The 141813-nt window shown below is 52.2% G+C and overlaps 3 protein-coding genes and 1 long non-coding RNA gene across 19 annotated transcripts; 1 reads left to right on the top strand and 3 right to left on the bottom strand.

The window, feature by feature from the left end:
• Nucleotides 1-5295: 5295 nt before the first annotated feature.
• GRIN1 (glutamate ionotropic receptor NMDA type subunit 1) lies at nt 5296-76133 on the top strand. 16 transcript variants are annotated; one of them, XR_012642077.1, is made up of 23 exons: nt 5296-5637; nt 16585-16719; nt 21876-22052; nt 28429-28491; nt 29217-29317; nt 39101-39222; nt 45333-45507; nt 46807-46951; nt 47048-47131; nt 48024-48159; nt 49084-49211; nt 49444-49608; nt 52724-52842; nt 53820-53932; nt 56025-56173; nt 57321-57478; nt 58468-58629; nt 62154-62263; nt 63755-63900; nt 66101-66166; nt 66603-66713; nt 68061-68281; nt 73768-76133. XR_012642077.1 is itself a non-coding variant. In XM_074973589.1 (22 exons), the coding sequence occupies exons 1-22, from the start codon at nt 5380-5382 to the stop codon at nt 73834-73836; spliced, it is 2892 nt and encodes a 963-aa protein (XP_074829690.1). In that variant the 5' UTR covers nt 5296-5379; the 3' UTR covers nt 73837-76133. The 16 variants fall into 16 exon arrangements, 9 of the variants coding, with proteins under 9 accessions (XP_074829690.1, XP_074829696.1, XP_074829691.1 ...); XR_012642083.1 differs by having other exon boundaries at nt 5505-5637; nt 16658-16719; XR_012642079.1 differs by lacking the exon at nt 66101-66166.
• Nucleotides 76134-80707: 4574 nt separating this feature from the next.
• LRRC26 (leucine rich repeat containing 26) lies at nt 80708-84356 on the bottom strand. Its single transcript, XM_074973833.1, has 2 exons — nt 83744-84356; nt 80708-81293 (listed from the first exon to the last, which is right to left on the bottom strand). The coding sequence occupies exons 1-2, from the start codon at nt 84354-84356 to the stop codon at nt 81061-81063; spliced, it is 846 nt and encodes a 281-aa protein (XP_074829934.1). The 3' UTR covers nt 80708-81060.
• Nucleotides 84357-86388: 2032 nt separating this feature from the next.
• LOC142000006 (macrophage mannose receptor 1-like) lies at nt 86389-121014 on the bottom strand. The gene is made up of 15 exons (XM_074973985.1): nt 120999-121014; nt 120125-120282; nt 114365-114446; nt 112699-112914; nt 112218-112358; nt 109908-110074; nt 108823-108935; nt 108012-108130; nt 106383-106546; nt 104488-104600; nt 101592-101716; nt 97988-98203; nt 97153-97257; nt 88198-88287; nt 86389-86570 (listed from the first exon to the last, which is right to left on the bottom strand). The coding sequence occupies exons 1-15, from the start codon at nt 121012-121014 to the stop codon at nt 86422-86424; spliced, it is 1974 nt and encodes a 657-aa protein (XP_074830086.1). The 3' UTR covers nt 86389-86421.
• Nucleotides 121015-122815: 1801 nt separating this feature from the next.
• Nucleotides 122816-127084, bottom strand: LOC141999871 (uncharacterized). Its single transcript, XR_012642101.1, has 4 exons — nt 127018-127084; nt 125782-125974; nt 124755-124909; nt 122816-122874 (listed from the first exon to the last, which is right to left on the bottom strand). It is a non-coding gene; the product is annotated as an uncharacterized LOC141999871 (long non-coding RNA).
• Between the last annotated feature and the right edge of the window lie 14729 nt (nt 127085-141813).

Consider the following 141813-nt stretch of genomic DNA (forward strand, 5'->3'; position numbering starts at 1 on the left):
AGCAGAGCAAACCCAGTCCTCAGCTTGGGGAAATTAGTGCTGCTCCTCTGCAGTCAATGGATTGATAAGTCAATGGAAATAGAGTGTACATTTTTAATGGCAAGAGTAATTAACCACTGGAACAATTCAATAAGGGTCCTCATGGATTCTTCATCATTCGCAATTGTAAAATCAAGATTAGATGTTTTTCTAAAAGATCTGCTGTAGGAATTACTGTGGGGCAGGTCTCTGGCCTGTATTGTACAGGAGGTCAGACTAGATGATCACAGTGGTCCCTGCTGACCTGGGAATCTATGAATCTATGTATGTTAATTTACCCAGCCGAGGATCTGGTCCCACACATCCAGCCTGCAAACAGGAGTTACCCTGTGTAGAGGGAATGGGGCACTTTGCACCAATGGTATTTCCATACAATTGTCCCCAGCATGTTTGACAATTGCTGGACATGAAGAGTGGGACTGTGCCATGCATCTTCTTGTGTCTTCCCTTATGAGTCAGTGTGTTGTGAAATCTTTGTCACTCGGTTGAAAATCAGTGCTGAGAAGGTTTTAATGAAAGCCAGTAAAGCAGTCACACTGGCAGCGAACACGTCCACCTTGAGAGGCTAATGTGGTTGTGGGGGCAGGAAGAAAGATTTAGCACTCACTACAGACTGCTCCCATTAGGAGAACCAGCTCCTGGCTGTGGTTGTGACTGCTGTTTACACAAGTCCCATGCTGGGAAAAGTCCCCTTGTGCACCTAGGTATCTTCAAATGATCAAAGAGCTGGAGGACACAGCAGGTCAGGGTGTCATGCGGTGATGCCTTCTGAACTGGCTGAGCCTGGCTTCTGCACTTTGTGATCTCACCTCTCTCTGATGCAGGGAGAGTGCAACCCATCTGGAGACAGGGCTTGGGAGGGAAGCAGGCATTGCTCAGATCTCTGGAATGTTGTCTGCCAGGAACATTGGTCTGCAGGAATGAAAAAGAGAACTGGGCAGAGCGGAGAAACAAACGGCAAGCCCCATTCTCTAGGCGTGTCCATCCCAGATTCATGGGCAGCATGAAAGGGGCCTTGGAGACTCCTCCCACTCCCCCCTTATTGCAGGTGACTCTATAAGCTACTGGGACTACAGGCTTTACATGGAAAGTACAGGCAAGCTGGATAATGTTTCCCAGATCTGCCTTTTCTTCACTGTCCTGATGCACCCCCAGCCTTGACCAGTTCTTACTTTTGTTACTCTACCCTGCTGTCAGGGCTGACACATGACAATGCTCCTGAGAGGAATCATTGAGTCTCATTAGCTGTCCCATGTTGGATGAGTGTGTCGCCCTTCGGTTCTTTAGAGGACCTTCATTTCACGCCCTTTGTTAAAATATGCACATTCTGTTCATTCAAATTAGCATTTTAATGTAGAGCTGGCACAGGGAGGAGCTGTATTGCTCTGGGACTCTGATCAGGAGGAGGGCTTGTACGCACCCCTACCAACATGTGGTCTTTGTCCCGAAGAACAAGTGCCCCACATAGGTAGAAGAGAGGGATACAATCAGCTGCCTGAAAACTGGATATACAGCGATACCAGGGCCAATGTCTTTGCTTTCCAAAGAAATGTAATTCCAACAGCTGAACTGCATGCGTTGCCTCCCCCAGAATTCAGAACAGTGGAATTGATCGGAACTGAGTCTAGCGGGGTGGGAAGAGGTGTTCAGGATGTCACGAGTGCCTCATTTCCATGCTTTGAAGAGCAGAATCAGCAGAATGGTGCTAAAAAGGGTAAAATATGACTCTTGGTGTCTCTGGTGCATGGTTTGCCTTTAGTGAGGTGCTGAGAGTTCGGCTGGGATTTCTGTGTGTTTCCACACAAAGCTAGATAGGGGTTAAACTGAGCAGAGGCCATTTTTGTTTTCTTACGGGGAGCACCATAGCTGAGATCAGCTTCATTAGCACTCTTCAGTGGCTGAATGCACCTCAAAGCCTCCGCAATATGGGCTGTCACCTGGAAAGGCTCCTTGCAGCAGCGCTCTCCTCCACCTTCCACATCCTGCATCTTTACACAAAGGCCATTTTGCTTCAGCCTTTTCTACCGCATACATTTTGAGAACATGGGACGCTGACAAAACTGTTTCCATAGCAACTTGCACTTTAAAGACGTCAGCAGGAAAATTTGCATTGGGGAAAAAAAATCTCCTACTCATTTGTTCTGAATGAGCACAGTGGTGGGCTGGGACAATATTCTAGAAATGACCGATGTAAAAATATCTATTGGTGTTTTTTCTCTGCAGTGCTCATGCTGCTCTCTCTCCTTTGGCTCATATACCATGGGGATGCTGATGGCATCTGTCCCATGCATTTAGAAGAGCAGGGCTCTGCACTCTCCTGCGTTCACATTTTTCTTTTAATTTATTGCTGCTGAAAGGTGCCAACTGGACAGCTCCAGAAAGCAAAGTCCTGGGGATTCATAGAACAAGCTGTGACTAACCCTCCCATCCATCTGCCTTGCCCCTGACCTGGAGAGACAGCTCCTGGGTGAAAGGATAGTCTGGGTTCCAGTCCCATTCAGTCCCTGGTCTCTAAGCTGAGACTGCTGCCACTGAATAATTGTCAGGTGAAGTATGAACCCAGCACAAACTATTGGAGGTCCACTTCTCCTTTGGCAGGAGGCTAGTGGTGGCCCAGAGAACCTCCTCTGCCCAAACAAGTCAGCTGAGTTTAAGGGCACCCCAAGATGTCCTCTGACTGGCCAACCCTGGAATCCTAAGAGTGGTCCTGGGCAAACGTTAGGGGAAGGGGATTGTTTCACAGGCTCACACCAAAATGCTATGACACCTGGGGAGCCCTGCATCCATGGCCAATGACTCCATTCTCCAGCAGGCTTTCCAGTCAACCTCCAGCAGTTCGCTAATTCATAGAGGGCAACGTTCCCCCATGCAGAGGGCCAGTGCAAAGCCTAGGCACCGGGTCAGCCTCCCTTAAGCCTCTCTGGCTAAGAGGTGTATAGGCCTAAGGCTGGTCCTCTGCACTGGGGTGAATTTCAGCCCTGGACCCTGAGCCTACTCACCACATGCACTCACAAAATCATTCTCTCTGGCCTCCATTCACCCATTTCTTTAAAGGGAGCCCAAAATATGTGTTGTTCAAAGGCATTGCAGACCTAAACTCCCTTCAGTTGCTTGGAGAATCCAGAGACCTTTACCCACAGGAAGCCTAGTGCAGTTGTGTCCTGCCAAGGGGATAGGAATACTCAGAGCACAAAATGTGCCATAAAAAAGCAGCCAAGGATTCCCAAATGAATACAGAATTAAATGGGTTTCCACAAGACAACATCACTCTGCTTTCTGCTGTGGCTGTGTGAGGGTTTAACCCTTAACTTGCCTAAGAGTCTTGAGTGCACATGGCCTTATCTCCCCATTCCTCTCTGCTCTTAGCAAGTGCACCAGTGCTCCCTCCTCACCATAAAAGATCTGACCTCTTTCCCAATCCCTTATGCTCCTGCTGGTTCCCTCCCTCCCTCACCCCATGCACATGTACTCATGGGCAACACAGCTCCCTCGTGTTGGTTCCTCACCTAGTAATCACATTGGGAGTCAGCAGGGAGGATTCAGGTGGCATGGGAATGACATGCTAGGGATCAGGGAGGGTTTCCAAAGCTGGCCCAGGGCAGAATAACCTCCAGACGTGAGCCCCAGTTCACTCCACCTCCAGAAACTCTCCCCAGTCCTCAAGCTGCTACTTTGTGCCTGCAAAATCCTTAAAAAAAATCCCCAATTTCCAGGTGCCACCTCCCAGTACCTGGCCCCTGGCTGTGTTTTTGCGAGTCACGCCATGGGGATGGCCTGTTTATTTGCAAAGCCCCACACTGTGCTCTGGATAGGCACTTTCTTAGCTTGGTATCCTAAGTCTATTTCCTGCCCTGTGTTCTCTGGAGCAGTGCAACGGTTTTAACATAGCGTGGGGAGGGAGGTCAGAACACCTTCTGGAAGCCAAGGCACATCCATTGCTAATCCACTGTGATGATCACATTCCTTTCGCTCTTCTGCCAGACTCACCCAGAGCCAGAAAACTTAGATGAGCAACCCACTAATAGACACAAGCACTGGAGAGATCCCAGTCTCTAGAAACACTGCTCTCAAAGATTTCCCATACACACCAAGGCCCACTTTAATTCCCAGTAAGAACAATTTTAGGACAGAAAGAGTTGCAAGGATCCATCTATCGATCAATGTACCTATCCCCATACACACCAGCTATCTATTGATTGTGCTGTCTATCCCAATACACATGAGCTATCTATCCATTATATCCCCTTACACACCAGCTATATATCAATCCATCTATCCCCCTACAGACCAGCTATCTAACTATCCTCTTTCTTTTTCTTCCTTCCTTCCTTCCTTTCTCCATACACATCAGCTGTTGATCAATCTATCTCCATACCCACCAACTATCTATTGATTGATCGATCTATCGCCACACCCACTAGTTAGCGTCTCTCTATCTCCATACACTATCTATCTATCTATCTATCTCCATACACACCAGCTCTCTGTCTATTCTGGTGACCTCATCATGAGGTCTCCCGTCTAAAGTGGGCACCAGCTCCTCGTGCTGGGACTGGCAGCGGGGGTTGCAGGCGGCCCGAGGAGCTGAGCCGGGGGAGAGGTGCCGTGGGCTGGTGCCGGGGGCGGGGGTGTCTGGGAGCACAGCAGGAGCCCAGGACAGGGGAGAAAGCCGGACCGGCTCCTGGCAGCCAGCCGCCGGGGACAGGGCGGCGTGTCCCGCCGCGGGGGCCGGGGCCGGGGCCGTGCCCTGCGCACAGCAGCTGGCAGGCGGCGAGCGGCGGGCTGGGCGGAGGGGCCGGCGCAGCAGCCCTTCCCCAGTCCCGGGGCCGGCGAGGGGCGGGCAGCAGCGGAGGCTCCGCAGTGCTGCGCTGTGACGCGTCAGCGGCGGGACCCGCTCGGCTCCGTGGGCAGCGCCGCGCTCTGCGGCGGGAGGCTGGTGGCGCGCGGGCGCAGCGCAGACCCCTGCCCCGGGGAGGGCGGCGCAGGAGGGTCCGCGCCCCGCCGCCCTGCCCCATAGCGCGCCCCTGTGCACCGCGGCCGGGACGCCGGCACCTGCCGCAGCCGCCCGCGGTGCCGGGGCGCGGGGCAGAGCCGGAGCGGGACGCGGAGCCGGGCGCGCCGGTACTTCAGCACCTCGGAGAGCGCCGTGCGCCCGGGCCGGCTCCGGCCGGGGCTGGCGCCGCGCTGCCCGAGGGCTCGGCCGGCGGCCGGATGGGGCGAGCCCCGAGGCTGGGCGCGGCGGGGAGCGGCGAAGCCTCCTGCCCCTGGGGCGGCGTCCGGGGCGCCTGAGCGGGCCGGGCAGGGGCGCCCTGGCCCCGCGCTGAGCCGAGTCCCCGGCCCATGAGCACCATGCGCCTGCTGCTGCTCGCCGTGCTCGTCTCCTTCTCCTTCGCCCGCGCCGGCTGCGACCCCAAGATCGTCAACATCGGCGCGGTGCTGAGCACCAAGAAGCACGAGCAGATCTTCCGCGAGGCGGTGAACCAGGCCAACAAGCGCCACGGCACGTGGAAGATCCAGCTGAACGCCACCTCGGTCACCCACAAGCCCAACGCCATCCAGATGGCCCTGTCCGTCTGCGAGGACCTCATCTCCAGCCAGGTACCCGGGGCCGGCCCGCGGGAGCCCCGCCAGCATCGCCTCGGGCACCCCTGGCCGCTCATCCAGCCACTCACCCGGCCAGCGCCCAGCCCCTCGTCCTCGTCCATCACTGCAGCCCCACTCCTTCCAGCCGTCTCCCCGCACAGCCCCCATCTGCTCCTCGCTCCAGCCATCTCCCCCTGCAACCCCCCATCCGCTCCCACTTCCAACCATCTCCCCCTGCACCCCCCATCAGCTCCCCCCTCCAGCCATCTCCCCCCACAACCCCCCATCCGCTCCCCCTTCCAACCATCTCCCCCTGCACCCCCCATCTGCTCCCCCCTCCAGCCATCTCCCCCTGCAACCCCCCATCCGCTCCCCCTTCCAACCATCTCCCCCCGCACCCTCCATCTGCTCCCCCCTCCAGCCATCTCCCCCCGCACCCTCCATCTGCTCCCCCTTCCAGCCATCTCCCCCTGCACCCCCCATCCACTCCCCCCTCCAGCCATCTCCCCCTGTAGCCCCCCATCCGCTCCCCCTTCCAACCATCTCCCCCCACACCCTCCATCCGCTCCCACAGCCCCCCATCCGCTCCCCCGGCCAGTGCTCAGCCCCTTGCCCTCACCCATCACTGCAGCCCACCTCCCCCTCCCACCTCCAGCCATCTCCCCCTGCAGCCCCCCCTCTGCTCCCCCAGCTAGCGCTCAGCCCCTCGTCCTCAGCCATCACTGCAGCCCATCTCCCCCTCCTCCCTCCAGACATCTCCCCCCACAGCCCCCCATCCGCTCCCCCAGCCAGCTCATTGCCAGTACCTTAATTCACTGATCAGAGCAAGGACAGGCCACGGAGCACCAGGAGTTCATCCCATAGCCCAAGCAAATCATGTGTTAACACAGACAGCCAGACCTTGCATTCTCTCAAATTCATGGGGGGTTGGGATGGGGGTTATATCTGCATATTAAGGTTGGTGGTGGACCTGTTGGGAAGGGTTGATGTCTGTGTGCGTGATGTATGGTGTGTGCTTGTGTATATGCGTACAGTGTATGTGTGTGTTTGTATGTTGGCATGTGTGTGGACTGTGTGTGTGTTTGCATGCCTTTGTGTGTGTGTGGTGTTTGTGTTTGTATGTCTCCATGTGTACAGTGTATGCCTGTGTTTGTTTTCTTTGTGTGTGTACAGGGTGTGTGTGGGTGTTTGTATGTCTCTCTGTGTGTACAGTGTGTTTGTTTGTATGTTTCTGTGTGCGTCCAGGGTGGGTATGGGTGTTTGCTCATCTCTCTGTGTGTACAGTGTGTTTGAATGTCTGTGTGTGTGCAGTGTGTGTGTTTGTAGGACTGTGTGTACAATGTGTGTGTATGTGCAGTCAGTTCATACCAACAGATAAATCTCTAACATTCTGAATAATTCAGATGCTTTTTACCATCCTTTATGGAAAACCTCAGAGGTAGGTAACTAAAACACCAACTAGAGTTGTCTATATTTTTCCTGTCTTCTATGGAGAGGCTTAATAGTCTTTCTTGCTGTGGGTGGATTTGCTATATACAGATATACATTCAGGCAAAGTTTTACTTAAAGAGAAATACACACAAAACATTTTCCATCCGGGTCTTCAGAAATGAAAACATGAATATTTTTGGCAAATAAATATGAGTACAGCCCCACGAATAATGAAATGGTGCTGAGATGGGAGAGGATACTATGAGAATTTCATATGTAAACTGAATAATGCCCCAGCCCTTTATTTTTGTTACCAGCATGAATATTCTTCTGGATGCATCCATGGATAACAGTTTGACCCATCTTTTGGCTTTATTTTCAAATGCAAACACTGAGTGTGACCTTTGTCGCCATTAAATCAAAGGAAACATAGCATATAAGTAAAGTATTTGCACCATGTTGGGGGAGAAATGAATCACTGCAGGGCTTGGGGGGTGGGGTGGAGGCCCTGTGTTTGCTTGATTTTTAAAGATGGTGCTTCTAAGGGTGCTCCAGCAATCTGTGCCTGGTGTTGTCATGTCTGAGATTGTGTGAAACCCAGACAGGGCCCAAGCACAGGCAGGGACAGCTGCTCTCCATGTCCAAGCGGAGCCTCAGTGCTCATACATGGCTCCAGGTGGCCTCATTTTGTGTGGCATGATCTCCCCTCCCCCACCCGCTGCTGCCTCGCTGAATTCCAATGAAGCTTTATCTGACTGCATTGCAGCTTTTTATATAAGAGCATTTCGACCCTCTCACACATGGTCCTCACATGCACACGCACACATGCACATTTCAACACACCCTGCTCCCATGCCTGGTATTAAAGCTACAGGATTTTTTCAAATATCTGAGCCTCATAAATAATACATTAAACAAACCAATTCTCAGCACACACAGGACCTGGCATCACTGCAGAGCAGAAGTGCTTTAAGCTGTCTGCCTGGCACTATAAACCTTCAGCGTTAAGAAAGCATTTAATTAAATACTACACATCAATCCTTTAAAACATCCCTCTGCCAAACACACACAGTCACACTTGCTGATGCACAAACTGGCAACACTCATAGAATCATAGAAATGTCAGGCTAGAAGGGACCTTGAGAGATCGTCTAGTCCAGCCCCCTGTGCTGAGTCAGGACCAAGTAAACCTAGACCATCCCAGATGTGTTTGTCCAACCTGTTCTTAACCCCCGCAAGGGGATTCCACAACCTCCCTTGGAAGTTTATTCCAGAGTTTACCTACCCTTAGAGTTAGAAAGTTTTTACATATGCGCATTCACACACACACCAGTATACTTTCTTGATTAACTCCCCTCCTCCCCACACTGGAAATCTACACAGAGAGGCTGGCTTTCGGAAGCTGGCTGAATCTGTCACACCCTCTGGGGCTCCATGTTGTTCACACTTGACTCACACCGAGAGCTGAGCAAATAATGGATTTTTCCATTCTTCGCCTCCCCTCCCCCCCCCACTCTTGTGAATCTCACTCATCTTCCAAAGGCCAGGCAGGGCTATCTGACATGGCAAATGCCAATGCCTCATCCAGCCTAGCCTCCCTGGCAGTGATGCTTGATTACTCCCGCTACTGCCGCATAATGCAGGGACAGAGGGATCTGTGCTTATATTTAGGGAATTTAGTAGGAGGCTGTTTATTTGTCTCTAGTTTGAAACTGAACAGATTAAGGATTTAACCTCCAGAACATCAGTTACTGAGATTTTCTTTATTATTTGCTAAATACAGGGCATGGAATTCCCCTTCTGCAACTGTCACTTGGTTTCTAAGTGTTGCAAAAGACAAGCACCCTATTGCTTGTCCATAACTGAAGGGGCTGGGGAAGAGGGTCTGCACATTTCTCTCTTAATTTACAAAGGAAGCTTAGTATAGCTGGTAATAACATAAAAATAAATAAAGCTCCTCCCAGCCTGCAAGGCTCTGAGCCCTGCACAGACTGTGGAGACATCCGTCACCGTAGTTAAGGCTGCATTGAGATTGGCTGTTAAAGCAAAACTAAGACCCCTTTAGCACAATAACTCTGCAGGACACAATTACGTTTGCTATCTATTTTTTAAAGTAAAATATGTTCTAACTTCTGCAAAGGACATTTTTTTGAATGCTCATTTTTGCAGTGTTGTTCCGTTTTCTTCACATTTTGGGGGGTTCTTGGGTTCTCTGCCTAAACAACCCACAGTCTTCACAACAGTCAGACTTTTCACACACGTGTGTACACACATGCACATGCACACCTATACACACACATACTCCTGCACGTACATGTGTATACATATACACACCCCCATACACACACACAAACACATACGCACACATATACACGCAGAGAGATAATATCCTGGACATTTTAAACTTTTGAAATTAAGCATAGGGACTCCCAGGGCCATCTCTGGTGGATTTGCAGAGGGAGGGGGGAGAGGTGGGGAGGGGGAATGCAGTGAAAGAAGCAGAGGGAAGACTAGCTAATCTTTTTGGTTCAAATAGTAATTGGATATGGCCCAATTTTCAAAACAAATGTTATGCAAATGTCTGGAGGCCAAGGAAAGTCAGAGAAATGTACAGAAGATGTATTCAAAAGCAGCAAGGAGAAACCAGCAGGAAGGATAATGTTCATGCACCATTGGATTGCACCAAGAGCAATTTACATAGCTTCATCTCTGAAAAAGGTACTTCCTTCCATAGCAATTTGTGCAGATAGCTCATTAGAACAGCAAAGGGGCTGTTTTCATGTGTCCTAATCAGGCAAAGGGCATAGTTTTGAGGGTAATTTAGAATGCAAGTAGGGATTTGAGGTTCTTTAAAATATCTATCTATCTATCTATCTATCTATCTATCTATCTATCTATCTATCTATCTATCTATCCAGTTCTTGAAATCCAACCACCAGATAGGGATCAAATCAGCGGACAAATGGGGTGCCATTGTTATCCTCAGCCATGATGACTACATCAGTGAGGCCAACCAACAATTCTCTGGCACCACCTACTACAAAGAACTCAAAGACGACCCTCACACCATAATTCACACAGAAATTTAAGGATATAATCAAATCCTTCCCTAAACAACTGCAAGAGCAATTCTATAACCTCGTCCCCCATGAAGCCACCCCAGGGACCTTCTACGTGTTTCCCAAGACATACACACAAGGGAACCCAGGCAGGCCCATCATACTTGACCTCAGCACTCTTACTGAAGAAATATCAGGACTCATAGAAACTGTCCTCAGATTCACCATACAAAGGGCCAGTTTCCTTCGGGTCACAACCAATTTCATCAAGAAACTCCACAACATTAACAACCGCCCTCAGAACAGCATCCTTGCCATCATGGATGTTACCTCCGTTTACACCAACATGCCTCATGTGACGGCATCGCTGCCTGCCTTAAATATCTACAGAACTACAGACAACACTCAGAAATCCACCCGAAACACACTGGCAAACTCATCCATTACATCCTCACCCATAACAACTTTACATTCAGCAACACTTTTTCCAGACCATGAGAACAGCCATGGGTACAAGAATGGCTCCCCAATATGTCAACTTCTTCATGGCCCACCTTGAGGAAGAATTTTTGGAAAAATGCAGCACTAAACCAAGGGTATACCTGAGATACATCAATGATACATCGTTACACAAACTAAAAACTATTTCCCCATGCTAATTTTCCCCCCACTGGTACTCACACATTCTTGCCAACTGTTTGAAATGGGCCACCCTGATTATCACTACAAATGTTTTTTTTCTCCCGCTGATAATAGCCCACCTTAATCGATTAGTCTCGTTAGAGTGGGTATGGCAACCCCCATTTTTTCATGTTCTCTGTATATATATATATATATCTTCCTACTGTATTTTCCACTGCATGCATCTGATGAAGTGGGCTTTAGCCCATGAAAGCTTATGCTCAAATAAATTTGTTAGTCTCTAAGGTGCCACAAGTACTCCTCGTTCTTTTTGCTGATACAGACTAACACGGCTACCACTCTGAAATCAATTATATAGTCATCCTCAGGACAGATGACATAAACTCCCTCATAAATTTCCACCACAACTTCAACAACCACCACCCATCCATCAAACTCTCTCTAGAACACTCCTACACCAGTGTCAACTTCCTAGACACCATGGTCAGCTTCAACAATGAAACCCTACAGACAATTATATTCCAGAAACTGATCACCACACCTACCATCACCACCTCAAACACACCAAGAAATCTGTTCTCTACAGCCAGGAACTCAGATACACAGAATATGCTCTGAGGAGAAAGTCTGGGATAAACATCTTAAAACACTTAAAACCACCTTTGCCAAACAAGGACTCTCCACTAGAGAAGTAGATCGCATCATGGAAGGGGCCACCCAAATATTCCAAGAGAACCTGCTTTAATACAGAGAAGAAGAAAAACCTCCATCAACTGCACACCCCTAGTTGTCACCTATCGCCCCACACTGGAACCCATCTGCAGTATCATCAAACAACTAAAACCCATACTTGATGGGGACCCCATCCTGAACAAAATCTTTCCTGAACCCCTTCTTCTGGCCTTCAAAAAATGCCCCATCCTCACCAAGCTCATCATCAGAAGCAAGCTCCCTGCATGCCAGGACAGACCAACTCAAAGCAGCACCAGACCCTGCCAGAACAACACATGCAAAACCTGCAGCCATATCTCCTCTGCTACGATGATCCACAGCTCCCACAAGACACCTTTCAAGAACCATGAGTCCTACACATGCCTATCACATGTGGGGTACTTCATCCAGTGCATCAAATGCACCAACAACAACTGTCAGGGTGAAACCAGCCAATCACGGCGCTCTCGAATGAACTCACACAGAATAATGATAAGAGACAAAAACACCCTGTCACTCCTGGGTGAGCACTTTTCACAGAGCGATCCCTCCATATCTGACCTTTCAGACCTCATCCTCAAAGGAAACCCTGAACAACACCTTCAAAAGAGGAGCCTGAGAGCTTAAGTTCGTGACTTTGCTAGACACTGAGGCTATATCTACACTACAGCTTATGTCAGCAAAACTGATGTCGATCGGGGTGTGACTATTGCATCCCCCTGAGTGACATAAGTTACACCGACATAAGAGTTTGTGTGCACGGCGCCATGTCGGCAGGAGAGCTTCTCCTGCCACAGAGCTCATGCCGCTTCTGGAGGTGGGGGTTTGTGCAAACAAGAGAGCTCTCTCCTGTCGACATCGAGTACCATCACCAATGTGCTGCATCGGCAGAGCTTACGGCTGGGCTGCAGCAGTGTGTCTGTAGAAACATGGGCTCCATAGTGATGCTAGTTTTATGTCTCATTACAACAGTATGTAACCCCCCAACCCTCCTCTGTCCTCTGACTACAGGGGTGATAACTGTTCACTTCTTCTTGAATAGTCTCTTGCAACATGTGTTATTAACTCCTTATGCTTAACAATCTGTTTCAGCTCATATTTAGCTGTGACACTCTGATTACCTTCCCCAGACACGAAGAAGAGCTCTGTGTAGCTTAAAATCTTGTCTCTCTCACCCACCTTCTATCTATCTATCTATCTATCTATCTATCTATCTATCTAATCACCATGATATCTAAACATCAATTGAAAAGATGGAATTTCTTAATCTTGCCACCTGAGGCAGGCATAAATAGTGTGCAGTACTGCAAGACTAGTATCACGGGGTAGCCGTGTTAGTCTGTAGCCACAAAAAGCACCTGAAAGACTAACAGATTTATTTGGGCATAAGCTTTCGAGGGTAAAAAACCCACTTCTTTAGATGCATGGAGTGAAAATTACAGATACAGGCATAAATATACTGGCACATGAAGAAAAGGGAGTTAGTTACCTTACAAGTGGAGAACCAGTGTATACTGCAGGACAGTATATCTTGTGCACTGACAGCATTGTTTCATCATTTGCTTGATCACATGTGTTGGCAGGTAATTTCATACCTGTGAAGAGGGCTAGCAAAAGGCCTATGCACCTCTTAATTCTCATTTAAGCCCTATTTGAGGTTGTAGGTGGGGCTTAAGAGGTGTGTACTCCTGGTCTGGCCCTCTGCACCCAGGTTGCCTTGAGAAAACTTTTGCGCATTTTAAACAATGGAGATTTTTTGACTCGTGAATATCCAATAAGAGTGTGCTGCATTCCCAGCCCTGTGCTGAATGACACTGTCCAGTGATGCATTTTAATAACTGTTAATATAGCTTCATAGTCAACTTGTCATGATGTGATCCAGTGATATTCCTCACCCTCTAGAAATGCCAGTGCTGTGGGTTATTTGGACCAGCATACCAAGAATGGGCGGTATTCACTTATGGGTGGGTTATGCCTTGGCACGGGGTACCTTCAGCAGCTTTAATTTTCTTATTCTTTGACCTTAAGCATGAGCAGAATTTCAGTGTGTCAGAGAAGAATTTTGGAAATAAAATTTTGCAAAATGGCCATTTTATGTTAGCAGCTGCCATGAATAATGTGCAGCATCTCCCAAGGGGTTGAATCTGCTGAGGTCATGTGGCCAGGCTTTGGGGGGTTGGATCCCACAGATCAGGCTCCAGCCCAAGCCCAAATGTCTACACTGCAATGTTATAGCCCCACGGCCCGAGCCCCACGAGCCAGTGTCAGCTGCATAGGCCCCACAGCCCCGGAGCACCAACAGAAAAAAAACAGTGGGTGCTCAGCACCCACCGGCAACCCCCACAATCAGCTCCTCTCCCTCCCTCCCAGCGCCTCCTGCCTGCCACGATCAGGTATTCAGCAGCATGCAGGAGGTGCTGGGGGGTAGCGGAGGAGCAAGGGTGGGGTATGCTCAGGGGAGGGGTTCAGAACGGGGGGGGGCAGGAAGAGGCGAGGCAGAGGTGGGGACTTGGGGGAAGGGGGGCAGAGCTTGGGATGGAGTGGGGATCCAGCACCCACTGGCAACTCATAACAATGGCACCAATGGTCAGCTGTCACAGACCAGCCACTGGTTTCTTGCAGTGCAGACATACCCTGAGATATCCCAGCGCTTGAACTGCCCAGCATGAGCAGCTGCCAGCCTCTCCATCCCTCTGACTCCTCCCTGGCCCTTCCCAACTGTGTCAAAGGGATGCGTCCTTCCCCGTTTCCTCTTTGGTCTGTGCTACTTTCAGCTCTGTCAGTCGCTCCCTCCCGCTCTGCTTTTCCCCGTCTCCTGGTGCTAGACCATTTGCAATGCTAGCTGCTCTCAGCTCCCACTGCAGCTGGCTGGAGTTGAGGAAGCGCTGCCCTTTGCAGGATTACACCCTCTGGTCCACAACCTTGCCCTGTCGTGAACCTCGTCCAGCCTGCCTCAGCTTCACAGCTGCTCATTCTCCCCTCTGTGCCGCAAGGTTCTGCCTTTACTCCCTCCTTTTTCTATCTCTCTTGGTGACAGCTCCCCTTGGAGCTCACGTGGCTGATTCCTAACTCTCCTCCTCCCCGCCACCCATTCTCCCCCATCCAGCTGCCTCGCTGACATCTCCTTGCCATCATCTCCAGCTCTTTACATCCGAGCTGCTCCTCTTGTCTTCCCTCCCTCCCACTCCTCTACCATCCTCACTTCTCTATCCCCATTAACAATTCCATTGTCCCTCCTGACTCCCGGGCTTTAATCCGGCTCTCCTCTTCCCTCGGCATCTCCCCCAGCATCCTGTCTCCCCTATGTCCTGTTGCTGTGCCCTCTTTAATGCAGCCCCAGCACTTCCTTCCTAAACTCTTTCCCTGCTAGGACCCTTGTGAACATCTTGATGGCCTTTTGCCTTGACCATTGCCACTCTAGACTGTTCTCCTGCTTCTCCTATCAGCCTGCTAATGTCATGTCCCTCACCCAGCTCCAGCCAGCAAACCCTCTGCCTTAGATCCCTCCCCTGGCTACACTCAGCATCAATTCCTCACTCTCACCTGTGAGCCCTACAGCCCCATCTCTGCTTTCCTTCCCCGGCTCAGACCCTGTGCTCCTCTCAATACTCTCCTCTCTTCCTTCCACTCCCAGTTATTCCCCTTCTAACACGCTGTCCCTGAGAGTCTCCCTGTTTCCGGCAAGTGCACTTACCTTCCTTAAACCCCATCTCAAAACCTATTTCTTCCAGGCAGAAGGAGACCAAAGTTGGCTTGGGTATGTCTACACATGCTGCAGTCACAGCTCTGATTGCAGTGTAGACAGACCCTCAGACTGTAAATCAGAGGTCCCCAATCTGGGGGGTATGCCCCCCTAGGGAGGAAGGGAGGAACGTTTTGGGGGATGCAGCTGGGGCCCAGGCCAGCCCCTACGGAGGGCGGAGAGGGAGTGCCACCCAGCTCCGCTCCTGGCCCTGGCCCCAGCTGCCAGCTCCGCACCCAGGGTCCCAGCTGCCAGCCCCAAGTCTGGTGATCTGGCTGCCAGCCTAAGTCCTGGGGCTCTGCTCCCGGCCGCAGCTGCCGGCCCCGCTCCTGGGGCATTGGCTGCCGGCCTTCGCCAGACTCCCACCCCCACCTCCAGAAATGGCCCCAGCCTCGACCCCCTTACCGCTGGACAGTCCCCCTCACCCAGAGCCATGGCCCCACTTCTGGCCCCGGCTCAGGGGAGTGGGGGGGGGTGCAGACAGGGGTAAGGGGGGCACGAGGTAAAAAGTTTGGGGACCACTGCTGAAAATGCTTTGGGGCTAGATCCTCAGCTGGTGCAAATTGGTCTCACTCCACTGACTTCCGTGTAGTTACACTCATTTACACCAGCTGGGGAGCTGGCCTACTGTTTGTCAAGTGCCAGGTACATTTATGGGGCTGTAGAAATGATTTTCATATGAAATGATATCGTCATGTTGGCCATCACATCAACCCTGCTTTGCTGAGAGAAAAGAAAGTAGCTAAGACATATTTTTATCCATGTTTCTTCATGTCCTTACCTGAGTGAGTCTCCCATGTGCCTCCCCTCCCTTGCCCTTGGGTTTTGATGTGTGTGCATGCTTAGCAGGCAGCTGGCTGATTTGTTCTGTGTTGTGACTCTCTCTCCCTCTCTCTGTCTGTCTCTCGCTCTCTCTCTCACGGAATCCCAGCTGACCACTTTGTTTGTAATAGTCCTCAGAGGGGAATTAGAGTTGAGTATTAAATGTGTGGTTAAATAAATCTCATTACATAGTGTGACTGTAAGAGAGATGTTTCTCTTTAATCTGTAATCCACGAGAGTTATTAGTTTAGCTTGCCAAGCATTGCATTTCCATTAAGATGAAACCCCAAACAGACCCATCTCTTCCTAATGGCGACGGCTTCAGTCTAAGGGAAGAAGCAGCCTTTTCATACATGCCTTCCTTCATCTACAGAACCACATCATGACATGTGTTGCTTATGTATTCTTTTATTATTTATATCTCCTGTTGTTTGAATGCCGTGACCATGTTAGCACTTGGCTACTTAATGTACAGAAAAGAAAAGGAAATTCACATTTCATGATCATTCTGCTCCTATGAAATAATGTTTGTATCATGTATCCTGTGTCCTACAGGTCTATGCAATATTAGTTAGTCACCCACCTGCTCCAAATGATCACCTAACACCAACACCTGTATCATACACAGCTGGCTTCTACAGGATTCCTGTCATTGGTCTGACAACACGCATGTCTATATATTCTGATAAGGTAACTGATGCATGTTTCCTAGTACGTATCTCATACATGTGGTATAAATGAAGAACATCCATCAGAAGTGACTAATGATTTCTGCACTACTTTTTCCAGAATACATCTATCTATCTTTCTATCTATCTATCTATCTATCTATCCTCTCCAGATTGATCTGATAACTCTCACTTTTTCTCTCCTACTCTGGCTCTCTCTGAATTCATTGGTTCTGATATCTCACAATGTTGACCTACATATCGCTGGATCATTTCTGCAGTGTTTCTCTGTCAGGCTGTTGGATTCACAGCTCTTTAGCCAAATCAAATGCATGAACTAGCTCCTGAACTGCTGACTAGTGACAGCCGGGAGCCTCCTGGGTGGTCCCTGGATGCTGGAGGAACTGCAGAGATGGAGGAGGACCCTAATACTGTCTATCCATTTGGCAGGAGCTCTTTTGGTCTTCAAGATTGTTTGGTTTTGTTCAGTCTGTGTGTGATTGGAGGTTAACACCAGTGATATTAGTTATCCTCTGGTCTGAAATAACACCCAGCCTGCCCAGCGGCCAAGAAATAGCAAGTCAAGTTCCAAACTACAGTTCATGTCCCTGTGAAAATGAAGAGGTCTATTCACTTTGGGGTGAGATTCACCCTTGGGCAGAAGGCCAGGCAAGGACTAGGTGCCATTCATGTCTGATACACACCCTATTTTGAGGATGTAAGTATGCCTTGCCTAGGCTTTATGCTGGCCCTCTGCAGAGTGGTGAATTTGATGCATCTGGCCATGTGCAGGGTATGGGGGGAGTATGGTGGGTGGCTCCTTCATCAGACACTCCTCACTTCTGGGCTGACCTTGTACAGTGTACTTCTTTTGTAAAAGCAAAGGAGTTCCACAGAGTCCTTGCAGAAGTGCTGTGACATTCTCATTTTATTACAAACCTGAAGCTGGACCCATTTTCAGGTAGAATAGTGCTACATTTATTGAGTAAAAACGAGTCTATTTCAAAGCTCAAAAGAGTCCATATTTCATATGCTGATGCCTTTTGCATGGAAAACTGTGAATATTCACTGATGCAAATGTCAGTGCAACAATAGCCATTTCATCCACATTCCAAAGAAAGCCAAATTTCAGTCAGGGAGGAGCAACAGATTCACATGAAATGAAATGAAACAGCAAAAGTTCAGTGCACATCTCTTGTCACTCACATCTGAAGGCTGGTCCTGGTTCTATGGGTAAGGAGTGGATGTTCTCAGCCAGTTCCAACAGGGCATGTGTCCTCAAATAAATCCCAATTCCTCCCCCCCAAAAAAACCCCTCCCCCATTATCTCAATTGCTACCTTGTTAGCAACCTCAGTAGAAAAACCAAGGCCAAGACTGATTAATGCTGGAGACTGAAATACCCCAAAGGTGGCTCCTCCAAAAACCAGGTGAGCCCCAGTGACGGAGCTATATTGCCACTACCCATCTTGTAACTGTTCTGTGGACAACCTTAATTCTTCAGAGCACTGGTTAAAGTTTCGTGCAGCTGCTATAAGCAGGGTTGCAGGGGGGACCTTTAACACTGATCCAAGAGCATCCGTAGGCATCGGAATCTGGGTTGTGGTCAAATCATGGGGGAGAATTGTCAGCAAGGGACAGCGGGATACTTTGGTGCTTATGGCTAATGAGTGCTGAGCATACAGTAATGTTGAACAGTTTGTGATGGGAGCACTGGTGAGACTTCACTGCTGCCCAGTGTGGTGCCTGTCTGATGCTGTTAGGACAGGAGAAGAGACATGGGTGATGTTGAAAATTGGGAATTGCGTGGACTTCAGAGGAAAGTGCTATCAGAGGCTAGGAAATGAGTGCGATGTTACAGCTGGAGAGGTGATGGGGTATCTGTAATCCATGCCAGCCTCAGGGACATCCCATATGGGTTAGGAGGGGTGCTGCCAATTAAAAAGGCATTTTAATCATGCAACTGATGCCAGGGATAGAGGGATATTCACTTATACATCAGTCCCAGCAGAGCTAATACTCCCTGCAATGAATGATGTTTACTATAGACGGCAGGTAGCAGTGACTATAGTTAAGATTACTGGACGCTTCCATTATAAGACCCTGTTTTCAGTTGCTTATAATTTTGCCAAAATGAAACTGTTCAGGGTGAAACTTACTAGGTGTCTGTCTCAGGCTAATATTTTTGTTCGTTTGTTTGTTTAAGTTTCAACTTATTTCTTTCTTTCCTCTCTTATCCTGAGTTTTTCCTCTTTTTTCCCAGTCATTTTAAAATATTTTTTTCCAAAAATCACTGGAAAATGAAAGGCAAACGGGAAAAGGAAAAAGAAAGGAAAGGAAAGGAAAATCAGAAAAATGGTCATGGAAATTATAAAAACAGATCAAAACAATCCTAACATGATTTAAAACTGGCATGAACATTTTTGAAAGTGAACAATTTTTTGCAAAAAAAATGGATTTCCAAAAATGGCCATTTTTCAATTTTAAAAAATGTTGTTCAAACACTTTTGACTAGCTCTAATCAGACCAGTGATTCATCTTGCACAGTGTCCTAGCGAACAAGAGCAGCTAACAGGGGAGTTTTGTGAGGGAGTTTAGAGAGGAAGTGGGAGAGATAGATACACCTGATTAACATTCTCTAAACATAGGCCAATAAACACCCCTCTCCCCAGGCAAACAAACCAGACAAATAAAACCCATAAAAAGAAAACTGCATGAGTAAAAAGAATGCAGGCAGAAGTCCAGCAGCAGAGTGGGGGTCATCCAGTTTATTGCACTGAATGCAGCATGTACGATTACCTGCCTTGTCGGTACGTGTCATGTGTGTGTGTACTCAGTAAAAGCAAACCATGGCCGCAGGGACCGAGTACAGGAGGGGCACTATATGTGAAAGACAGCATAGAGTCAAATAGAGTACAAATCTTAAATGAATCAAACTCAACCATAGACTCTCTAGAGATAGAAACTCCATGCTTGAATAATAAGAATGTAGCAGTAGTATACTACTGACCACCTGACCAGGATGTGATTGTGAAAGTGATTAGAAAGGCTATAAAAATAGAAAACTCAATAATAATAGGGGATTTCAATTATTGAGTGGGTACATGTCACCTCAGGACAGGATGCAGAGATAAAGTTTCTTGACACTTTCAATGACTGCTTCTTGGAGCAGCTAGTCCTGGAACCCACCAGAGGAGAGCCAATTCTTGATGTAGTCCCAAGTGGAGCACAGGATCTGGTCCAAGAGGTGAATATAGCTGGACCGCTTGGTAATAGTGACCATAATATAATTAAATTTAATATCCCTGTGGCGGGAAAAACACTACAGCAGCCCTGAGTCTCATGGGACCCTGGTAGGTTCAGTCCTTCCAACCCTTTCCTTGAGTATTGGGGCACCCTTTTGACAGGAGGTCTTGGCCATTTGTTGGATCAGAACAAAGAGCCTGAGTCAGTTTGAACTCCAGCTATTTATACAAAGTCCTTTCTTTGTCCGTTGGTCTCTGGAAAGCCAGTTTGAACCAATATGCACGAGCCTCCCCAGGAGATGGTGCCTGTCTGGGGGGTTCCAACCTGGCTGATTTGCTTTAATCCCCACCCACTGTTTGTGGTTCCTGGAGGAGCGGTGCAGCCCTGCCCCATGGAGTAGGACACAATCATACAGGAACCATTCATTTAAAGCAGTGGACCCCAGAGATACTGCATGGCATCGCAATATGTGTCCCATCTCCCCCTAGAAAGGTTACATACAATCCTAGCTTATCTGGGGGGAAGTGTATTGATGGACTTTTAATCTTCACATACTGAGTCAGGGTGTGCAGCAATTTTTCCTCCACCCAGTGTCTCATACATTTTCACAGACCATCAGGCAGTCATAGATTGTGGGAAGACATTCCCCCTCCTTCCTGGCTGCAGCTACCTTTGACGTCTCCTGAGCAGCTGTCATGCACATTTCTTGGGCATTTCCCACCCTTGGGGGGGTGTCATAGATTTCCCTTAATGTCAGTAGGTCTCATCCTTCTCCTTGAGATGGAGGCTGTCTCACCTCCACTCTCCCCAGGGATTTGTCTGCATATACTGGGAAGGTAACATGATTCCTCCTGGATACTGGCAGCAGGGATCCCCCCTTCCCTGTCAGCCACCCCATTTGCATGTTGGCTCCACAGTCCCTTGCAGGTCGGCACTAACTGATGGGGTCTGATATACCCCTTCTGCTTTCCAAGGAAACCATTTTGTACGTGTCTTTCTGCACCCTGTCGGGGCTAGATCCACTGGATTCCCAGTGGGAGCAGAAGGGGTAGTCATTCATTGACTGGAGAGACACTGGGACTCCTAAGACAATAATTAAGCCCCATGTCATGAAATCCCATCAAATGCTCCCAAGGTGTGAAATCTGTGTTCAAGTTCCTGGTGTGACAGCCTTTGCTGTACGTACAAGCCAGATTTCCATGTAGACTCAGGAAGGGTTGGGGTGTTGGCTTAGGGTGTGTTGTTAGATATTCTGTATTCTTTGCTATGGGGAAAGTATATTATGGCTTTAAAAGCAGAAGGGTGAAGCAGAAGGACTTTGGGATAAATAGCCTGCGTTTAAACTGACTCTGGGCCTGCTTTCTGATCCAGCAAAAGGACAGGCCCTTCTTTCCAAGTGGGGGGAGGGCAACCATTGTGGAAGGGTTGGAAGACCTTGACCTACTAAGTCCCATAAGACTGATAGGTGACATTGGTAAGCACTTAACATGTGTGTAGGTTCTTTTATTGTTTTTATATGTTTTCTTTGTGATGCTTTTACCTTAAGAATAAATGTGCTTGCTTAGAAGAAGTTATTATCTGTCACAATTTACAATCAGAAAAAAAGGGCTAAGCACACACTGACTGTTATTGACAATGAATAACAAGGTCAGCTCTGCTTCTTATAGGCCACACATTCGACCTCCCCAGGCACTGGACTAGCCCCAGGAAACAAGAGTGTCTGAAATCAGAGCCAAAAAAAGGGAATTTCGTATTATAGAGGCCAATTAAAGGTTTGAGACCCAAAGGCCTATATTTCAGGGTCACCAGAAATTCCTGTGTTGCTAGACTTCTGATCCTTGCCCAGTACTTGTGGAACTGATTGGTCAATGAGACATACCTCTGCAAGAATGAGCTGCAAAAGTCTATGTTTAGCCTTTGTTGTTCCTTGCAGAGCATCCACCTGTCCTTCCTGCGCACTGTCCCGCCATACTCTCACCAGTCCAATGTCTGGTTTGAGATGATGCGAGTGTACAACTGGAATCACATCATACTAATCGTCAGTGATGACCACGAGGGCCGTGCTGCACAGAAGAAGCTGGAGACACTCCTGGAAGAGAGAGAATCCAAGGTCAGTATCTAAACATTGCATGTAATTTTGTTAAAGAACAACAACAAAACTAGAAGTCTCAGACTGTTGTATGTATGTAGATTTCTGTATGTAAAACACCTTTTCTTTCCATTGTAACATGGCTAACATTATGCTTAAAGCATCAACAGTGTCTGACTAGTACCTGACAGAACTTTGTACTTTATTCATTTCACTTGCTTTGCCATGGTCGAAATCTCCTACGTGTAAATCAACTACAAAATGAAGGGAAGAATAACCTGGAGCTCTGCAAATACTTCGCCCGGGCGATTCCCACCCAGGGAGAGAACCAATCGCACAGCTTAGGAAAAGCACCCCTCCCCTTTGATGCTTCCCTAGGGTACAGTGCAAACTTGGCAAAGCTAATTACAAAAAAGAGCCAGAAGAACAGCTTTTTAATTGGCTAATTGGCACTTGCTTTGTGGCTTAGGAGGGAAAAGGCAGTCAATGCATTACTGCACAGAGGTATAAAGTGCCCTCTCTACACAGCTTTCAGCTCTTTGGCCATTATTAGATGCCCTAGCCCATCTCCATTGAAGCACATACTAAACTCGCTTTCCTGGCATGCCCCGTGTTGTAAATGAGAGTAAGTTTGTGGATTCTGAGAGCAGCTTTATCAAGGAGGTGCACCGCCCCTATTCTCAGTGTCAAGCAAAGGGGCAGACAGCTACGTCCAGCCGAGTAGAGGTTCACCAGGTGCAGTATGAGCGTGAGCATGTCTGAGTCATCTGTGGACAGTGGGAGCCTGAGCCGGTAGGACAGCTCAGTTCCTAAGATTAACACTGAACAGGCACATCCAAGACAGGAAGCCCCTTGACTGCACTCTTACTCTGAGCAGTTTGAAGGGAAACTGTTTAACTAGAAGACACGGAGCCTCCTCCATGACTGGATTGTGGAAGTGATAGTTCCCACCCACACTCAGGGGTACAAGGTAACAGTCTTGGGTCCATTTCAGGTAGGAAACATCCAAGCCTCTCACACTGTAGGAGCTTCCCAGAGAAGCCTGGTAAAGTAGCTACACTTCCTGTCTACCAGGCAATCCCTGTGAGTGGTGCCTCTGAAGCCTGCCATGTATCACTGGCAACACCTGCAATTTGTTAGGATCTAGCCATAGCAGCAGCTGCCGGGCCACCAGCCAGATGTGGCAGAGTAGGTTGTTGATTGGTAGACACAGCCGCAGACATTACTTGATGAGTCTGCTTAGAATCAGAGAGACCCATGAGTTGGGAGGCACCTCTTCTGGCTCATCTAGCACATGGCTATTTCTGCAGTGGACCAGCACCGAATTAGCTATCTGTGGGCCATCCCTGAGAGATGGGTGTGTGCTCTCAGCATGGGGTATCCCCACTGATGGTTCCTCAGGCAGTTTCTTCCATGGCCCAAATGGTTCTTAGAGTCAAACATTCCCCCTGAATAGGAAGCCTAAGGGTTCCTTGCTACAGCACAAGTCTCAGAGATTCATAGACTTTAAGGTCAGAAGAGACCATCAGGATCATCTAGTCTGACCTCCTGCACGTCGCAGGCCCCAGAACCTCGCCCAGTCCTGAAATAGACCCCTAGCCTTTGGCTGAGTTACTGAAGTCCTCAAACCATGGCTTAAAGACTTCTAGTTACAGAGAATTCACCATTTATACTAATTTAAACCTGCAAGTGACCCTTGCCCCATGCTGCAGAGGAAGGTGAAAATCCCCCAGCATCTCTGCCATTCTGACCCGGGGGGAAATTTCCAACCCCAAATATGATGATCAGTTAGACCCTGAGCATGTGGGCGAGACCCACCAGCCAGACATCTGGGAAAGAATTCTTTGTAGTAACTCAAAGCCCTCCCCATCTAGTGTCCCATCTCCAGCTGTTGGAGATTTTTGGTACTGGCAAAAATTGCTGCTTACTCTGTTCTCAGTGAGTAGCGCTGACTTGGCTGGCATTTTATCTGAGACCTCCTCCATTGGGTCCAGCCCCCCCTCCTCATTATGTTCCTGCCCTGCAGTACTGATGGCTTTGGAAGGGTCACTGTCACCCTTATTCTGAGTCAATGAATTCATGTTCCTAGACTCAGACCTTCCACTCACCCTACAACTTCCATGTTCACAACTTGTACTATTCTCTCTCAGGTCCCCCACTCCCTCCTGTTTCCTGCACTGTCCTTTGGATCAGCAAAAGAACATCACACTCACTCACAGCCATATTCTGTGTCCTCTTATGCCCCAGGGGGGGACTTCCCCAGTTCTGTGTTATACTCTGTCAGCCTATCACTTGTGAAGGAGAGCCACTGAGAGCATGGGGTGGGGTGGGGTGCGGGTCTATGTGGGGGCCTGCACTGCATTTGAGCTGCATACATGATGTCTTCTGGCAGCCACTAGGTTGCTATAGATGCCCTCTAGACCCTGGGACCAGTCTCTTAGATGTTATGTCGCCTTCTCCTTTGCCTCTTCTTTGGCAACTGTCAGGCCATCTCATACCTTTTTCCTTTGCTGTGGACTAGACATGAGCTGGAAAGGTTTCCATTGATCCAACCAGCTGCTGTGATGTGCGGGTCACTCTAGAAGCTAGCTGAAAGATTCCAAGGCCAGAGTAGACTCTTGTGATTATCTAGACTGACCTCCTGCATAACCTAGGTGATACGTAGGGTTTCTTCACCTCTTCCCCAGTCTCTTCTGGTTCTGATTGCCCTTTTTATCACAGAGGGTTTGATCCCTGGGCTAATGCACCTGAACCTTTGTCCATTTCCTTCCTTTCCATGAACTCAGGCCTGCCCTAGTCCTTTCCCCAACCATATGGCCAGACGGAGCATTGATCTGGCGCAGAACTGCAAATGAGCAGAAAGGAGACGCTGCTGCCATGCTGTCAGGCTTTGCCGCCATCTACCTGCAGAAGGCTCGGTATTCATGTTGACTGATCATTGTAAAATACCTTAGCTCTAACTCCACGTTCCCTTGTTCTTGGGGACTGAAACCATTGGTTGGAGCAATAGGATTTCCTGTCACATCTTACGTGACAGCCTCAGAGAGTTCAGTCAGGCTCTGAGCTAACACTGTTTTGGTGGTTTAATAATTTTAACACAGGCATTTATGCCCAGCATTCCTATCCAGTGCTGAATTCTCTGTGAACAGCTGGATTTCAGGTTTGGTTCAAGCCCATCTCCAGTGACTATCAGCCTGATCTGGCTGCTGTTCATCAGGCTGAGGAGCTCTGCCTTCTGCAAGCAGCCTAAGTCATTTCAATTAACACTTGAACACTAGCCAGTGGTTAATTGAGATTGTTCAAGATTGCAATAAAGGCCACAAAGTACATTTGCGTTGCTAAGTGACTCTGTGCTGACTATGTCCCAGGCCTGCTGTGCTTCTGTTCTGTGAGTGTGCCAGCAAACCAGAGCACTGGGCAAACCACACCTTCTACGCAAATGCTGGAGACTAGTTGTGGAAAGTGAATTTTTAATTTCTGAGCATGAGTCTTTGCCTCAAACGCCTGATACTAAGAGATACACTCACCCAATCAGGAAACAGACATAGGACCCTACAACCCATATGTCTCAGCCAAACATTTTAAATTTCAAATATCAAATACATACTGTAGACTCAGGACTGTACAGACATTATTTGATTACAGTTAGTTAATTAAAGACAATGACAAGCAGCTCGTGGACAATGCACAAAGAGGTGAAATCTTCTAAAAATGATTCATTTGGAAGGATTTGTGTAGCTTTGCTGTTCTATGGGGAGCCCAGCAACAATCCTTGGGAACCAGAGCAGCTAAAGAGATAACTGATAGAAATTAGGGATGGGAAAGGTGAGGGTTGCATTTTTGTCACGGCATTTTTTATCAAAAATCATTGAACAGTCACAGTAAATCGAGTAAAAGTCATGGATTTAGAGGGAAATGGTGTGTAATGTCATCAGAATGCCATTTAAAGTGGGGAGATCATATAGGGGAGGGTCCGGTCCTGCCCCCATGGGGAGTGAGAGGAGCTGGGAGTGGGTAGCAGAGGGACCCTGCCCCACACTCACCTGCAGTGGTAGCTCCTGTTTCTTGGGGCTTCCCTGGCTCCCCTCCTGCTATCCCCTCAGCATGCAGGCATGGCTCTCCCGCACAATGCCTCCTTCCTGGCCCTGGCGCCAATGAATCACCTGCCCTGCGCTGCAATGGGTGGGAAAAAGTGGTTGGACCATAGCCTGGGTGACCCACCCACCCCAGCTCTACAGCCTATGAAATCATGGAGACAAAGAAAAATCCTAGACACAAAGCAAAGTCAAAGACAAACTGAAAAATCACAGTACCCGTGACATTTCTGCCAATATAGCAGACCTGTAGCTCTAGCAATGACTCATTAGGTCCCATCTTGTCTAGCCCCAGTAGACTCAGGATAGAATCGTTCCCTACTCGCCAATCTTTTGTTCAGTCCACTTGTAGGACATCACTGCTATGCGTGTGCACAAGGTCATTCAAGACTGGAAAATAAAAGAAATAGGAAATACAGGAAGCTCGAGTGCACTGCTGAATAGCTGCTGCCTGAGTGAAAGGACCAACACATCTGGAAGGGAGTGAATATTTCATTGCCTCCTGCCACCCAGACACTGCTTTCCTCTGTTGCAATGTTGCTCTGTGTCTCCCTGTGCCATGTGAAATGATGAGACACTGAGAAGAAGCACTGGAAATTCCTACCATGGACACCAGTAGAAGGAGCCTGAAATGACGACAGAATTGGGCTCAGAGTATATTTTATTTCCTCAGATTCTTTTCTACAGTAGATGCATTTACTGTATAACATTCTAGATTCTTAGGGAAACAAAAATCTTGCCTGTGGAGGAACTTATGTGGAGGAAAGAATAGGGAGGAGAAAGGCAATGGAAGGGCCCATCCCTTCACTGTATAGCGCCCTGCAAGCATTGTACAGGCAGGAGAAATAGCAACAAGTCTTTAAAAGAAGCAGCTCTGAGAGCAGAAAGAGGGAGACAAATCAATGCAGTTTGCAAATCAAGATACAGAGATGAAAACAGATGCATGTTTAAGGAATAACTTGGGGGGAAATGCTTTACTTCTTCACTTTTTGGTAGATGCACAGCAGATCCCTACCAGGGATTTCATTCTACAAGAGACTATGCTGCAAAATTTGGAAGAAGATTTTGAACCCCCCAAAGTCCAGAAGTGTTCAGATCTAGAGGGGAGTTCATCTCTAGCTTTAATACAACTCTGCCTTGATCCTGCATGCACTAGCAGTTGTAATGTTTACCAGCACGAGCACTGGCTTCTCCAGGTAGTATGCACTCTGCTCTGTAATAAGCTGTTGCAGGATCCGGCCTTCTGGGTTCTGTGTCCTTTTGCAGGTAATCTGTAGGGAAGGCAAGCTCAGAGGGAAGTCCCCGTGCCACTGGCTCCTTTGAGACTGAGCATTCTGAGGCTGAGAATGGGAAATCGGTCAACGCTCTAACTGAAAATGAGAGAGGGATGAACTCTTCTCCCCAACTTACGGTTCCGGGCTTTTCTCCACAATGCCTATTCTGCACCTGATCGCACCTAGCATTCCACTGAGGTCAGGGAGAGCTCCCCAGGTGGAGGGCCTGCCAGGTGCGCCATGGCAATAGCAATCCACAGTGCCGGGCGGAGAGGACCATTTTATACTATATCTGTATTTTCCAAGGGCAGGTGCCCATTTTGTAATTGGATTCCCAAGGTGTGTTTTGGTGACCTGCCCTCCTGCCTTCCCCCGTGCAGCAGGTAAAGGCTGGCATGTCATCCCGTGATCACCATTGCTTCCACATTGTCACGCTTTGATCCAGAACAGAATAGATCAAGTGTTTCTTTCTCTTCTGAGTGAGCGCAAAGCTCCACAAAACTCTCCAATCCCCGCAGCAGATATGAAGTCCAGACAGACATTTCACTTTCAACACTCACTCAGGGTGAACATGACTATAAGAAAATAATAATAATAAAAGTTCATCATCATAATACCTTGCATTTATCTAGCACTTTTCCATACAGAACATTTTGTCCTTCCACAATGATTCTATGGAATTACAGCAGCTCAAGCCCTTATAGACACGTAAATTGTCTCTGAATTTAAGATATGCATTTCATGCTGAAAAAAATCCCTTCTACTACATGGGAACATACAACTGCATCGCACGAGCCATGAGGTTCAGGCCTGTTTTAATCAATGTGGCTTTTCAACTCAAGGTTTTCACAAGAGCCCAGACACTCTCTCCTATTAGTAATGGTTTTTGCGAGCTCCAGCGTTATAGAAGCCCTTTAGCAAACAGTGGAGGAGGAGGTGGATGTTGGATTGCTTTACTACACGTCATTTTCAACTGTTTATAATATTCTTCTGTGTCTACATATTTTCTCTGTGCACATTATTCATCAGAGTAAAAAAAGGAACTATGAAAACCTCGACCAACTTTCCTATGACAACAAGCGAGGACCCAAGGTATATTTGCATGGAAATGCACGCCGCCCACCAATCTAACTAGCAAATGACAAATAGCCACAGCCACACAAAAAAAAAAAAAAAGAAAAGAAAGAAAGAAAGAAAAAAAGATCCATGACTATGTTTCTTGGTAGCACGTTTTTATATTGACATAGTTTTGGTTTGAACTTGAGAATGGAAATCTAGCCAGCTGACCCCAGAAGGATTTCTTTTGGAGACATGCATGTGAACCAGTAATTAACTTGCAAGTTTTTCTTTTTGAAAATTGAACTGACCCCCTTTCCTCCCCAAAGGAAATGGTCCCTTGGTGTAAGATGCTCACTTTTACTCCCAAAGGTTAACCCTGTGCAATATTTTTTTTTATTCCCCGTGTTTTTGAAAAACAACACTCGTTTGAGTTTTCAATTGCATTTCAAAAGCCTTTTTCTCTTTCCTGTACAATGCACGCCTCTTTTTGGGTCTTGATTGACTTCAGTTTGCATGCACAGTGCAAAACCCTCCCCAAAAAGCAAACAAACAAAAAAACCTAAAACAGAAAAGAAAGAAAGAAAAGCAAAGAAAGAAAAGAAAAGAAAAAAGAAAAAGAAAAAACCTAGTTAACCCACCATATCTAGCAGAGCTGTATACAGTTTAATGAATTCTCTTGAACCTTTTCTAGATAGAATGGCTCTCACCAGCAAGCATTAGGCCGCTGCACTAACCAGTTTTGCTCACACTAATCACAGGCTGAGAAAGTTCTTCAGTTTGACCCGGGAACCAAAAATGTGACTTCACTGCTGCTTGAAGCAAAGGAGCTGGAGGCTCGGGTTATCATCCTCTCTGCAAGGTAAGGAAATGAGCATTTGATTTTCCCTTCTGTCTTCTGCTTCAGCCCTTCACAGCTGGGCATATATGTTCCACTGCTGTGCTGCTCTGTTCCCATTGAAATCAGGGATATGTCAGAGGACACCTGGTCCTTCAAGATAAGTCTGCAAGAAGTAGCGAATGGATATGGCAGTAACAAGATGGTTAAGCATGAAAGAAAATCCAGAGAGACCACTCCATATCATACAGATCTAAAGCATCTTTCATGTGCCATTGTGGTTCTCTCATTGGGAGAGGTGGTTTGTATTATTCTGGGGCATGGTTAAAGTAAATTCCACTGTGTTGTAGAAATATATTGTTATTGATAATAACAGTAATAATCATAAGAACATAAGAACGGCCATACTGGATCAGACCAAAAATCCATCTAACCCAGTATCCTGTCTTCCGACAGTGGTCAGTGCCAGGTGCCCCAGAAGGAATGAACAGAACAGGTAATCATCAAGTGATCCATCCCCCGTTGCCCATTCCCAGCTTCTGGCAAACAGAGGCTAGGGACACCATCCCTATTAGCTATTGATGGACCTATCCTCCATGAACTTATCTAGTTCTTTTTTGAACCCTGTTATAGTCTTGGCCTTCACAATATCCTCTGGCAAGGAGTTCCACAGGTTGATGGTGTGTTGTGTGAAAAATACTTCCTTTTGTTTGTTTTAAACCTTCAGCCTATTAATTTCATTTGGTGACCCCTAGCTCTTGTGTTATAAGAAGGAGTAAATAACACTTCCTTATTTACTTGCACCACACAAGTCATGATTTTATAGACCTCTATCATATCCCCCCTTAGTTGTCTCTTTTCCAAGCTGAAAAGTCCCAGTCTTATTAGTCGCTCCTCGTATGGAAGCCGTTCCATACCCCTAATCATTTTTGTTGCTCTTTACTGAACCGTTTCCAATCTTTTTTGAGATGAGACAACCACATCTGCACGCAGTATTCAAGATGTGGGCGTACCATGGATTTATATAGAGGCAATATGTTATTATTATTGTCTTATTATCTACCCCTTTCTTAATGATTCCCAACATTCTGTTCGCTTTTTTCACTGCTGCTGCACATTGAGTGGATGTTTTCACAGAACTATCCACAATGACTCCAAGATCTCTTTTTTTGAGTGGTAACAGCTAATTTAGACCCCATCATTTTATATGTATAGTTGGGATTATGTTTTCCACTATGCATTGCTTTGCATTTATCAACATTGAATTTCATCTGCCATTTTGTTGCCCAGTCACCCAGTTTTGTGAGATCCTTTTGTAGCTCTTTGCAGTCTGCCTGGGACTTAACTATCTTGAGTAATTTTGTATCGTGCAAATTTTGCCACCTCACTATCCTTAGACCTTCCATAGCACCCTTCATCTGAGGATCTGCAAGCATGTTAGTGACATTTATTAATGAAGCTCCCAAGCACCCTGTGAAGTAGGGAGGTTTGATGAGCCCTGTGTGTACAGACAGGGAACAGAGACACAACAATGCGGAAGTGTCACACATCAAATGGCAGAGTGTAAGGCAGTCATGGCTACCTTGTAAGAGGAGCCATAGGTCTAGGAAATTCATCCCAGCCTCAGCAGAAAGTGCTTGTGGCCTCTGGGGAGTATAGATTCATTGATACTTAGATCAGAAGGGACCATTATGATCATCTAGTCTGACCTCCTGCACAACGCAGGCCACAGAATTTCACCCACCCACTCCTGAGAAAAACCTCTCACCTATGTCTGAGCTATTGAAGTCCTCAAATCGTGGTTTAAAGACTTCAAGAAGTGGAGAATCCTCCAGCAAGTGACCCATGCCCCATGCTACAGAGGAAGGCGAAAAACCTCCAGGGCCTCTGTCAATCTGCCCTGGAGGAAAATTCCTTCCCGACCCCAAATATGGCGATCAGCTAAACCCTGAGCATATGGGCAAGATTCACCAGCCAGATACTACAGAAAATTCTTTCCTGGGTAACTCAGATCCCACCCCATCTAACATCCCATCACAGGCCATTAGGCCTATTTACCATGAATATTTAATTACCAAAACCATGTTATCCCATCATACCATCTCCTCCATAAACTTATCGAGTTTAATCTTAAATCCAGATAGATCTTTTGCCCCCACTGCTTCCCTTGGAAGGCTATTCCAAAACTTCACTCCTCTGATGGTTAGAGACCTTCATCTAATTTCAAGTCTAAACTTCCTGGTGGCCAGTTTATATCCATTTGTTCTTTTGTCCACATTGGTACTGAGCTTAAATAATTCCTCTCCCTCTCCGGTATTAAGCCCTCTGATATATTTATAGATAGCAATCATATCTCCCCTCAACCTTCTTTTAGTTAGGCTAAACAAGCCAAGCTCCTTAAGTCTCCTTTCATAAGACAAGTTTTCCATTCCTCAGATCATCCTGTTCCAGTTTAAATTCATCCTTCTTAAACATGAGAGACCAGAACTGCACACAGTATTCCAGGTGAGGTCTCACCAGTGCCTTGTATAACGGTATTAAAACCTCCTTTTCCCTACTGGAAATACCTCTCCTGATGCATCCCAAGATCGCATTAGCTTTTTTCACAGCCATAGCACATTGGCGGCTCATAGTCATCCTATGATCAACCAATACTCCAAGGTCCTTCTCCTCCTCTGTTACTTCCAATTGATGCGTCCCCAGCTTATAACTAAAATTCTTGTTATTAATCCCTAAATGCATGACCTTACACTTCTCACTATTAAATTTCATCCTATTACTATTACTCCAGTTTACAAGGTCATCCAGATCCTCCTGTATGATATCCCTGTCCTTCTCTACATTGGCAATACCTCCCAGCTTTGTATCATCTGCAAACTTTATTAGCACACTCCCACTTTTTGTGCCGAGGTCAGTAATAAAAAGATTAAATAAGATTGGTCCCAAAACCGATCCTTGAGGAACTCCATTGGTAACCTCCCTCCAGCCTGACAGTTCACCTTTCAGTATGACCCGTTGTAGTCTCCCCTTTAACCAATTCCTTATCCACCTTTCAATTTTCATATTGATCCCCATCTTTTCCAATTTAACTAATAATTCCCCATGTGGCACAGTACCAAACGCCTTCCTGAAATCTAGGTAAATTAGATCCACTGCTTTTCCTTTGTCTAAAAATCTGTTACTTTCTCAAAGAAGGAGATCAGGTTGCTTTGGCACGATCTACCTTTTGTAAAACCATGTTGTATTTTGTCCCATTTACCATTGACCTCAATGTCCTTAACTACTTTCTCCTTCAAAATTTTTTCCAAGACCTTGCATACTACAGATGTCAAACTAACAGGTCTATAGTTATCCAGATCACTTTTTTTCCCTTTCTTAAAAATAGGAACTGTGTCTGCAATTCTCCAGTCATACGGTACAACCCCTGAGTTTACAGAGTCATTAAAAATTCTTGCTAATGGGCTTGCAATTTCGGGTGCCAATTCCTTTAATATTCTTGGATGAAGATTATCTGGGCCCCCTGATTTAGTCCCATTAAGCTGTTTGAGTTTTGCTTCTACCTCAGATATGGTAATATCTACCTCTATATCCTTATTCCCATTTGTCATGCTACCATTATCCCTAAGATCCTCTTTAGCCTTATTAAAGACTGAGGCAAAGTATTTGTTTAGATATTGGGCCATGCCTAGATTATCCTTGACCTCCACTCCATCCTCAGCGTTTAGCGGTCCCACTTCTTCTTTCTATGAGAAATTGTCTGACAGGGATTTGATATGACCAGCTATACCAAACAACAGGATGGCAGCTACCCACAAAGAAAATGGCCCTGCCTGCATGGTCCATTTAGCCCAGGGCTTGCATTGCTCATGCCAGTGATGAGAGACAGACACACACCTCGCCCTCCTTGACCTTCACCCACTCGCCAGCGCTCTGGTCTCCCTTCTGCTAGCTTCCCCAACTCCCAGGATTTTCCTTCTCATAGGCCTTGTGCCCTGGCACCTCCTCTTACTCCCACTCTTCTTTATCTATAACTGCTGTGGCTGTTCTCCATGTCCCCACCTGGACACAGGCATTTCCCCGCTTCTCTCATCTCCACCTGCCAATACTGAAGTTACCCTCATCTACTGACAGTGAAACATACCCTGAGGAGGAAGCAGGAAAGTCTCAGCCAAGGGTTTGGTCCCATCCTGTGGCTCTGGACGTGGGGCCCAGTGTTCCTGGAGGCAGCCTCACCATTGTCCGCAAAGCAGCGTCTCTGATAGCCTTTCCCCAAGTGCACGGGGAGATGCGAGTGAGCCGAGGACAGCACCTTGTGGACCAGGGACCAGGCAGTGCCCCAGCTTGGCACATTCCCTGGAGACCTCGGTCATGTACCATATGTGGACTGGTTACAGAACTTCCACCCCAAAGATGCGTGAGATTTGTACCTTTAATATACTTCAGTGCCCTGCCCGTGGTGGCTGCTCGCAGCATGGATAAGGTAAGTTACACATGGTGCCACCTAGTGGCTGAACAGTATTAAGAACAGTTTAACATTCCATTACATTTGCTATTTTACACTTCGACCATGTCATGATCATGCTATCATTGAAAGTTCAGTACAGATCATTGTGTTAAGTGTATTTGAATCGGACTGGTTTTCTTATTACATGACAGGAACACATAACAGCTTGGTCATCTGTGTGTATGTTAGTTGAAATAACTTTCTCTGGTTGGTCTGGAACCTTTGAATATTCTTCTTGTTGTTCTGCATCTGACAAGTTTGCTGTATTGACTGTTCTTTCTGAGGAACAAACCGGAGATGTTGACAGTTTCTGTTGAACTCTCAACTGTCATTCTCAGTCACATATGTTCTGGGGAAGGAATTCTTTTTCTTTACGACAGCTGGAGTTCATAGAATCATAGAATATCAGGGTTGGAAGGGACCTCAGGAGGTCATCTAGTCCAACCCCCTGCTCAAAGCAGGACCAATCCCCAATTTTTGCCCCAGATCCCTAAATGGCCCCCTCAGGATTGAGGTCACAACCCTGGGTTTAGCAGGCCAATGCTCAAACCACTGAGCTATCCGTCTCTCCCCCTCCCCGCCCCCCCGTTCTCCATTCTTTTTCTCCATTTAGTTTAACACAAACGTGGTCACCACCTTCTATGCCCAGCAATTATCTAACTAAGTGGTGTCTCTTATAAAAATGTTCACAAGCTCTTTTTGCCTTTGTAACTGATTTGGCTACTCTCTTCATGTCTGAAGAGAACTTTCTGAACTCTGGCTGTCTCCATTGACTCTTCCCTTCTTGTTATGGACTAGCCACTGGTCTCTTCTTCCTTGCCCTCCCTCCTTCTGTTACTGCCTGCTGTGCCCCTTCTTCATTCTCTAACTCAGCAAACCTGTTCCTGAGCTCCATTTCTTCTTCACTAGTCGGTTTTTTCATCTGCCTGATTCTCATAGTCATGTGCTTCCACTTGCTTCTTTCCTCTTGGATCGTCTCTTCCATCAGCTCTATCAGGCGGCATTTCAGACAAACAAAGCTCTTTTCAAGTCCCTGCTCCAGGATAATGTAGATCCCACCGCTTCCATATCCAGTCATCTTCACTGCCTCTTGCATTCTGTGGGTCACTACCACTGCTGCCTTTGAAGCTGTCATAGCCTTCCCACCTAAGCTCCTGTCAAGGAAAACAAAAAACAAAAAAACTGAACAAAACCAGTACACCACACCCACCCTCCCCCAAACGCCCCTTACAAACTCTCCCTCAAACTCTCCTGTTTTCAGCTCCATTTGCTTGCTCCTGTGCTGCTGGCTGGCTCCTTAGTCCCTTCCTCATTGTCTTCTCTAAGCTTCCCCCTCGGTGACCTCACTCACCCACATGGCTTTTCCTGCCCCCTCCACCACCAAATTTAGTCTCGTCTCAGCACATCTCCAGCAGCCTCTCCAACATTTCGTTTGGGCTGACCCACCACCAATTGAAACTCATTTTCTCCAACTCTGAGTTTCTTGCCTTTCCTCTTGAGTCCATTCCTTCACCTCCCTTTTCTACCACAGTTGTTAGCTCCACTGCCCTCCTTGTCTCCAAGGCTCATGCTCACTCCTTTTAAAAGCACCCCATCCTCCATGGCTAATGCCCTCCTCTATGCCTTGGTCAGCTCTCACGTGGACCATCATTACCTTCTCCTCTGGCTTCCCCACTTCTCACCTCTACCAACAAAACATCCCTCCTTTCCCACTGTTCTGGCCTCATCAACTCCTCTTCTATCCCTCCCTTGGTTTCTGACCTATGGCCCCATCCAAATCACGCTCATCCTTCCTGCCTTCCAGGTCCTGCAGGATCTTGCCCCTGCCCATTTCTCTGACCTCATGTCTTCCAGCTCCCTCCTCTCATGCTCTGTGCACCTCCCAACCCTACCGTCTCAGTGCTCCCGCTCTTGGCTTACACTGACCTTCATGCTGCTGTAGAGTTGGAATATTCTCCCGTTTCTAGATAACCATCTGCTTTCACTGCTCCTTCCAATCTCTCCCTAAAACCCACCCAGGCCAGGATTTATCCTGCCTAGTTCCCTTCTCCAATAACGTCTCCTCTCTCTCTACTAGGCTGCAGCTGTTCAGGGCAGGGATTGTGCTTCACTGAATGTGTGTAAAGCAAAATTTACATTCTCAGCATTATACAGATTATTTTTGTATTCATTATAATAGGGTGAAAACGTAAAGAAACAACAGAAAACCTACAGGGTGTTTTCATCTTTATTTGATAAGGGGAATATTAGCAGTGCATCGTGTGTGTGTGTGTGGGTGGGTGCATGCATGTGAGTGCATGTGTGTGTGTGTGTGTACACTAAGGGGGACAATCTGGAGAAGAGTGAAATGTACCCATGGCAAGCAAGAGTCTGTGTAAGGTAAAGTCAGGGATGGATATGACGGTAGATAAGAGGGCCCCATAGAAGTCGATGGCATGCACTGATTCTTATAGAGCAGGATCGAGCCCAGGAGCGATGGTAAATTTGGAGAAGACAAAGTGAAGGATCATGGTAAATAGCTGAAGAGGCAAGTGCTATTTTCAGGGTATTTGCCAATCCTGGAAAAGCCTGGTGCTGACTGACTGGAAACAGCAAGTCCAGATCCAATGTTTACAACAGGAAAAAGAGGAACTTCCAGATGTGCAGAAGAGCTCTGTATATTAGGAATAGTTAGACATTGGAGAGTGCATATTATACACCCCTCGCTATGCCCAATGCATGCAGGCTGTGAGCTTCTTACAGCCAACTGCATGGGCAGCTGCATCTTTAGTTCAGGCCATACTAACTCGTGTGTTTGGCTCTAGGGGCCCCTGGTTCAATCCCTGGCATGAGCTGCCTCATCTGCACCTGGGAATGTGCAATTTAATAAGGGTGAATCACCAGATTTAGCGAGATCGTTACAATCAGGCTAAGCTGAGTGGAGCCCACAGCCCTAGTGAGTGTTGATTTTGGGCAAGATGGATTATTGGAGGGATGCTGATGTGCTGATTGGAAACAAGAGCGACAAGTGGAAGTTACAAGGTGCCCTTGCCTTCCTGAGAAGCCACCAGTTCTCCCCCAATAGTACTCTCCTTTTCCTTCTCCCTTCTCCACCAGCAGACAGATGGATGCTGCCCCAGGGACAGTTCTCTTGCTACGCAGCAGGTGTGTTTTGGGCAATGGGTGGTTGCCTGGCCTCTGCTGGTTTCTAGGTTATTTCTTTGCTAGAAGGTAGGAGAAAAAAAGCCAAGAAAGCTCACCCTGAACACAGCAGAAAGTGCATCAATTCCCTGGCCCAGGGTCGTGGCTGGTTGGAATATGATCCCATGGAAATAATGGTCCTGTTGCCCTTCTCCCCTCTGCCCCTGCCTCTTCTCCTTCAGCATCGCTCTCTCTGGGCCTTCCCCAGCCTCTCCTGTGGCTGGCACACAATGCAACCTCCTCTCCTGGCTTCTCAGTGATGGGCTTTGTCCATTACAGACACTTGGCACCTGGTGAGGCCCAGGTGATGCGCCTGTGAGTTTTGGAGGACGGGGTGTTGTCCACAGTGACAGAGAATGGGAGCAGAGGAGAGGACAGGGTAAGGGGCTCCTCTGTGGTATCAGGCTCCTCTGTAGTAACAGGGATCTTCAAAGTTTTCAAACACATAAAGAAACCATTTAAAGCTAGAGAAGGCAGGGCTGTCACCCAGCCATTCCAGCCTGGCAGGACTCAGGGCCTCCTTGTCTCACACAATCCCAGCCTATGCATTGTTGATAAGCATTGACACAGAATTAGGGCCTAATTTTCATTTACACTAATACCAATGTGCACTGCTCTGGCAGCATAAAGTGGCCCTAAAGTGAGGGTGGTTGTAACTGACGTCCATTGTGAGGCCCCATCACAATACCATAGCTGTGGAAAGGAGCCTTTGTGTAAACCCGAATTGGGCCCTTTGGTAGTGCTTCACATTTCTTAAAGCACATTGCAGACACTGAGCCCAAACCTGTCAGGTACTGAACCTGCCAAGTGCCCTCAATCCCTAGGACCTTCAGTGGAGTTGAGGGCTCCCACCTGTTGTGAGGATGTGCTTAGCACTTTTCAAGATCAGGGCCCAGAAGTCATCCATCCCCATCCAGAGAGGGGGGAAGAGTCACAGACAGGTCCAGGCAGCATTTTGACTCCTGCTTGGGCCCTATGGCTTTTGGGACACTGCCTGGAATACGCTGGGTCTGGGCATTAACCCAGCCTGTCACCAATCACCATCGCGTGCTGCTGTGCTGACGTCCTTCCTAGGGGTAAGCGCAGCGCAGGGCAGGCTTTATGGCAGTGCAGGCAGCAGTGGCAGACTGGCACTTACCCTGTGAGCTCTCCAAGGCAGTGACACCCTTTTCGCTCTGTGTCTGTCCAGTGCCTACCACAATGGGCTCTGGGCCCATGACCAGGGCTTGGTGCAATGACGATGATGATGGATGATGAACTGGCAGTGCCCATGAATGCCGGTCTGGGTTCTGTAGGGAAATCACTTCCCTATTCTGGGTCTGGTGTTGGGTGGGTGGGTGGGGGGTGAAGCTCTTTCCCGTATTAATGACCAGTAAATTCTGCCTTTCCCCAGACAGATTCTAGTCTCAATGTAGCTCCTTCCTGCTGTGATTTCAGCCAGGGAGAGTGAGTGGGGAGTGAAAACACACTGAGCACAAGTCCTCCCATTCACAGCCAAAGTCAAACCCACGCATTCGGGGCGGCCTCACACCACACTTCTGTACCTTGGATATTCCTATTTTAGGCACATAGGCACCGCATGGCGACCCGCCCATGCCCACTGGAAAACCCAAAGAACATTCTCTCTAGAGGCAGAGGTAGAAAGCAGGGACTGGGTGTGTCCTCTTGTTTTTTTATCATTTGCAGAAAACCAGGTTCTTTCAGCTCTTGGAGTCCATCCGCTTGAGCTGATCACCCCTCACACTGTCACCTGCATTTCCAGAACAGGGTGCCGTATCTGGGCCTATTTTCAATCCCTCTGTCTGCCCCCACTCAGCAAGTACTATTGTCACCTTAGGCTGGTTGTGACACACATTGCTGGACTGGGGGAGACTTCCCAATCACAGCTAACCCTCTGCCTTTGTTCTCTGAACTGCATCCTGCTTTCGTGAACCCAGTCCCACAGGGTGAGGAGAGGACGGGAAGAGGATGGGGAATGCTCTCTGCTGTTGTACAAGGCTTTCCTTCTGGCCATTCTGCCTCAGCCTGCTGGGGCTGAACCAGAGCAGGGGAAAGGGAGGTAGCTGGTACATGAGGAGATTGAGAGAGACTCATCACTGTCATTTGCTTTTGTCTCTTTCCAGTGAGGACGATGCTGCCACAGTGTACAGATCGGCAGCCATGCTCAATATGACGGGCTCAGGATACGTGTGGCTGGTGGGGGAGAGAGAGATATCTGGCAATGCCCTGCGATACGCCCCCGATGGTACGTACCTCCACTTCTCTGTGCTAATGTTTACTGCATTTGCAATGAATGTGCAATGTGATCCTGGCCCAGAACTAGGACTCCTAGGTTCCAGAGGAGTGCCCAGAGAGGAGACGTTGCTCGGAGCGCTGTCATGGCTGTCACAGAGCAGCCTGACAAAACAGCCAGCTCGTTGTTACTCCCTGTTATGAACGCTGTTACCCTCTGACGCCCCCGGAACAGCAATCCCAACGCCACCAAACGAACGAAGAAGCAGCAGCAGCAGCAAAACACACAGGTACATTGTCAATTAAAACATGTACCGGCCATGAACCCGTTAGGACCGCAACAGTCTGAACAAAACATAGAAACAGTCCCAACCGCAGATACGGAGCAGCAGACTCTGAGTAGCTGCACACACCCCATGCTATGCACGCGCGCGCACACACCCGCGCACGCGCACATGCACACTTGCACGCATGCGCACATGCACATGCGCACATGCACACGCACACATGCGCACACGCATGCACGCACACGCACGCGCACATGCACACGCGCGCACACACACACACATGCGCACACACACACAAACAGGCACACTGAGTTCAGGGAGCAGGAACCAGGAAACAAAACAGGAACAGGAAGGCAACATACACCAGTCATCTCAATTTCCTTCCCTTCTCTCCAAAAGTTCAGCAGCACCTGGCTGGAGGCACCAGATGATCCTGGGGCCATAGGTGATACCTCTGATTCAGCTCACGAGGTGGATGCTGTTGCTGTGGCACAACTTCCCCAACTGGCCCCATGACGCCATATGCACAAAGAGCGTCCTCTTCCCGGCCGGTTCCCATTCCGTCAGCACCACATCTCACCGGTTAACAATGAGTCCTCTTCCCGGCCGGTTCCCATTCCGTCGGCACCACATCTCACCGGTTAACAATGAGTCCTCTTCCCGGCCGGTTCCCATTCCGTCGGCACCACATCTCACCGGTTAACAATGAGTCCTCTTCCCGGCCGGCTCCCGTTCCGTCGGCACCACATCTCACCGGTTAACAATGAGTCCTCTTCCCGGCCGGTTCCCGTTCCGTCGGCACCACATCTCACCGGTTAACAATGAGTCCTCTTCCCGGCCGGCTCCCGTTCCGTCGGCACCACATCTCACCGGTTAACAATGAGTCCTCTTCCCGGCCGGTTCCCGTTCCGTCGGCACCACATCTCACCGGTTAACAATGAGTCCTCTTCCCGGCCGGCTCCCGTTCCGTCGGCACCACATCTCACCGGTTAACAATGAGTCCTCTTCCCGGCCGGCTCCCGTTCCGTCGGCACCACATCTCACCGGTTAACAATGAGCTCTCCCTGTGGTAAACTCATCCCACTTTGTACCCTGAAGCTCACAAGATCATGCCACAAGTATTGAAAACGCTTCCAGACCCTCCCCTAACATATATTCCTTTTCCAGGAGAGAACGCATGGATTCTTGCATAGATACGCTTGTTGAAACTCACATATTTCCTAGACGCATCAGTTAGCTTCGAGGATGGCAGAGGAGTGGGATGAACCTTTTTCATCAGCACAGACAACTTGGTCCTCATAGGTTGACTGAAGAGCCAATAGAACAGGGTTTCTCCAATACTTTCATGGATTTACTCCAAATATCATATAAAGCACAACTTAATGCAACAGGGAAGGGGGTATTTTGACATTCCTCCAGTATGTGAAGTACATGCTTTCCCAGAGTCTCATGCAGTCTCTCCACTATTCTATTCCTTGGGTATGGGACACAGCAGATTTATAATGTACTGCACCAATACTCATCAGAAAGACCTCAAATTTTCTGGATACAAAAGGTGTCCAATTATCTGAAAGAAATCTCTCTGGTAGACCAAATGTAGCGAATAATGTGGTTAGGCGACAAATGAGCTCCTCTGAGATGCCTTGTGAAATTATAAATGCAATGGGGCAAAGTAATAGTCTATAACAGTCAACAGTGTGTAGCCATGCAGTGCAATTGAGGGGCCAGTAATATCCACTGCAATTGTCTGCCACGGTCTGTCTTCAACTATTGGTTTCAAAGGTGCCAGAGGAACAATAGTTCTATACATGTCACTCAATGTCTGAGGGCAGCCCTGGCCACCGAGCATAACTCTGCAAAAGTTCCTTCATTTTTAGTAATCCCCAAATGTCCTTCATGAGCCATATCCAGGATTGCTTGTCACAACACTGCAGGGAGGATCACCTGGGCTTCTCTGTATAAGATATATCGAGTAACACGTCTTCACTGGGCGCTCAGAATTAATGTTGTAGTCTATAGACAAAGTTTTGTTAAGGACTGGGTCCAGCCAACCTCCTAATGCAGATCACCTTGCACAGTTCAGCATCTTGAAGATGGCGTCAGCGGTCATGTTGTTCTTTGACTTCAGCAAAGCTTTTGACACGGTCTCCCACAGTATTCTTGCCAGCAAGTTAAAGAAGTCTGGGCTGGATGAATGGATGATAAGGTAGATAGAAAGTTGGCTAGATTGTCGGGCTCAACGGGTAGTGATCAATGGCTCCATGTCTAGTTGGCAGCTGGTATCAAGTGGAGTGCCCCAAGGGTCGGTCCTGGGGCCGGTTTTGTTCAATATCTTCATAAATGATCTGGAGGATGGTGTGGATTGCACCCTCAGAAAGTTTGCAGACGACACTAAACTGGGAGGAGAGGTAGATACGCTGGAGGGTAGGGATAGGATACAGAGGGCCCTAGACAAATTAGAGGATTGGGCCAAAAGAAATCTGATGAGGTTCAACAAGGACAAGTGCAGAGTCCTGCACTGAGGACGGAAGAATCCCATGGACCGCTACAGACTAGGGACCGAATGGCTCAGCAACAGTTCTGCAGAAAAGGACCTACAGTGGACGAGAAGCTGGATATGAGTCAACAGTGTGCCCTTGTTGCCAAGAAGGCCAATGGCATTTTGGGATGTATATGTAGGGGCATTGCCAGCAGATTGAGGGACGTGATCGTTCCCCTCTATTCGACATTGGTGAGGCCTCATCTGGAGTACTGTGTCCAGTTTTGGGCCCCACACTACAAGAAGGATGTGAAAAAATTGGAAAACATCCAGCCGAGGGCAACAAAAATGATTAGGGGACTGGAACACATGACTTATGAGGAGAGGCTGAGGGAACTGGGATTGTTTAGTCTGCAGAAGAGAAGAATGAGGGGGGATTTGATAGCTGCTTTCAACTACCTGAAAGGGGGTTCCAAAGAGGATGGATCTAGACTGTTCTCAGTGGTAGCTGATGACAGAACAAGGAGTAATGGTCTCAAGTTGCAGTGGGGGAGGTTTAGGTTGGATATTAGGACAACCTTTTTCACTAGGAGGGTGGTGAAACACTGGAATGCGTTACCTAGGGAGGTGGTGGAATCTCCTTCCTTAGATATTTTTAAGGTCAGGCTTGACAAAGCCCTGGCTGGGATGATTTAGTTGGGGATTGGTCCTGCTTTGAGCAGGGGGTTGGACTAGATGACCTCCTGAGGTCCCTTCCAACCCTGATATTCTATAATTCTATGATTCCTCCTTGAGTCAGTTGACATCTCTTTTAGTCAACAGCATATGGTGTGCTCTGCTATTTCTGCATACTAGGGTGCCAAACCAGCAGAATTTCTCGAAAGAGCATGGGCAAGTGTATTACATCTTCCTTTGAGATGTACCAAATCAAAGTCATACTGCTGTCCCTGAAGAACCCACCGCTGCAGCCTCACATTCAGCAGATCAATGGCCTTATAACAGAGGCCTGGAATAGGCAAATGATCCATTTCAAAGGTGAAATGTCTTCTCACTAAATAAACCGGGAAGCATATAATAGCAAAAACCATTGCCAAGAACTATAGCTCAGTCTGGGAATAGTTTGCTTCTGTTGGGGTGAGAGTATGGGATGCAAAGATAACCGGCCATCCCTCCTAGAGCAGAACGGTGCCCGGACGCTGATTGAATGCATCAATTTGAAGCACTCTGGGCTTCCATGGATCAAAATAAGCATGAGAATGGATCCGACAGAGGTCTTGACGCAGGGTTTCAAAAACTTGCTTTGCTTCTTCGGTCCAAACCAACTGGTCCTGGCCCTGGGTTAAATCTCCCAGGGGCTTGGCAAGGGTATTAAAACTGGGCAAAGCATAGCCACCTATGTATTAAGCTAGGCCAAGGAATGAACCTCAGCCGCCGTGATGAGCAGGTAATGGTAACGAGCGACAGCTTGCAGCCGTTCAGGTGTTACTTTCATACCGTGGGTTGGCAGAGAACGCCCTAGGAACTCTACAGCATTTTTTGCAAAACTGCACTTGGCCTCCTTCAACTTTATGTCAGCTAGTTGCAGGTAGGTTAGTACCTGGGCCAGAACAGCATTATGCTCAGGAAGAGTTTTAGCAAAGATGAGAATGTCTTCCTAATAGCAACATGCCCCCGGGAGCTGAGACACCACTCTCTGAAATACTTCAGAAGCAGAAATTAAGCCAAAAGGGAATTGTTTTGCAAAAAATGCTGTAGCGGGGAATGAGCGACCAGGGATGGGTCACTGGATGATTTGCCTGCTCTGTTCATTCCCCCTGGGGCACCTGGTCCTGGCCACTGTCGGCAGACAGGACACTGGGCTAGAGGGACCTTTACTCCAACCCAGTATGACCATTCTTAAAAAGCCACAGCTCACAGAGGTTTCCAGAAAGCCTTCATAGTGTCCATAAAGCGTCCAAAAAGCCTGTTTCTCCGTAAAATGGAAAAGTGGAGATGGATTAGAAAGGCAGTCCCCGGCAGGGGGAGGAACTCGGGACTCAGAACAAAATCTTGAAAGTATGTTCTTTCTCAAAGGTCATGTTGCAAACATCCAAATATTTTTAGGGCCAGATCCCCGCTTATGCCAGCTTCACCCCACCCAGGGATTCCCCTATGTCAGGAGGGGAATCCCCAGCTGCTGTTAGGGTGACTCTCGTTCCTTTTGTGCTGCCCAAGTGGCATAAAGAGCATGCAGGTGAGGCCAGGGTTATAGTCCATCCTCCACTAAACTCCTGTCTCGTTGGAACTAACAAGCAGCCCGCATGGCCTGAGAGAGGCACACCCTGTAGCAAGGAGAGTGCAAGATCTGTGTTTTAGGCTGGCCTTGCAATAGAAAAGTCTGTTCCACCTCATTCTTTTTCTCCTTGCTTGTTCTCACTTTGATATGGTTGGCAATCTTCCTGGCTTCCTGACATCACCTGTACAAGTGTACGCAAGAAGATCCAGGGCCAAGCAGAGAACCTGTCTTGGAACCAGAACATCTTCATTCCACTGCTGTGTTTGATCCTCTTTCCCTTCCTCTCTATTGTTACGGTTCATGATCCAAGACGGAATCAAGGGAGTGTGGAAGGTTTCAGAGATCTTGTGGGGAAGGGCAGCCTTTTGATAAGCCCCTCCCTTTCCCAAACTGGGACTGGCAAAAGCAACCTCATATAGTGTCTGACTGCGTCCTAAGAGCATGTTGCCATAGCAGCAGTCCAGTGCATTAAGCACTGGGGCGGGGGGGGGGGGGTCAACGAAAAGGACACAGAGGATGGTGAAGCTCATTCACTGAGTTGCTTTGTGTTGCAGACAAACTAATTGCAGCATTGAGTTCAAACAGTCACTAACCAAGCTTATTTCCCTGACTGCTTCTACAAGCTTTAGCTGATATCACTCCCAGATTCACTCCCCCATGCCCAGAGCAAACACTCACTCCAGTTCGAAAGGTCAATAATGCCTCTTAAACGTGGCTTTCAGTTTCAGTGCTGGGTCTTCCACATGCATTGTCTACCACTTCTACGGCCTGCCTGCCATCTGAATTCCCAGTGTGCTCCCCATAACACAAAGCAAAGTAGCAAAGTGCCTTCTTACAGAAGGAAGCTGGCAATCAGGTAGCCCCAGCTTGAGCCTAACTCCTGCCCCCCTCAGCACCAAGGTTTGTAGGGAGCGGGTCCACCACAGTCCAGAGTTCATTGGCCTCTTGGTGGAACTCTGCTAGCTGAAGGCCAGGATCAGGGGATCCATGGATCTTAGTTCAGTGTTGGCAAGAAGGACTTACAGGGAGGGCATGTCTGCCTGGGGTTCTCTGACCTGTGCCATGCTCTCTGTTTGCTCCAGGGGTGATTGGTTTGCAGCTCATTAACGGGAAGAACGAGTCAGCTCACATCAGCGATGCTGTCGCAGTGGTAGCTCAGGCAGTCCATGACTTATTCGAGAAGGAGAATATCACGGACCCCCCGAGAGGCTGCGTTGGGAACACCAACATCTGGAAGACTGGCCCTCTTTTCAAGAGGTACCTAGGCACCTGGGCTCACCCCGCCCCCCCGCCCCTACACACCATATGTTTGGTTATTTACTGTCAATCATTACTTTGGGTAGGAACTGGATTATGAGTTCCCCAAATTCCCCAAATGTTTGAAGAGGTGGTATAACCTAGTGGTTGGAGCACAGGACTAGGCTTCAGCCTACTGGGTTCTCATGCTAATTCTGCTGGTGAATTAATCCACTGATGAGAGAGGGAAGGGGATTTGAATTGATACTTAATTTTTTTAATACATCTACATGATTTTGTCACTCAAGATGAAAAGTGAATCTGTGCAGAGTAATTAAGAGCAACAGCGATCACTGCAGGAAACTGTGGAGAATGTGCACAACCACTTCCATTCCGATCAGCTATTTTCAGATGATACTTTTCCAAGGAATTCACTTTCGGTTTGGTGAATATGGAAAATCCATTTGCAAAGTCTGAGCACACACTATCCTGTCAGTTTTGGACTAATAGGGAATGAAACAAATATAAGCATAATCTTGTCCATGGTAAAAAAAAAATGCCAGCAACTTTTCATTTAATTTTGTACTGGTCTACAGCACAGTAGCATGTCAGCTTGAAACGTCACATGGGACTAGACCCCACTGAGGAGCGGTGAATAGAATTGGGGGGAATGGTTTTCATTTAGAAAATGCAAGAGTTTCAGAATATTATGCATTACGCATGCAAAGTAGCTTTGTTCATAAAATCTGTAGCTTTACACCTGGGATGGTCATTTGATCCAGGAGGCCGTAGGCGTGCTCTGCAGGCTGGGATCTCTGTACTGTGAGGCTGAGTTGCTCTGCGGGATGGGATGTGGGTGCCCTGGAGCTCAGTTTCTCTGCAGGATCTCATCTTGGTGATGCTCACTCTTGCTTGGGAGAAGAAGTGAATTTGTAGTCTCACTCTCTTGATATTCATTCAGTGCCCAGTGTCCCATTCTAGCTCACATGGTCTGATTTGTTTTGATCTCTTGTGTCTGCTCCACTGATCAGTTCATAGAGTAACACCTGCTGAGCTCAGGGCTCCATGAGGTTTGAAAACTCAGGGGTAGTTCCTGGGCTCATTGCAAGCTGCTGGGGCCGATCTAGTCTAGGGAAAACAGATCCACAACTTTTATCTCATTGACTAACGAAGGGCCCGATCCCCTAGCCACCAAAGCCCTTCCCCAGATATCCAGGCTGCCCTCTCACTGAGCTCTCATCCGCCCTGCTGCCCTGTGTTCTGGGAGGAGAGCAGATGAAGAAACATGTGCTGGAACCTAAACGGGGGTGTTCTTTGTAGAGTGTTGATGTCGTGCAAGTACACCGAGGGTGTGACCGGGAGACTGGAGTTCAATGAAGACGGGGACAGGAAATTCGCCAATTACAGCATCATGAACCTGCAGAACCGGAAGCTGGTTCAAGTTGGGGTTTACAATGGCAGCCATGTACGTATGTTCCTCCAGGGAGAGCCAGAGATGGAGGTGCAGAGCCTGCACCAGGCATCTAATGTCTCTCTCTCCTTCTCTCGGTGACACTTGCAGGTCCTGCCCAATGACCGGAAGATCATCTGGCCGGGGGGAGAGACAGAGAAACCTGCGGGCTATCAGATGTCAACCAAATTGAAGGTACCAGCAAATGACTCAGCTGGTGAGATGGAGCCACTAGTAGCTCCTCTCACATATCTCCTGGCCTTGTGGCAGGACTGAGTCTCAGTTACATTAAAAAGCCTCATTATGCTGCGCCAGCAGCGTCCGGGGCTGCAACGTGGGAGTGCATTAAGTTACGCGAAAGCACATCTAGACGCACTGTCAAGCCCCTTTCCCTGGCAGAGCAGTGTCAAGGGTCTTAAATGTAAATGTGGGGCAGGCCCAGACTCATTCAGTGTTGTGTTGTCTGTTTGTAAATGGGGCCCTGAGCGGGGCTCTCTGGCCCAGTTCCTAGGTCAAAGCTAAAGGGGATTCATTTTAGCTTGAGCTGGTGTGACCTACTGGACAGAGCACTGGCCTGGATGCAGGAGACCTGGGTGCTCTTTCTGGTTCTGCCTTTGGCCTGTTGGGTGACCCTGAATAAGTTACTTACTGAATAAGGCCTCCTTCTATGCCTCAGTTTCCCATGTGTAAAATGAGGGTAATGCTATTAGCCTCATTTTTAAAGTGCTTTGAAATCCATGCGGGAGAAGTGCTGTGGGAGAACTGGGTGGGGGGAGGATTATTATTATTATCATTATGCATTTGAAGGAGCCTTCCCTTTGTGACCTCTGACCCCTTCAGCAAACACTTCCTGTCCTTACTTTCAAAGCCCATCACAGCCTGCTCTCCTGGCTGAGCCTTGCTTTAGGGAAGAGGACTCCTTTATTTGTGATGGGCACCGTGGGATCCTTGCCACAAACGAGCTAGACTGAGTAGTCTAGACAGTTTGTGTTTTATTGGGGCACCCCACATCCCCTTGGGGAATGAGAAGGCCACCTGGCAGAGGCGCAGTCTCTGAGGCAAATGGGCATTTCTGCTTCCTCCACAGATTGTGACAATTCACCAAGAGCCCTTTGTGTACGTGAAAGCAACACAAGCCGATGGAACATGTAAGGAAGAAATTACCATCAATGGAGACCCAGTGAAAAAGGTCTTTTGCACTGGACCCAATGAGACCATCCCAGGTAACTTCTTCCAGGGAATGAACATGCAGCAGGACCTCAGATCAAAAAAGTGAGGGAGCCCAATCCTGCTCTGCGGCCTGCAGAACTTGAAAGGGAGCAGCCCACTGGAAAATATCTGAGCACCTTGCCAGGCCAGAGAGTGCCCCATTCAGCTCCTCTCCATTGCCATGCGGGTGCTGGGAATCTCAGATGCCCCTGCACACAGAGATACAGCCTCCATGCTGGTCTCTCCTCTTTCTGCATTCCTCTCGTCTTCTCCTTTCTTCCCTTCTCTCTGACTCGCCTCATGCCTCTTTCTCTCTCTTACTCACTGTCTGCTTCCTTTGTTCTCTCTTTATTTTTGTCTCTTCCCCCATACCATAGTAAAATATCCCATGGCAGTAAATTCCAATGTGGAAAGTTACTTTGTCTTCCTAAATTCCTTGAGTTGAACACTGTGTTCTCCTTCATTTCCTACCCTGAATTGTTGAGCAGTGTTGTGGTGGGCTGCTAAACATCCACTGCATTCCACCGCAGTGGTGAATGCATTTCAGTGGCATTGATAGGTTTCCTGTATAACCTTGCTAATTCACTGCACCCATAAATCACAAGTAAACCATGTCTGGGTGTTTCTCATTTCTGAGCACAGGGCTGCAGGGAGGTCTCATTGCTGTGACTTCTTCACTCTTGCAAAATACATGGCAGAGCATTTACTGGAGCGCTTGGAACTATTCCGACACATGAGAGCTTCCCCATGGCACAGAGCGGATGCGTTCTCTTCGCTGTTAGCAAACTTGTTTGTTAGCTCACTAATTTGCAGCCCCGGGTCTCCCAGTCCTTCACATGGGCTCACTAGGTTCTGCTGGGTTAGGCGCTGATGGGAGGAATTCTCTGCAATCTTTGTGGTGCTGCATAACCCGCCCTCATCCCTGCTCCCCTCTGCAGGACGCCCCACTGTGTCGCTGTGCTGCTATGGCTTCTGCATCGACCTGCTGATCAGACTTGCAGGGGTGATGAATTTCACCTACGAAGTTCACCTGGTTGCTGATGGTAAATTTGGCACACAGGAGCGGGTGAGTTTGGACATGTCCCTTTGTGTTGACGCAGGAGAAATGTATATCGGCCGCTGTCAGCAGCAGCTGGGGTTGCTGTGAGGAGCCTCAGCCAAAGCCCCCCTCTCTGCCCCGAACGGGAGAGGTTGAATGTGCTGATGCGGCCTGTGGAGGTGTTCGCAGGGCCTTGGGCGGGCGAGCACCTCGGGGTCAGCAGCAGAGTGGGGCTGACCCTGGCTGCTGGCTCTTGCAGGTCAATAACAGCAATAAGAAGGAGTGGAACGGGATGATGGGGGAGCTCCTGAGCGGCCAGGCAGACATGATCGTAGCCCCCCTCACCATCAATAACGAGCGTGCGCAGTACATCGAATTCTCCAAGCCCTTCAAGTACCAGGGTCTCACCATCCTGGTGAAGAAGGTAAGGGCGGGTGCAGCTAGTGCCAGCAGACATGCCCCTCAGAGACAGGCAGGGACGGACAGTGGGTCCCCTCCCCACACCCAGGCAGCCCCAGCTAACGAGTGCCTCTGGACAAAACCTCCACCTCAGCCCCACTTCTCTTCCTGCCCCAGACCTCTCATCCATCCCTGCCCGAGGCTGCTTCCTCCCCATCCGAGGCCCCTCTTCCTGCCTCCCAAGACCCGCCCCTGCTCCTTAGTCCATCCCACATTTACTGGGCAGGCTGCAACCATGATACTCCAACCCTGCATTTTATACTGGGTCCTTGGCCCCGCAGGTTTCAAGGCCCTTAGCAGTGCAGGCTCCAGCTCCACAGGGGAGTGAGACCCCCTCCTGGAGCCTTGCGCTCAACGCTGTTGGACGGTCGGGGGCCGTGACTCCAGTGCATGGGACTGACTCTCCTCTGCTGTCCCTCTCCCAGTTTTAAGCACTACCGGGAGACTTTCCCTGCAGGTAGTTTTCATTACGGTCACTCTAGGCCCCGTCATTAGAACCCGTCCCCTCCCTGTTCCCTGTATTTGCTGGAGCGTGAGATGCATGCTTCGGCTGTATCGTTAGCCGGGTTGGTCTTTACAGGTGATTTATTAAGGATGATGGTACAGTGCCCTGGGCACTGGGTGGGGTCACTTACTACTAAGCAATGAATGAACATAAGGGTTGTAGCCTTTTGGCAATACGAGTGCCACCACCGGCCTGTTCAGCCTCCTTTCCCCCCTAGGGTTGCCAACTTTCTAATTGGAAAAAACTGAACACCCTAGCCCAGCCCTTTCCCAGCCCCCGCTCACTACATTCCCCCTCCCTCGGTGGCTCGCTCTCCCTCACCCTCACTCGTTTTCACTGGCCTGGGGCAGGGGGCTGGGGTGAGGGAGGGGGTGAGGATTCTAACTGGGGGTGTAGGTTCCGGGGTGGGGCCAGATATGAGGGGTTCAGGGTGCGGGAGGGTGCTCTGGGCTGGGGCAGAGGGTTGGGGTGTGGGAGGGAGTACAGGCTCTGGGCTGGAGGTGCGGGCTCTGTGGCGGGGCCAGAAATGAGGGGTTCAGGGTGCGGGAAGGAGATCTGGGCTGGGGGGGTGGGGCCGAGGGATTTGGAGTGTGGGAGGGGGCTGTGGGTTGAGGCAGGGGGTTGGGGTGCGAGGGGGGGGGGGTGGGCTCTGGGTGGGGCTGGGGATGAGGGGTTTGCGGTGCAGGAGTGGGCACTGGGTTTGGAGGGGCTCAGGGCTGGGGCAGGGGGTTTAGGGCTCAGGGCTGGCATGCGGGGTTACCTCAGGCAGCTCCTGGTCAGCGGCGCAGTGGGGCTAAGGCAGGCTCCCTGCCTGTCCTGGCTCCGCGCTGCACCCCATAAGTGGCCAGCATGTCCAGCTCCTAGGTGTGGGGGCCAGGAGGCTCCGCACGCTGCTCTCGCCCATAGGCACTGCCCCCCAGCTCCCATTGGCCGGGAACCACGGCCAATGAGAGTGCAGAGCCGGTGCTCAGGGTGGGGCAGCACGTGGCGCCCCATGACCCACCTCGCCTAGAAGCTGGACCTGCTGGCTGCTTCCAGGGTGCAGCGCAGACCCAGGACAGGTAGGAACTAGCCTGTCTTAGCCCAGCAGCACCACCGACCAGACTTTTACCCGCCTAGTCAGTGGTGCTGACTGGAGCCACCAGGGTCCCTTTTCGGCCAGGCGTTCAGCCAGACACCTGGCAACCCTGCCCACCTCACATGCCTCCCCATGCTGCAGCTGAACCCCTCCACGACAGTCTTATTGGCTATGGAGCCGGGTCATAGAATCATAGAATCATAGAATATCAGGGTTGGAAGGGACCTCAGGAGGTCATCTAGTCCAACCCCCTGCTCAAAGCAGGACCAATCCCCAACTAAATCATCCCAGCCAGGGCTTTGTCAAGCCTGACCTTAAAAATATCTAAGGAAGGAGATTCCACCACCTCCCTAGGTAACGCATTCCAGTGTTTCACCACCCTCCTAGTGAAAAAGGTTTTCCTAATATCCAACCTAAACCTCTCCCACTGCAACTTGAGACCATTACTCCTTGTTCTGTCATCAGCTACCACTGAGAACAGTCTAGATCCATCCTCTTTGGAACCCCCTTTCAGGTAGTTGAAAGCAGCTATCAAATCCCCCCTCATTCTTCTCTTCCGCAGACTAAACAGTCCCAGTTCCCTCAGCCTCTCCTCATAAGTCATGTGTTCCAGTCCCCTAATAATTTTTGCTGCCCTCTGCTGGACGTTTTCCAATTTTTTCACATCCTTCTTGTAGTGCGGGGCCCAAAACTGGACACAGTACTCCAGATGAGGCCTCACCAATGTCGAATAGAGGGGAACGATCACATCCTTCGATCTGCTGGCAATGCCCCTACATATACATGTCATCTCCCCACATCCCTCTGGACCAGGAGAAGGTCCATCTCCCAAACTCTCCTGCCCTCCCAAGGTTATTCCCCCACCCCCATTCCCTGCTCTCCAGTGATGGCACCAGGGAGAAGCAAAGTTTCCAATGGTTTTGCACAAACACGATCTTTGAATCCTCTCTTTTAAGAAGGAAACTAAACCCTTGCAGGCTGGAGAATGGACCTGGCCCCTGGACTCTCTTTGTTGGGTGGAAGCTAAACCTCCCTTGGAGGCTGAATGAAAATAAAGTGTCTCTGGAGCCTCCCCTTTAAAGTAGTGACTAAAAGCCCACACCTGCAGGAACAGGCCAAGCCTTGGGTCCCTCCTGCTCCACCCTATATAAAGTCTTTGGCTTCCTCTTGCTCCAGAGAGGGGAGAGGCTACTACATTCCGAGCATCCTGGCTGAGGGCTGCTCTCTGATTTGGGAGCAGGAGCAATGCACAGGCCTGTTTGAATGTCTAGTCTTTCCTCTGGGGCCAGTGTGGGACAGTTCCCACAGGCTGCCCCCGAAGGGGGCTGCATTCCTATTGCAGCGGTATTGTCCCCAGCTACATGGACCATCCAAAGCAGAGGTTGCGGGGAGGCAGGGCTGGATGCAGGGGGCTGGCAGAGTGGCAGATTGGCAGGGATTTGGTTTCCTAAATGACTCTTTCCTGCCAGGTTCCAATGCTCCTTCCCTCTGTGCTAGGAAATCCCCCGCAGCACCCTCGACTCGTTCATGCAGCCTTTCCAGAGCACGCTGTGGCTGCTGGTGGGACTCTCAGTGCATGTCGTGGCCGTGATGTTGTATCTCTTAGACCGGTTCAGGTAACTGACCTTTGGGTGAGGGTGGGCGCGTGTGGGGGGTGCACTTAGGACGGGGTGGAGAGGGGACAGGGAGGGGACTCGAGCTGGGTCACTGACACCTCTACACAGGGCTCCCCCGAGGCCTGCTGGCGAGCGCGAGCTGGAGCAGAACGGGGTGCACTGCTGTCAGTGTTCGCTCTCGGGAGCATCTAAACCAAGGCTCCACGGGCTGCACTGGCTCCTGAGTGACTCTGAGTGCCGTGGAGCTCCGGGGATTGGCTCCCGGACCCGTGGGACCCTGGCTCTTGGCCCAGATACTGGGCTGACACTCTCGATGCCCCAGCACTAGCCCCTAGAGTTAAACCTGGGGGCTTCAGGCCAGGGCAGACTCGGCGGAGTCTGGAATTTTCTTCCCTTATTTCCCCAAGAGGCGAAGTGTCCAGCCCTTCATGCAGTGTGACTCCCACCTCCCCAGGCAGCCCGTACCAGTGGGCACCAGGCTCTCATACAATTGATGTGGGAGCCGAGTCCATTCATACCTTGCAAGTGGTCAAGGGGCTGTGAGCCGATCTTTATTTTTAGGATTTTCTCTTCATCGGCCCAGAGGCTGGAGCCGTAGCAGCATGAATGGCTAAATCAGATCAGCACAGACATGCCTGTGATGGGAACCCCACTGCTCTGGGGGAAGCTCTAGGGAGCAGGGCGTGGCTGCAGGAATCGGACAGGGGGCCATGCTGAGGCTGCCCCTGGCAGTGGGACGCCAGTGGATGGGAGTGGGAAGAGCGACCTGTCCAGCCTGGGAAGTGGGAGATGGTTGTGTGACATTGCCGGAGGGGGTTGTCGTCCATGGGGCGCAGTCATGTGGGGCCGGAGATGCTGAAGGCAGCTGCAGGGTGTGGCCCCGGTGTGGGGGCGTTGGGGAGCAGCCATGGGAATGGGACATGCTGGGCAGCATTGGGGCTGTGTGTGCCAGCAAAGCGGTTGGCCCTGTTTTTCAGCCCGTTTGGCCGGTTCAAAGTTAACAGTGAGGAAGAGGAGGAAGACGCACTGACCCTCTCCTCGGCCATGTGGTTCTCTTGGGGAGTGCTGCTGAACTCTGGGATCGGAGAAGGTAAGATCTGTTTGAGTTCAATACGAGGTAATTCAGGGAACTTAAATGGGCTGTCGTATACAGGAGGTGAGACTAGATGATCACAGTGGTCCCTTCTTGCTTTAAATACTATGAATTGAGAAGGCATTAGCACACATCAGGGCCCTTGGAGTAGCAGGCCCAGTTGCTTCAGCTCAGATCTGAGCGAGATACCAGTCCAATATGCTGGGGTAGCTTCATATCCATCTTCCCCTCTTTTGGAGTGGCAGCATCTGGGAGGGGCAGCACCAAGTCCTTCCTGGGTGTGTCCCCCTCTCTGGTCCTGGCCCCACTGCTGAGCCCCCCTCAGGTAGGGGCCCTCTGCTAGGTCCAGGCTGGGAGCTCTGTGACCAGAGGGAACTGTACTCCTTGAGTTAAGCTGTATCAATGGGCTGCTGCTCTGTGTCCAGGCAGCCACCCCGGAGCAGGTGTAACTGAGCTGATGAACTCTTCTGACCAGCAGCAGCTCTCACAGCCCTTGGAGTCCCTCCAGTAGGGCGCCCAGAGGGACAGGGTGGAGGCAAACTGCTCCCAGATCAGCTGGGCCCTGCTTACATGCTGCAGTCTGCTGTAATGCACTGGTCCTGGGGGCTCGATGCCCACATGTATCAGAGCACACCTGTGGGAGCATTGGGGCTTTAAGAGGAGCTGGTGCTCTCTTGAGCTCAGACCTTTCCCAAGCAGGGCTAGTGCTCCCTACATGCTGGCCAGCTGAGGAGAGAGGTCCTGAGCAGCCCAGCCTGTGAAGTGCACCTCTTCCAAAGGGGAACAGGAGAGCCGTGTATGTCCAGGGGAGGGGCTGTCCGTGAGGCCATACTGCACTGTTCTCTGCAATGAACATGCCGGAGACAGGCAAAGAAAGCTCTCACATGGGAGGCTAATAATCCCGTAAAGGCTCAGGGCTCCCATGTGCAGCATGCACAGGGTCTCTCCATTCCACGGTCCGGCAGGAGCACAGCAGGCATGTCACCCAATAGGGTGAGAGTGTTACCTGCTTCAGTGGAAACTGCAGGTGGGATTTAGATCGGCCCAGTGTCCTGGTCAAATGACAGCTTTGGTCATGGCGGAAAGTCCATCAATGGCTATTAGCCAAGGTAGTCAGGGATGCATCCCCATGTTCTGGGTGTACCCTAAGTCTCTGAGTGCCAGAAGCTGGGAGTGGATGACATGGGATGATCGCCTGTTCTGTTCACTCCCTCTGGGGCACCTGGCACTGGCCACTATCGGAAGACCGCATATTGGGCTGGATGGACCTTTGGTCTCACCCAGTCTGGCCGTTCTTATGGTCATTGCATTCCGGCCTAACATGCCTGCTCCTAGTACAAAAACATGCCAGGGGATCTGCAGTGGTGAGGACATGGCACTTTCAGTTGTACCATGTGGTGAGGACATGGCACTTCCAGTTGTACCACTGGCTCACTGCTGACTCAGAAGAACGAGTGCCCCTGCTGTAGACACATCACCTCTTCCTCCAGCACCCACTGTTCCCTGGGGCCTCCCACTCAAGCACTGGCCTGGCCCCCCTTAGCCACTAATTCCCTCTGCTGTGTAAGCAGCTCCTGAGGAAGGACCTGCTGTCACACCAAGACAAACGGTTTCTCTTCTACGTGGGCTGGGACACGGTCCCACCATGTCTCACCATGTCACTGACCAGCAATGCCCATTCTCCACTCAGGCAAGAGCTGACCTGTCTGTCTGGAGGCACTGCTGACCAAGGACAGTCATTTCCAGGGTGGAGCTATTTGCCTCCCTGGCAAAGGGGAAGTGTGGGGCTCTGTACTGGGAAGCAATACAGCAAACTGGACCTGTGTTCTCCCTTTTCACCAGTGCCCTGACATTCCCAGAATGGTGCATGGAGTCAGCCATGTGACTCCGATAATGCCCTGTGGCTGAGAGCCTCAGGAGACGGGTCGGACAGTGGTAGTTCGGACAAGGCAAGGGGGATTGTTTTCCATCCCTGGGTATCAGATCCATGGTGTCCCGCTGGATACCTGTCTGCTCTGGATGGTCTCTCCTTGCTGACACACATGGAGCTGCGTCTTTGCTCCCAACTCTTTCTCCTTTCCCCCCTCAGGTGCTCCCCGGAGTTTCTCTGCTCGTATCCTTGGCATGGTGTGGGCTGGCTTTGCTATGATCATTGTGGCTTCCTACACTGCCAACCTGGCTGCCTTCCTGGTGTTAGACAGACCTGAAGAGAGAATCACAGGCATTAACGACCCCAGGGTAATTAGCGTGTGTCTTTCTGAGAGGGTTTGTGTGTGTCGTGCATCACTGAGGCAGGATAAATGCGGAAACATACGATGGTCTAATGTGAATCTCCTGGCCGGGAAGCGGGGCCTGTAGCTTGATCTCTGGCGCCATTAATCCTTAGAGCCCCAAACACAAGTGCTCAAGATTCTAAGCTGAGGCGTAGCAGCCAAGGAAATGCTCCCCTTGTGTCCCTCCCCAGACCCACTGCTCCCCAGACACTGCTATGAAGAGCACAGAGAGAGGCCCAGGGCCAGGCTGCTGGCTCCCCTCACCTGAGACAGTGCCAGAGTCCCCCTGCCCATCTGCTCTTCCTGCTGTTTTCTGATGTGCTAGAGGGGGCAGGACCCAATACCGAGGAGAAGTGAGATGTAAGGCCTGCAGGCTAGGGCAGGAGGGGTGAGAGGGAACTCTTGGCAGCAGCTGTTTTACAAGCAGGCACAACCCCAGCCCCAGCATTGTGAAAACACGAGGGATAAGAATCAGTGCTGGGGGGGGAGGGGTTCCAACATTGTGAAGGGCCCCCTGAGCCCCCCAAAGCTGTCAGCTCATGTTCCGCACAAAGGCAGGAGAATAGAGCCCAACATCGATTCTACTCCAGTTCTGTTAAGTACAGGTGCAGGCGCTTACACGGCGTGGTGATAGAGAATGGCCGGCCGACCCACCGAACAGGGAATCTTGTCCAGAAACAGCACAAATCAAGGTGTTGTCATTGTCAGTGCTTAGGGAACTTGAGCTAATAGGAAACGATTAATGATGTACTAATTGTAATTAATTAAATCATTGCTGTGGCAGGGCAGATTCTCATGCATTTTGCAAACCTAGCTAAGTCCCATTTCCTGCTCTGGAGAGCTGACGGCTGAAATCAGACAAGCCAGACACACAAGAGACAGGGCCCCCCATGAGAGTTCAGGGGCACTGCCAATGCGGGCCAGGATTTTCAAAGGGAGTCAGGTGCCCGGCCCTGGTTCACCAGAGAAGGGAGCAGTTCGGACAAGTGAGTGAGGGCCGGCAGCTGGACATGCAGGGGTTGAGGTGGGAGGGCACGGAGGGTGTGAATGACCCCCACCCAGCTCACTGTGACTGCTGGCCCTGCACAGCCCGGCTCTGCCTTGCCTTGCAGCTGCGGAACCCCTCCGATAAGTTCATCTACGCCACGGTGAAGCAGAGCTCGGTGGACATTTACTTCCGGCGGCAGGTGGAGCTGAGCACCATGTACCGGCACATGGAGAAGCACAACTACGAGAGCGCTGCCGAAGCCATCCAGGCTGTCAGGGACAGGTGAGAGAGGGGCTGAGTCCTGCCTAACTGCGGCAGACCGGGCTGTGGGGCCTGCAGGGACCGCGCTGCCCCCCCCACCCCCACCCCAGGCTCGCTGAGTGTGCGGGGCTGCAGCTCTCGTTGTTGGTCAGGGCGTAGGGCCTGGCGCAGCGGGCGGGGCCAAGCCCAGCCTGCCAGTGCTGCAGGCCACGCGGGGGCGCTTTCGAGGAGACGATGTCCTGGCTGGCTGTGGGCTGGGATCTGGTGACCTGGCATGAAGAGAAGGCGTCTGAGGTGCTTTTCTGTGCCCAGGCTGGGCTGGATGGGGGCCAGATATCGGCACAAGGCTTCACTGGGGCTGGGTGGGGTTAAATCTACTAATTCTGAGGGGAATGGGAGTGGGGTGGGGCTGGTCCCTGTGCCAGAGGGCTACCGGTTATGAGCAAAGCAGGGCCATTCAGCTGTCCACAGGACTGTGCTAATGCTATAGGGGGCAGGGGTATGGGGGGTATGATACCTGGATATGCTAGGGCTATAGGGGACAGGGGCATGGGGAATGGGTATGATACTTGGGGCAAGCACAGAAAGGTGTAAAGCTTCTCTGGGTGGTGCTTTTGGGGGGTGGTAGGGTCGTGGGATACAGACTGGAAAGGGCCTCTCCCTACTGCGCAGAAAGCAGGGCTGAGACCTGCCTTTCCACTGTGGACCATGAGATGGCGTCTCTACAAGGGGCTGAGAAACGTCAAGTGCTGTGTAAACCCCATTTCGCATTCATGGTGCAGTGTATTATGGCTCTGAAAGTGCTTCTGCCCTTCAAAACAGGGCTGCTGCATGGATCAGAATGGGTGCTGCTGCTTCCCTTTAAGAGACTATATTGGCCTTGCCTGATGGTTATATTAGAGCTGATAACTGTTGACACTCTCTGCAGATCATGCAGCTGTAGTAAGTTAAGACAAGCCAGTCCATGCTGCCACACTGACCTGGCTTCTCCTTTTTCCATGCTGCATTAGCAAGCTCCATGCCTTCATCTGGGATTCAGCAGTGCTGGAGTTTGAAGCCTCCCAGAAGTGTGACCTGGTGACAACAGGGGAGCTTTTCTTCCGCTCTGGCTTTGGGATTGGGATGCGCAAAGACAGCCCATGGAAGCAGAACGTCTCCCTGGCCATCCTCAAGTCTGTACACAGCTCTCAAGGAGCACTCTGAGTTCTCCATACGTTGCATGTGCGAGAGCACGATCAGCCGTATGTGTGCAGGGGTTAGAGTAGCCACATTCCATCCAGGGGCTCAGGAGACCTCTGCTGAGCTGTTGCTATCACCTGCCTAATGCTCCCCAACCAGCAGGACTGTGGACCTAGCCCAAGCAGTGCTAGAGATGCCAGCTATGGAGTCAGAGGCACTTTGAGCCTGATTCCACAGGATAAGCCATGTCTGTTCCCTGGCAACTTGGAGGTGAAAGTTCCCATCTGGCTGAGACTGGGTTCCCAGGGGCTCAGCTCCAAGGGGAAGTTTATCACAGGAAAATGCTAAGATTTTTTTCCTGAATGCTAAGATTATTTTTAAAGAAAACACAAGCAGGTCCCATGGTGTAATGGTCAGCACTCAGACCTCTGAATCCTGCGATCTGAGTTCAAATCTCAGTGGGACCTCCTGGGGCTATGTTGGTTTGCTGCAAAGCCTTAGGGTGCCTGGTTTCCGTGTCTCTGGGTGAACCAGAGTGAATTTTGGGGGGCGGGATAGCTCAGTGGTTTGAGCTTTGGCCTGCTAAACCCAGGGTTGTGAGTTCAATCCTTGAGGGGGCCATTTAGGGATATGGGGCAAAAATTGGGGATTGGTCCTGCTTTGAGCAGGGGGTTGGACTAGATGACCTACTGAGGTCCCTCCCAACCCTGATATTCTATGAAGACTCCTCAGAATTACCCCTTCATAAGGTGGGGGGGATTGACTCTTTTTTCCAGCTCTTAGACAATGGAAGGCTTTGGGGCACTCTGCCTCCATGTCCACCGTCTCTCTGACCGACATGGGCTCAGTATGTAACTCGCAAGGTTTTTTTCCTAGTTGCCAGCACTGTGACGCCCCATAGGCTCTGAGAGCTCAGCTGGGCTCTGTCTCCCATATACAGCAGCACCAGTACCCACGACTCATATGTTAGAAGTGTTGATAAGGAGCAGTGCAGATGTGTGCCTATAATATTCCTCCATCAGTTCAGGGTTAGTGAAATATATAATATGTAACCCAGCTCAACTTTCACATCCTGCATGAGTTTGTGGCTGCAGTAGTTAGAAAGCACAGGAACGTAGGCATGGTCCATGTACATCAGACCTGAGGTCCATCTAGCCCGGCGTCCAGTCTCTGACGGTTGCCAGTGCCAGATGCTTCAGAGGAAGGTGCAAGAAACTCTGCAGTAGGCAGATGTGGATAACCTGCCCTCGGGGAAGTTTTCCTCCTAGTCTCCAATAGTTAGAGGCTGGCTTTTGCTCTGAAGCAGGTGAGTGCATAGCACTGCAAAAGCCACTGTTTATTCTTTTAATAGTTACTCTTATCATTCTGGGTATTCTTGTTGTCCACAGAAATGTCCAGTACCTTGTTCAATCTTGCTAAACACTCGGTATTAACGATAACCCGTGGCAATCAGCTCCTCAGACTAATTGTGCTTTGTGCAAAAAGGACTTCCTTGCATATGGGGTAAGAGGTCAAGTATTGCCATGGATCAAAAACTGGCTAAGAAACAGGAAAACAAGGGTAGGAATAAATAGTTTTCATGTGTTAGTAGAAGGTTAACAGCAGGGAGCCAGATGGATTCTGTTTTAGGCCCAGAGTGGTTTAATACATTTATCAATGGGTGTGGGAAAGGGAGCGAGCAGGGAGGTGACAAAACTGACAGGTGAGACAAAATGATTTAGGTTAGTCAAGACCAGAGACGACTGTGAGAACTTCAGAGGGACCAGCCACAGGCTGGGGATGGGCAGAATGATGGCAGATGAAACTCAGTGTTGACAAATGCAAAGTAACACACCTTGGAGAGAATAATTAGAACTATTCTTAGAGGACTCTACATTACCTGGATCAACTCAGGATAGGGAGTGGGCGTCAGCATGGAGACCTTTGCTCAGAGGGCAGCAGTGGTTGAGAAAGCCAACAAGCTGTTAGGATACATAGGGAATCGGAGGGAGAAAAATACAGACAATCCTGCCAGGCCTTTTTATAAATCAGTGGTGAGGCCTCATCGCTACTCTGTGTGCAGTGCTGGGCACCCCATCAGAATTAGAGAAGATTCAGAGACAGGCAGAGAGAATGACGAGCTCCCATCTGAAGAGAAATTGGGATGGCCCATGGCTTGGGATGTAATGAGAGAGGGGACTTGCCCCTGGGCACATGGCAGGCTTCAGTTGGGAATTGAACCCCAGTCCCTTCAACGCTAGGCAGTGTGCCATTCTTTGGACCACACTCGCTGCCTTAAACCGCCCCCCCCCCCCCGGCCCGGTAACCACATCCCCTGGAGCACCCTCCTCAGTCCCTTCTGCCTCTGTTGGAAGGTGGGTCCCATCTAGTGGGGGTGTCCCTCCTGTCCACCTCCCTGTACTTCCAGCACAGAGCTGGCTGCCTCCATGGGAGGACCAGGGAACTCAGCGCTGAGGTGGGCCAGCTCCATGATGACCCCATATGCTGGCCCTCTCTGCTACTCCAGTTCAGCAAGTCTGGCCTCGGGACGCTGCCCTGGAGCACTGAGCGCCATGAGCTGCTGATTCTGGGTGCAGACACATGCCACTTGGCCACGGGGCACGTACTCACTCCCCCGCGCTCTTCAGCACACTGTCAAACCTTCCGCCGGTCTCCAGTCCCCTATCTCCATAGTTATACGGGATTGGCTCTGACTGGGGACCAGGCGATGTTAGGCTCTGACCTTCTAGAAGCTGATGATACAGGGTTTCCTGGATTTTAGTTATTATAATCTCCTAGCAGCTAGTCGACCCACTCTGTGCAGACTCCCCTGGTTCCCCGTCAGCTGCCATGCGCTGCTTAGCCTGGGCCTCTCTGAGCTCGGGGAACAGAGCTTTTCTCTCAGGAACTGAGCCCACTGGTTCTGGAGGGTGAGAGCCGATGGACACGGAGCCTGTGAGGGCAGCTCTGCACTTGCGTTTCTGAGCGGCACTTTGAGGGGTTTGCTTTACTTGTGCATTACCTGACAGGTGGATTTAATCTCCCAACAGCCCCTGAACGCTGCCTTTGGAAACACACCTTCCAGGATTGCGTAATGACGGGCAGGGGCACTAACTGCACCCCAGACGCTTCACAAATGCATGTTGCACACCCAGTGTAACAGCCCCACGCACACACTGCTCGTGCACAGGGTTACTGCAGGCAGGACTGTGTGCGCACCTGTCACGTAAATAGAAGCTACATGCACGCTGTGTAATGCACACACAGTCCTCTGCCTGGAGCCATCGTGTGCTCCTCCGCCCATTTGCACACCCCTTTTAGCACAGCCTGCCAAGAGCAAGCGCAGAGTAGCTCTTTCTGGCCTCTAGCCTAAGGGGCAGTGAAGCTGAAGTGCAGAGAGTGAGGATGATGTGGGCAGGTGAATGCGACGGGCTGGTGTTTCTGACATTCCCCTGCTCCCATAGTGTAAGTGTGAGCTCCCATTGAGCCAGGCGGTGGTCTCCAGCGAATGCTCTGTATTGTCTCCTTGTGCTTTCAGATCCCATGAGAACGGCTTCATGGAGGATTTGGACAAGACTTGGGTGAGGTATCAGGAGTGTGATTCCCGTAGCAATGCCCCAGCAACACTCACCTTTGAAAATATGGCAGGTTTGTTCTGCAAACCTCTTTCTTCCCATTGGCTTGTTAACCTGCTTTCCTTCACTGTAGCCCTCCGAGCTCTCCTGAGGTCTAAACTCCACTTCTGGGTCTGCGCTTCCCTGTGGTCTGGGAGTTTGCTGTGTTGAGCAGTGTCCTGTTCCCACTGGTGGATCGGAAATGGCTCTGAAAGGCCCACGCACCCCCTGATCTTCCCCTTTGAGGCCCCATTCTCATGCCTGTGATTTTAAATGTCACCCTCTCTGAACATGACTCACCTCCCGCTCCTCCAGCCAAGCCAAAGTGAAAGAACAGCCAGTCCCCAAGGCAGAGACCAGCATCCCAGCCAGAACCTCAAGGGAACGAGGACAGGAGAAAACAAGCCAAGCATCATAGGCCAAGAATGTAAGGAAGGCAGCATGTCTAGTGGCTAGAGCAGGAGGCTGGGGTGCAGGGCCCCAGACTCACTGTGTGACTTCGGACAAGTTGCTTCACCTCAGTTTCTCCCCCTGGAAAATGGGGAGAATGATACCTACCGAGGGTGGGGGCAGTAATTGGTAAGGAATAATTTCTTCAATTAGTTTTGCCATGTTTCCTGTTTGCAAATTGTCTGCAAACAGATGGCAGTCTTCTCAGACATCCTCACCCTACAGGGAATCACCCAGAAAGTCCCACCAGAAGTGCTGCATCAGTGGCTCCTTCCCCAGTGCTTTCTGTGGGGTGTTTGGGGTCCAAGCTGTGCTGACCGTATGCATCACTGGTCAGAGTTCCCAAAGCAAGTGTGAGAACTGCCCAGAAAGAAACCAGTCTCTTCCATCTCCTCCCTCCCTTCTCCTGCCCCAACTTGAGACTCAATATGGCCACACCTCCACTGTCCCATCCCTCTTGAATTCATTTCCCCTGCTCCCGGCCCATAGTTTTGGCCACCAAAGTGGTCACCATGGGCAAGGGGCACCATGTGCAGCCTCACTACGCACATTCCTTCCCCACCTCCCCCCCGAGTAGACACAGAGCTTTAAACTCCAAGAGTCAGGATTCCAGTGTATCCCTGTGAACATTTTGGGGCGGCTGGTATCTGTCAGTTGTTTGTATAGCCCTTGTCCCTGATTGCAGCCTCTGGGTGCTACAGTGATACAACCAATAATAATAATCCAAACTCAGAATTAGCTTTCCGTTAATATTCTGCAGTATTCCCTTCAAATTCCCTCTTTCCATGAACATCTCTCCTGGTAAAGTCACTGTGAGGATATTCCCAGGAAGTGAGTGCAAAAAGGGTGTCAACATAGCTGAAGCAACTACGGTAAAAAATACGAACGAATCCTCATGGAAAGGCTCTGCAATATTCGCCTTCTGCTGTGCTCCGCCCTGGGGCATGTCTGGGGGCAGAATCCCTGGCTGCAAGAAGCTATTGCCGTGCAAAGGGTTATTGTAATTCTACAAGGGAAATGAAGTATCATGATGCTGTTTCCATTGTCCTCTGTGTAACTTTCCTGCTTATTTCAGGTGTATTTATGCTGGTGGCTGGAGGTATTGTTGCCGGGATATTTTTAATATTCATAGAAATAGCTTACAAAAGGCATAAGGATGCGCGGAGGAAGCAGATGCAGCTGGCGTTTGCGGCCGTTAACGTGTGGCGGAAAAACCTGCAGGTAGGACAAACCGTTTTTAGAGCAAATCTCCAACAGGTGCGTTTTTCATTCCTTCACCAAATCAGTGAATACAGAGCTATGGGATAGCCCAGGGGCCCCACCATCCCTTCCCCTGGGTCCCTACTAACTATGGGGGTGACTGTGCTGCTAGTGACCAAGGCATGAGTTCCCTGCCTTCGCAATGGGAATCCCCCGTGGCACTAACACACTGTCTGATGCAATCTCTCCCAGGAGGTGAGTTGTGCACAAATCTAACCAGGACATCTGGCAAAAATCGCTTCATTCTCACCTGTGCTCCCAGGGGTGGTCTGGCACATTGCTCGGCTGGAGACTCCATGCAAGAGCTGGGTCTCATTCTGTTTGAGCAAACAGTGCCAGCACAGCTCCTTTAAAACGCCATTGCCTTGACGTACCATTAGCTGACTGTGCTTGACAGCAGATGATCACAGCATTCAGCTGCTGTCGATGAGCGCCCTGTCCTACCGCTGCTGTCTGTGTGGGGAAAGGCTCACGTGACCATTAATGAAACACAGCCAAAGCAACCCCCAGTGTAAGTGCAGTTGCAACCTTCATAACTGGGACCGATTCCAAAAAGAGGTGGTGTGTGCTCTTGACAATTGGATTCCACAGATTTGGAGACGTGGGCATCTCTTGATGCCTGTGATTCATGCTGGGGGCTAATAATGCCAGTTACTGTTAGCACACAGATTCCCCAGGGCTCATGCCAAAGGGCCATTGCTTGCTATGGATTCTCTTGTCTACAAAGGGATCATTTCTCCTTGCCCCTCAAGTGAGGCAGGATCTGGAGGGAATCTGGTGTGCCTGACACCTTAACATAGCAACATAAGTGAGCCCGGTCCAGCTGGCCTGGCTAAACTTTCTCTCTTTCCCAGCTGCTATGGGATTAACCCTTGCTATGTCCATGGCCCCAGGTTAGGACATCTGGAGTTTCTCTCTGAACTGTCCAGGCTGTTTCTCGTATTTGGGGAAGCAAACCAACGTTCAAAGAGGAACAAATCCTTTATCCAACTAAAGGAAACCACTATCCAAAGAAAGTGTGAATGAAAGAGAGAGAAACAGTGATTGGGAACCTTAAAAGCAGTGTTGCTGTAACAAGTGAAATGAAATGGCCATGTGATAGCAGCATTGACTATGACATGGGAAAGGGCTGCTCAGGTGTAAATGACCTCCCTGAAAGCGGCAAAGGGTAAAGAATGAGGACTGGCTGCTCTATACTTTATTAGACTAACTGAGAGCTCTTTGGGCTCCGTTCACTAATACAGTATTGCAAACTCCATTTCTCTTTTCCTTTGCTTCCAAAAAGCAGCAGCACGGAAGTGGTTAAGTCTGCTGGGACAGAGCATTAGAGTCACACTGCCATTTTTCACTTGCCAACCTTCTAGAAACTACTGCACTGGGTCCTGGGCAGAATCTGTGGGACTGTGAGCTACGCATGTCGCCCTGTGGGTATAAACAGAGTCTCATGATAAAGATCAGTTTGACAATGTAAGACTTTTCCACAGGAGGAAACGTCAGACCACTAGTATCTGGTACATTACTAGAAGGTAGGCAAGTGGAAAGATTTATTTGTTAAACCAACCAAACAAAAATAATGGGGTTTGGGATCACAGTTTTGCCATGGCTATTTCCTGAGATGCCATGGAAGAAAAAGACATTTCATTCCATCCATCTTGCTTTCTTTTCCGTTTGTGCATGTCCGCAAAAGAGAGTACTGAAAAGGAGGAGGAAATGTATCCCCGAGCATGCACTACGCACCAGCGGGATACATTTTGGTTACCCCCGGGCGGTGATAGAGCCAGACCTGGTTACTCCTTCCCCATCCGAGAAGGGCACGCTCATTGGCACTAACGCAGCTGGGGAGGAATTTTTCTGCCATCATGGTATCTGGCTGGTCCCCACCGCTAACAACGCCCTCTGCCCCCAGCGGCTGGTGCTCCCAGCCTGTGTTAACCAGGTCCGACTGTCTAACACCCATGGCTACATTTTTGAGTTCTGTTTCTCTTTGAGTTCATTCCAACCCCTGATGATGTCATAGCGCTAACGCTTCGCTTCTTTCCTTTCTTTTCCTTTTTTTTCCCTTTTCCTTTGGAAAAAGTTCAGCTTTGCTCAAATGCATCATTTAAATTTTTGAATACATTTTTTACAGAATATTCATACAATGACTTCTCTTTCAATGCAGTCCTCTCTCTCTCTTGTGGCGCTAGGATTCAGCTTCAGAAAAGGCCCAGAGCATTTTTTTTTAGTGGTAGGTGCAGCATCTCTCCCCTCGGTCTAGCTAGACTAGTTCTGGAAGCAAGGGGCAGGAGTCCTGCAGACATGTCTGTTAGGAACAAAATGTCATTTAGCCACTGAATTTTAAATGGCTCCCCCGGGAACTGAGGATAGCCATACAGACCTTTGAATGGACAAAGCAAAGAACAGGGCTACTTCCCCAAAGGGGTTTGCATTTCTCCAGATCCTAGGCCATTCCAGCTAGCCGTAGCAGTACGTCATCCCTTTTGTAATTCCTTATTCAAGTTAGGGCCATGATGGCCCCTCGTGGAGGAGTTGGGAGTGACACCAGAACAACTCCAGTAGCCGTCTTACCTAAATGAAGGACATAACATGGGGCAGTATTCAACTAGATTTAGAGATTCCAACCACACACTAGAGATCTAATCACTTATACATATTCATTTTAGGATAGAAAAAGTGGTAGAGCAGAACCTGACCCTAAAAAGAAAGCCACTTTTAGGTCCATCACCTCCACCCTGGCCTCCAGCTTCAAGAGACGTAGGTCCTCCAAAGATACGGTAAGAGGAAGAAGAACAATTCTGCCCTCTCTCTTTCTCTCTCTCTCTCTTTTCTGCCATCCCATCAACTACCACACACCCATCCCGAAGCTGCCACTGTACATGCATAGCCTCATGTTCGTCAACAGTCAGTCAGTGAGTCAGTCTTCCCGTGTACCTGAAAGGGTTCGGGGACTCCTGGAGAGCAGGCAGGAGCTGGTCTGTAGTCCTGTGATGAGTTTGGAGCTGCTACTGAGTTTTTTGTTTTGTTTTTGACTGGATGAGTTTTGAGTTTACTCTGTTCTTTGCTCACCATACTGGTGCTGACCTTTGGAAAACAGTGACAATTTTTCCCCTGTTCCTGAGTGTTCCTGTAACTGTTTGTCATTGTATGACACCCCGGTTTAATTTCGGCACTGTCTCACCTCACCGAGAGCCATGCGTGTCACATTCTCTACATGTGATTTTTGTTTGTGATTGATAGCATTCAGGACTTACTGCTAAGTGCACAAGTAACAGCTGTCTCTGGTTATGAGCAGCATTAATTCAGCTCCAGAAGAGAGACACCGATGGTTGAGAGAGGAGTTTTTAAAAACCCAACCTGATTCAAATAGTATATTTCGCTACTTGAGTACAACTGCTTGCCGCCTCTAAAGCCCAGCTAATGTCAAACGGAAATACTGTGTCCTCTCCAGTTAGCATTTCAGACACAACTCAACGAGGTGGGCTGTTGAACTAAAAGCCAATACCCCATCTGTGCCCTTTGCATGGTGCCTTTTGTTGTATGCCACTCTCTGCAGTTTGGCCAATCTATTGTAGCAGTTGGATGTGGGAGATCCATTTTGGGCCAGGCATCACAATTAACAGGCTGCTGAAACCACCTCCAACCTGCCCGATCTGCAGATTTCTGCCTATTGCAGATTTGCTCAGGGCAGGTTCACATGGAGGCTGTTAGACATCATGCATGGCTGGGAACAGAGAGCCATTAATGAAACTGGGGTGGCAAAACGCAGCCCACCATGTTCCGCAATTCACTTAGCCTTTAACACAGAGTTGCAGCCCACAGAGACTAGAGGGACCTTTAGGAACTAGCATGTGATGGTCCATCTTGTTCCCAATGCATGATGGGACATGTAGTCTCTCTGGGCCATGGCTCTATATGCAAAATGGGGGTGACTCCATTTTATGCTAAAGTAGAGGCTTGCTCCCAAGTGGTATAAAGCACGGTTTGGATCAGGCCCAATGTGCAGTAGCGAGCTGCTGACCAACCAAGCCCTCAGCTGGGCCGGGTTGGGCTGCCCCTTCCCTAGAAGCCACTGCTGCTGCCATTTCACCGAATGGGATCCTTTACCTTGGCTGTCATCTCAGGCTATGCAGCACATGCCAGCTGGTTCAGAGAACGCAGGGGAAGCCCCCCAGCACCTTGAGGAAGGGATCAGAGACAGCAGACTGGAAGGAACCACAGCGCTAGTGTTACCCGTGCTGCACTCTCCAGGCGGGGAAGCTCTCAGCCTGCACTAATGACCCCCCCATCACATCACATCACATCCCCGAAACCCAGTACCGCTGAGCAGGCAGGAGGGTGTGAGGTGAGATTGCCTGCTGGGGGGCCCCATGATGTCCCTCCCTCTAAATGTCTCTCCACCTCAAAGCACGGAGCATGGCCAGGGGAGCAGAGGGTGAGGAAGGAGGAGGAGGGGCGTGAAGGCTCTGAGGAGCTGGGCTGGGCTATGGAGCTGGCAGGTTCCTTCGTGGGTTTCGTGTGTGGCATTTGTGACTAATGCCTCTCCCCGAGACCAAGAAAACCAAAGAGGAAATGAGGCCCCTTGTTCCAAAGTTAACCACTAACCCGGAGTGGGGCTGGGGCAAGAGCCCTACGCGGGGGTGGAGAGCCATGGGCATGGGAGAGGGGAAAGTGTCTGGACTGCAATATCATAATGGCGAGTTGGGGGCCCTGGATGGAGTGTGGGGACCGGGGAGCTGGGTCAGAGGCAGGCCAGCTGGTGTAAGTGCTCTGCTGTGGGGTGAGAGAGGCTCAGTGTGCATGTCAGGGCTGCCTGGGGCCTGGAGTATTTGACATCCCACACACACAGGTAGGTGCTGCTCACGAGACAGCACCACCAGGCGCCCAGACTCCCGGGGCTCCCACCCCAGGGCGGGAAAGGCGTGACACCGTAATGAGGCTGCGGCCATACCCCTCCTCAGTTACTCTCTATAGCAGTGCCCTATTCCCACCACCCTTCACTGCTCTCCAGTACATCCCAGCATGAGGCCGACACCGGACTCCCAGCCCAGCACCGACACCCCACAGAGCAGCAGCGCGAAGGATCTCACACTCCAGCCAGCCTTTCACGCTCCTGGCCAGTGCACTGGCCTCGCCCCCCACCACACCCTGCCCCACCAAGCACAGCCTGTGGCCCTCACACAGGCTGGCACCAGAAGGTGCACCCCAACACTGGTTTAGTTCACAGGGATCTTCTTGTGCCCCATTATCCCAAGGGGACAGGCGTGGCCAAGATTCCCTGCCAGGCTGGTTGTGTGGGCGGAGGCTCTGCCGGCTCAGGGGATTATGTGGCTGCTCTGCCTAGGGCAGCAGGTGACATGGCTGAGAGCTGGGCACCTCGCCCCCCATGCCCAGTCTGTCCTGCTGCTGTGTTCCCTGGAAGTGAGGATAGTTTCCACTCAGCCCTTGGCCCGGGATCCCAGATTAGAGTAAAGTGGGTTGTAAAGACGTTGGCTTGTTGTCTGTTTTGTCACTACAAGGCAGAGATCAGGTTGTTTGGGCGCCTCAGCTTCGTTTCCAGCCCGGAACATGTTTGAGTTTCTTCGACAGTCAACGTGGACGCTGACGCTCTTGGCTTTGTAGTGCTTGGTTTGGGGATAATTACACCACCCCAACGTACAGGACCCTAAATTACTGACGAGTGCTCTCAGCATTAACTCCAGCTGAATGCAGTTTTTATCTGGGTATTTCCTGGGTTTTAAAATTGTTAAAAATGTCATCTATGAACACTAACCAAGAAACCACACAAACGCTGCCATGTGTATTCTAATGATCAACAGATACACCCTTTCAATCTGAAATCATTGTCTTGTACTGTAACATTTATGGCCAAATTCACCAGTACACTGGCTGCTTTATGCAGCCAGAAGGCCTTGGCCAGTTACAACAGGTTTACAGCTGCTTTGTGTGGCCAGTGCAAGGCAAATCAGCCAGAGCATGCCTCTCCGTTCCCTCCCCTTCCTGCCCTGCACATTCCCCCGGGCAGGCTCCCCCAAATGCCATCTCCCTTCTGAACCCCAGACATTCCTTGCATGCGTGTGGGCACACGTGCACGCTCACGTCTGTACATGTACACACACATGCACAATTGCCTGCTCTTGGAGCAACACAGGTTTAAGCGCTGCTGGAGCCAGTCTCAGCCAATGCCGCGCATCATTTTCAGCCCTTCCCAAGGGGGAAAACCCCCTCTGATTGGCTGCCTGCCTTCGCCCCTTGTCCACCTCCTGGGGAAGAGCAGCTCATGAAAGCTGCTGTAGGTGATGGGCCGTGCTCACGCCCAGGAGCCAGAGAGGTTTGAGGGCTGCAGACGGTCCCTCTTTCAAAATGGCGTCATCTCTTACTCTCAGTGGGTGTGAGGCCCTTCACGAAGAGGGCCAGCGCCTCCCATATTTCTTCAGTGGAAACAAAGCCCGATTGCTTCCAGAGAAGTGCAGCCAGAAGGCAGCGAAGAGCCCTGTGCAGGCCTGATGAATGGAATTGCGCGGCAGCTTTGCTAAGGGCAGCCTGATAAGTCCCATTGCGAGGGATAGGAAACAGCAGCCATTTTGAAAGAGAGAACAGTTATGCTGAGTTTCTCTGAAGGGGGCCATTACTCTTCAGCCTCTGCTAGAGGAGAAACTGTCATTTCCAAAACATAATGGGGAAAAGTCCTTAAAAGTGCCTCTAAAAACTCCCTGTTGCACCAGATATACTCAGCCTTCACCTCTCGGCTGGGGTGCGTGCAGTGATGAGCTGCCAAAATCTTAACAATGGGTTCCCTCCTCACCCCACGAGGGGGTCGTTGCCCACCCCCACCCCCCGGGACTCCTGCCCCATCCAACCCCCCCCTGCATTCCTTGATGCCCCCCCCCGGACCCCTGCCCCATCCACCCCCCTCCCCTGTCCCCTGACTGCCCCCAGACCCGGGCAGGAGGGTCTCGTGGGCCACCATAGTGGGTGCCCACCCCGCCCCTAAGAGCCACAGGCACCTGCCGGGGGGCGAGGTGGGGAGTCCCGGCGGTGCTTACCTGGGGCAGCTCCCAGGAAGCCTCCGGCAGGTCTCTCTGGCTCCTAGGGGCGGGGGAGCATAGCTAGGGGGGAGCAGGGGGAGCGGCTGCTCCCCCCACTGATCACATCAAAAGTGGCGCCTTAGGCGCCAACTCCCTGGGTGCTCTGGGGCTGGAGCACCCACAGGGAAAAATTGGTGGGTGCAGAGCACCCACCGGCAGCTCCCCGCCCCGCGCCCGGCCCCAGCTCACCTCTGCTCCGCCTCCTCCCCTGAACCCACCACTCCGCTCTGCTTCTCCGGCCCCCCCCCACCGCGCCGGCTTCCCGCAAATCAGCTGTTCGGCAGGAAGCCGGGGAGGGCTGAGAAGCAGGCCGCGGCTTCCCGCTCAGGCCGAGGGTGGCGGAGGTGAGCTGGGGCGGGGAGCGGTTCCCCTGCGCTCCCCTCCCCCCGGGTTACCTGCTGCGGTGCGGGTGGCCCTCCTCGCGCCCCCCCTGGCCCGAGCTCACCTCCGCTCTGCCTCCCTGGTCCTGAGCGGGAAGCCGCGGCCTGCTTCTCAGCCTGCCCCAGCTTCCCGTGCCAACAGCTGATTCGCGGGAAGCCGGGGGGAGCGGAGAAGCAGAGTGGGGCGGCACGTTCAGGGGAGGAGGCGGAGGCGGAGCGGAGGTGAGCTGGGGTTGGGGATGGGGCGGGGAGCTGCCAGTGGGTGCTCTGCACCCACCAAATTTTCCCCTTGGGTGCTCCAGGGCTGGAGCACCTGTGGGGTCGGCACCTAAGGCGCCACTTTTGGCCGGTTAAATTTAGAAGCCCTGTTAGAACCGGTTCTCCCTCGCGGAACAACCGCTTCTAAAAGGGCTTCTAAATTTAACAACCGGTTCTAGTGAACCGGTGCGAACTGGCTCCAGCTCACCACTGGGTGCGTGTGACTAGACAATGGTTGTGGCTTTGGGACAACTGAAGGCCCTTTCTTGAAGGCCCAATTTTAACATTAATTTTAGCTCATAAACTTATGACTGGCCTTACTTGTCATGTCCAGAACATTCATTTAGTGTTCAAAGAATAATTGCTGTAATCTTTCACGCAATACTGAATGCTTCATATAGAACAAAGAGACAGTATTGTGGCTTTAAGTGTAAAACTCATTTTAGCTGTAACTATGGAGCCTCCCTTATAGACACTGCTTGTGATGCATGTCACACACAGTGACAGAGCACAGAGTCCCCCAGGACACCAGCAGGCTTTCCACAAAGACAGACCGAGCCACACATAATCCACGCAGATTCAGCTCACACTGCTCTAGTCCTTAGATGGCATTTGAGAGGCCATAACTCCCATAGGCAAACCTGAGATGCACATAATCCCCTGAGAAACAGTACAAAATGGCAAAATACCAGTAGATACAGAATGAGATGGACACGCTCATGAAAAACACAGCACAAGGCACAAATAAATGCCAGACAAACCCTGAAGATCCCACTGAGAGCCATGCAATCCACTGAAAAACACTTTGTGGGCAACCAGTCATTACAGATCCCACCTGAGGTCCCAGACTGCCCTGGACAACTCCTGAGAGTCCATATTCCTCACACACAGAGCATGGGATGCAGCTGACCCTGCTGGCCAGAGGGGTGATCAGAGCATTGTCGATTTCTGTCCTGACTGTTCAGTATATAAACCCTGCTCTGGGTTTCTGTGCTCAGGAAGCAGGGCTCCAGCAGGGCCAGAAGGAAGTGGTTAGTAGGGGCAGGGCTGGGGAGGGAGCGGATTGTCTCTGAGAATTGATTTGTCTATAAATAGAAATTAAGATCCAAATGGAGGAAAATTGGAAGTTCCTCTCTTGGGGCCTGATTCATCGCCCTTTGGAATCTCCTTCCTTTGGCTTCAGAGGGCACTGCCTTAGCTGTACAGGAGGGTATTATTCTACCAATGTGACAAGGAGCTTGGATTGACAGGCCATGTCTGGGATCTGTAAACCCCATCCTTTTCCTTCTGGGTGATGTTGCACCCTCTCCCTGAGCTCATGGTGGTGGGTTTTGAGGGCACAGTGCTTGGGGTCATGGTGCTCAGGCAGGGAGTCAGCAGCAGAAAGGAAGTCTGTCTAGTTTTAAAAGACTTTTCTTGGGGAGGGAGGAGTTTTGGGTACTAGCAGTTCACACCAATTTCTGCCCCCCCTGCAGGTATCTCCCGTGGGGGGTGGGGGAGGCATTTCCAAATGAGCTTTTACCAAACTAAATCTGCAGGAAAAGCAGGAACCAAATTCCAGGCCACATCTTTACCGCATGTCATACGTTGGCATTTTCACATTAACAACAGTTTATCACAACTAAATCACGGGGCCCATTTCTTTACCCACTTGAGGGGAAAGTCGAAAGCAGATGTACTGGGACAAGGAAGCCAAGTGCCCTGAACTAAAAGTGAAATGGAGCAGCCCAGTGATAACTGACCCAGTGGGCTGGCTCAAATTGATTCGCAGGGTTTCTTGGTCTCATAGTTCCACACAGGAGCTGAGACAGAATTGCTCACTGAGCGATATATAAGCTGCCATATTCTGTAGAAACTGTACTGTCTCCGGTGAACTCTCGTCCAAGCCAAGCTGTAGGAATGCTTGGGAACTGTCTGCAGCAACCTATGGAAAAGCTTTGATTGCATTTGTAATTGACACTAAGACTGCAACAGTTTTCCTGCTGTTGCATCATCCCTGAGTGCTACCCTGTAGGGACACACATTTGAATGAGCTGAGACAGGAGGGCAAGTGCCAGGGCTACCTAACATCTCGCTCTCCTTGTCTGTGTATTTGTCTTTTGCAGCAGTATCATCCCACTGACATCACCGGGCAACTCAATCTCTCCGACCCCTCAGTCAGCACTGTGGTGTGACATCCTCCAGCAGGAGCCATCAGTCCCTAGCTTAAGACGGCCCAGCCCAGGACTTCCTTTCAAAGGGACACTGATGGGTCCTTACTGGGGAGTCAAGAGGGACGTATCCTCCATCCATACGCAGTGACTTCATTGTCTATCTCCTGCCCTTCCTGGTCCTGCTGACAAGTAACGCCCCCGCCTGCACTACAGAACTAGGGCCCATTCTGGAGCTGCACTGTACAGAGATGATCACTTCCAGGTCATGCTATTTTTTACTCAGTATTGCCACTGGCTGCAGATGAGTTGGAATTAAGGCTAGATGAGATGGCTCTGAATGGCCCATGGCACGTGCCCTTCCCATGGAGCAGCGGCAGGAAAAGCAGGGAAGGAGTGGATGGTTACAAACATGTTGCATCCTTTGCAGGGGGAGGAAGAGAATTTGCTGAGACCTTGTTTGTTCCTAAACGCGTGTATGGAATATTATAGCCTATGCCACATACTTCACATGACACAGGAGGACTGTGACTTGGTCTGGTAGCACGGGAGCCGCTGGCTCCTGTGTATAGCTCAGCATGCAAGGCACATGTCTGCCTCTGTTCGAGTGTCATCATTTCAGGGAGCAGGTGCAGCCACACAGTCCACTTTTGAAACATGTTCCCTCTGGCTACAGTTGGGAAGAGCCTTTTCTCCAGCTCTCTCCATTTCCAGATGATGATAAAGTCAGAGCTCCCTATTCACCCACCCCACCTGGCTGCACCAGGCTGGCCCCCTCCCTGTGCCCCCATTAGCTGCTGGTTTCTACATGGTCATTTGCTTTATGAGTAACACTGGTACCACCTCCCTCCCTCCCTCCCTCCTTCTCCCCCACTGCTGGCACCACTCCACCCTGCTGTGACACAGGTGGCTCAGAGAAACACGGCTGGCTGCTTGGGGAGGTCCCGTCGGTGTGTTTTGAGCTCCCCCTTAAGGCCGTCTGCACACAAGACATTTGTAAGGGCCAGGACCCACTGAGCACCGCTGCAGATGGATGCCCAGCCCAGCAATGCCATGTTTAGTAATAAGGCAAGGCGGCCCTTGCACCAGGCACTGGTGGGCACTGACATCACTGCTCTGGATAGTTTGGTCCATCCCTTGCCTTTGCCATCCGCCTCGCTGCCCCAGCATCTCCATGACTCATGCTGCAGCAATGTATTTCATAGCAAAAGGCTGGCAACGTGATGCCAAAGGCTTTCTGCCCCGTCCCCTCACAGGGGCTAGACAGACATTCCTGCTGAATGCCCCTCAAGTGCTTCTAGTGTCACAGAGTGGCCTCCCAGCACCACTAACGAGGGCTGTTGTGAGCAGTGTGCCCTTGGCATGAATACAGTGCTGAACACACGCTGGCAGGATCCAGAGCCCACTGGCTTACCCACCGGACCTGCACTCACCATGGAACCTGAAAAGTGAGCTCACTAGCACCACCACCAGGACTCCTCTGAACACGCCACAAGGGCTTGCCGTCAGCCTGGCATCACTGGCATCCCTACAAACAGAGACTAGGCACAGCCCACCCATCTTGGTGACCGAGTCACCGCCACACATTCAACGGACAAGCCGCAGAAGAGGGGGCGCTCGGAGGGACACTTGCCCATTCCCAAGGTTCTTGTCCACGCTCTGCCCAATTCATCCCGCCCAGACGCACCCTTGTACGTATCCCGGCGCCATCGTCTCCTGTAAATCTGGTTGTGCGGGCAATGGGGAATGAATGGGGCCAGCAATGCCGGCCTGTAAACCCCATTGCAATAGCTAATCGATTCTCTAGCACCTGCACAGCAGGCAGCCCTACCCCGTGTACAGTGCATGTGTGTGTGTGTGTGCGTGTGTGTGCAAAGCTGTTGGTATATTTAACTCTCGCATGTGGAATGTGGATACATTTTTAAAAAGCAAACCTGTCTGCAGAGTGACACTAAAACACAGACCCACCCGGGGGCACTAACCTGTCATACCTGGGCAGTCTATGCCAGGGCGTGGCATAGCAGCAGCTACCTTCCCCCTCCAGACAGTGGGTGCTTTAACCCCGAGGACTGGTGGCTATTGCAGAAGGAATTGGACTGTACAGTATTTCCAGACTCAGTGGGCCAGATCCTCAGCTGGCATAAATCAGCGTACCGCCGCTGACTGTGGTGGCACCATTGATTCCAGTCAGGCGAGGCCAGTTTACACCATCTGAGAATTTGGTCCACTCTACATATACTTTGATGTCCTGTAACTTAAAACACCATTTTGCAAGAGCTGGGTAAAGTCCAAACCGGACCATAAAGCGGTTTATTCCAGTGCCTCATGCCTCCCTTCTTTTTGTAACCATTTTAAATTGAGACCCACCCAGCAAACCCACCGGCTGCCACCAACTCTGAGCCTCAGCTGGCGTTACTGTCAAATAGTTTACAGATGACAAAAGACAAGGGATGGAGCAGAGCAACAACTGGCAGAGCCAGCAGTGGGCACCAGCTACAGGAGAGACCCGTCAAGAGCGTGAACGTGGGCCAACATGCCAGGGGATCCCTGATCTGAGCCTGGGCCATCACTCCAGGCAGCATGTGAAGACGTGCTCAATAGTCACGCCAATAGAAGAGCTGCTGGAGCTAGACTCATTCTGAGAGCAGCTAAATACAGCTGCATCCCAAGCCTGTTACCTTCCAGGCTTCTGGGAGGCTTGCGAGTCAGCTGCAAGTCCAGCCAGTTCTTAGCTGACAACAGCCAAGTTAATAGCATGCTAAAAACCAGGTCATGCTGACTCTTTGTTCATTAGCATAATAGACAAGCTGTTACATGCCTGAAAATGAGTGTGGTTGCTAGATAGACAAGCAGCTCTTCGAGCGCCAAGGCTGCTGCTCGCAGCTCAGGTGAGATCTCCTTGAACAGGACTACCTTAAACAGCAGTCTCAAAAAGATCCTCCATCCCCCATCACAGCACACAGGTGCCTGGCAGGGTGGGGGCTTGATCTGGCCCCAAAGTATTGGCTTGGTCCCTACGTATAGGCACCTATGTGGTAGGGGGGGAAGAGGGGGATCTCACTATTGCAGCAGGTTTGCAGAGTCCTGGGGTGTCTGACAGATCTTCAGCCCAGTGGGGCAGATCGTCAGCTGGCGCAAATCAATGTAGTGCCCTGGCTCCAGGCGTCCCCTGACTTCAGTGGCACTGTGCTAATTGCCACCAGCTGAAGATCAGCCCCTTGGGGTCAAGTTCTGCTTTGGCTGCAGTAGCTCTGCACAGCTGGTACCGAGGGCAGATGGAGGAGTTAGAAAACTCTGCTCTTGGAGCAATGGAGTCATTGCTGTGGGGCTGCATGATGAGCCCTGCACTGTTATGGTGAATGGCACTTACTACATGGCTGAAGTCACAATTGCACTGGGTTATACACAGAGGTATCTCTTTTTATTTACTATTACAGGTGCATTTCACACACCCTTTGCCGTAGTGTCTGGGTGCTCTTTGCTGATACCACTGGGTACATAATTGTACCGGCTACAGCTACACACGGGTACTGCCCTCCTCCTTTTGGCACCTGCCTTCTATAATCAGGTTGCAGAGGAGTCCATAGGAAGAGGAGTCTTCTGTTATGTCCTGGTGGCCACAAGACTCAGCCTGATCTCCAGTGGAAGCTGGTTCTGACCCTTACTAAGGAAGCACAGTACCTGATCTGTTCCAGGAATGCCTGGGACTTCATCAAGGTCAGCACCCTGAGGTAGCCAGACCCCGACCCATTCAGGGCTTTGTGGCAGAGAACGAGGCCGTGGAATTGGAGTCTGGATTGGGTAGGTAAGGGGAGTGGCATACAGAGCACTTTTCATGGGTTCTGGTCAGGCTGCTCCAGTAACATGCAGGCTGCAGCCAGAGCTTCCAGGTAGTGTTTGGTCAGTGCCAGGGAGAACGTATTACAATGGGCAGGCTTGGAAGCAACAAAGCAATGGGTGGGGGTGGCAAGGTCTTCCTGGGAGTGCCAGGGCACAGCTCCTAGGCAGATGCAGACTGTCACCCGCAGAACCCCAAGGTCATGCATCTTTTAGGAAGCAGGGGCTGATACCCTCAACCCGAGGTGTCATTGCTGTTTTGGCTAACCCATCAAAATGCCTCCCTCTGCCTCTCAGTGGCCCCTCTCTTGCGCTCATGCAGCGCCGGAGCTGGACTAGAAGGCATCACGAGCCGTCTGACAGAGACAAGGAGGTTATTCTGGCACATGCAAGAACTAGGCTGCAATGCAAAATGGATTCCCAGGTTAAGATGGGTGGGTGCGGGTTCTTAGATTCCCAGGCCGGCAGGGACCATTGTGATCATCTAGTCTGACCTCCTGTATAGCACAGACCAGAGTAGTTCCTTTTGACCGACAGCCTACAGTTTTAGAAAAACATCCAATCTTGATTTTAAAATTACCAGTGATGGAGAATCCACTGCGACCCCTGGTAAATTGTTCCAATAGTTCATTGCCCCTCCCCTTATTTCCATTCGGAATCCATCTAGCTGCATCTTCTACCTGCTGGCTCATCTTAGACCTTTCTTTGCTAGTTTGAAGCACCCATTATTAAATCTTTGTTCCCCACATAGATACACACAGACTGGGATCAAGCCACCCCTTAGCCTTCCCTTTGTTAAGCAGACTAAAATGATCTCTGAGTCCACCTCTCTAAGGCAGGTTTTCTACTCCATTAATTATGCCCGTGGCTATTCTCTGGCCCCTCTCCAATTTATCACTGTCCTTGAATCGTGAGCACCAGAACGGGACACAGGTGTCCAGCAGCAGTTGTACCAGTGCCAAATACAGAGGTAAAACAACCTGTCAACGACTCCTGCTACTGAGACAGAAGAAATAATAACAAAGCAATAAAACAGCGTGAGACTGAGACAATATTGCCCCTTAAAACAATGCCCAGACGATGTCATAAATAGAAAGGATCAACTCCAGGCATTCCCAGCAAAGGGCTCACCCCTTACCTCAACCCTGCCCCCTGGCTGGAGAGGAAGCCACAGTGTGTCAAGATGGATTTAAGCACAGATCCCTGCATCCTTAGAATCAGACCGCTGTACTGAAAAGAGCTCCCCTGCCCCCATTTCTTAGGAGTGACTGGCCCCCCGTACAGAGCCCAGAGGAGGAGAGCTGGGTGTGTCTCAGCCCCTGAGATTATGTAACTGACAGGATGGATGACCAGAGGGAAGGAGTGGCAGCTGGAAACTGCCCAAGGCACCAGGAGGATGCCAGGCAGGGCTCACACACATTCCAGCTCCACCTGACTCGATGCAGAGGGAGGCCAAAGTGATGACTCCCCGTGGGCATATGGAGAGGCTGAGACCAGGCTGTACTTAGGGGGTGCAGTAGTGCTGGGTCCCCAGCCTGTACCTGGGGGCAGGCAACCCAACGCACACGGGAGCAGTGAGCAAGGACAGGACAGCAGGGAAGGAGGCCAGGGGAGATGGAGGTTCTAGGGCCCTAAGGGGATGGTGGGTGGGTGCGGGGGACACAGTGGGGAGCACATGTGAAGGTTCTGCTATCAGATAACACAGTACTACTCCTTAGCACCTAAGATTGCTTCATGTATCCCCAGCACTGCATACATGGTGCTGCAGGAAGGGGAGAACAGGCTTCCCTTAAACACTCAGTGTTTTACTGGGAATAGCCCGTGGGGCACATGGGCGGTGGTGGTTTACTGGAAAAGGAAAACATTTCCCACATGTTGGATTCCATTGTGCTGCTGAGTGGCTCTCAGGCCCAACAACCGGACTATTGTCATTCTCCACTGGTGGGCTGGGTAATCCCAACTCTGGGGTTAGCTTTGGCTCTGGGAGCATTACCCGTGTAGGAAGAGCTGAAGCCAGGAGTAATAGATTTGGTGATGCTTCCTTTGTTCCCTCTGGAGCCAGAATGCAGGTCCCAGAATGCAGTGCAGCTCTCTCAACAGCCAATCTCTGCCTGCAGGTCACAGCGAGCACTCATTGTCCAGATCTGAAATCTGCGCTCTGAGCACGGCACAAGGAATAGTTCTGTTCCCTGATTGTTGAGCCTGGTCCCAGTTCAGGTTTCCAGAGCACACACTCACGGTTACAAGTTCAAAATTCACTTGCCACCAATATTCTCTAAAATTTACCATTCCTGTGAGCTCTCCGGTCCGGAGACATGTTTGCTAGAACATCAGTGGGACGTGAATGCAAACAGGAGATGAACATGGCCAGAGCCGGCTATTCTCGACATTCACGTAGGTAGGTGCAGAGCGTTGTTCAGTATTTGCTCAGTTCCAGCTCTCTACTCATGACCCTCATCCTGAACATCTGCTTCCATTCCCTGGGTGGAAAGGTGCACACCTCCGGTTTGATTTGCCCATGCTGTGGTCTGAACACAGGAGGAGCCAGAGCAAACGACTCCTAGTTCTCCAGGGTAGCAGCAGCATGCACACCCTGACCGTTCCCCTGAGCACAGCGGGGCTGCTGCTGAAGAAGCTACCCAACTGCCAGTGCAGCAAGGAGGCACTGTAAAGGCTGAGAACGTTGCAAACCTAAAGGCAATTCTCAGCTCACCCGCCTGCAGCAGATGCCAGGTTCCCTAGCGTGCCATCCCAATCGTGTTAGCCCTGTGAATGGGTGCAGGGACTGCACTCAGTCCCCGGCTGTCACGTTCATATTGGGGGACTGGGCTGGGCAGGCTAGAAGGTTACATCCTTCGGCTAACACTGAAGCCCTGGTAATGGAGGGTCGTCCCTGTTGGTGCCTTTGAGGCAAATTAGGAAGGGGCCTTTCACCTCTGAGGTGCTGGTGTGAACCTAGCCAGGTGGGAGCAGCTCCCATCTGCTGCTGATCAGGGGCAGGTGTGGAAGACGATGGGGGGGGGGTCTCAGCTCAGTCCTATGGGCTCTCACTCCATATCGGAACAATTGGCATCTTGCTGGCAGGCTCTTGGAGACAGCAGAAGGGCTCAGGGATGGAGCCAGTGCTCGCCCGCCAGTGCAGCTGGAGGTTCAGGGAAGTCTTGCTGAAACTTTGGGGATTTCCTCCTTGGTTCATTGCTGCAACTCCAAGGAACATGAGTGGGGCTCATAGTCCCATGGGGGAGAAGGAAAGGCCCCGCAGCAGGAGAAGGTAACACAATTATCTTCCAGTACCCACAGCAATGCTTGCCAGCCCTGGCCCCCAGCATTTGGGACACAGACAGTACCTCATCCCCTTGCTGGCACCCCCAGAGCTAATGCAGCCGCAGTGCTCCCACGCGGGTGGGCTCCTCACCAACAGCAAAGTTCTTTCAGGAGGTAGTTATAGGCCACAGCCAGGGAGCCAAGGAGGAGGCAGATGAGGATGCTGGCCAGGAAGGAGGCCGGGCCGATGAGCAGGAAGAAGGCATAGTCCTGGGGGTGCAGCAAGCTGTCCTGGCAGTGGCTGAAGGACTCATTGCCAATGGCTAGGAGGGGATACTGGTTGAGGTGCTCTGGGAATCTGCACAGGATCAAATTCTCCTCTGCCAGAGAAAGACAATCACAAAAGGTCAGGCCAGGTCATGGTTCCCAACAGCACACATGGGAGGTGGCTTGGGCTCCTGCCTGAGCAGGAGGAGGGCTACAGGCTGTTGCCAACACCGGAAAGGAAGGGCAGCATCAGGGAGGGTGGCTGGGCAGGGCAGCGTTGGGCAGGTGGGCCAGTGCTCAGAGCAGGCCAGCAGCAGTGGGGAAAACCTGCAGGCCGGCTGGGTGTGCTGGTGCTGGGGCGAGGTCATGCAGGACAATCCAGCATTGGGAGGATAGGGGCAGGCTGTGGGCCATGACAGCAGCCCTGGGGTGGGACAGGCCTGCTAAGTAGCCAGGAGCAAGTCCCCTTCTCTCTATCTCTCTCTCTGTGCCTCGGTCTTCTCCTAGTGCAACGGGGCCAGGGGACAAACCGCCTGTGCAGGTGAAATGTGCTGCGCAGGGCTGGGGTTAATTCTGTCAGTCCAACTGAGTGCCTGGGAACATCCCGCCCAGCCAGGATGCAAGCCCAGGGCTCCCGCCTCAACACGAAAGCACCGGGAGTGAGTTAGTGTCCCTGGTGACACACACGAGGAAGTTGCAGGGGCTCAGGGGAGGCTGAACTGGCTCGAAGGCTGAGGAAGTGGGGTGGGGCCTGGGGCAGCCGCTCTCTCAGGGCTGGGGGTACGATGCCCACAGAGCTGCGGGAGAGGGGCCTGGGGCAGCCCCTCTCCCAGGGCTGAAGTTATGATGCCCACACAGGGCCAGTGCTGCCTGTCAGCTGGGAGGGGGCTGTAGGGACAGATGTGCACCTCATGCTCCTGGAGTGCAGGGGGAAGGGTGTCACCATCAGGCGGGGGGGGGGTTCTGCCTGCCGGGGCAGTGCCGCCCACCCACAGGATGGGGCGGAAGAGCTGCGCTCACAGCTGAGGAGCCGGCGGAAGCCACAGGCACGATCTGGTGAACAACATAGGGCCCTGGGGCAACTCCATAAACAGCCCTCCCATCCTCCCAGCCCAGGCTGCACTGGCCCCCAGGTGCTGTGGGCAGCTTCTCCTCTTCTTAATGGCCTGGGTGACAGAGAGAGGGGCCAACCTGAAACTCCCTGAAAGGGTTCAATGCACAGAGGCCTGGCAAAAGGCCTGGAACTGGCTGGCACTCGTTACCCCAGCCAGAGAGCTAAGGCAGGGGCACCTTGCTGCCTGGATGGAGAACCCCAGCCAAGTGCTGCATCTGGCCCCTGCAATCCTGAGGTCACAGGGGCTATGCAGGGTCAAGGGGAGCCACTGTAGGCTGGGAGACATCCAGAGCAGAGCACAGGGCCCAGGGGAGGAAGGGCTGGAGCTCAGGGCAGCTCTGGTGGTGCCCCACAGCTGGAGCCTACCTGGCACCAACACTGCTCCCAGCGAGGGGCTAGCCCCTCACCATTCCCAAACTCCCTCTCCTTAGCTAGGGTTGGTCCTACCCAAAACCAGGGGCCAGAGGGCTCTGCCCATGTGGAGCTCCCTTCTCTCAGCCCCCGTCCTTGACTCCCCTTTTACCCAGGCTCTGCAGCACATGGGCTGACTCCGTGTCGTCTCGCCCAGGCTACGCCAGCAACATCACTGAGCAAGCTGGGGCCGCACAGGGGGTCAGGCCCTTGCCCTCACTCCCTGCTCACTGTGTCCTGCCAGCCCAGCCCTGCTCCCGGGGAGTTGTCACTGCCCCTGCAGAGCAGGGAATTACAGGGGCTGCCCAATACCAGGCCCAAGAGGCTTCGTTGAGAGAGGGGTTGTCGCCATCGCCCCAGCCCAAGGAATTCGTGTGTGACCAGCAGCGTGGTGGAATCATGCAGCTACATGCCCTGCTGCAACCCAAACCCGCCTGCTTCAAGGGGAGGGGACCCCTAGGGAAGCCTCAGGTCCAGGGACCCTGCCTCTGGCCAAGAGGATGGAATAAATCTGCTGCCGTCCATACATGAGATTCCCTCGAGGCTCCCTTCTCCGAGCCTGGCCAGCCCTGGGAGCAAGGGAGTCGAGTGGGACTGGCTGGAAATTGAGAACTCTGCAGCAGAAGGGAAATGAGACTGTGTACAACTGGAGACCCTGAAATAGGCCAGTGGTTGGCCTCTGCCTGACTCGGGCAAGGACTTCAGCCTGGCTCCCCCTCCCAGGTTAAGAGTTCATAGCACACGCTCTCTCTAGCCCAATGACCACTGAATTATTTCTAGAAAAAGTGGAACAACTTCAAACAGGAGAGATTGAGAGAGATCAATTGTATGGCCCAGTGGACAAAGCCCTCCCCTGAGATACGGGAGTGGTGGGGCTGGGCCCGGGCTCTGAGAACCTTCTGTCAGAATCAGTGAAAAGTGGTGGGCTCAATGGAGCCGGATTTTCCGATGAAGAAAAGGTTTCACTGAAAAATTCCTGCCCAGCCCTATGCTTGCTGTTCTGCTCTCCATGCTGCTGCATCACCCATCCATTCTTACCTTGGATTTTGTCCCTGTTGCCCATGATCCAGAGGAAGAGGGGCTGGATTTTACAGGTGCACGCCCATGGGTTGCCCTGCAGGGTCAGGGAGCGCACGGCCGTCAGGTTCAGAAAGACGCTGGCATGCAGAGACCTCAGGGCATTGCTGTGCAGAAAGAGCTCCTGCAAGCAGGGCAGCGCTTTCAGCACCTCTGGGGGCAGCTGGCCAAGCTTGTTGGCCCCCACGTTGAGAACCACTAGGCCTGGGAGAGGCAGGAAGGTCTCAGCCGTGAGCACGGTGAGGTAGTTGTTGCTCAGGTCCAGCTCCCGCAGCGCCCCGAGCCCCGCCAAGGCCTGGCTGTGGATGCTCACCAGGACATTGTTGCGGAGGCTGAGGTTCTGCAGCGCCTGCTGCGAGCGGAAGGAGTGAGCCTTGAGGACGGCAATGTGGTTGTAGCCCAGCCACACGGCCCTGGCATTGGTAGGCAGGTTTTCAGGCACAAAGCGCAAGGCTCGGTACCTGCAGTCCACTTCCCCAGAGGAGCATCTGCAAATGGCAGGGCAGCTCGGGGAGGGGAGTGGGCACAGGAGGAGAAAGGCTAGGAGAGTGGCCGGGCCCCTCCAGCCAGCCATGGTTAGCTGCCAAGGGAAGCACTCAGCTCCCGCTCCCCCAAGTCACCCAGTTCTCCTGGCGCCGTCCGTGCCTGGTCCGGCTCAGCCGCCCGCACAGGTTGGCTCTGCCGAGCCGGGGCAGCTGGCAGTGCAGGAGCCAGGCTGGGGGCAAGTGGTGCCTTGCACGGGTCTCGGACACCCTGCTGCTCTTGCTGGCACTCTCATTCCCCTGTAGAGTGCAGCGTCACCTACGCTCTGCAAACATTAACCCGGCTGCTCAAAGGCCAGCGGCTCTCCCTGGTTGTGGTTTCTTCAGGGCGGAGCTGCACTTTCTTAGCAAATATTTTTACAGAGCAGAGGCTGCTGCCAAGATGCAGAGCCAGGGTCCCCCTCCCCCACCCCACAGGCGACTGCTCCAGGCCAGGTAGTGCAGCAGGCCACACGCCCTTGGGGGACTGGGCAGATACCCTGCACCCAGCCCATGCTCAAGACTTTTACAGGGCTCGGGGCGCACTGCCCACCCCAGCTCCCGCTGCTCTCATCAGTCATTGGGTCCGTTCCCTCAGCCCACTCCTGGATCCTCTCCCCTTGGCAGCTCTGCCCTGCAGAGCTCTGATCCAGGAGCCTGGAGCAGGGCCACTGGATCCCCCACCTCCTGGGCGAGTGCTCTAACCAGCAGGCTGCACAGTCATCCCCCAGCTTGTGCCCTCGCTCACGCTCTCACTTTCTGGCCCAAGTGACTCAGAGAGAGGCTATAAGCCTAAGAATGGCTCTGTAGCCTAGTGGTCAGAGCACGCACCCAGCTCCCGGGAAAGCCAGGATCCAATCCCCCTGCTCCACTGACTGGTTCATTAATTGTCCACAGTGCAACTGCTTCACCAGGAGAGACTGAGGGAGCCCCACACTGCAGTAGGCCAGAGCCCAGTGGCTAGCACACTCCCCGGAGAGGTGGCAGGCCCCTGATCAATTCCCCTCTCCCCATTAGGCAGAGGGGGTCTCCCCATACCCCAGGGGAGTACCCTGCCCACAGAGCTCAAAGCTGTAAGGCCAGTCCACCTGCCTGCCAGATGGGGGCCCCAGCCGAGCGCTCCTCTTCCCTGGTTTGGGACCAGCTGCTCCCTGTTTGCAGAGGAGACACATCAGTGCAAGGGCGCGAGACCTTCACAGATGCAGGTGCCAAGGGGGGTTAGGTACCTGAAGAGTTTCAGCAGGATTTTTGTGCATTGCAGTGGTGCCGAACCCAGACTTAGGTGCCCAATTCCTTTTATGCACTCGGGCCCCTCCTTCTGGGAGCCGCTCACCCAGCCCCACAGCTCTCCAGGCTCCAGCAGGGCCACTGCTCAGTCTCAGGACAGGGCTCTCAGCCCCACCTGGAGAGATGCGGGAGGGGAGGGGAGGAGCTTGGCTCTCAGCAGTGTACGTGTGCCAGCCAAGGACTGGGGCTGCATCCTGAAACTGGCACTTTCTTGGTCTGAAATTCTTTTGATCCTGGCTGAAAAGATTGATTAGCCCCTTGGTGCAGCATCTCCTGCCCCTCACCTCAAGTGCTGAGGTGCCTCTCCCCCTGCTCTGCCCCACACCCTGGCTCCTAGGCCCTTGTGCTCACTGGAGCCGACAGAAGGCTAGGCTGTGACCACTGCATCTGCAACTGGTGCACCTGAGTGAGGCGACGGGCCCCTGCAAGGCTGGTGCATGGACTGGTAACGGTCTCCCCTGGATTGCTCCTAGTCTTTCCCTTTAATGCTCTCACTAGTGAGTCAGGGATGATGCAGAGTCCTGCTAAGAGGCTAGCTATGGATACTGCTTCCCAGGGCCCCGGATCGGCTCAGCTGGGAGTGGGCTCCTAGTTCACACAGCTGAATTCTCCATTGGCTGAAAGTTGCTAGCCCCCCCGTCCCCACTCACAGACCACAGCAAGGGATGTTTGGGAACATTACATTGAGCTCCCTCACCAAGCACGTTTACAACAAAACAGCAGCACAAAACCGAATGGGAAAGCGAATAACGGGGGGAACATTTGAAAGACGAGCACTGGACAGCCGTCACTGTTCTGCCCTTTCCCAGCATTCCCTGAGGCACTGATTGCTCAAGGAAGTGCGCTGTGGTAGATTATTTTAGATGCGTTCATTTGATCATGCTCGTTCTCCGAGGTGAGGTTGAGGGATTGCGACACTTTGTACTGCACCATGGACACCACAGCCAGCTCCTCGGGGTCCAGGATGCCCAAGTTGGAATCTGGAAGGAAAAGAAAGAGCATTTGCTACCTGGAATGATAGGAGCTACTCCCAGATTGGAAGTGCTCCAAACCTCCCTGCAGAACAGAGCAGGTCCAGCAGAGGGACAGCTGGGCTCTAGATGCCTCTTCCAGGGTCCAGGAGAATGCTGCCCCAGACAACAGCCTCCAACAGCTGGAAATCCAAAGGACCCTGTGACACCAGCCAGCTGCCCTGGGAGTTCCAAAGCCATCCTGTGCAGCCCAGAACCTGGCAAACAGGTTCTAGCCAGGGACCGAGTACAGCCTATTCCTACCACCGGCTGCCAATGCCACATGGTCACGGCTGGCATGTCCAGCACCTCAGTTCCAGAGAAGTCCCTGCCCCTGGAGAAGACGTGGGTGTGGCTATGCTGGGGCCGGCTCTGCTGTCCAGATCCCGGGCTAAGAGCAAACTCAGGGTTCTTCCTGCAGGTAGCCCTAGGTCCCACAGCCATCATGGCCGACTTGTGCTGGCTAGCATGGCCAATGCCTGGGGAGAGCTGGTCGCTGCGTGGCCCCGTATGCTCACAGGAACTGCCGGAGACCCAGAATCCAGACCCTGGAGTCAGGAGGCTCAGGATTGGGTGGAAGTCCCTGAAGCACTGGAGACAACAATCTGCGTTGGCAACTGCTCTGATCTCCCCTCCTGGGATGCCCCTCCGGATAGCAAGGGGCTGCTCCTTGGCCGTTACCCATTTGACCATTCCTAAGGGCCACGGGGGACAGACTCTGGCGCAGCATGACACTGAATAACCACGGCTCCCTGTGGCCAAGACCTGCTGCTCCCAGGCTGGGTGGAGCCACATTTGGAAGAAACCCTGAAGCCTCCTGACTTTGACAGACAGGCTGCCATGGACCAATAGCCTTTAAGCAAAGAAGCCGCACAGCTGAAGCAGGTCTCCCTACCTCCCATCCTGTTTGGGGAGGTGGAGCATTTAGCAAATCTGCCAGCCCCTGAGCCATAGAAGAGGGCCCTAGCAACATCTTGGGCTGACTATGACCAGCTAGCTATGTTTGAAAGGTGCTGTGCCCCGTCTACACTAGTATTTAGACTCCATTCATTAAATCACGCTAGCTAACACGTTTCTAATTACCTACTCCTTCCCTTGTCCAGATGTGGCCAGAGTTAGTGTCACCCCCAGACAGCACAGGAGAGGACATGCCATGCACCCCTTGCTTGCCAAGGTCTCACAGACCCACAGGCCGCAACCCTCTACCCCCCGGGACACTGCAGGCTGGCCACCCCCTCCCTGGCTGCTCTCTGGGGCTGCGTCTCCATGGGGGGCATTTGCATCAGGGCTTTTTGCACCAGTTGTCAGGTCAGCCAAAGGCAAAGTGGGAATGCCGTGAACTCTCCAGCTGGGGGGGGGGGGGGAGGGAGAGAGAGAGGGTCCAGAGTGACTCTAGCATCTCAAAGCCTGATGAAGCCAGCAGAAGATTGGGCTGGGAGGCTCTCCATGCTGCAGAAGGCCATTCCCTTGCCCCCTGCCATGCCAGGGCTGGAGGCACAGCCCTGCCCTCTGTGCTAGGAGAAGCTGTGCTACTCAGCCACTGCTCCAACCCAGGGCACAAGAGCACCCAGCTAGGCCATGGGCGATGAGGACTCACCAGAGCAGACGGGCAGGCAGAGAGAGCAGTTGCTCTGGGCTGTTGTGTGGCGACAGTAGTCAATGCAGCTCTGCACAGGGACACCACAAACTGCAAAGAGACACGAGTGGCTGTTATCCTCTCCCCAGAGAGACAACCCCCCCACCAGACCTTGAGTGACGAACGCCCCAGCACCGCCCTGAAACCTCACAGTCAAACTAGATGTGACAGACCGCAAGAGCCAGCCCTCCACAGGGCCTGTTTCCTGTCCAGGTGTGGGGTTTTATCGATTGTGTGTGCACGAGTGTAACTCCAGTCCGGAGTCCTCGCAATCCCCTGGCAGCGTGCAGGGGCATCACCTCCACCTAGGGCGACCAAATAGCAAGTATGAAAAATCGTGACAGATTGGGGGGGGAGGGTAATAGACGCCTATATAAGAAAAAGAAAAAAAAAACCAAAAAACAAATATCAGGACTGTCCCTATAAAAATCAGGACATCTGGTCACCCTACCTCCACCAACAAGGGCACCTATATTGAACGCCCAGGACCTTGGCCCCGCAACAACGAGCTCCTGAGAGAAGTGGCTCCAGGCCATTCCTTTGGCAAACAAGCAGTCGGGTAGCTGAAGAACGACGAGCCCCAGAAGGCAGCGTTCCAGTCCCTGTGGAGGGTTGGGTTTGTCTGCAAGTGATAATCCAGTGCCCTGCTCTGCAGAGCAGAGCGAACAGCTCAGCGTGGGGCGTCGTCCTGGACTCGGCCCAGGCCCTCATGCTTTTACGAGGTGCTAGCCCCAGGGCCCTGTCAGGACACAGGCAGCTCCCGCTTCAGCCTGCTCTCGTCAAGGCTCTGGAACTTGGCTGTGAATATCTTGCCCTGGGAAGAACCGGCATAAAAGGCATCACTTCACCGGGGGGGGGGGGGGGGGGGGGGGCAGGGAGAGAGAGATTTGGGAATCTAATCAAAACGTCACTTCTTCTTAGGCACCTGTGCACACACCCACATGTGTGGGCACAATGTATGCACCCTCAAACACAAATACATGTGCACACTCACTCACACCCACACACGTGCACGCAGTGGGCTCAGCTGGGATCCAACAGGTGACAGTAACCAGAATGGCAATCCTGCAGGGGGAGCGGCAGACAAGTTCCCAGCTTCTGGCTGGTCAATGGCCCGTTGCTGTTGTGTACCCAGCTCTGGCAGCGAGCTCTCTGAGACGCTGAGCATGACACGGGGCTCCGGGCTCCACACCATCCATGCTGGCTGCAGCTCACGATTCAGGGCCGCCGGGCCACGGCACAGGGCAGGACAGCACCACAGGCACAAGGTCTCTGGGGTAGCGCTGCCCCTTCCCTCCCAACACGTCCCCTCCTCCTGTTTACACCAAGGGCAAGGGGGCAGCTGGCACAGGAAGTGTCAGAGCCTCTGCCACCAGCTTTACCCCAGCATGGAGTCCTCTGCCTACCAGAACCCCCTGAATTCTCCAGCTGCCTTGGGGTCACTTTGAGCTGTGTAAGTGACACCGTGGGGCCATAGCAGACTGGAGAACCCAGCACACAGTCTCTGCCCGGAAGAGCTCCCAATCCAGGGAGACGAGTCAGGTGCTCTCAACCCACTTGCCAGGGGGCAGGGAAGCACCATTGTTGGCATCTCAGCAGAAAGGCCAAAGACTGACTGAGCCATTGCACCGTTGTCAGCCTACCAGGACATGGGGGGTGAGTGTAGGGTCTGAGGCACAATGCCAGCTGGTGTGGGGCAAGGGGGACGCTGCTGCTGCCCCCACCCGCACTGGACCTGTCCTGTGAATAAACAGAGTCTAGGCTGCAGGCTCCCAGCTGACACTGGCACTACGTTCGCCACAGGAACCCCCCAGCCAGGCCCTGAGCAGTCACGTGGAAGGAGCACAGCTCTGGGCACCAGCAGGAAGGGGGACTGGCAGCTCCATTGTATCTGAGCTCTGGACACCAGCAGTACAAGACCTTGCCTACAGATCTGTGGGGAATCATGGGATCCATTCCCCCTTAAGGGAGATCCTCCCAATCATTCTACCTGGAAGAGTCCAGGGAGAAAAGTACCTTGACAAACCAATGCCCCACATCCTGCCAGACCTCCTGGAAACACCAAAGGCGCAGAGCAGGAACTGGTTTAATTATCCTGACATGCAAAGGGCTTGATATTATTCTGTCCTAAAGCAAAGCTTGGATTTCAACACTAATCCCCAGCCGGAATGCTCCACGTGACTCCCACAACTCAGCCCAGGCTTGCCCCGGCCATGCACGACACTGGGTCCCACAACACAGCTTAGGTAGGGTTGCCAACTTTGGTTGGATGAATTCCTGGAGGTTTCATCAGATGACGACAGTATGTTTAATTAAAGATTAATCTTTAATTCCTGGAGGGTTGGCAAACCTAAGCTCAGGCCATACACAACACTGGGTCCCACAACACACCCCAGGCCACACAGGACTCAGGGTCCCACAACACAGGCCATGCCTGCCCAGGCCATGCAGAGCACTGGCCCTTGACTATCCCTGTCTAGAGTTGCCATCTCATGATTATATCATAGTCTCATCACATTTGGTGCTTTCCTGAAAGCCCAGCTCCTGGAGTCGTGGGATTAGGTGGAATCTCAGCATCCATTTTTAAAAAAGACTCAGTTTCTAGCCCTTGTGATTGTGGAGAAAAGCCTGAACACCCCCCAAGTCCAGTACAAGAACCCAGCAGGTCTTTTCTTTCAAATCTCTAGATTTGTAAAGCCAATCTCATGATTTTGGGGCCTGACCTAGGATCTTTGAACCCTGGGGCTGGCCATGCCGCCAGTGCTGGGGGAGGAATTCAAGGCACCCTTTGGAAATGGCTGGGAACTCTCCCTGCTCCAACTGGCTCGTCCCACTCGAGGTGCAGCATGGTTAGCTGCTCCAGCGCAGGCTGGGAACTCCCGATTTCTCACCCTTGCTCCATGCTGTGGGAGCAAGTCCCTCAGACTTCTCCCTGCCTCAGCTCCACTGGCATCATATGGGCTAGGGCTACTTGTTCACCTGGCTCATGGGGCACTCCAGAGGCTCAGTCGTTAGTGTGCACAGCACTCAAGGGATTAGTATCCTTCCAGCTGCAGCTAGCTGAAAGGTTGCAGCCTTCCTTGGTGATGCAGACCGACCCCCAAGGCTCCCATGGGCCAGACCGACCCCCGTGTCTTTCCCAGGTTACAATACTGCAATGCACCTTGCAGGAGACTATACACAAGCTTTGGCTAATGCAGAAAGCAGCAGTATGAGCCACTAGTCCTGTGCCCCCTGCGTGGTCCTAGTTCCCACCCACCTCCAGCTGCAGTGCAAGGCATCAGTCTGAGTATGTTACAAGAGAAGGAAGCCACACTCAGCTGGAGGTCTGGGTCAGAGCCATGGGGAGCAGTCTGGATAGCCATGTGAACACACACAGTCTGGAAAGTAGGAAGGCAGCTTGTTTTTGTGGATATGCAGCAATGCAGGGGTCTAAGCAGCCTTCTTGAGCCCTGTCCCCGCCCCTCAGCGCCATTCAGGAGATGGGCGTTCAGGCATAAGCTAAGGTCTCCAACACTGACAACGCCTGAGCCTGCCAGTCTCCTGCAGCCTGTCCTGGCGGCACAAATCAGCTGAAGCCCTTCCTTTTGTCCCCACCCTCGCCGGGGATGGAGCTAGGTTCTCCATGACAGGAGCACACATCCCACCCCCAGCTTTGTGGGGCTTCGCTCATCTTTTTAGACACAGGCAACGGCTGCCCTGCCAGAACAGATGCAAAACCTGCAGCCTTATCTCCACTGCTACAACGATCAACACCCCTGCACAACACACCTTCCAAGACCCATGAATCCTACACATGTGGGGTACCTCATCCACTGCACTAAATGCCCCAACAACAACTACGTGGGTGAAACCAGACAATCACTGCACTCTCGAATGAACTCACAGGAAAATGATAGACAAACACCCTGTCACCTGTGGATGAACACTTTTCACAAAGCGATCTCTCCAAATCTGATCTGTCAGTCCTCATTCTCAGAGGAAACCTGCACAACGCTTTCAAAAGACGAGCCTGGGAGCTTAAATTCATAACTCTGTTAGACACTAAAAGTCATGGACTGAACAGAGACACTGGATTTATGGCTTATTACAACAATCTGTAACCCACTAACCCCTCTTTTTGTCCTATAACTTGAAGAGATGTTAAGGGTCCACTTCACTTTGAATGGTCCCTTAGAATATGAGCTAACTACTTATTCTAAACAATCTGTTCCACCTTGCATTTTGCTGTGATGCTCCGAGTACCTGTCCCAGACCTGAAGAGCTCTGTATGGCTCGAAAGTTTGACCAACAGAAGTTGGTCCAACAAAAGATATTATCTCATGCACCTTGTCTCTGCATTTGATGTCTCTTGTGGAGGTAGCTGGAGCAGGGCTAGGTATGAACTGTTGGTTGCTTTATGTGTCATGTACCCAGAGGCCACAGGGATGGAGACAATATATTTTGACAATATGCAAAACCTGTGAAATGGGCAGTTACCCATTTTCTGATCAGCTACTTGCTAGGGGCAGCATAGTGCGGGGCGCTCAGTGTGGGATCCCACATATATAGAAGCACAGAAGTGTGGGTCTGAAAGGGATCTCAAGATGTCAACGAGTCCAGCCCCCCTGCATCAGGCTGGACCAGTAAACCTAGACCATTCCTGACAGGTGTTTGTCCAACCTGTTCTTAAAAACTTCAGTGATGGAGATTCCACAACCTCCCTTGGAAGCCTATTCCATAGTTTAACTACCTTAATAGCTAGAAAATTTTGCCTAATATCTAACCTAAATCTCTCTTGCTGCAGATTAAAACTAACATGTCATACATTAAATGGATTAAAAACTGGCTAGCTGATAGGTTCCAAAAATGTAACTGTAAAGAGGAAATCTTTTCTGAGGGGGTGTTTCTAGTGGGGTCCCACAGGGATCGGTTCTTGGCTCTACACTATTTAACATTTTTATCAATGATCTAAAAGAAAATCACTGACAAAGTTTGCAAATGACACAAACATTGTGGGGGGGAGCAGTAAATTAAGAGGACAGGTCACTGATTCAGAGCAATCTTGATCACTCAGTAAGTTGGGTGCAAGCTAACAATATGTGTTTTAATACGGCTAAATATAAATGTATTTGTCTAGGAACAAAGAATGCAGGCCATACTGACAGGATGAGGGACTCTAGCAGAGAAATGTGTAACAAACCAATGGCTGGAAGTTGAAGCTAGACAAATTCAGACTGGACATAAGGCCTACTTTTTTTTTTTTTTTTTTTTAAAACAGTGAGAGTAATTAATCATTGCAACACTTTACCAAGGGATGTGGTAGATTCTCCACCACTAACAATTTTTCAGTCAAGACTAGGTGTTTTTCTAAAAGCTCTGCTCTAGGGATTATCTTGGGGCAGGTCTCTGGCCTGCGGGACACAGGAGATCAGACTAGCTATCACAATGGTCCCTTCTGGCCTTGGAATCTATGAATCTAAGCCCATTGCTTCTTGTCCTACCTTCAGCGGACATGAAGAACAATCGATCATAGTCCTCTTTACACCAGCCAACTTAGCTGAAGACTATTGCCAGGTCTCCCCATGTGTTCTTTTCTCAACACTAAACATGCCTAGTTTTTTTTAATCTTTCCTCATAAAGGGTTTAGAAAACCTGACCCATCATTTCTGTTGCTCTCCTCTGGACTCTCTCCATTTTGTCTCCACCTTTCCTAAAGGGCGGCACCCAGAATTGGCCACCGGACTCCAGCTGAGGCCTCACCAGCGCCAAGCAGGTGGGGGGGGGCACTTACTTCCCGAGTCTTAGGGCAGGTCTACACATAAAACGGGGCAGTGCCGCTACACTAATACACCTGTGCCGCTGGAGTGCTCCAGTGAAGACGCTTCTGCCATGGAGCTAGTTAATCCACGCCCAGAGAGGCGGGAGCCCCGTCGACAGGAGAAGCCCTCCCATCGACACAGTGCGGTCTGCAACAGGGGTTAAGTTGGTACAACTGCGTCGCTCAGGCGTGTGGATTTTGAGTGCTGCGTTTATAGGATAGTATTTAAGTTTATAGTGCAGACCTGGCCTTGCATACAACACTCCTGTTAATACACCCCAGAACTAGAGGCCTCTTTTTTGCAGCTGCATCACATTTTTGTTCGATTTGTGACCCAGTATAACCCCCAGAGTGCGACCGCCTAGCCAGTTCCTTCCCATTTTGTAGCTGTGCGCGTGATTTTTCCTTCCCAAGCGTAGTACCTTGCTCTCATCTTCACTGAATGTTGTCTTGTTGAACTCAGACCAATTCTCCAATTTGTCAAGGTTGTTTTGAATTCTAATCCTGTTCTCCAAAGGTCTTGCATCCCCTCCCAGCTTGCTGTCATCTGCAAATTTTATAAGCACACTCTCCAATCTATTATCCAAGTCATTTATGAAAATACTGACTAGTGCCAGAACCAGGCGTAACCCCTGTGGGGCTACTACACACTCCCAGTTTGACAGAAAACCACTGAGTATAATCTTTCAACCAGTTGTGCACCCCCACCTTATAGTAATTTCATCTAGACCACGTTTCCCCTCGTTTGCTTATGAGACCGTCATGTGGGGCTGTGTCAAAAACCTTAATAAAAAATCAAGATATGCCACATCTATGCTTCCTCCCTATCCATTAGGGCAGCATCCCTCTCAAAGAAGAAAATTAGGTTGTTTGGCATGATTTGTTCTTGACAAATCCATGCTGACTATTCCTTATAACCTTGTTATCCTGTAGATGCTTACAAACTGAATGTTTACTGATTTGTTCCAGTATCTTTCCAGGTATTGAAATTAGGCTGACTGGTCTATTATTCCCCAGATCCTCTTTGTTCCCCTTTTTAAAGACACGTGATATGTTTTTCCTTCTCCAGTTCTCTGGGACCTCACTCATCCTCCAGAAGTTCTCAAAGATAATTGCTAGGGGTTCCAAGATTGCTTCACTTAGTTCCTTAAGTACCCTAGGATGAATTTCATCAGGCCTGCCAACTTGAATACATCTAATTTATCTAAATATTCCTTAACCTCTTCTTTCCCTATTTTGGCTTGTGTTCCTTCCCCCTTGTTGTTAATATTAATCTAGTCACCATTAACCTTTTTAGCGAAGACTGAAACAAAATTGGCATTAAATATCTCACCCTTCTTAAGGTTATCAGTTGTTCGCTCTCCTTCCCCACTAAGTAGAGGACCTACACTTTCCTTTGTCTTTCTCTTGCTCCTAATGTATTTAAAGAACCTTTTCTTATGCTTTTATGTCCCTTGCTCAGTGTAATCCATTTTGTGCCTTAGCGTTTTTGATTTTGTCTGATTTATATGCTTATCTTTGAGAAGGCATGGAAGATGGGAGAGATTCCAGAAGACTGGAAAAGGGAAAATATAATGCCCATCTATAAAAAGGGAAATAAGGACAACCCAGGGAATTACAGACCAGTCAGCTTAACTTCTGTACCTGGAAAGATAATGGAGCAAATAATTAAGCAATCAATTTCCAAACATCTAGAAGATAAGGGGATAAGTAACAGTTAGCATGGATTTGTCAAAAACAAATCATGTCAAACCAACCTGATAGCTATCTTTAACAGGGTAACAAGCCTTGTGGATGGGGGACACACGGTAGATGTGGTAATCTTGACTTTAGTAAAGCTTTTGATACGGTCTCACATGACCTTCTCATAAACAAACTATGGAAATGTAACCTAGATGGACCTCCTATAAGGTGGGTGCAAAACTGGTTGGAAAACCGTTCCCAGAGAGTAGTTATCAGTGGTTCACAGTCATGCTGTAAGGGCATAATGAGTGGGATCCCGCAGAGATCAGTTCTGGGTCCAGTTCTATTCAATATCTTCAATGATTTAGATAATGGCATAAAGAGTACACTTAAAGTTTGTGGATGATATCAAGCTGGGAGGGGTTGCAAGTGCTTTGGAGGATAGGATTAAAATTCAAAATGATCTGGGCAAACTAGAGAAATGATCTGAAGTGAATAGGATGAAATTCAATAAGGACCAATGCAAAGTACTCCATTTAGGAAGGAACAATCAGTTGTACACATACGAAGTGGGAAATGACTGCCTAGGAAGGAGTACTGCGGAAAGGGATCTGGGGGTCATAGTGGACCACAAGCTAAATATGAGTCAACAGTGTAACGCTGTTGCAAAAAAAAGGGTGGGGGGGGGGACATCATTCTGGAATGTATTAGCAGGAGTGATGTAAGCAAGAAGTAATTCTTCCACTCTACTCTGATTAGGCCTCAACTGGAGTATTGTGTCCAGTTCTGGGCACCACATTTCAGGAAAGATATGGACAAATTGGAGAGAGTCCAGAGAGGAACAACAAAAATGATTAAAGGTCTAGAAAACATGACCTATGAGGGAAGATTGAAAAAATTGGGTTTGTTTAGTCTGGAGAAGAGAAGACAGAGGGGACAAGATAACAGTTTTCAAGTACGTAAAAGGTTGTTACAAGGAGGAGGAAGAAAAATTGGTTCTCTTACCCTCTAGGGTAGGACAATCAGCAACGGGCTTAAATTGCAGCAATGGCGGTTTAGATTGGACATTAGAAAAAACTTCCTGTCAGGCTGGTTAAGCACTGGAATAAATTGCCCAGGGAGGTTGTGGAATCTCCATCATTGGAGATTTTTAACAGCAGGTTGGACAAACACCTGTCAGGGATGGTCTAGATAATTAGTCCCACCACGAGTGTAGGGGACTGGACTAGATGACCTCTTGAGGTCCCTTCCAGTTCTATGATTCTATGCTTGTGCTATTCTTTTGTAATCCTCTTTAGCAATTCATCCGTTTCCACTTTTTGTAGGATTCCCAATTAACATCCCCTATGGAATGACATGCCCGAGGCTCCTGCCACAGCCAGCCCCTTTTCTCACCTCACCAGACCAGGCAGCAGACGGGCCAGGGCTCTCACCTTGGGTTGCCGACACCCGGACTCTGCCACTGCAGTCACACGCAGGTCGCTGCTGCGGGGCAGTGTATCTATGACAGCGCAGGCCGCTGAACCCCTCAGCACATACTACAACCAAAGAGGAGAGGATGCTCAGCAGACCGCACCAGGCCATAGGCTGAGCAAACAGATCTAGCCCTTGGCACCCACCCAGCCCTCTGCTCCCAGGTCTGACAGCCTTCACAGAGCAGAGCAAGTGTTGCACAAATGGGCTAACAGACTCATCCTGCACTGGCACCGGGACAAAGGACATGCTGGTCCTGACTTGCACCCCTGTCGCAGTAGCCCCTTGGGGCTGTGTAGAGGTACAGAATCAACAGGGCATAGGACCTCCTCAGCCATGCCTCCTTCTTCTCCCTCCCCCCAATACCCAGCTCCCAGCCTGTCTCTGCCCTGCCCCCAGCCTGCTGGAGCACGCCCTGTGCCAGAGGCTGGGATACAGGCAATGCAGATGCCCGCCTGCACCAGGGTTATTCCCAGTTTGTGTGCCCTGCAGCCCAACAGTGAATCTAGGGCTGGGGGGAAACTGAGGCACTGATTGATGGGCTTGACTGACCCAAGTCACAGAGCAGATCAGTGGCAGAGCTAAAACTAGAACCCAGGTCTGCCGAGTCCCCAGGCCTGATCCTCTACCATCCTGCACCAACACCCAGGCACTCCCCTTGCATGGGTGTCAATCACTTGGCAAAGGAGCCAGGCAGGGTAGGATCAGGCCCGCAATGCCTTGCTCTCAGCACAAGGCCATGCTATCTCTGCAGATATGAGGATGGGAGGCATTTGAGCGGGGATCTGCCCTTACTGGTCCATATGTAGAGTGTGGAATTGGGTCGGGAGATGATGCCAGCCATGGAGCCGATCAGGTAGAAGCCTGTCCCAGCCTGCAGAACGGCTGCGCACACGCTCCTCTCGCGGAGGCACTCCTGCTTGGCCTTCTCCAGGCTCTCGGCAGAGGGGTGTAGGAATGCTGGGTCTCCCACCACGCCCCGGCCAGGCTGCTTCACAAACCACTCGGTAGCTGGGGGAAGCAGGAGGTGAAAAACAATTTATCTGGGTCTCTCGTGAAACACTTGTGCTGTCAGATACCCAGCTGCGAGCCACAGCCTCGCTTCCACTCAGCACAGCCAGCGAAGGCCCTGCACTAACCCCTTGCAGCCCCAGCGTGATGGTGCTGCTGGAGGTGATGGTCCTGCTGCAGGTACGGCAGTGCACATGGCAATGACCAGGAACAGAAACCCGCAGCCACCCAGGAGTTCAGAGTTGTCGGTGTGTCCCCAGCAAGCCACAGCCAGCCTCAAACCCCAGCCACAACTAAAGCCAAAAGGGGTGGCAGGGAACGGGCAGTGCAGGAGGATGCTCTGGGGCAGGAGGAAGTGCAAGCGGCTGTGAGGGAGGTAGAACAGGGACAGGATTGGGCGCAGTGCTGTCCCACTTTCTGATTGGGACACACGGCTGGAGCCTGTGCGGCGGCGTGAAGGAAGCTGAGGAGAAAGTAATGGCTTTCAAAGCGGGGCAGGGGGAGCACGAATGCACCCAGGGGGGCAGTGATGGGAATGGGGGGGGCACACAGCAGCACAGCTATGTTGGAAATCTGTTCTCCCACCCAGACTGTGCTAGGGCTCTCAGCTTCCCCCAAGGCCCAGCAGGAACAGGGGCTTCTCATTCTGCCAGGGATGGGACATTCTGGAGCAGAATGTGATCCTCCTTCCAAATCCAGCACATTTTAAAATTCCATTTTTATTTGAATTCCTCCTGCTGCTGCCCCTCATTGTGCTCCTCTCCCCCAGCCAGGTTGATAAAAGCAGCGCTGTGCGTTGCTTGGGAACAGGAGAACAAGGACATCTGTTTGGAAGGCGAGGAGGATACTCCGTGCCACGAGAATTAAGATCTAGTCTGTGTACACCTTGCTATTGCTACAGGCACAAAGGAAGGGGTTAAGACTACGTGCCAAATTGTTGTTACTTGGCTTGAAGAGTTTAATTCCTTGCAAAATTACAAGTAATTAAAGATCAAAGGCAAGATACTTTCTGTGACTGCCATGGTGCTAGGGGTTATTTTCAGCTCAAATTAATAATAAAAGGATGATTTGCCTGTGGTTATAAGGAAGAGGCTTCTAAAGATGATGTAATTACAAACTAATTACCATAAACTAGGCCCTCCCAATCTTAGGAACCTGCTTTTAAACTCTGCAGGTTCCCTCCCAGGCATCCCAAACCCCCTTGGCTTAGTAGTGCTCCTGGACAAGTGGGTTGTGTGTGGGGGTAGAGGGGAAGGATCTGGAGGGCAGCGCTCACTGGGGAGCGCCTCCAGAAGAGGCTGCTAAGGGGCTGGAGGAGGCAGCAGTTCTGGCAAGCTCCTAAACTCTGCAGAAATAGAGATGTTTCAGAGTAGCAGCCATGTTAGTCTGTATCCGCAAAAAGAAAAGGAGTACTTTTCCTGGGCAAGTGATGCTGCTTTTCCACAATAGCGTTGGAGCGCTGCCCCCAAATAACCCCTAGAGCAGAGCTTTCAGAAAAACATCCAGCCTTGATTTAAAAATGCTCAGTGATGAAAAATTCACCAAGCTTTCCTGGGAAATTCTCCTGGGAATGTACGTCAGGAATGTAGGCAACACACGCTCACAGTGTGGACCTTTGTCCCCATCTAGTGGCTAAACCACATATAGCTATGCGGGAAGGTCAGACTAGCTGATCACAGTGGTGGTAGTTTCTGGCACTGGAATCTGTGATGCTGAACAAAACGCTTCATCCGAAGGCCCGACCTCCTCCTTTAAAGTGACCGTTCACAATTTGGCCACTAAATGACCCACAGATTAAAAAATCACTACTCAAGCAAAAAAACCGAGGAGTCCTTGTGGCACCTTAGAGACTAAAATTTATTTGGGAATAAGCGTTCGTGGGCTAAAACCCACTTCATTGGATACATGCAGTGGAAAATACAGTAGGCAGTTATATGTACAATGTTATAATTTTTGATGTCTGATTTATGTCTATTTATTCTTTTGTGTAGAGATTGTCCGGTTTGGCCAATGTACATGGATGACAGAGGGGCATTGTTGGCACATATCACATTGGTAGATGTGCAGGTGAACAAGCCTCTTATGGTGTGGCTGATGCGATTAGGTCCTGTGATGATGTCCCTTGAATAGATATGTGGACAGAGTTGGTAACGGGCTTTGTTGCAAATCAGACATCCAGAACTATAACATTCAAAAACCAGTCAGAGAACACTTCAACCTCCTTGGTCACTCAATTTCAGACCTAAAAGTCGCAATTCTCCAACAAAAAAAAACTTCAAAACCAGACTCCATCAAGAAACTGCAGAATTGGAATTAATTTGCAAACTGGACACCATTAAATTAGGCTTGAATAAAGACTGGGAGTGGATGGGTCATTACACAAAGTAAAACTATTTCCCCGTGTTTATTTTTGCCCCCCCTACTGTCCCTCACACGTTCTTGTCAACTGCTGGAAATGGCCCACCTTGATTATCACTACAAAAAGGTTTTCCCCCCCCCCCCCCCTCTTGCTGGTAATAGCTCACCTTACCTGATCACGCTCATTACAGCGTGTATGGTAACACCCATTGTTTCATGTTCTCTATGTTTATAAAGTCTCCCCACTGTATTTTCCACTGCATGCATCCAATGATGAAGTGAGCTGTAGCTCACGAAAGCTTATGCTCAAATAAATTTGTTCGTCTCTAAGGTGCTACAAGTACTCCTTTTCTTTTTGCAGAAATAGAGAGTTGCACTCCTGGAGAGCTCGGAAATTTCACTTGAGCCAGCCCCCTATGAGCTGACAGAGCCCGGCCCCCAGAGGCAGGTCAAGGCACAGAGGAGCTTTATACAAAGAGTGAGAGAAGACATGTCACAAAAGAAGGACCTCCCTGAATCAAGGAGATTCAAAGCAGCCCCACATTACTCCTCTGGCTACTGACCAGACAGGACCTTGGTGAGCAATGGCTGGGGCCAGGGGTGACACTGCACTTCCACTGGAGAGGCCATCGCAAGCTGGGAAGCCAGCAAGCATCTCTCTGCAGTTCTGTCAGGCTGGGAGGGACTAAAGCCAGGGCTGTTAGCTGGCCCCAGAGGGAAATGAGCTGGGAGGTCCCGGTCTGCCCTGTTCTCTGTCCAGCCCTACAACAGATGCTGCTTTGCCCACTTATTGGCAGTGATAATGGCAGGGCCAAGGACCAACTAGGCCACAAAGAACAGGTTACTCTGTCAGCCTCCTCCCATGGCAGAGGAGGTGTGTAGGGCAGCTCCCACTGTCAGAGCCCAGGCTGCACCTGCTCTGGGGTTAAATAAAGGACTCAGTCCCCAGGGATGTCAATGCAGCCTATCCTGCTCCTGGGAAAGTCAGTGTGGGGCTCAGGCTCTGGGCTGGCACTGGCTAGTCCCTTACCCTCGCTGCACTTGCAGATGAATGGCTTTCTCTCCTCACAGCTGGCATCTGTTAGAAGTCCACTTGCTGTATCCAGCCACACACAATCCTTCAGGCCGCCATCCGCCAGGTCGTCTCGTAAGTGCCTTCCCCAAAACATAAATGAACAGCAGGGCTGTTACTGTGTAGCAAGCAGTGGCCAGCCCCAGCACTCGGCTTAGCCCTTGTTTGCTTGTCATGCCCCCTATGCCCAGCTGCTCACCACCCCTTCCTTTCAGCAGCCTCATTCCCCTAGCCTGCCTGGAGGTGCTTCTCTTTGGGTAGGAAGGTGGGAACTCCCAGGAGGCCCTGGCACAGACCTACCCTTACAGAGAGAAGTTGGGTTATGCTGTGTCTGATGCTCCCTCCAGCACAGCTGAAAGCAGTGGCAAAACACACATCTCTGCAACTGGAAGGAGCAGCTGAGGAACCAGGCAGCACCCTGCTCTCCCCACTAGAGAGGCATGCAGCCTGCTGTGCTAGAGCAGCTTGCTTGAGTACAGGTTTCAGAGTAGCAGCCGTCTTAGTCTGTGTCAGCAACAAGAACGAGGAGTCCTTGTGGCACCTTAGAGACGAACAAATTTATTTGAGCATAAGCTTTCGTGGGCTTTAGCCCACTTCATCAGATGCACGCAGTGGAAAATACAGTAGAAAGATTATATATACACACAGAGAACATGAAAAAATGGGTGTTGCCATACACACTGTAATAAGACCAATTAATTAAGGTGCACTATTATCAGTGAGAAAAAAAAACACACCTTTTGTAGTGATAATCAAGGTGGGCCATTTCCAGCAGTTGACAAGAACGTGTGAGGGACAGTAGGGGGGGCAAAAATAAACACGGGGAAATAGTTTTACTTTGTGTAATGACCCATCCACTCCCAGTCTTTATTCAAGCCTAATTTAATGGTGTCCAGTTTGCAAATTAATTCCAATTCTGCAGTTTCTTGATGGAGTCTGGTTTTGAAGTTTTTTTTGTTGGAGAATTGCGACTTTTAGGTCTGAAATTGAGTGACCAAGGAGGTTGAAGTGTTCTCCAACTGGTTTTTGAATGTTATAGTTCTGGATGTCTGATTTGCAACAAAGCCCGTTACCAACTCTGTCCACATATCTATTCAAGGGACATCATCACAGGACCTAATCACATCAGCCACACCATAAGAGGCTTGTTCACCTGCACATCTACCAATGTGATATGTGCCAACAATGCCCCTCTGCCATCCATGTACATTGGCCAAACCGGACAATCTCTACACAAAAGAATAAATGGACATAAATCAGACATCAAACATTGTACATATAACTGCCTACTGTATTTTCCACTGCATGTATCCGATGAAGTGGGTTTTAGCCCACGAACGCTTATTCCCAGATAAATTTGTTAGTCTCTAAGGTGCCACAAGGACTCCTCGGTTTTTTTGCTTGAGTAGTGATTTTTTAATCTGTGGGTCATTTAGTGGCCAAATTGTGAACGGTCACTTTAAAGGAGGAGGTCGGGCCTTCGGATGAAGCGTTCTGTTCAGCATCACAGATTCCAGTGCCAGAAACTACCACCACTGTGATCAGCTAGTCTGACCTTCCTGCATAGCATGGGCTGGAGCGCTGCCCCCAAATAACCCCTAGAGCAGAGCTTTCAGAAAAACATCCAGCCTTGATTTAAAAATGCTCAGTGATGAAAAAATCCACCAAGCTTTCCTGGGAAATTCTCCTGGGAATGTACGTCAAGAACGTATGCAACACGTGCTCACAGTGTGGATCTTTGTCCCCATCTAGTGGCTAGACCACATATAGCGATTTAGGACTCTGCCACTGCTCTGAGCTACCAGGAACAGCCCTTTTGTTCAAGTGGCAGAAACTGGTGCTTTTAGGTCTAGAGACCTCAGGTTCATTTCCTGCAGGTGTCCCAAACAGGGCTACACTGCCTCAAACCCCCAGACCACTCAGCTCCCAGAGCCAGGCACAGAACACAGGAATCCTGACACCCAATGTTTTAGTGCGAGCTCACAAATAGCTGCTCCCTGAAGGGGATAATTGCAGGCCTCTCCCCACGGTTTCACCTATAGCTACAGTGGGTGGAGATCTGGGCTGTGTATCTGGAGGTTCTATGTTCAGACTTGGCTAATGGCCTGGGTGGGGCAAGACCACTGCTTGTGGGTGAAGAGAGCAGAAGACTTGACTTGTGTGAGCGCCACAAAGGTCAGATTGATTGAACTGACGTCTCTATCCAGAACACAACTTCGCTCTCCACAGTGGCACATCAGCACTGTAGGGGGCTGGCTGCCTCAGGGTGGTGCTAATGAGCTACAGAGCCTTCCACCTGTAGGGCGGGGGGGTGTGAATCCAGCCCTGATCACAAAGATGAACAGCTCTTCCCACCCAGTGGGCATTTGGTGGCCCCTCGCTGGGATGTTTTTACTGGGTCTCAGTCCCAGTTCCCATTTCACTAGCACAGCAATAGCTTAGCAGCAGTTCCCAAAGGAGGGGAGACTTCTCTGGATAATGAGGACGTGCCCAACCATCAGATGGGATAACATTCAGAGAAAGAAACCCCCATGCTCAGTCTCTAAGGTGCCACAAGTACTCCTTCCCCATGCTTCAGTGCAAGAGCCAGACTCCACTGCTAGGATTTAGGAAGAAACTCTTCTTATGGGAGGTTTACTCCCGAATTGCCTAGTGCGAGGTTTCAAACACCTTCCCTGTAGGAAGTGTCTTGTCCTGGCCACTGTCAGAAGCACACTGGACTAAATGGACTGACATCTGATCCAGCCTGCTGATTCCTGTGTGCCTCTGCCTGGCCAAGACTCGTACAGGCCCTGCCATAACAGCTTTCACATAATGTCCATGTCAACAAGTATCAGGAAAGCCAAGTGCTCACTCTGCGAGCTGCCTGGTGATGGGATCGCCTGTAGTCCACTGAAATACGGATTCATCCGTCTGATCATTCAGGCCTGTCCAGAAGACACCCCTGAAGTTTGAACATATCCAGTCCTGGAAGGAAACAGGACAGTCTCAGGACTGGGGGGCAGGACATTCTCTTACACTCCTGTGTAGGGTGACCAGATGTCCTATTTTTAAAGGGACAGTCCTGTATTTAAGCCCTCCTGCAAGTGTCCTGACTTTCTTTAAAACACGCAAATTGTTCCGTATTTTTTGTCTCCCCCAATCAGTACTGGTGGGTCCTGCTGCTGGACTGATCCCTGCTGGCAAGATGCCCACCCACCTACAGGTGCTGACGATGGAGGTGGGTGTGCAAGACTGGTTGTGGGGTGAAGATCAGCATGTGGGGCAGGCCACTCCCCCTGCTGGTCTGTCAGTTTAGCCCGCACTGCGTGCTGGCTATCGGCCACCACGCCCCCGCCCCACATCCAGTTTCCGGCCAGCACTGACTGCGTGCTGTGGTGACTGCGGACAGGCACCAGCTGGTTAAGTGTCACCTCTTCTGCCCACCCATCTGCCCCCCGCCCCCCCAGGGGCACATTCTGCTCCCAGTGCTGTGCATAGAACCAGCCCCTGGTCGGAGTGCTCAGCTCACCAGCAGCCTGGCCGGCAGGTTCCTTCCTCCCCCCACTTACTCCAGCTGGGCCGGTGCCCCCGGAAAGCCCAAAACCCTCCAGCCCAGGGGACTGGCCAGGAGGAGCCGAGCCCTCCACATACCAAGGCTTAACCCCTTCCTGCCCACACTGTAGCTGGGGGACAGGAGGTGGCTGGGTTAGGTTAGTGGCCAGCAGCATCCCAGGGGTATTAGCTGCCTTTCGACACTGTGCAGGTAGGAAGGGACAAGCTTTTTTCAGCCACCAGGGAAGGGAAGGGATGAGCTCTGCAAAGACACAGGCCAGGTCACCCCTTCTCCTCCCACTTTCCCCGCAGCTGAAAGCAACTCCTGTCCCTTCCCTCCCACACAGTGACGAAAGGCTGCTGCTGGCCACATTCTGGTGTGAACCCTGACAGAAATCTGGGGGGGGACCCTGTGTGCCCCCACCCACGTTGCCTTGGGAAGACAGTGCCAGGTACTAAGAGAGGTGGGTCTGTCCCAGGGCCCAGCCAGGCATGGAGGCAGAGAATGCCAGGCAGGGAGGGTCAGGTTGGTCGGTAACCCACTTGTGTGAGAGGTGTACAGGAGAGTGAGTGTCCCCTCTCCCCATGTGAGCCCTAAAGCCTTAAAGATAAGAAGATAAATAAAAGAATCCAACTATGCAGGGTTTCTTTTTAAACGGGCTCAATCAACTTGATGTTAATTTGAATGTTTGTACTGCATAGTTCTGATTGGTTGCCATTGAACTCATGTGAATACCAGTAATTTTACCACATGTCCCGTATTCAGCATAGGGAAACATGGTCACCCAACTCCTGCCAGCATTTTCAAACAGTTGGGCCTTGAGGTCCTAAACTGATTAGCAGCAACGCTGAACCCCTGCAGCTCAGTGGCAAGCTCAGCATCTCTGCATTTGGATGCCTGATGTTAGGCAGCCCAGTGTGAAGACAGGGACCTGTGTGAGAGACGGGGGCCTTGTTTCCTACACAGTTAAAATCAACCAATTCCGCCCCCTTCCTGTTCTTCAGACCCTGGTCTATGTCCTCTGGCTCATCTTGGTTCCAGTGTTAGGACTCTGCCTGCTCAGGGAGCTGGGTTCGACGGCCCCCAGCTTAGAGTCCTGTTCCAGCAGCAGGGCCGGGAGCCCTGCCCCACCTCATCTCCTCTTGGAGGCCTGAGGTGCGTGCTAGTCCAGTGGGTCTCTGGTGCTCTGCTGGGTTGGGCTCTCTGGTTCTCACCTTCTCCTGGCGCGAGGTCAGATACAGCAACTCGGTCTGTCTGAACTGCCGACACGCTTGCAGCCCCTCCTGCCAGGTGCTGCTGGCCAAGGACAAGTCCCAGTAGTAGCAGCTACCATTCCAGTGTCTCCAGCCAGGCCCCGTGGGACAGCGGCTCCAGGGAACTGCCATGGAGAGAAAACCTTGTCTCAGAAACAAGGGCTCAGGATCATCTCCGTGAGAGAGAGAGAGTCACTTGTGGAATAGCAGCGAGTGTCCAAGCAGGCACAGCACTCAGCAGCAGGGGTGGGGTGGGCAGGAACTGATCAGGAAGAACCACAGAAGCCCCCACTCAGTCCAAACCCAAGAACATGACCCATCTCTGGGCCCAGCCCGCCTCTCAGGGCAGGCAGGCATGCACACACCCCCACCCCCCCGGGCTAATGCCCATGCAATCCTTACCCACTCTCACCTTTTTGGTCTTTTCAGCCCGAGCTCGCATTCTCGCTTTAAGTTTTCTATTTACCCAGATGGAGGCTGGGCTATAGTGCACCATTCCCCACACAACATGCCATGGCAAACAGCATCCTGGGCTGGACTGTGTCTGCCACAGGGTGCTGGGCTGCGCCGGGCTGCAGTTGCCACGGCATGCCGAGCTGGGCTAGACCCTAGCCTACTTTCTCAATAGTCAACCCTGACCCGCTTTGCTTCTTGCTTCCTGCCACTGTCTGAGCTGCGTCTGCTCTCACTTGTCCTGCTCCGGGGACCTATGCCCATGTATCCAGAGCAGTGGGGGCCTCTGACTCATAAGCACACACCGGAGATGCTCACCAAGCATGGCTTGAGGAGACCCTGTGCCACAGACTCCTGTCATGCCTCTTGGGAAGTGAGTTCCACCCCTGGTGGCACCACACTGAGCTGAGATCTTCCCACAACTGGAACTGAACTTTCCTTGCCCCAGGCGGCCAGCTGGTTTCCCTCCTTTGTATGTCAGCAGGTCCCTGCCCCCAGCCTTGCCTCTGGCAGAGCACTGGAAAGCAAAACTGGCATCTCCAGCGAGCAAAAGTGCCAAGGAGCCAGAAGGAACAGGGAATGACACCCCTGCCAGCATTCTTCAGACCCAGCAGCACCGGTAGGGCTCACAAATAGGGACTCCCTGGCCCAGCAGCAGTGTGCAGCATCTTCCCCAGGTGAAGGTCACGTAGCCAGCACATGCCTCAGGCCAGACCCAGGTGCCCACAGTGTGATTAGCCTATAAGAACTGCCAGCATTCGTGTCATCACATCAGGGCAGCTAAGGCTGCAGTATGGAAGTCAGGACATTTGTACCCCTGGCCAGCAGTGCACCAGGCCCACAGACCATGCTCGAAGCACAATGAACTGTTACCACGCAGAAGCCTTCAACCCACTCCCCGACAGGAGACAAGGAGCTTCCCCCCTCCCACCCTGCCATCCTTGGGGCTGGCACAGGAGACCAGCTGCCAGACCAGACATGCAGTATTTTCACAGCAGGTTCGGCAGCTGCTGAACGGTGAGCGTTACTGAGTCTGGCTCAGGGCTGCCAGGCTCCCTGGTCAGTGTGTGGTGTCCCAGGCTGTCCCAAAGGTCTCAGCACTGAATTCTCCATCGGGGCAGCTTGGCAGGTACTTACCCTCCACTCCTTCGCAGACCCATGGCTTGAGTCCTGAACAGTTGGACACGGTGAGGCCAGTATCCCCCAGGGCTCCGATGCTCACGCAGCCTCCTCGAAGGAGCGGCACACCAGCCAGCCTGAGGCAGAAGCACAGAACGGTCTCTCCAGCAGCAGCCAGAGCCTTGCCACACAGGACAATGCACTGCAGGGAGCCCCTGCAGCTCACACCTCAGTCCAGGGGAACCCTCAGGAACACCTCCCATGGAAAGGGCCACATCCTTAGCCCACTGGACAGAGATGGGTATGGTGGGCACCTCCACCTGGGCAGGATGCCCCACCCTCTGGGCCTACTGATGGGGGCATGCAGCATGGAGGGGGGTTCAGGAGGTACCTCAGTCCCTGAACAGTGGAGAAGGCCCCGGCCCCACAGATGGGTGGGGGGAGAGAAACACCCCAGGCACCTGTCCCCACAGGCAGGGAGGGGAGGGGAGGGGAGGGGGATGCCACCCCATGTAGCTGATCCCCTGGAGGAGTGCTGGACTCATCTACAGTCCCTCACAGTGCCCCTGTACACAGGCCGTGCCAGCCGCTCTGCGAGGGTGGGCAGGTGCGGAGGACCGGCTGGAGAGAGGCTCAGGTCTCATTGCTGCAAGACCAGGCCCAACTAGGGAGTGAGCACTACCCCCTACGCAGTAGCAGCGCCAGGTATTACTGTCCCCAGGACAGCAGGCTGAGCTGAGCCGCTGGAGGCCAAACACACCCGTCTGTGTGAGTATCCCCACCCCAAGGGAACACACCAGCACTCCCCTACTGTCAGCTACATGCTCACCAGGGGGCGGCGCCATCTGTGTACTGAGCCACTGCCCACGTCCAGCTGCCATCGCCATCTAGGTCATTCAGCCCAGTCCAGCTGTCCCTCTGCACCATGGCTGTCACCCAGGCCTGCATGGAGTCAGGACCTCAGTCAGTGCAGGGCACATCTCCGCTCTGACTCAGAGCTTAGGGAGGGCCTGTGGGGTAGTAGGTAGCCAAGGGCAGCCCAGAAGGAAGGAGACATGTAGGGCAAGAGGCAGGGGGTACAATCAGCCAGGAGGAGCTCACCCTGCCCCATGGCCCCTTTAAACTCCTTCCTGGCTAGCTGGCATTCTGCTACCCTGAGCACATCCTGGGGAAGGGTGCAGAGCACATGGAGTGTATCCAGACTTCCCGCCCCGCCACTCAGTGACTGGAAAGGGGGCAGCACAGGGAAGTGGCTTCATGTGTCCCTCTAGAGAGGGGACTACCCCCTGGAGCCTCCCCATAGGGAGGGGTTCCCACTCTGCCCACTGCACTCGATGGGCACATTGCTGCTATCCCTTCCCCCTTCCCTCCGAGCCAGCTCCAGCCAGGACATGCCCCATGTCACCCACAGGGTAGGTGCCCAGTAGCCAGAGGCCAGGGGCCCCTGTGCACAGAAAGGATGCACTGGATGTGAAGAAACGGCTTGTCCTCCTTGTGAGGCTGAACTGAGAGCCAGAGGAAGCCCCTCCGGGCTCCTCCCACCCCATGGGCAGAGCCCAGCAGGGAGCAGGCATGTGGCCAGGACTCTGGAGAGCCCCGTTCTGCAGCAATTTCTTCTACCCAAGGAGCTCAGCTGGCCCTCTCACCCTTTCCCTGGGCTGCTACCCCACCAACAGGCACAGCAGCACTGGCAGGACCAGGTACAGTGGGGGAAATGCAAGGCGGCTCCAGGGTGTTTCACTGCAGTGACTGTCAGTGAGAAGAACCTGGGGAAAGGAGCCCTGGGCCCAGGAGTTGCCTTCCTTCACACAGGCAGACAGAGAGAGCAGCCAGGGGTTGGAGTTAGGAAGGCTCCTGTTCTGCTTAGGGAGTGGCCCAGGTGTCCTGCCTCAGACCATGCACAGCCCCCTGTACCTTCTCCTCCAGGCTGTTGAGAGCCAGCAGCCCCATGCCTTCTCCAGAGGCACTGCAGGCTGCCTCCGCTTGCTGCCAGGTCTTGGCATCGTTCTCCTCCACATAGTAACAGTGTCCATCCCAGTACCACCAGCCAGCTCCTCTGGGGCACCTCCCACTCACGAGACCTGGTGAGGCAACAAGGAGACAGCCCTCACTCATCACCAGAGACATGCCTGTTGGGCCAGGGCCTGCAGTCCCTGCCCACTGACTTGGCAGGGCCTCCCCATACACCAGTCACACAGAGATCTCTGCTCCATCCAGGGATCTCGAAGCGCTGTGCAGACCCTAAGTGGGTAGAGGCTTTCCTGCCATCCCTCATGCACAGCAGCACCTGTCACTGTCTCCACCTCCAGAGGGGAAGCTGAAGCTGAAGCACAGGAGGGTGCAGGAACCGGCCCAAGGATTGGGCAGAGTCAGAAACTGATCTCTGTCCCGACTCCCACTCCCAGCCCCTGCTCCCCCACGGACATTCCCTAGAGCGGCCAGTCTCAGGGATAGGGGAGCACCCATTACCCAGGCAGGGCAGGAGCCAGGACAAAGGCAGTCTGTGTCCCCAGGCACACCTGGACTCACACCCGCAACACTGCTACAAGGATATTTGCATAAAATGTGCTTTGTGAGGGGTCACAGGAAGGCTAATGACATGCTGGTTATTGATAGCATTGTAACAGGCATGAATTAACCTTACATGCAACATTATGAATTTCCTCTGTATGATGCTATTAGAATGTGTTTAAGACTCGACAGCTGAGCCCAGGTAAAGGAGACAAACAGGAGTCTGTCCTAGACAAAGGAAGGTGGGTTTCCCTCAATTAGCAGTACACAAAGCCATGGAGCTAAATCAGTGGGGATTATCCTGCAACTGAACTTGAGAACCAGAATTAACACGGCTCCTGCACCCCTGAGAGACACAGGAGACTGACTCCAGGGCCCTTCCTGACTTGTAAGATAAAGACAAGATAAAGAGCGGTATAAGGAACAGAGGAAAACACCATTTTTAATCCTTCACCTCAGGAGACAAAGAAACCAAGTGATCCGATTGCTGTGTTCGGCCCTGGCCAGGCTGGCCTGTGGAAAGCTGGAAAGGAGACTGGGGTGACAGAAATCATCCTGAACACCGACTAGATCTTGCTGGGTTATAGTTTAGACATTTAGATGCGCATTGTCACTTATGTGCTTGTAACCATCTCTGCCTTTATCCCTTTTCCTTGGTATCACCTGATCAGGCTCTTTGGTTAATAAAACTTGTTTCACTTTTACTATGACCCAGGTCAGTGCTGGGCTTGAGGGGAAGGTGTATTTACCCAGGTACAATAATAAGCTGTGGCGTAGCGACTTTTTAGCAGAGCAGCCAAGTTCCTATCTTCTGTGACTGCACCGTGGCAGGGGCTCTGCCCTGCAGAGAAACAGCTCTGAGGAGCTCGGGGGCAGGAGTTCCCTGGCTGTTACCTGCTAGGTGAGGTCAGGGCCAGGAGGGCCTAGAGGAGTTTGCTGGGGAGGCAGACAGGCTGGTGTGGCAATCTAATGCCAGCAAAGCTCCCTCTTGCTGTGGCAGGGGGGGGGGGTGGGGGGAGTAGCATGACGGCTCCCAGCTCTGTGTACCCCAGCAGCGTGTTACAGACCCTTTCCCATGCAATGTTTCCTTCCCCTGCGGGATCCCGATGCACCCATTGAGGGATGGAAAGGCATTGCAGGGTGTGGTGGTGCCTTCCCACACCTCAGTACTGGCAGTGCATCTTGCACTGGGGCATGCCCTCACCAGTGCCACCATGCAATCCAGGGAGGGCGAGGGCCAGGCCTGCCTTTCCCAGATGCCGTCTGCCAGCCGAATGTGCGCAGGAGAAGGAGAGTTTCCAGAGGCCATGCCACTTCTGGGCAATACGGGAAGGAGCACAGCACACAGGCTGCAGGGTACAGAGCTGCCCCTGCACCATTGGCTACAGCTGCATCCTGGCTGACATCTACTCCAGGGTATCCTGAGGGTAAGAACTCCCCCAGACCCACCCTGTGCCCTGACAGAGCCGGACGGGTAGGGGGTTCTCCTCTTCGTGGTATGTTTTTAGGCTACACCAAGTGGCAGGAGGGGGCTCAGGACTAGTTGCTCTGCCCTTCAGCTCAGCCCGGCTCCATTCATCTCCTCCCCCTTCACGATAATTGGGCTTCACCCAGTCCCTCCCCAGATAGCAGAATGGTGCATGTGCCTCCCATCAGAGCACTGCATGCACACACACCCCACTGCACCCGCAGTGAGGGGGACTGCACCCTTACCATGGAGACAGGAAAGGCCAACCCTGTGGACACAGCTCAGGAGCCCTTCGCAGCGGCCATTCAGGGGGTTACAGGTGCGAGTGCCAGGACAGGGTAGGCAGCGCCTTGCACACCTCATGCCGGAATAGCCAGGGGAGCAGGCTGCAAAGACAAGCACACCAGCCGCACAGCAATATCGCGGGGTCCATTAGCGATAGGGCCCGATCCTGCTCTCACTGGAGGCAGAGGGAGTTTCACCAATGCCTGATGGAGCAGGAGCAGGCCCTGTGTGTTTCAAACTAGCCTGGTCCCAGCTCCAGACCTACAATAGGGACCCAGTCTGCCCCTTCCCCACAGGGCTGGGCAGCACCTAGCTGGGGCTCCTGTGGGTCTGGAAAGTCCTGTGAACTGGGCTTAGCCCCACGCAGGAGAAAAACGCAGCCACAGGGCAGCCCAGACTGCTGCCCCCTGGGACCCACCCAGCAAAGCGGGGCCTGACTACCTGACTTGATGTAGAGGGTGGCACCGGAGCCAGGACTGTCGACGAGCACCGTTCCGTTCATGGTGTAGTGGGTGCCATGCAGCTGCATCACCCCGGTGCAGTTCTCTCTCTGCAGGAAGCAGGAGTCCTTGGCTGCCCCCAGCGAAGCGTGTCTCTGCCACACAAAATCCTGGAAGGAAATGAGCAGCTTCTCCCGAAGAGCTGGCAGCTCCACCTCTGCAAAGAGGGTTCCCCGCAACCCTGTGAGTGACACCCTCCCTGTGCACACCTGCCCCCCACAGCAACAGCCTCCCTGCCCCCCCCAGCCCCACTGCTGGCAGTGACAGCCTCCCTGCCCCCCCCCAGCCCTAGTCTCCCTGCCCACCTGCACCACAGGCAGGGACAGACTCCCCGCCTCTCGCCCTTCCCAACCTTCATCACAGGCAACAACAGTCTCCATCCTGTCCACTCAGCCCCCACCACCAGCAGCTCCCTGGGAAGAGAGGCCAAGGTCAGGCCCTGCCCCTCACAGTTCTGCTCACAGCACTCCCTGTACATGCCAGGCCTGGCCCTGCTCCAGGGGAATGGTGAGGGCTGCATGGGAAGGTGAGTTCCTGGGGCTGCCGGGGGTTCCCTTGCATTGACTAGAGCTGGCTGAGGAGCTCTGGAGGCCAGGCAGACAAGCAGCCTCTGCGGGCACCATTCCAGCTCAGAGTCTCAAGCACCTGCACAGCCCCACAGAAACCACAGCAACGGCACACAGAGAAACTGGGGGGGGGGTTCAGGTGAACTGGGGGGGCTGCTTTTCTCAGCCCCGATGGCAGCCCAGCCCTGGCACCTTGGTCCCTGAGCAGGTGGGAGTTAGGAGCAGTAGGGGCTGGGACCCTGCTCTGCACAGCCCTGGGCTCAGCGGCCAGCTCCAATCTCACTGCAGTGGCCGGGAGCTCTGGAGGGAGCTGGCTCAGCACTCCAGGGCCAAAGCAGTGAGATTCTCAGCACGGGGCCATGCTGGAGCTCAGCCTAGAGGGGCAAATGGTTAGATTTCAAATTCATGGGCCTGACTCTCCTCCGAGTGCCACCCCCAGAACTCCCGTGGCTGCCACGGGCAGACTCCTGATCTCCACCAGCACGAGTGCCAAGAGAACCAGGCTCTGTGGCTCAGACAAGAAGCAGGGAGCCTCCAGAAACACACCATCCCTGCTCCATGACCCAATGACTGATTAGGTTGTGGGGGTAGGGGGGCAGCACTGCTCAGGCACAGCAGGCCCCGAATCCCTGACCCACAACAGAAGCAACTATCAGTACTGCAGCATCCCCCTACCCCAGATCAAACACCAAACAGACCGAGCTGCCGGGAAAGGAAAGCAAGGGACATCTCCCTCACACAGCACAGCATGAGAATAATGAATCGCCCCTTCTGGTGAGGCCCTTGAGGAGAATTGGCTCAGGTGTCTGGCAGCTGCCGAGACTCAGCCCTACTTCTCCTCACACAGCGACTGGCCAGCAAGTCTGAGCTGCCTCTGCTCTGCAAGGCACGTGGAGGGCTCTGCTTGGCAATCCCAGCTAGGAGCCTGCCACTGGAGCACAGGGAAATGGCCCATGCTCCCCCTGGCTCCCTGACTCCCAGCCCCCCCCCCCCACACACACAAGCAGAGAAAGCTCCTGTGGGGGAGGCCAATGCTCTGACCTTCTGCTCGCTGGCAAGACCAGAAGGAGCCCGAGGGACAGCGCTTCTCAGGACCTCGGCCTTCATAAGGGATCCCGCAGAGCTGAAAGAAGCAGAACAGGAATATGCTGGGCTGAAGAAGCCTTCCCCAGGGCTACAGCTGGAGAGGGGCTGGCCGTTGGGCCAGCACAGTACAGGGCCTTGAGCTGAGAAAGGCAAAGCCAAGGGCATCCGGGAGCTGCAGAGCAGACTGACTGCCCTAGAATAGGAAGAGCCCAGAGCCACTCCTTCCATGCTCTATCAAGGATGCGCCAGAGCTCCCTCGACCAGGAGGCCTTCCCTCAGTCCTGTCGCTGGCCCCCCCACCACCACCCCACTACGGGGGCAACTCTGACAAGTGTTACAAACCCTACCTTGTGCTCTGCACACTCTGGGAGGCTTGGTCCCTGGGGCTGCCATGAGCACAGGTTGCATGGCCCATTCCCATGAGCAGTTCCCCCATGCTGGCCAGCTCCGGGGCAGGGGGCAGTTGGGACCCCACAGTTAAAGGGTCCCTGCCCTGGAAGTACTGCAGGGATTTTCTGCCCTTGCAGAGTGCAGGAGCAGCAGGGAAGCAAACTGTCAGTTTCCTGGGTCCATATCACCCAGGAAGCCCTCTCCTGTGCCCCCCTCCTTTGGTACCCAGGGGATACCCATCTGTGGGCTTTGCAGGCCAGTCTGGGGCCAGGTGGGGGTGAAGCAGGCTTGGCAATAGTACCACACTCCATGGGTTGCCTTGACCGAGCAGCTGCAGGATGGCACTGCACCTAGAGTGGTGCTGCCATAAGGAAGGAGTCTAGCAGACCACCAGCCATTGCTGAGCATGTGCTTCTGACTGCACATGGTGGGCAGGGTCCCTTCCCTACAGATCCCTGGGTGAAGACCATGCAACGTCCCAGCAGGAGCCGTGCTGGAGAACACCACAAGTGGAACCTCACAGAGGTCTCCTCCCCACTGCAGGGGCAGTTTGGTGGGACGGAACCTCTGTCCCATCTTAGCCCCTCCTCCAGCTGCCATGATCTCACCAGCACTTAGAATCACAGAAATGTAGGGCTGGAAGGGACCTCAGAAGGGGTCAACTGGTCCAGTCCCCCACACTAAGGCGGGGCTCAGTATCACAGGTGCCAGCTTCCCCTGGGCGTGCTCAACCCCCAGCTCTGCCCCAGGCCCCACTTCTCTCAAGCCCTCTGTGACAAAGCGGGACTGTTCTTAATGTTTCCTCTGAATATTGTGTGGGTGCCTCAGTTTCCCCTATGCAGTTCTTAAGTATCTAGGGGGTGGGATAAGGGTGTATGATCATTGCAGAGCCCTAGAGGGCAGGTGTGTGCAGGGGTCTGGACATAGAGAATGGCTGACACCCTGTTTCCTGGCAACTGATGGCCTGGCCCTTCCCCCCTGCAAGGTGAGAGCTAAAGGGTTGGAGAACAAAGGAATCAGGTGACCTCCTGGCCCAGGAAAGGATCAAAGCCCAGAGGAGGAGGGGCTGGAGAGAGTTTCAGTTTGGGGCTGGCTGGGGACATGGAGTGAAGTGCAGACGTGGTTGTCTGGCTCACTGCCCCCCCCCCCCACAAGTTGACCCAGCTGAGGTGTCCTGTTCTCTGTAAAAACAAGCTCTATTTTAGACCATGTTCCTGTCATCTAATAAACCTCAATTTTACTGGCTGGCTGAGAGTCACGTCTGACTGTGGAGTTGGGCTGCAGGACCCTCTGGCTTCCCCAGGACCCTGCCTGGGCAGACTCGCTGGGGGAAGTGCACGGAGGGGCAGAGGATGCTAAATGCTCCGAGGTCAGACCCAGGAAGGTGGAAGTTGTGTGAGCTGTGGGTCCTGAAGACAGGCTGCTCACAGAAAGGAGACTTCCCCAGAGTCCTGCCTGGCTTCATAGGGAGCAGTTCCAGAGAATCGCCTGGGGACTCCGTGACACCTTCACCCCACCCTTCCCAGTGCCTCCTGCATGCCATGAAACAGCTGATCGCGGTGGGTGGGAGGCACTGGGAGGGAAGGGAAGAAGTTGATTGGCAGGACCGCTGGCAGACAGGAGGCACTGGGGGGCGGGGGGGGGAAGTTGACTGCCGGTGGGTGCTAAGCACCCACTAATTTTTTTCCCTGTGGGTGCTCCAGCCTGGTGCGCTCATGGAGTCAGTGCCTATGCTCAGTATTATCTATAACATCCCTGACAACTGTTTGTCTAACCTCTTCTTAAAACCCTCCAATGATGGCAATTCATTCCACTGCTTATCCACCCAAACAGTTAGGAAGTTTTTCCTAATGTCCACTGTGGCAGAGCTCCAACCTTGTCCCCATGGGTCCTGTTCTTCCAGATGGTTTATGCTAGCTTCAGAGACTCACTGAAACCCTCCACGTAGCCAGGGATACAGTCTACTGAGCCCTTTTCATCATCAGCCAGCAAGGAAGTTGGTGAGAGAATTCCCAGTCTGTTTCTCCTACGGCCTCATACCAAAACAGTTTAGCCTCCTGTCCTGACAGGGGCCTGTCTTCCCCTCCCAGGAGGTGTTTCTGTAGGGGAACCCAGGCCTGCCCTCTACTCCAAGTTCCAGCCCAGGGACCCTAATGGTAGCAGCTTTCACTGCCAGAGTTGCTACATTTCCCTGGGCCACTTCCCCACAGCTCTCCTGCTTCTCCCTTACCAATGACTTGAGGGTGTCTTCATTAACCAGCCCTTCAGCCACACTTCTGCTCCCTGGCTCTCTTCTGCCTGACTGGAGTGAGTCCTTTTATAGTATCAGAGGGGCCTTACAGTCAGATGGTCACATTAGCTTAATGGCCTCACCTGACTCTGCAGGTTAATTGGAGTCAGATGTTCTCATTAGCCTAGAGCAGCCCTTGCTCTGGTCAGTCAGGGAACAGAAAACTTAATCCAGTGGCCAGTATATCTGCCTTCAGCTACTCTGCTGTACCTGGATCCCAATAAGGCTACTCGGCTGTACCTGGCTAAAGTGGCCATCTATAAAACCAGGGTGAGGAAGTTGGCCGATGGAGTCTCCTGCGACTGCGGGGCCCATTTCCGATCCTCTGTCCTTTCACGCCTCCGGGCAGAGTTCCTCTGGGTGGCGTCCACCGACTCCCTTGACGCCTTTGAGGAGCAGTGAGCGCCGTCCGGGGTTCTCTGCTTGGTGTCCCCGTCAGGTTCCCTTCGTTTGACCCTTTGACCGCACTCCTGTCCCTGTTCATTAGTTGTCCCCTGTAATTATTTGGTTTTCCAGGTCCTGTGGACCTCCCCCTTAGGCTGGGGGGCAGGGGGGTGATCCTTTAGCAGTGGGATCCTTTTGCCCACCCACTTCCTGGATCCCAATATGGCTACTCTGCTGTACCCAACTGGCCTGGGTCTATCACATCAACCTAAACTGTCCTTCCTGCAATTTAGGCCCATTGCTTCTCCTGTCCTCAGTGGATAAGGAGAACAATTTCTTTCACCCGCCTCTTTATAACAACCTTTTATGTAAAGGCTTATTGTGTCCCCTCTCTGACTTCTCTTCTCCACACTAAACAAACCCGATTTTTCCCCCCCCCAGTCTTTCCTTGCAGATCAGGTTTTCTAGACCTTTAATCATTTTTGTTGCTCTCCTCTGGACTTTCTCTAATTTGTCCACATCTTTCTCTAAGTGTGGTGCACAGAACTGAACACAGTACTCCAGTAGAGACCTCATCAGTGCTGGGCAGAGTGGAAGAATTACTTCTTGTGTCTTGCTTACAACACTCCTGCTAATACATCTCAGACTGATGATCCACTATGACCCCCAGATCCCTTTTCACAGTGCTCCTTCCTAGGCAGTCATTTCCCATTTGTGCAACTGCTTGTTCCTTCCTAAGTGGAGTACTTTGCATTTGTCCTTATTGAATTTCATCCTATTTCAGACCATTTCTCCAGTTTGTAAAGATTTTGAATTCTAGTCTTGCCCTTCAAAGCACTTGCAACCCCTCCCATCTTGGTATCATCCACATCCATCATCCACAAACTTGATAAGCATACTCTCCCTGTCATTCAAATCACTGATGAATATATTGACTAGAACCAGACCCAGGACAGATCCCTGTTGTAGGGAGGTCACCTGTCCAGGTTTTAGGCAGACAGTTTGGTTTTGGCACCTGGACACAGAAGCCAAGTTAAGGTTGCCAGGTGCCTGGTTTTCAGGGATCTGGCAAGCCTAAATGGCACCCAAATCAAAAGCCTCATTACCACGGGGAGTGGGGAGGTGCCTGGTCATTAACCCATGCCAGCCCCTACCTGCAGGCAGGCTCCTTGTCAGGCTGAAGCAGCTCCCATCCCAGTCCCGGAGCAGAGGGAGTGCAACTGGGGTGGGGGAGGTGGTGGAGACAATACAGCAAGCAATGGCCGGGGGGAGAAGCGAGCAATGAGGTGGGGTCGGGGGGTGGGGCCTCAGGGGTCCAGTTACCCACAATTAGAAACCCTATATCCCTGCTGGACCCCACTCACTATGCCCTTCCAGCTCAAACCATTGATTACTATTGAGTATGCTTTTCCAACCAGTTGTGCATCTACCATATAACAGGTTCATCTAGGCTGCATTTTCCTAGTTTATGAGAAGATCATGTGACATGGTATCAAAAGCCTTACTAAAATTGAGGCGCTTCCCCCCATCCACAAGGCTTGTTACCATGTCAAAGAAAGTTTGAGATGATTTGTTCTTGACAAGTCCACGTGGACTCTTATCACCTTATCTTCTAGGTGCCTGCAAATTGATTGATTTGCTCCACTGTCTTCCTGGTTATCACACTTAAGCTGACTGGTCTATAATTCCCTGGTGGTCTTTATTCCCCTTTTTATAGGTAGGGACTGTATTTGCCCTTCCCCATCCTCCATGAGTTCTCAAAGATAATCGACTGTCTCAGAGATGTCTTCAGCCAGTTTCCTAGGTATTCTAGGATGCATTTCCTACTTGAAGACATCTAACTTTTCTAACTTCTTAACCTGTTCTTTCCCTATTTTAGCCTCCGAGATCCTACCTCATTTACCACTGTTAACCTTTTTGGTGAAAACTGAAGCAGAGAGGCATTTAACGCTTCAGCCATTGCTGTGTTATCTGTTATTGTCTTTCCCCTCCTCATTGAGTAATAGGCCTATGCTGTCCTTGGTCTTTTTGTTTTCATGTTGCCCTTTGGTTTCTTGTCTGAACCCAGCTAGGTTGAGGGGGAGGGGGGCCAGAGAATGCTGGCCCAAACCATAGGTAAGTGCAATACTGGCCTATACCAGGGCTAGACTCTCCATTGACTGACATGGCTTCACAGGGTGCCTGGGAAGCGAGTCGTGCAAGGCCAGGTCAGCAGGACAGATGGAAGGGCTGGCTCGGTGCAGGGAGAGAGGCACTGCTGCTCCAGGGATGATCTGTGCCCCTGAAATATGCTCAAACCCTTGTAAAGCACGTTCAATCTCAGGATCGCTTCCCAGGGCCTCACAGATGCACTCCAAACTCACATCCTCCAGGGAAAGAACCCCAAAATCCTGCTCCCGGGGGTATGACAACCAGGGCCATGCATTCATCACTGCACATGACTCCATGTAATGTACACCAGATGCTTCCTAGCATTCTCTGCAACCCAGGAAATGTCCATATGGACTCCAGACAAACTCAGATAGGAGACCGGATCCCTAGCAGCAAACCCACGCACAACAGGACCTCTCTGTCCTGTGATGTGGGACATCAGACATACATCTCCAACCACCATCCACTCCAGATCCAAGGTTTAGTAAGCATCTCCTCACCAGGTCTGGGGCAGGCTTGATTTCCAGGACTTCAGCAGCCAGATACCTTCTGCAAATGGGCTCTGCTTCATGCTGACTGCCCTTGTGTTCCAACAACACACAGGATCCATCCTTGAACACCCAGTCGGCGAAGGGAGGACATTTCAGAGAGATGTATGCTGCCAAAGAACGGGAGTGCCTAGTCACCATCACAGTCAGAGGGGCAGTAAAGCTGTGCAGATGACGCAGGACAGAACGGCGCTAGGGCGTCACTGTAAGGAACAATGCAGGGACCACATTTACCAGTGACGCCCTAGCACCGTGCTGTCCCTGTCCCAGGCTCATCCTGCCAACGTGACACTCAGAGGACACATTGGGCATTCCATGTCCTGGGACAGAGCTACTGGCAGCCCTGAGGGGGCTGGGGCATTTCAGGAGAAAACAGATATCAGTGTGATGAATAAAGCATTACTGGACTAGGGAGCCCCTGCCCCTCCACAGGTGCACTGCATGGTCCCAGTGGATGAACAGTTTGACAGGATCGGGGTAGCCCAGGAGAAGGGAGACTGGGATGTCCTCATCCCAGGCAGCGTAGAGGATACACTGGGGGAGAAGAGCCCCTAAAAGAGGAGAGGCATAGTCAGCTTCGCAGTGAACTGGCTGGTCACACAGGCCAGGGGCTGAGGCCAGGGCACCAGCAGACTCTGATCAACATACTACAAGCTCAGCTAACTTCATCTGAGTCAAAGTCAATCTCCACCGTTCATCTACGCAGTGCAGTCGCACACCTTCCGTTACCCCCGCACAACTTGGGCGTAGAGCAGCCCCTTGGTCCACAGCACAGCCCCACGCAGGCCCTGGCTTGGGGTGGGAGCTCACAGGAATCTGCCAGTACTTGCTGCCGTTTCCATGTCAGCAGCAGAGCTGCTGTGAGATGACCTGGCCTTCGCCTCTCTGCCCTCCCCGCAGAGCCAAGGCTGCCGTACTCCCCTGCTGGGCTGTCAGAGCTAAGCACAGCCAGCCTGGCAATGCCCGGAGTCCCTCCCCATCTCCCTCCCCCGCCATGCTGCTGACCTGCTGCCTGTGCGCCATCGTGCTGTCTGGAGTACAACAGGCCGTCACAGGTGCCTGTGAGGGGGCTGCAGCTCACTCCAGCGTCACACACAGGACACTCGGACTGACAGTCCTGCCCCATATAGCCCGGAACACACCCTGCATTAGGAAATAGACACACGTGATCCAACCCCTTCCCTCTGAGGAATCCCCTGCATCCCTCCAGCTCCAACATCCTGGCCCACCACTCTCTGGAGCTCCATGCAGGACCACAGAAGGGAGGTGATCCCAGGCAAGGGGGAATCCCAGACTTGGGGAGCCGAGACTGTCTGCGGACTTGGATCCCCTGCAGGGCAAAGGCACATGCTGCAGCTACAGCACCCAGGCTCCCTGACAGCTGTGGGCAAAGCCTCCTGGCCCTGCTTTCAGAGGCAAGAAGGAACCGCTGCAGCCTGCAGGGAAAGGGGCAAGTGAATGGTTTCCCAGGTACCTGCTTTGATGTGCACAGCAGCTGCTGGGTCCATAGCTGGATCCTCCAGGTTCACCAAGCGTGTCCCACAATAGAGGTAGTACAAGCCGGCCTTGCTGACCACCGCGCTGCAGCCCCTGCCCAGGGAGGTGCATTGTGCTTTGGCGTCTGGCAGGGAGGAGAAGCTCCCCTCTGCAGACAAGCTTCCATAAAAGGATTTCCCAGAGATCTCCATGTAGAACCCTGCAGGGGCAGAGGAGCCCAGTGGGTGGTTATTCCAGGATCAGCCTCACACATGCTCCCTTGGGCAGATCCTCCCAGAAGCAAAGCTGCTGTCCATGCACCCAGGATGGTAACATGCCCATCCCCAGCCCCCACAGCCTCCCGGCCTGTCCAACCTGCGCTGCCCCTGCACACAACAGCACTCGTTGCTCTGCACCACGTGGAGCAGTGGGAGAACGAACAAGGCACACACAGCCCCGGGATCCTCCAGCAAGAAAAACCCCCACTCCAGACTGGACATCCAGGCTCCTTTCCAGAAGCCTAGCAGATGGCTCTGCAGATTCTTACTGTTGCTCTGCGGGGTCTGACACACCCAGTGGTGAGGTCTCTGGCACGCCTCCTCCTTCAGGAAGCCAGATTGCAGCAGCAAGACACAGACCATTTCACTAGGAACCTCTGCAGGAAGAATCCAGCTGGAACCAGAGAGTGGTGGAGAAGCATCAGTGAGGAGCAGCATGGTGGGGTGGTGAAGTGCCACTTCCCACAGCATGCACTAGAGGGGTCACTTCCAGGGCACGGGGCTCAGTTTAGCCACCTAAACACCAAATTCACCAGTAAGACAGACCTGGCACTGCGACTGGGTGGCTCACAAGGGCTTACGGCTAAGAACTTGGAATGGCCTCTAGCTGGACGTGCACCACAGCTGAGCCCTGTGCCAGGCTTCTGGGCAAGGCAATGGAAGTTCCCGTCATCCCTTACACTTCTGCAAAGGTCAAGCGCAACGTCCAGCCGTTGCATGTGTGCTCCCATGCACATAGATGGTGCTGCCCTGGTGGTACCATTGTTCCTGAGCTCAGGGACAGCTGGCTGCCCATCGCCAGGGGGCAAACTGCATGAGGCTCAGGGCTTCTTACCTGTGCAAATCCTTGTTAAAGGAGGTCCCATCGGCCCATTTGTGCAGAGAACCCCTGCGGACACCATGCAAACCAGTCCAGACGCTCCAAGGCAACTCCTCTTGCAACCAGCTCTAGGGTTAGCACAAGGCAGCTAGTTCTGTGTTTGATGAAGTGCTGGACACCGATGCCGAAGACTAAAGACATCTCAGCATCTACTCACCTAGCACAGTCAACTCTAGCTACAAATGCAATTGCTTGAACACTAACATTCAAGACAGCAGGAAGGGATGAGATGTGAACCCTCTGAGCTCCCTGTCTGTGTGTTGGGGAGGGAGGGAAACACCTCCATCAATGGGGAGCACATCACATCTATGTCCCAAAAGCAGGGCCGGCCCACAAAATTTTGGCACCTGAGGTGGGGAGCTCAAATGACACCCCCCATATCCCCTCACTTGGGCCAAAACTTTGAAAGTCTGGGTCCTAGTGATGGCACCCCCCCACCCACACGGTGCCACCTCAGTTCACCTCATGGTAAGGCCAGCCTGTGACGAAGCGGGACTGTTCTTAATGTTTCCTCTGAATAGTGTGGGGGTGCCTCAGTTTCCCCTATGCAGGTCTTAAGTAACTAGGTGATGGGATAAGGGTGTATGATCATTGCAGAGCCCTAGAGGGCAGGTGTGTGCAGGGGTCTGGACATAGAGAATGGCCGACACCCTGTTTCCTGGCAACTGATGGCCTGGCCCTTCCCCCCTGCAAGGTGAGAGCTAAAGGGTTGGAGAACAAAGGAATCAGGTGACCACCTGGCCCAGGAAAGGATCAAAGCCCAGAGGAGGAGGGGCTAGAGGGGGAGTCACTTTGGGGCTGGCTGGGGACATGGAGTGAACTGCAGACGTGGTTGTCTGGCTCACTGCCCCCGCCCGCCGCAAAATGGACCCAGCTGAGGGGTCCTGTTCTCTGCACCAACAAGCTCTGTTTTAGACCATGTTCCTGTCATCTAATAAACTTTGTTTTACTGGCTGGCTGAGAGTCATGTCTGACTGTGGAGTTGGGGTGCAGGACCCTCTGGCTTCCCCAGGACCCCGCCTGGGCGGACTCGCTGGGGGAAGTGCACGGAGGGGCAGAGGATGCTGAATGCTCTGAGGTCAGACCCAGGAATGTGGAAGTTGTGCGAGCTGTGTGTCCTGTGGACAGTCTGCTCACAGAAAGGAGACTTCCCCAGAGTCCTGCCTGGCTTCGTAGGGAGCAGTTCCAGAGCATCGCCCGGGGACTCCATGACACAGCCCTGCCCAAGACACAGCCCTGTCCAAAAGCACCAACACACCTGCAGGGCCTTCTGCAGAGACACTCATGTTATGAAGAAATCCTGATGCAAAGAATTAAGCAGCACCTTATCACACCCTTCAGCCATTGCTCAGCCTCCAGGGAATGGTTAGCACTGGAGAGAGACTCCACTCTAAAGAATTTAAGTTTCAAGATTCTTGGTTTCTTCATACAGAGAAGGATGTTCAGGTCTGAACTCTTGGGGAAGCAGAGGGGAAGAGCAATGAGCAGTGGGAAAGTAAAGCCAAAATTTGCATGGCTATCCCACAGGCAATGCTAATGACACAGGGAACTAGCAACCAACCCCCCAGAGAGTCCAGAGGGGGCCAAATGTCATCTAGCCCTGTGACCGTCCAACACTGTGACAACTGCTCATGGGCTCAGTGAGGATTTGTCTGCTGCAGTTTGTGGCCATGTTTTAAACTCGAGTTAACTCAAGATACCTGGCAGTCAGTTAACACACACGACTGTAAATGCTAATCTGCCTCGACCAATTAACATGTTCAAATTCCAGCTTGCCTTGTCTATACTAGGATTTGAACAGGTGCTAGTTAATACAGGTTAGTGAGCAGGTTAACACCACAGCCCTCGATGGTCCCCTGGCACTAGGCAGTCTAACGTTTACAGTCATGTCAGTTACCTCTAGCCTAGCCAGACCCCAGGGCCCAGTCCCTGGGCAAAGGATGCTCACCCGATCTTCCGGGCTGCTCAGAGTGAGGAGGCTCCCGTTTTGGAATCTCTGACAGTACTTCAGGGCCTGATTCCATTCAAGGGGAGCACCTGCTACAATGTGGAGGCATTTATCTTTCCTGGATCTCCAGCTCTGGGCTCGGGGGCAATGCACGTCTGAGGGGAAAGACAAGCCAAAGCTGTGTCAGGATCACACCGCTCCAGCCTCTGGTAAACACCCCACTGCCCAGAGATGAGCTCACAGCTGTGCAGAAGATCAGCTAAGGCAGTGGGGCCCAAGGGCGGAACACAGCATTTCCAAAAGGCCACGGGTCACCATCAAAGCTCAGGGGCAGCTTCTCCGCTGTGTTCTGCTCCCTTTGCACTGCCACGGTGGCATAAAAGGAGCAGAAATCCCTGCATACAGAGCTACACCTCTCTCTGCATAGGGCGACCATGTTTCCCCAAACTGAAAACGGGACACTTTCCCAAGCGCCCAGCAAGCTCAGCTCTGCAATGCTTGGGGGAGGGGGGTGGATCTGCATCACTCTCAGCACCTCCTCCTACCAGTGCCCAATGAGAGGCACAGTGAGATGTGCCAGCTGGGAGAGGTGCTGCCCCCACCGGAGCGATTCACACCCTGGCCTTCTCCATGGGCTGTGTGCTTCGTGACACGTCCACTAATCCCAGCCAGACACAGAGCCTGCGGCGCAGTGCCTTTGAGGCCACTGTTTAGAGCCCTGAGCACAGAGGTGGCTCCTGAGCTGTGGGTGGGAGCCCTCTGAAGTGGGGCAGGGGTTCCAAACAAGGGTGCCCCATCCAGCCATGACTCCTCCTGCTTAGCCATATGGGAAGCGCAGGGTGGCAGCCCCCCTACTGGCCTGGCCTTGCTCCCAGCAGGAACATTCAGGGCTCTGGCCGAGTTAGCCACTGCAGATATGGACAGGAACCTCCCCTCCCCAGGTGTACAAAGGGAAGGAGAGAGGGTAGCGAGCCATTTAGAGAGGGAAGCCAGACGAAGCATGTGCAAAGGACATCTTCACTATCACCTTCATCTAGTGCAAAGCGTAGGGCATGGGAGGAGCACTTCTGCAGGAAGAGCCGTGGGCTCCTGGGTTTCTGAAAGACGCAGAAGCCGGAGTGCAGATTCTGGAGGCGCTGGTCCGGCAGCAGGCGGAAGGAGCTCCTCCCATCAGAGGAGCAGTCTGAGCTGCACCCAAGCGAGACTCCATCCAGCCCCACCTGTGGGGAAGGCATGGGATGAGGCTGGGAGAGGGGCCTCTGTGGGGAAGGCATGCAGCCATGAGGCTGGGAGAGGGGCCTCTCATCAGGGAATGAAATTCAGTGCAAAGCACAATTCCTAGAGCCCCACCCTCCCCAGACTGTACTCTAGCTCCCAGTGTGCCCCTACGCAGCAGGGTTTGCCAACTGCCCAGGAGGGGGCGAGTGGCCTATCGCACACCTACCAGGGATCCCCCTTGTCACCTAACAAGGTTGGGGTCTACACATAACAGGGCCGAAGTGCAGCATCCCCTGGCAATGGGACACGTCTAACTCCCACAGGGACTCGTGTAACCGACAGGAGGCGCTATTGCTCTGGAGCGGAGACATTACAGGAGAGGGGAGACAACCACAGTTGCCAACTTTCGCATGGTAAATAGGCACCCTGACTTTCACAATAAACCAAAAATCAAGCTAATCCCATTTCAAAACAAGGCCAAAACAAGCCAACCCCTAAGAACCCCAATACTCTACGTGACTAGATCCCCACAGCATGCAGTCTGGGACTGTGGTGGGCCCACTGTGCACCCCTGACTCTCTCCCCCCTTGCCCCTGTTTGCCAGGAGCCGATAAAAAGAAAAAGAAAGCAACAAGCTACAAGCCAAAAAACTAGCCAACAAGCAACTCACAATTTCAGTGTTTTTTCCCCCCCACAGGTTTGGCATGTCTGGAGAGGACCTGGCTCTAACATGAACGTTGGGTTGGATCAACAGGAGCAGCATGCAAACAGCCACCACACGCCGCCCTCCACCCTAACGGGACGGCAGCCCTGCCACAGCTGAGAGGGCAATGCTGTCTCCATGGCCTAGGGAAATTCAGGTCTCCTCCCCGAGATTGCAGAGAGGGGCTCAGTTACATTAACCAGGACCAGAACCAAGATCAGCCCTATTCGCAGCCTGGAGCTCCACAGAGCCAGCCAGATGCCCAGCCTGGGCCTGGACTGGAGCTGGTGACTTGGACATTAAGGACTCCACGCAGTGCAGAGGGATGTCAGCTCCATTTACCAGCAGACACGAGGAAGGCACCGTGAGGCTGCGGAGTCGGGCGTCCAGCTGCAGTCCCCAGAGGGAGTTCCTGGGGCAGCGCTCCGCAGCAGGCTCCACGTAGACCAGGGCACGCTCTGGATCGGAGCACAGGACTGAGGGGTGTCCCACAAGCCAGAGCAATCCGAGCCACACAAAGCCAGCAGCTGGGGAAGCAGAGTAGACTGGGGTGAGGCCCTGGTGTAGGGACAGGAGCAATGTACCCGCTGTCCAGGCTGGGGGCACACACATTTGCATTGAGGTTTAGCCAGATCATGCTGCAGGGGAGTGACCCAAAGGCCATGGAGGGCAATCTAGCCAAACCAGTGACCTCACTCTGGGGGCATCTCTGGAACATGTCACTAGGGTGTGAGTGACCTAAGTGGCCTTTTGACTCCCACTGAGGATGCAGGTTGCTCTGGGAAGACCTGGCTGGTGCTTTGCCCGCTCCGAGTCTGTCTGCATGGCAGAGTTAGCCTAGGCTCCACCCTCCCCACATACAAAAACCTCATCCATGAGTGTGGTGGTGCCTTCAGTCAAAACAAGCTGGCCCAGCCAGGGGCATGGGCTAAAGCCAGGATACCACTTACTCTCGGTTTGCAGTGAGAACGCAGGCTAAATCACCCGAATGCTGATAGGCCTCCAATGCCTTCCCACAATTCCCCTGTGTGCCACAAACGACAGACAAGTTTCCCCACAACTCACTGGGAAAGGATCACAGAGGCACTCAGCTCACTCAGTCACACAGCACCATGGGATATGTCCCCAGACGTCCCATCCACAGGGGCAGCACCAGGGAGGACTCACTGGCTTGGGTGAGGCTGTTCCATCTGGGCTAGGCTAATGCAGGTGCCCGGGCCTGGCAGCCAATAACCCGGGCTAACTCTGCAGTGAAGACATCCCTGGGGGTGCAGCAGTGTGCTCCAGCATCCCCTTCCACTTGCCGCAAGTTAGCCCCGCTCTGGGATAAGATTATACCCTGGCATGGCCCCTCCCTGTGACAGGGATGTGGTGGCTCTCCAGGCAGGGTACCATGGCTCACTGGGCTGGCCTTTCAGCTGGGAGGGCATGATGGGTTCTCATGAAGATCAGCATGGGACTGGAACTCAGGAGACCTGGACTTGACTCCTGGCTCTGCCCAGGCCCCCGGAATGTCCTGGGCAAGTCACTACATCTCCCTGTGACTCAGTGCCCCTCTGTAACAGTCACCTTTCCGCTCTCTTGGCCTGGCTGTTACATCGTGAGCTCACTGGGACAGGCTTTCTCCCCACATGTCGGGGCAGCCCCTGGCACAGTGGGGCCCTGGTTGCCATTGGAGCCGTTTGGTGTTAGCATCATACAACAAACAATTCCCGTGGGGTAACTTGATGTTCCTGGAACCCAGAGCTGGGCAAGCACCTGCAGTCCCATACCCAGGGACCATCTCTGCTAACAACTCCTAGCAACACACTGACCCCAACCAACCTCCTGGGACTGAGTGAGCGGGGACAGTCCCCCTGGATCGCCCAAGACTTGCAATGCCACCCCCAGGGTCCCAAACAGCAACTTTCACTGCTTAGCAGGAGACAGAGGCACAGTGCCCCTGGGACCATGCTGCCAGACAGCACAGCCAGAATCATCAGGGCTCACTCCAGCACCTGCCATGCAGCCCGGCGCCACAAGGGACAGGGCCACGTACACTTTCTGCCAAGGGCAGTCTCTGCTTCCCACCTCTGGGATACAGCAGGAAGAATCTGGAGGCAGATAAGGGAAGGCTGCGTCTTGCCCTGAGACATTGGTCATGCCCCTCCTTACCTGCACTGTGGCTTGCTGTCGTGATCTCCATGGCTCCAGACCTTGCATCAGCCAACTGGCTCCAGCTCATCACGTTCCCAGGAAACTTCCATTTGTCCCTGGAGGCTGCCAGCTGCTTCACAGAGAGCCTGGGGAGGGCTCTGTCCCACAGGTTCACCTCACTCAGCTCCCCCACATACGGGCTGCCCAGAGTAAGGCCCCCTGCAATGCCAAACCCACAGAACAAGCTCAGGCACACAAACACACAGCTGCGACCATGGGGCTGGCTTGGGAAGGGGAGAGGGCTCATTGTCACCTCACCACACCCATGGGACGACAGGCATCTGGGCAGCTCTGGTGCCCTGTGCCCAGCTCCTGGGAAGTGGGCGCTGATGGATTCTTGGCATGGCGCTGATGAGTCCACAGACACATCAGCCTCCCCCAGGCTAGAGGGCAGGTCACACTCACCATGCTGAGGGGAGAGGAAGTAAAGAGGAGAATAGAGGGTCCCAAGCACTGCTCCCAAACTGAGCTTTGCAACTCACGCACTCAGGCTGTGTCTACACTCGGCTGCTTTTGGGACATTTCCCACCATCACTACCCCAGTACAGCCCCACCAGTGTAGACCGGCCACCAGTGGAGCCCCTAAGAGGTGTTGGGGGCACTAGTATAGACCAGCCACTGGGGGAGCCCCACCCAGGGACTGTAGTATGAACTGTTTGCAACTGTGTTATATCCCATGTTTTCTATCCCTCCTGAGGGCAGGTTTAGACAACATGCAGACTAAATTGCTGGTGGCATCCCTGCCTCATCTATTGTCAGCTGATTCAGGATTAGCTGGAGGGAAAGACACAAAGCCTGGTGGGGCAAACAAGGCCTGCGAGAGGCGGTGAAAGGAGTTAAGAAGAACAGTGTCTGTCAGACACAGGGGCTATATCCCTCCAACACGATCACAGCAGCACGCACACACAGCGCACCATGGCACACACGGGTTGTATCCTCAATACACTGACACTACAAAACAATCGCACCATCACATACATGCAGCCCCCTAGCCCCCACCCCTTATCATATGCAAATAGGGTGACCAGATGTCCCGATATTTGGGGCTTTTTCTTATATAGGCACCTATTACCCCCCAGCCCCGTCCCCATTTTTCACATCTGCTATCTGGTCATTCTCTATGCAAACCAGCAGTCTCATACGTACACACACCAGCACAAACCTCAACACACAGCATACACCAACACATCTAACTACACATACACACAATCACACACCCTGTCACAAAGAGAAGCTGTATCAGATACACAAAACACATACACCACAGCACACCACACACAAAAACCACCACCAGAGGCATGATCACAAACACACCCACAACCCCCCCCACACACACACACACACCCCCACCCATATTGTAGAGCCCCACACACACACACTTAGAGCCACATTTTCAAAAGCATCCACTAAATCGGTGCTTGTAAATTTGTGCACAGCCTCCTAGTGGGCAGGTGGCCTGGCTTACTTATGCCAGCTGATGCCACAGCTCAGCTTGCTCGTGTGCGCAGGCAGCATGCGAGTGCTCACCTCAGGTTGGCAGATAGCAGGCAAACAACTCCCTACCCCAAAACCGTACGTGCAAAACTGCAGGTGCAAATTGAGAAGCTGGACTGCAAATGGAGTTCCTAGCTGCAGTGCAGCTTGGAGCCTCAATAGCAGTTCAGGGGGCCCTGAGCCACAGTCACGTCATAGTGACTGTGTTACTAGCAATGACTATTTCCAAAAGGACAATACAGTGTCTAACACACTCTAAGTTTTCTCTTAGCGCTCAGCTGCTTTTGTGCAGGCAGAGAGGAGGTGTTGCAGTGGCTGAGGTGTGCTCAGTCACACACAACTCAACGCAGGAGGTTGTGGGTGCCAGTCACTCCCCAGGCATTGTAGCCTGAATGCTGCTCTCTGCTCCTGAAGGGCCCCGGGAGGGAGGCTCACACCCAGTCACCAATTTCTTTTTGGTACACGAGATATTTGGCAGAATCCAGGTCAAGGCCAACAAGCTTACCTTTATCCACAATCTCTGGCTGTCCAACGTTCCACACCCCTCCCACTGCCAGTCCCTTCCACAGAAACCAGGCACTGTCTGCAAAGTCAGGCTCCCAGGGCTCTCCGTCAATGAAGACCATGTAGGGGCTGGCGGACAGGTCACTGGAGATAGAAATGGCAAGATGGTGCCAGGACCCATCCAGGAGAAGACCAGTGGTGCCGCTGAGTATCACAGCCCTGCAAAGGAGGGCAATGGGGTGAATGAAGGCTAAGCAGACTCCCAAATTGGGCATGTCCCTGACCCATAGCCCAGTCGATCAGCTTCCCCTGTCCCCTTCCAAGCTGCCCTTCAGGCCTGGTTCCCAAGCATGGCGGCATCTATTAACTCTTTCACTGCTGGCCCTTGGCCACATTTGCAGAAGGAAGAAATGTATGTGGAAAGTTCAGCAGTGAATCTGTGGCCAACAGAGTTAAGGACAAGGAAAAAGAATTTTTAAATCTATCAGGAGCAACAGGAAACCTACCGACAGCACAGGTCTGTTATGAGATGGATATGGCAACATAGTCAATAGTGATGCAGAAAGGCAAAAGTGTTCAATCAATACCTCTCCTCTGGATGATGTGTCGATGTCATATAATGATGATGAAAGAGTTTATTTTCCAATGGCAGTTAAGGATGACATTAAGCAGCTTCAATTAAAAACTTTAAAATCAGCAAGCTCAGGTAACTTGTACCCAAGAGTTTTAAAAGAGAGTTGGCTTAGGAGCTCTCTGGGGCTTTGATGTTAATGTTTAATCAATCTTAGAAAAACATGGAACTTCCAGAAGATGGAGAGCGAGTGTTGTGCCTATATTTTAAAAGGGTAAACGGGCCGAGCTGGGTAGTTACAGGCCAGTCAGCCTGACACTGATCCCACACAAGATCATGGAATGGCCGTCACCCTGGCAAACCCTGAGCAGCCCCGCACATCCCATCCCGGAGAGGGAAGCAGGCACACACACACACACACAAACTCTTCCTAGCCCCAGCCAAGCAGGAAGACGCCCATTGGTGCAGAGGGACCTCACTCACCCTTTGAGCCAAAACTCCAGGCCTGCTGGAGCCAAGAGGAAGAGCGCGAGCTCGGCCGGCCTCGATCTCACCACGTAACTGAGGAGCCCCATCTTGTTGGCGGAGGCAAAGGTGCTTCGGATCCACAGGCCCAGGGTGAAGCTGCTCAGGTAGCGGGCGGCTGCGTTCTCCAGCCGCATGGCGCTTCTCAGAGCAGGCTTGCCGCTAGGGAAACGCATGGCAGATGAAACCCGATACTCTATGAGGATGCAAAGAGAGCAGCCATTAAACCAGTGCTGACCCATAAGCCAGCACAAGGCCAGTGGGGCCCCCAGGGAGCCCAGCACCAGGCGCAGCCTGTAGCCCTGCTGCCTGGACTCTCACAGGCCTAAATGCTTTGCTGCGCTAAGGGTTCTCTTCCCTCCCCCAGGAATAGTCAGAGATAGGCCTGAGCCCCAAACCTGCCCTATGCCTGGGGTATGAGGATCTGGGGTTTTAATCCGAACGAACCAGGGCCCTGCTCCCTCTTTGGGACCACCCTGCTTCTTCTTCCCAGAAGGCTGTGAGCCACTCCACATGACCAGGGCTGGATTAACAGCCCACCCCAACACCAGTGGGCAGGAGACGTCCTGCAGCCACCAGTTGTCACTCTCCAAGCACACCACATCCAAGGCCTGAGCGTCACCCTGCTGCCTCCCCTACCACCCACAGTGCACCACTGCTGGGCACAGGGGAGCAGCCTATTTTGCTCAGTGTGCTCTACTCATCAGTGGTACCCTCAGGAGGGCACTGACTAGGGCAGATGCTTCCCTCGGTTATTGTCGCTGGCTCCAGATCACATGGGCTCGGCCTACGTACAGCCAGAATCACAGGTGTTAAGGTCATAAGAGATCACTAGATCTCCTAGACCTCATGTGTATGACAGGCCACCAATACCACCCAGCACCCACAATCGAATTGAGACCAAAGGATTACAGCCCTGAGGAGACTACACTACGATGTGCCACAGGCAGAGAATAGGAGGAACTGAGGTGCACCAGCGCACGAGGTCCCCGCAATGGCAGGGGAATAGTTCACCTTTCAAGAACAGTAAGGGATCAGCAGGCCAAATGGATGTCATCAGTTATCACGGCGCAAGCCCAGTGAGGCTGCATGGCTCCGATGGAGGGCAGGACTTGGCTCCTCAGCACGGACTCGGACTCAGACTCAGTTCACCATTCTGTGCATGCCAGGAGCCAGGACAAAAATCTAAAACCTCATTCCCCTCTCTAGTGAGCAGCTCATGCGTGCAGGGTGATGTCCCTGGGACATGGTGTGTTTGGAGAGCGACAGCAGAACAGCTATTGCCCACTGCCATTGGGGTGAGCTGCTAGCCCACCCTGGCCAGACAGAGTGGCTGCTCACCCAGCTGCCCCTGGGGTGGGGGAGTTCAGACCCTGAGACACCTGGGGTGTGGAAACTGGGACCCTGAGACACCAGCGGGGAGGGGTCTGGGACTCAGACCCGCAAATGGGGACAGTTCTGCCCCTGACACTCCTGGGGATCTGCTGACTAACAGGGGTCTGTTTCTACCATCCCTGTTCTGAGGAGATCTGCAGCAGAAGCCAGCCTCCCACACCTCAGGCAGAATGAATGCAGCTCCACTGCCCCCTCTGTAAGCCACTTGCTGCTCCCCTTGCCCCCAGTGGGGCACATGGCACAGCCCCACAGGGACCCCTAGTATATCAGCTGGCTCCTCAACATTAAGCCTTCGCAGAGTAAAACCACCACACCAGGCAGGGGCCTTGGAACTATCCTTGGGACAGCAGGCATGCCTGGCAGCCACCAGCCAGAGGGTCAATAGGAGTCTCCCAGGCCCACGTCCCAGGCACTCTGCACGCACCTGCATATTGGTGCTGATGAAAAAGCCAGACTGAAAGCCCTGGGGACCGACCACCTTCAGCGGGCACAACCACAGCATGGGCAGTGGCAGACCAAGCTTCCCCTAGACTAACCCCAAACCCCCGCAATGAGCCTCCAACCTGCCCTGGAGGGGAGAGAGGGGCTCTGTGGACCAGTCTGCTGTTGGCCCTGCCTGCTCTCTGGACTACCCAACAGATGAGCATTGCATTGCACCACTGACCTGGCCAGGCTGGCACCCATGGCCCAGAGGTGAAGGTCTCTGTACCCCACACAGTGCCATGGGCCAGCCAGTCCGCACTAAACAAATCAGTGCTAGCTGCAATGGTGAGTGTGTGCTGTTGACACTTGGCCACTAGGAAATGGGCTGAGATCACCAATTCACTTCATACAGCCCCCAGATTACTCCTGGCCTGGGTCTGATTGGAACCAATGAGCTCGGATTTCTCTTTTTAACACAGCTCCCAGGATGTGTGTTTACCTAGAGATGCATTTGCCACGGTCACTCCGGAGATGAGCAAGGAGCCAAGGTTAGCAAAGGAGATGGCCCGGTCACTGAACACTCGGAAATGCTCCTGGTGGTTGAAGAAACCAATCATGCCAGCCGGGAAAGTGATGAAGCCCCATGTATTGAGCCCAGCGGAAAAGGGCATTGGAACTAACTCCTTCTGCACCAAAGCCCCGGTGAATTCAGCAGCTACACTGCCATACACCTGTGTGGCATTGGACTCTAGGCGCAGCTGGAAGAGCACTGTCCTGGTGTAGGCCTTCATCAGCACCACAGTGCACACAGAATAGCGGGGCAAGGAGAAAACGACATCAGCTGTGGCATACGGGCCCATCCCGCCGGGGAGGGGGAACTCCACAGGAGCAGGGAGCCCGCAAGAACCTGGCAACGAAGCACACACTGGGTTAGCTGCAGGCTGCAGTCGGAGGCTCTTGCCCCATGCAGCATCCTTTCCAGAGAGCTGGGGTGCCAATGGAGCTAAACGGAGCTTGGGCTCTGTGCAGGGCTGTAAGCATGTGGGACTCACCGCTGCAGTGCCTCTTGCTGGTGTCCTGGGAATCAGCTCTACTTCCAGCCTTGGAGTGCCCTCTGCAGGCCGGTGTCCCGCCTATGCCGGGCCCCCATGTCCCTCCTGGACCCGGTGCCCCTTGTATGCTGGGGTGCTGCCCCCAGCAGTAACCCCTCACTTGCAGGGTCTCTCCTCCCCAGAGAACCCCCATCCCCGCCTTGCCTCAGTCGTAGGCTACTGCCAGTCACCAGCTAGCCCCCGCACCCTGGGGCAGACTGCAGCATAAGCCACTCATCACAGGCAAGGTTGGGTTTGGACCTGCTGCCTCTGTCTAACCTTAGGCCACCCCCTGCAATCCCAGTACCTATTGGGCCTAATACTAGGCCGCAGCCTGGAGCTTTCCTGGCTGGAGCTTCCCCAGCCCTGCTCCAATCTAGGTACTCTGTTTAGGTCCCTGCAGCCAGGTCCCTCCCTCTCAGAAACTAGAGAGAGTCTCCTGAGCTACAGCCCAGCAGCCCCTTTATAGGGTCAGCTGAGTCTGTTTGGGGCGTGGCCACAACTGAGCCTGCCTCCCAATCAGCCCAGCCTAAGGCTCCCAGCCCCGGCCCTCTCCCAGGGCTGGCTTTTACCCCTTTGGGCCGGGAGCGGGTGACCACCCCGCTACGGGGGCTAACAGCAATGTTCTCATCAGCAGCCAGTGCCAGGGTGGGAACAGCACAGGGTCCGGACCATGAGTCTTTCTGCACCTTGTCCAGGTGCTGCCAGCCTGGAGATTGAGACCAAAGCACGGCCAGCAGCACAGCAAGCTTTCCACTGCCCATGGGCCTCCCCCGGAAACCCCTTGCAAGGGTGAAAGGGGAGCTCAGTGAGTGACCTATCGGCAGAGGCTGCTAACAAGGGGGCTGAATGGTGCTTCTGAGTGAGGGGCAGGGGATCTCTTCCCTTGGCTTCGGACTGACACCAGCATCTTATTGTACAAAGTCCCCCTACAACCCAGCAGACGAGAACTGCACTTCACTGCACCGCTGACCTGGCCAGGCTGGCACCCATGGCCCGGAGGTGAAAGCATCTGTATCCCACTGTCAGGGCCATGGGCCAGCCAGTCCTCACCAAACAAACCCAACAATATTCATGTTCACATACGGCAAACATTCCCATCCCCTCCCATTTTGCCAGAAGGCTGGGGAAACATGATGGGGTGCCTACGACAGCAGTGACTGGACCCGATGATCCAGGCAGGAGGTCCTATCCAGTCCTATGTTCCTATGAATTTCCCAATAAAAATGCCATGCTCACTGGCAAACAGCATGGACACGTATCCTACTCCAGCTGTGCCCTGAACCTCTCGGCCCCCGGCACGTGAACATGCTGCATGCAGAGCTCCAGTTCTCAGCAGCATGGAATCATCGAATCATAGAATATCAGGGTTGGAAGGGACCTCAGGAGGTCATCTAGTCCAACCCCCTGCTCAAAGCAGGACCAATCCCCAACTAAATCATCCCAGCCAGGGCTTTGTCAAGCCTGACCTTAAAAACCTCAAAGGAAGGAGATTCCACCACCTCCCTAGGTAACGCATCCCAGTGCTTCACTGCCCTCGTAGTGAAAAAGTTTTCCTAATATCCAGCCTAAACCTCCCCCACTGCAACTTGAGACCATTACTCCTTGTTCTGTCACAGAGTTCCTATGTCCTCAGATCACCCCCAGCTTTCACTGGTGTAGGAAAAAAATCCATCCTCTTGGGACAGGAATTCCTGTTTTATCTGCACATCCCAGACATGTTGCCCCAACAGGCTAGCACTTACTGGAAAACTGATCACAGGCCCAAGTGTGCCATAGGGTACAAGAGGCATAGCTGGGGGGCTCTGGGCAGCCTTTACCCTAGGGTAATGGCCATATTCCACAAGACAGCCCCCTTGTGTGCTCAGGTCACCTGGCTGTGAGAGTCTGCATCCCACTCACCGTGGCTGTATTTGCAGAAGAAGCCAGTGCTTCTGGTAGGGGGCTCGATGTCACACCCTCTGGTCTCCCATGTTCCGTGTCGAGAAAGGTCAGATGGGCAGAGATCCATCACTGCACACTGGCCAGACAGATTAGCCACGGCTGCTTCAAGAGAAGAGAGGAAACAATGCTTGCTATGGACTGTGGAGTCTCTTCTACTGCCCAGCAACCCCAGGACACCTAAGCAATAGCAAGAGCTGTGGGATGGGGGGGCACTGAGGGGTGAGTCTCTGGGCCGTGGCGAAGGAGGTTTTGGGGAGCCTGTTGTAGCCTCTCATGGAGAAGTGTTCATATCCCAAACTTGTCACTGAGCTGTGGGGGAGGGTGTGTCCTGACTTGGAGCAGCAAGGGGGACTGCAGGTCCTGGGTGAGGGGCATCTCCAGAGCTTTGGGAGCAGGGCAAGAGCGGAAGAGCAGGGTGTGCACATCTCAATACTGGGGTCCATTGGCAGAGGGGGAGGGCCAGCATGGCTGACAGACATTTTCTGGTTTGCTAAGGAGAGAACCGTGGGAGAGCCAGTGGGGTAACACCTACGATGATGCCACTTGTAGTAGACAGGGACGGAGGCGTCGCTCCATTGCCACACTGTGCTGAACTGCAGCCCAATCCACATATGCCAGCCATCGGCAGGAAAGGCATCTAGAATACACACGCAATGCACACAGCCATCACTGAATGCCACCCGCGCTTGGCACAGACCGGGGGCCCAGGACTGCCTGTTCCCGACCACTTCAGCTAAACACTGTGCTTCAGCAAAGGGGCCTTTTCTCACTGAGTCCCTTAAAAACTTCAGAGAAAAGCAAAAGCAAATCAGGCTGGAAAATGCAGTTGTACTAAAATAACCCGCCCTCTGCCTAAGGTGCTACATGGCCCCCATGCCAGCAGTGTCTGAGCGCCCTCCGCACACACCCCTGGGGCAGTGCTGCTATCCCCATGGGATAGATAGGGAACGGAGGCCCAGATCTCCCAAGGTATTTAGGCACCTAACAATGTAGATAGGATGGGAGTTAGGCACCTAATCAACTTGCCCAAGACGTCAGGGAACTGGACCTGGAGTCACCTGAGTCCCAGCTTAGCACCCAAATCATTGCCCCATCCTTCTGTTCTGCCCCCACGGCTCATCCTTACTCCCGACCTGGGGCCAGCTTCTCATAAATATAAAGGGAAGGGTAACCACCTTTCTGTATACAGTGCCATAAAATCCCTCCTGGCCAGAGGCAAAATCCTCTCACCTGTAAAGGGTTAAGAAGCTAAGGTAACCCCGCTGGCACCAAACCCAAAATGGTCAATGAGGGACAAGATTCTTTCAAATCTGGAGCGGGGGGAACAAAGGGTTTGGTCTGTCTGTGTGATGCTTTTGCCGGGAACAGATCAGGAATGCAGCCTCACAACTCCTGCAAGTAATCTAGCTAGAAATGCGATAGATTTCCTTTTGTTTAATGGCTGCTAAAATAAGCTGTGCTGGATGGAACGTATATTCCTGTTTTTGTGTCTTTTTGTAACTTAAGGTTTAGCCTAGAGGGATTCTCTATGTTTTGAATCTGATTACCCTGTAAGGTATTTACCATCCTGATTTTACAGAGGGGATTCTTTTACCTTTTCTTTAATTAAATTTCTTCTTTTAAGAACCTGATTGCTTTTTCATTGTTCTTAAGATCCAAGGGTTTGGGTCTGTGTTCACCTGTACAAATTGGTGAGGATTCTTATCAAGCCTTCCCCAGGAAAGGGGGTGTAGGGCTTGGGGGGATATTTTGAGGGAAGACGTCTCCAAGTGGTCTCTTTCCCTGTTCTTTGTTTAAACGCTTGGTGGTGGCAGCATACGGTTCAAGGACAAGGCAAAGTTTGTACCTTGGGGAAGTTTTTAACCAAAGCTGGTAAGAATAAGCTTAGGGGGTCTTTCATGCAGGTCCCCACATCTGTACCCTAGAGTTCAGAGTGGGGAAGGAACCTGGACACAGTTACACAAAGCTCCTAAAGCAAGTGACAATGATCAGAGACTGGAATAATGAGATGCCGGTGTTGCCCTAGTGCTGGGTAAATGTGACCCTTGCAGCCCTGTGATGGGAAGAATCCAGAGCAGGGAGAAACCAAGCCAGAAAAAATACAGTCAGAATGAGCCACACCTCTCTCCTAAATGTGACATGTGGCTAGATACTTCCTTCCCAGTCCCCAACCAGCAGGATGCCTAACCTGGCCTTATACATCCCCATCCCCAACAGGCTCCTAAGCCCCTCTGTATCCCCCACCTGGCTATGACCCCCACATGGTCCCAACCTCTACCCCGACCACTAAGTCTATGTCTACACTGCAATTAAAAACCCACAGCTGGCCCATGCTAGCTGACTTGGGCTCAGGCTAAGGGGCTATTTAATTGCAGTGTAGCTGTTCTGGCTCAAGCTGGGGCTGGGGCTCTAGGACCCTGTGAGGTTGGGGGTGGACCAAGAGCTCGGACTGAAGTCTGAGCTGGAACATCTACGCTGCAATTAAACAGCCCCCCAGCCTGAGCCCTGCGAGCCTGAGTCAGCTGACATGGGCCAGCCACCGGTGTCTAATTGCAGTGTAGACATACCCTAACAGGCCTTGGCTGAAATGCCTCTCCTGCTCTCCGCAGACCTGGCAATCTCTGTTGGCTCAGCTGCTGCCTCCCACTCCCTCCAGGTTCTCAGGTCTGGGGCTAGATGGGGAGCTGGGGACCCTGTATTCTCAAGGCCTGTAACCTGAAGGTGCCCATGAATGTGCAAAATGTGAATAGAGCAGGTGGCTAGAGCCCAGCAGAGTGAGGCTGGCAGCATAACTCAGGGGTCAGGAAGAGGTGTAAGAGCACTGTGGGTCTGGGGGCAAGGAGGGCGATAGATGAGACTCTAAGATAGAGGGGAGGGAAGAAGAAGGAATCCCAAAAGATTCTGAGACTTTTCAAAGAAGCACTCAAACTGTTCAGATGTTTGAACTTCCGAGCATTTGGGGGTTTGCCCATCACTCAGCCTCCCTGCCTCAGGATAGCAGTGCAGCAGTTACTGAGAGTCAGGGCAAGGAGCAAAGAGTCAGTCAGCAGACTTGCCTCTGCAGTGACATGAGTTAGAATGAAATAGCAAAGGCTCCTGACTCTCATGGTACAGAGAGAAACTGAGAAATCCAATCCCAGCCTCACAGCCAGCTCTCATGGGAAACTACTTCGCTTTTAAGCATCAGGAATCAGCCCCTGTTGGAGTCAGGATACTGTCTTGTCCCAGCCATTGGTTTTTCCAATCTGGACAGCCCCTTATATGTTACCTCTCTGTCCACTGCTTCTCTGCTTAGCTGGCAGTATCTGCATGTGCCGGTATCAGGGGGAAACAGCCTGGAAAAGCTATTGGGCAATAGCTCCCCAGTTGGGCAGTCTTATTCTGTACTAAGGATATGTCTACATTGCAGCTGGAGGGGTGATGGCATACCCTGGCTAGCGTTAATCTAACTAGAGCTTCTAAACATATAGCCATGAAGACACAGTAGCACAGGCTGGTCAAGCCCGCCTGCAACCCTGGGCCTGTACTCACATTGCTAGTCCAGTTGGGGGTCTCTGCCACCCCATCTTCACTGCTATTTTTAACTATGCTAGCTAGGTTAAAGCTAGCCCTGGTCTGCCTACCTGAGCTGCAATCACACCCCTGATTGCAGTGTAGATGTACCCTAAGGGTGCAGTTTAGCTTAAGTCATTTTAGAAGTGGATTAAGCCAAAGCGCACACAGGCACTCAATGCAGGATAAGAGTGTCCACCTTGGGAGCTAGCATGGAATAGCTGCTGTGCTTTAAATTCAAACCCAAACTGATTTTACAATAGCTTTCCCATTCAGACAAGCCATGAGACTTCAGGGCTCCCTCCTCCCTCTGCTTATTGCCCACTCGATACCTTCATTCACTTTGTTCTCAGCGGAATGGGGTCCCCCGCCACAGGGTCCTTACCAGACAGGAAGGCGTTCTCATCTTCACCTTGGACACTTGCTAAGCTCCCACCAGACTGCTTGCAAAAAGCCAAAGCTTGTGGCCAAGTCCTCATTTCCCAGAGGGCAGGGAAGTGGAATGTGTAGCAGTGGGAGCGGAAACGCACAGCCCTCACAGAGCTGGGGAAGGCATCTAGGAGAGAAAGAGATCAGACACTAACCAGGGACAGCAGGAGATACTGTCCCACTGGGCCAGACAGTGCCTTCCCCAGCCCAGCCTGGCCCTGCTCTCCCTGCAGCTTCAGGGGCGGCATGTGAATCCCCCATTTGGGGAGGCTAGCCCCCGCCCCTTCCAACTAAGGCCCTACCCCACCCTATCTGCTCTCCTCCCCGGCCAGAGCCCTGATCCCCCGACTGTGGCCAAAGCAGCCCTACCCCAGACGCTCTGAGTCCCAGCCCACCAGCCAGCCTGAATTCTGGCTCACCAGCCAGCCCAGGCTGGCCAGCCCCTGCCCTGGGTGGCCCTCGCCCTGGGCTGGCTGGGCAACCCAGCCCCGGAGAGCCAGGTTGCCCCAGCGCCAGCTGGGCAGCCCGAGCACTGGCCCCACCTGCCACATGTCCCGGGCCACCGGCCAGCCCACCCTAGCCCACTTCGGGGGAGAGGCTGAGCAAGGGTGGGCAGAAGAGCAGCCTCGCCTGGGGCCACAGGGGAAAAGCGGGATGAAGGGGGGGGCTTCAGAGTAGAATGTGGGCAGAGCCACTCCTGGCTATTTGTGGAGGCTTAGCTTCCCCTGGCCTATGACACCCGCTGCCCATGAGCTCCAGGGAAAGGTCCCCAAAGCTCTTTGTCCATCTGTCTGTATCTGTGGCTGTCTGTCTGTCCATGCCTGTGCGTCCTTTGGGGGATATGGAGGGCTCCCCAAAACTGTCCATACACACGTGCATGACTCTGAGAAGTGGAGGTTCACCAGTTTTGCCCATCTGTCTGTCCCTCTACAACTGTGGTTATGGGGAAAAAGCTACTTGTCTTCCAAAGCCATTCATCAGCTCTTCCACCCAAGCATGTGACCCCAGGGGTGC

The sequence above is a fragment of the Natator depressus genome, chromosome 16 (assembly GCF_965152275.1).
Source record: "Natator depressus isolate rNatDep1 chromosome 16, rNatDep2.hap1, whole genome shotgun sequence".
In the NCBI taxonomy this organism is placed as follows: Eukaryota; Metazoa; Chordata; order Testudines; family Cheloniidae; genus Natator; species Natator depressus.

Coding starts and splice junctions, on each gene's coding strand:
- GRIN1 (XM_074973589.1), top strand. CDS start 5,380: ATGAGCACCATGCGCCTGCTGCTGCTCGCCGTGCTCGTCTCCTTCTCC. Junction 48,160..49,083: donor ACCCAATGAGACCATCCCAG/GTAACTTCTTCC, acceptor TCCCCTCTGCAG/GACGCCCCACTGTGTCGCTG. Junction 63,901..66,100: donor TGTGGCGGAAAAACCTGCAG/GTAGGACAAACC, acceptor CTTTCAATGCAG/TCCTCTCTCTCTCTTGTGGC.
- LRRC26 (XM_074973833.1), bottom strand. CDS start 84,356: ATGGCTGGCTGGAGGGGCCCGGCCACTCTCCTAGCCTTTCTCCTCCTG. Junction 81,294..83,743: donor CAACAGGGACAAAATCCAAG/GTAAGAATGGAT, acceptor TTTCTCTGGCAG/AGGAGAATTTGATCCTGTGC.
- LOC142000006 (XM_074973985.1), bottom strand. Junction 112,915..114,364: donor GTCTTGCCAGCGAGCAGAAG/GTCAGAGCATTG, acceptor CCCTCTTTGCAG/AGGTGGAGCTGCCAGCTCTT. Junction 112,359..112,698: donor CACCCTCTACATCAAGTCAG/GTAGTCAGGCCC, acceptor TTGTCTTTGCAG/CCTGCTCCCCTGGCTATTCC.